This window comes from Cervus canadensis, chromosome 7 (assembly GCF_019320065.1).
Source record: "Cervus canadensis isolate Bull #8, Minnesota chromosome 7, ASM1932006v1, whole genome shotgun sequence".
Taxonomy (NCBI): Eukaryota; Metazoa; Chordata; class Mammalia; order Artiodactyla; family Cervidae; genus Cervus; species Cervus canadensis.
Window position 1 is genome coordinate 44,361,096 of NC_057392.1, and position 122,126 is coordinate 44,483,221.

General features: G+C 40.0%; 2 protein-coding genes across 2 annotated transcripts; both read right to left on the reverse strand.

Annotated features, from left to right (window-relative positions):
* Positions 1-1,907: 1,907 nt before the first annotated feature.
* On the reverse strand, positions 1,908-90,668 carry HACD2 (3-hydroxyacyl-CoA dehydratase 2). Its single transcript, XM_043473164.1, has 7 exons — positions 90,438-90,668; positions 87,600-87,717; positions 75,772-75,790; positions 29,151-29,239; positions 9,099-9,220; positions 7,103-7,281; positions 1,908-2,323 (listed from the first exon to the last, which is right to left on the reverse strand). The coding sequence occupies exons 1-7, from the start codon at positions 90,590-90,592 to the stop codon at positions 2,241-2,243; spliced, it is 765 nt and encodes a 254-aa protein (XP_043329099.1). The 5' UTR covers positions 90,593-90,668; the 3' UTR covers positions 1,908-2,240.
* LOC122444646 (elongation factor 2-like) lies at positions 59,934-61,156 on the reverse strand. Its single transcript, XM_043473165.1, has one exon. The coding sequence runs from the start codon at positions 60,944-60,946 to the stop codon at positions 60,500-60,502; it is 447 nt and encodes a 148-aa protein (XP_043329100.1). The 5' UTR covers positions 60,947-61,156; the 3' UTR covers positions 59,934-60,499.
* Positions 90,669-122,126: the final 31,458 nt, after the last annotated feature.

Below are 122,126 nucleotides of genomic sequence, written 5' to 3' on the forward strand. Positions count from 1 at the left end.
GCCTTACTTATCTGCAATGAGCATTTTAAATGTTGATGGACAAAAATACACACTGGGGTTGAGACCCTTTTTGAGAAGGGAGTTGTTTGCTGCGTTCTTATTGTCAAAGTTCAATTTGATGCATGACCACTATTTGTGACAGATTGTTTTTCAGAAATAGTGACAAATTATAATAGAGAGGCCCGAATAAAACTCCCAATCCAGCAATCCTGGAAAACTTGCATTTCTCATCCCATCTTCTATAACTATTTCAAACACAAATGAAAAAAAATCTTACTCAAGTAATAAGGCTAATATAACCCAAATTGATTCTATTTTAAGGCAGAAAAACATTTTGGAAAAATAAAAAGAGAAAAAAGCATGAAAAATAATCTTTCCACATATTTTATCAAAAAGAGTAGATTCTAATCTCACCACACCCAAGTCAAGAGTGCTGCCTTTAAGCATAATTTTAATGATCAATTCAAAAATAATGTATTATACATCTGCTTGCATTAAATTTCAGGCTGCATATTTTTTCTCATTTTTCATCTTAAGTTTCAAGCTTCTATTAAAGTAAGCATTTAAAAGTTTTCCATTATGACATCCTTCTAATATTGGCAATTATACTTTAGTTGATAACCAGTCAGTAAACTAGTAAGCTAGACTTTTAAATGGAGAAGGCAATGGCAACCCACTCCAGTACTCTTGCCTAGAAAACCCCATGGACGGAGGAGCCTCGTAGGCTGCAGTCCATGGGGTCGCTAGGAGTCGGACACGACCTGAGTGACTTCACTTTCCCTTTTCACTTTCATGCATTGGAGAAGGAAATGGCAACCCACTCCAGTATTCTTGCCTGGAGAATCCCAGGGACGGCAGAGCCTGGTGGGCTGCTGTCTGTGGGGTTGCACAGAGACCGACACGACTGAAATGACCTGGCAGCAGACTTTTAAAAGATCAACCAATTAAAACAAAAAAGGGAAAATGTTTCCGTAAAGAACACTGTATATTTAAAATCTAATGCATGTCTAAACTTGGGCTTTACATTTTCATCCAACTCTTTCTTGAAAAGTCTTAAATGCACAGTTTAGCAATTATAGTATGTAGACACGACGTTAATTAGACAATGTCCATATGTCCAAAGTATTTCTTGGCTGCTCCAAAATGCGGGGACGATACTACTTTTAGTTCATGACTGCCCAACTGGAACATTTCACTGCCTCTGGACTTACAACTTGGTGGAAATTACATAGCACCATAATAAGGAAAAGTACACAAACAGAAGAGCAGAATAAAAATGTGAAAATAAAATAATAAGGGTACATAAACCCATTCCTGACTGTTTTTCCAAACTCCATTTCTAGAGTAACACCTTTCATGTGCTTTCAAGAACAGATTCTCTACTTCTATGCACTAGACTGGCTTCAGGTCCCTAAGCAAGAAAAGCTCCTGACAAACTCCTTACTCTGGGTATTCTGAGAATGGTACTGTGAAAGATACCTGTCATTGTCTAACTACTGAGCTTTCCCTTTCTCAAAACTGTCCAGTTTTGTTAAAATAGGATTGAGGTTGAGCCCCAGTTAAGGTAGCTTCTCTACAATATACACATACTTATTAAATTCAAGCACATTTCATAGTGGCAAGCAGTAATGACTCAATTGAAAACGAACAAAAGGGTTCTAGTTGTTTTCTGATTATAGGCACTACCCCAAAGTTTCACAGACATGTACATTGTATAATTCATTCACTAGATACGAGGGGAAGGTCCCAGCCATAACTTCAGAGCATTCCAGAAAACAAATGGCTTCCAGCATGCAGTCAAGCACTTTGAGAGGGAATGCGAAACACACTGCAGACTGAAACGTAACTGCTCCAAGTTGGGCATTCAGTGGGCACAACTTCATGACTCAGACTGTAACGCTCAAGTATTTAGTGTTACAGATCTTTTATTTATCAGACATGTGAAGGAAACAGGAGGATATAAAATGCCAGATCCCTTCCCAGCGCCATCATAAATAGTGGGAACTTCTGGTTGAAAGAGCATGCTGAAATGGACCGGCCAGGATGTTTTATGTAACAGCTTTTGTTTTTTAGAAAATCCCAGGCCCACATGACACTGGATTTTGGTTTATTTATTTATTTTTTTAGTATTTAAAAATAGTTCTTACTTATTCTCTATGAAACGTATTGGGAACTGAAAAAGTCTGCAGCATTTTTTGTCATTGGAAAGTTTGTTTCTGGGGGTGTGCAGGAAGACGGAACTATTCAAATTTCTTGTGTTCTTCAGTATGAGAAAGGATCTTTCTTCTCTGGTGTATCATGTGGAAGTATAACTGGGGAAAAACTGCAAAGAAGAGAAAGAACTGGTTAAGGAGATGATTTAAAACCACATGTTCTATGTAAAGCACATGGACTTGAGGTCCTCTCTGCCTCCGACCACCTTCTCTCCCAGCAACCAAGGATGGTAACAAGACGGGCTTGGAGAAAAAAGAAAAACACAAAGAAACTCACTTTCCTGCTTTAGCCGATGGGGAAGGGTAATGTGGATTAGAATGTCAGATACTACTGTCACTAGCATTACCAATCAAGATGCCACAGAGCTGCCAAATAATACTCTTTACACAAGCTCATGCTATCTTCACATTTATTCTCTGATTTCCCAACAACTAGGGGATGAATTCTAGTGCTGGGGTTATTCCTGTTCACAGAGGAGGAATGGAAGCCTCAGAGAGGGTGGGCATTTGCCTGCGGTCTCACAGCAAACCACTGACGGTCAGGACCAGGCTCCGTGCTCCTGACCCTCAGTCTCGCCCTCTCTGTCCCCCTGCTCTGTCACCCAGGAGGATGTCCCAAAGGTACTTTCAGAGAAATGCTGTTCTTTGGGAAGACCGAGGAATGGTGTTTGATCTGAACACCACTAAGCCACACTTGGATATGAAAAGCAGGCCCTTACGCACTAGAGATTCTGTTCTTGGTCATTTCATAAGTTACTTTAAAAAGGACTGGCTCTCAAAAAAAAAAAAAAAAGGACTGACTCTCGATTGAACAGGGTGGTACTGCCTCTCCAGGGATAGATGGAAGTGCGGGTGGAGTGGGGAGGTTACTGGCATTCAGTGGAAGGGGCCAGTAATGCCAAAATCCACACGGTGCCAGTCCTCTGTGACTAAGAACTGCCCCACCCCAAACGCCTACAGTGTCTCTGCTGGGAGATGGCAGCTTAACCTAGCTGACCTTCACAAGGTTACTGTAAACTGGGGGTTCAAAAACCACATAAAATATTCCAGTGAGTTGGTCTTGGACGTACACCATCCATCTTCCCTTCTCAATAGCTCCAATCTCTATATTTTAGACAGTAACCTGTGTTTGGGGGGAGGTGATTTCTACTACTGCCAACTCTTCTCTGACAGTTTCTTTCCTTCCAAATGGGTTCCAAGTTGGCCAAATGTCAAATGATCCTCCCAAAGTACCAAGACATCAGTGGGTGTGTGCACACAGATTTGATAAACTGCAGAGGAGGCTCCGGCGCTGAACAGCGCTGCCATCCACTCCACTCACTATTTGCAGGCAGGAAGTTATTCACAGCAAAGACCCAGCTTGTGCATAAAATTCAACAGGGAGAGAACTATTTTGGTATGAACGCCAGAAAATTTGACAAGCTCTATAATCTAAAAACTGGAAGTAAGGATATAATTAAACCATAAGGAATGCTAATTGTAATCATTTAAAAATGTGAGGCTAGTCACATTTCTATAGATATGCTTTAGTAAAGGGAAACTTTGCGGCAAAGAACACTAAGGACTTTTCCACTGGCTGCACTTGTGATTACGTCACTCATTCAAAGTGTGGCTATGGACCATGGGGTCTGACAGGACAACAATCCAAAAGTCATTCAATAGGCCGTTAGTGGCAACAAGATGGCTAAATATACCTTCATCCTCATGCAAGGGCCTGCCAGCTACTGAGGCTCCTGGGTCAGAACTGGGGAGCAGATATGGCCCTTTCATTTCGTTACATTTTTCCAGAGGTTGCTCAGTGCCCGAGAGAAAGAAATGTGTAGGGGAGATGGGGAAAATGGGAGTACTTGTGTTAGAGATTCTCTGCTCCTCTGGCAGTGACTCCCCGGTGACCAGAACTTGGGGGACACTGTCTCCATCTCAATTACTCACCAACTACAGTGACTGAAATAATTCCAGATGCATGGCTGCCTGCTTTTAACTACACTGAAAATCTCAACCTGACAACAGGCTGTTCAGAATTCTAGCCTCTGCTCTTAATAGTTCAGGACATGTAGGATGGAGATGGTGGCTGTGCATGTGTCTGTCTTGGTGTGCAGGAGGGTGGGTGGGTGTCACTGGGCACACCTTCCTGTAAGGAGAAGGGCGCTCTTAAGACTTGAAGGCAGAGGGCAGCTGGAAATCCTCTGCTTGGGGCAAGTTCCTTCTGTTTCTCTAAAAATCAGAGGTGTGGTTATGGTTACTGACAATGTGGACAGTGCCCTGCTTCTTGGTGACCCTGCCCTCCATCACTATTTCTCATTTCTCTCTGCCTTTTTTAAACCCCCAGCCCTGCAGCTAACTTTCACCAACTTGCAAAAGGGGGAGGTCAGGTAACATTAACAGATACTGTCCATACTCATACTGCAGCTGCAGCAGAGGAGAGGAACACCCCAAAGGGAATCCAAAGCACCCTGATCTGAGAAAACTCCCAGGGCTGCAGCTCACAGGCCATGCACAGCACGGGCTGCATGTGTGATAATGCATCTGGTCAGGACAATAATGAAGAGATGCTGCTTCCTGTAAGATATGTACATCATCCACTTCCCATGAGAGGGGATTGAAAGAAACCTAAGTTGTGGAAGGGAATCCAAATTTGGTAAAGAAGGCTGCATGGCAACAGCAACCTCTCCTGACTCTGCATTTTCTTCTTATAAATACAAAGTTGTGGAAAGTTGGAGACATGCAGTTGGCTGGAATGAACTGTACAAACTGGTCTCAGTATGAACAACGTAAACTACTGAAAACATGCAGGGCCACTGGCTCAGGCCAGAAGCAGAGTGTGCGCCAGCAGACGTGAGTGATCTGCAGCAGGAGACAGGGTCTGTGCTGCCATCGTGAGCCTGGGTGGGGAGTGAGGGATTTGAAGGGAACCTTTTAATCTCTGTCCTTGAAATGAATCCTTTTTTTTTTTTTTTTTTACAAGAGTTAAGCTACCTTAGAAATGAGAGTATGGACTTTAACCAAGCCAAGTTCTCTCATTAAAAAGAGGCTGAGAATGGTAGAAGGGGCAAGGACTGAGGTACAGAAAGCAGACGCTGGCTGAGAGTAAAGAGTTTCCCTACTCTCTGTAAGACAGCTGACCCTCGGGTCTGTGCTCTCTTCTCTTCTAAGGCCAGGAAGGAAAATCCCACACAACTGGGTTTGTTTTCCTTCAGGAATCCTGTCATCCTGTGCTTGACCAGGCCCCTTCTCTACTGAGAGGTCAGCAGGCAGAGGCAAAAGGTTGGCGCTGGTGGGCCCCCATAGCACAAAAAGAGACTAGGAGGTGCAGAGTGACTTGAGTTGCCTGGAGAACTGTTCCTAGAATACAGTCCCACCTGCATCAGACTGGAAACCTTGCAGCTACTCTGAGGTAGAGGCCCCAGGTTTCCATTAATGGGGCAGCACTTTGTTACTGGTTTGATTTCACGATAGTCTCCTGGCCCCATTCCCAGTTATCCAACACAGCATTTATCTCCATTTACAGACTTATGCTGAATTTAAATAAATTTTGTGGTGCTCGTCAGGATAATACTGGTTAGCCTGGGTGTGGCAAAACTACAGTTAGGAATTGTTGCCCTAGAGACTGGAAGTGAAACTCTAGGGGGACAAAATCGGAAAGGTGAAAGCTCTAAGTTAATTCTTACTACTTAAATTTTTACACTCTTCCATATTTATCTTTTGTTTGAAAATCAGCTACCTTTTACATTTGGAGAGAGATGGCCTTTAGCCACGCTGGTTCCAGCAACAGAGAGGAGGACTTGATTGCTACTAAAGGGTGTAAAAGGAATCATAAAGCAGAAGTGCATCCAAGAACTTCTCCAAGATAAATGTTCACAAGAAACTGGGATGTCGTTTTTTTCCTCAAAATGTATGAAATGCAATTTTCCACAAGGGGACACAGCTTGTCACCTGTGATTGTTAGGATGATTCATTCAGTTAATGGTGTGGGCTGAAGAAAAATCCAACCTTCCAGTCTGAATTTAACCTGAGGTTCAGGGGAGAATATAGCATCTTACAGCCTAAAATAAGATTCAGAATCATAATGCCAATGGAAGTAGCTAAGGGAGAAGAAGCATTCAGTTTACATGGCCTTGGGTAAAACATGACTCTTGGATATGTGGAAATCAATTATAGGATAGAAACTGAACATCAAAAATTGAGAAAAGGAGTAAACAACTCTTCATCCTCAGCAAACACGACTCACTTCAGAGAAGCCTCAAACATGGCCTTTTCTCTCTGTTAATGTGCTGGGAGGCAGATTTGAGTATCTATATATTTAAACTTTCAGGAGGACTATTAAAATAATCGGAAACCATCCTGAACAGAATGCTATGTCCTGTTCGGATGGCTTTAAGTGTTTATTTCCATAAAAGAAAATAAGAAATAAAGAAAAAATTAATCTATTAATCTAGTTTTTATTTTATTTGTTTCTAGTCAACTACCAATTCCTTAAAAGTGAAGTAATGTCTATTTTGATATAGCAAAAGTGTAAAGCTCTCTCTACAGTGTTTTTCAAATACCATAACAAGCAGCTTTTAAGAGACAGAAAAAGTCAAGGTAAGGTCTCTAATGGCTTTTTTTTTTGCTTTCCACTCAGTACTTTCCTCCAATAGACAGTTAACCTATCCTGGCATTCACTGTTTCAAACACACACACTAAGGACTGCACTTTAGCAGCTGAGAGGAATTCATCTTTATTCAGTTACTACCAGAGAAAATTCTTTCTGACAGTCAGCTTCAATGAAAACCAAAGCGTCCCCGATAAATTAGATTTATGGTATAAAAACAACCAAAGGCATTTAACTCTAGCTATTGTTGAGCCGATTTTTAAAACATAAATAAATATATGCATAAATATCTACTTACTTGGAATGTAAGAGATCATTATCAGAATTAGGAATGCATAATAATCAAAGGAGAAATTGTATTTGTTAGGTAAACTGATGGAATACAGGCCAGCCTGTCTGACAAAGGGCAAAGCGGCATATATTGTGAGCAATTCTCCCGACACTCCCATTGGGTACAGCACAATGAAGAGTGTGTACCTAAAACAAAACAAAATATTCATTACTAAGGTTTGAAGCCAGCTTCAGTAGAAAGATGCACCCCCCCACCCCTACAACCAATCAGTACTGGTCTTGTAGAAAGCTATTGTTTATACACTTTACTGTTTACCCACTGCTTAAAATTCAGGTTTTACAAGCCAGTTTTTGAAAAGGGCCAAAGCAGGTATGTTTCTGAATGTTCTAAAATAAAATGTATTTGGTCAGCCTCAAAATCTGGCCTGACTAAATAAACAACTCTTTAAAACAACCCCCTAAAATAACTGAGATGATGTCAAATACTGGTAAAGTAGGGGCATGGAGTCATGATTCATACTGAAGGGTCCTGCCTCATAGGTGGGTGTGGGTTTTGGGGGGAAGGTATTGAAACATGGTGTCTAAGAATCCCTACAATGCACACCAATTCTGATCTGTGGACTGAAAAAAGCAGCATATCCAATGTGTGTATACTGCTAAGTTTTCAAAAGCCTGTACATGCTACTGTGAAAAATAAAATACATGCTAAGTTTAAAAAATATTAAAAATTTTATGATAGCCTTGGTCATGATGTAATTTTCCAGTCCCCCTCCCCCGCCAAAAAACCCAATTACTATCACATGGGTGACTCTACACAATTTTCTTCACTTTAAAAAGGAATTTCTCATGTTTTAAAAAGAATTTTGGAGAGGCTCACCCTATGGAACTAACTGGAAGCCATTCTGAGGTGTAAGTATTGCTAAACAAATCATCAGCTCATGTTTAAAAAGCCTTTGGCTGTTTGTGGCTGACAGTAAATACTGGGCTCTAAACCTCTGCATACAGGAAACATGCTGATGAAAGAAAGATATATTCTCCACTGTCACCTTCAGCCATTCTCAGGAGGAGGGTGGAAAAGCACGACTCTTCCAAGGGCCACAGAAGACAGCGGACAAAGGAATCTTTCTCTAATACTAAAACCAGAGTTTGATCAATAAATTTGCCCTATAACTAGGATAGATGGCTTTCTATTTTTCTATTAGCTTTGCTGCCCAACTTGGTTAGAAACTGCTATACTTTTCCCATTCTCCTCCTTTCCTAATACAAATGTTTACGGGGGGGCGGGGGAGAAAAGAAAAAGAAGTTCACATGCTTTGGAAGCATTTGGTTTACGTCTCTGTTTAATCATTAAACTCATAAATTGTATAGGAACCACCGTTTTCATTTTATGAAATGAGGCACTTTGGCCCGAAGGACAATTTTGATCCTTTGGCTTTGTCACTCATTCCTGTAGTCTTTTCTAACTCAGAAAGTTGCTCACAACTGTGTCACAGGTTAGTTCAGATAATCAGATGAATGATCAGAAATTCACCAAATTCATAACAAATACTACTGCTAAAAATAATCAAAGCAAACTAAACTGATAATATGCTAAAAGTGCCCTGTAACATATGTTATTAATTAAAGAGTAATTTAAGAATTACTGTGTTGGAAAAATTGAGACAGGAATTGGACTTGGTCCCAAGAAACCATCATAATGGCAGAAGCTCATCAGTAAAGTTTTCTGTGGACAAAAAAGGGATGCTATATCAAATCTCTATTGAATAATTTAACTGAGAGAATTGATCCCAAATAAATCACTTAAGTAGAGATAAAAAATTTAAAAATGTTTTTATAAATCACAGTTACATAGTCACTTGTCCTGATGAAATCCACAGAGCAGAATTTTATCCAACCCCTATCTCACACAAATTTTAGAAATAAAAAATAGTATTTAGGCAATAGAGAAAAAGTACAGTGATAGAACACTTCAAAAGTTAGCCTTCGTTCCTGTACTTCTTTACCTGGCCCATTTGATGAGGTAAGGCAGATGGTTTAATAGACTGAATGTATAAAAGGAGTAACGGATAATTTCTGTGATTGTCCAGGCAATAACAAACAGGAGGACACTGTCTTCACTCTGGACCTGTAGGAAAAGGAAGACAAAGGAAAAAGCAAACACATAAAACATTTTACCAAAGAAGCACTCACAGTGTGGAGAGCTGAGTCCTTTCCCCCTTGCTGAGTTGGTGGGACTGAAGTCAACAACACAGCTCCTGGTCTGTAGCCTCAGGGCCCACAGCATGGCGCAGAAAGAGTTTGCCACATGAAGAATACAGACATGTCTATGACAACAACTGCAGAGCCAAGGGACGAGGGGCAAGTGAGAAGAGACTTGGCTTGCCAACGAGTAAGAGAGACAGGGAGGGGGAATTACATGAGCTGGAGCCCACAGGGAGAAACAAATATGATGAGTGAGTTTCTGCGTGTTTGCTTACTGACATGATGTGGAGAATGTGAACCGGTGTTGTGGGAGCCAAGAATGCTTAGGCAATACAGTAGAAAGGTGAACTGGTGAAAAGCTTGGGTTCCATTTATAAGAAATTTAATTTGATTTCCATGACAACTTAGAATCCAACGAAATTTCAGAGAAGGGCAACATAATGATAAAAACACAACTGAGGATGAAGCTAATTCCCTGGGCAGGATGAATTCATGTGGGGGAGGCTGGAGATCGTCTGTGAGGCAAGCCCATTTATTCTCTCCCACTGGTGACTTCTGATCCCAGATGAGCCTGGTTTAACTCAAGGATCACAGAGGCTTCCATGCTGATCACAGGAGGTGGCAAAAGCCAGAAGAACTTTGGGATTCTCAGCCTCCTCTGAAGTTGTTTTCATGCTGAAAAACCAATATGCTTCTAATAAGGCTCCTTAGTCAGTCAGTTCAGCAGCTTAGCTGTGTCTGACTCTTTGCGACCCCATGGACTGCAGCATGCCGGGCTTCCCTGTCCATCACCAACTCCCAGAGCTTACTCAAACTCATGGCCATCAAGTCGGTGATGCCATCCAACCATCTCATCCTCTGTTGTCCCCTTCTCCTCAAGCCTTCAATCTTTCCTAGTATCAGGGTCTTTTTCAATGAGTCAGTTCTTCAGATCAGGTGGCCAAAGTACTGGAGTTTCAGCTTCAGCATCAGTCCCTCCAATGAATATTCAGGACTCATTTCCTTTAGGATTGACTGGTTTGATCTCTTTGCAGTCCAAGGACTCTTAAGAGTCTTCTCCAGCACCAATTCAAAAGCATCAGTTCTTCAGTTCTCAGCTTTCTTTATAGTCCAACTCTCACATCCACACATGACTACTGGAAAAACCATAGCTTTGACTAGATGGACCTTTGTCAGCAAAGTAATGTCTCTGTCTAGGTTGGTCATAGCTTTTCTTCCAAGGAGCGTCTTTTAATTTCCTGGCTGCAGTCACCATCTGCATTGATTTTGGAGCCCCCCAAAATAAAGTCTCTCACTGACTTCTTAGGTATTTTCATTTTAGGGGATGTTCTCACGATATGCCTCAGACTGCAAATCTTGCATGAAAATTTATTACTGTGGTATTAACTTTCAGCACACCCAGCGTTCCCACTCCAGCTAAGTTTATGATGATCCTTCATGCTTGAAAACCAATAGTAAGAATAAGAAACAACCTTGCACCTCAATTCACTTATATTTTCTTACATCCAAAAAGGGCAGTTAGAGTTGTATGTAAATAAGAAATTCCACCAAGCAAACCAAACAAATATCATTTACAATGTAAGACATTAAATGTCTTACTCCTAACATCTAATATAACAAAGGTATGGCATTCTAACCTTAACTTTTGCTTCTCTGCATTTGGAATGTTATTGAGCACTTATATTCTTCCTCAGAAAGTGAACATGGAGCGATCTGCCTACACAATGAAATAAGCAGTCATTTACATACCTATTAACTAAATTGCTCTGACAAAGAACTTTATAAATCCACAGTTACTCTTCTCTAAAAATAATAAGAATTTTATACTGTCAAGAGTGAGAATACTTCTGTTTTCCTGGTGCTCTTATATTAGCCAAAGTAAAGCAAAAGCTAAACTCCTTTAAAGCTTTCATGTTTGATTTTTCAGTCTGTCCGCAAATCCTTGCTTAAAACCCATCTATACCAAAATATAATTTCAAAGCACACTTTGCTTTTTTTTAATATACTTTGTAATCCTCATCTTAAGGAGATATATTTTTACAGCTATGGGTTGAAAGCCTTCCTCAAAGATCTTTGGGTTATAATAGAGGTTCTTCTCTAATATTTTGCATTGTAATAAGTCTTGAAAGCAGGAAGCGTGTTTTATTCATTTTTTGATTCCCAAAAGCACTTTGAGCTTTTCACAAGTAGGAGCTCAATAGATATTTGTGGAGCAAAACAATTCAATCCTAATCAGCTGCCTGCACTTTGATACCTGATACTAGTTTCTGTGTAGTCTTGGAGGCTTTCAAATAGGGAAAAGCAGACAAGCAGGCCCCCCCAGCCTTCTGCTCTGATCCAGTCTAGAAGGTATTTGATTCACACACACCCTCAGTTAGACCAAAAGGACTGCAACAAACTCAGACTCAGGAGGAATGTGAAAACAGTCTGTTTCCAGAATCCAGCTAAAGAATCCAGTGAAGACCATGTCATAATTTTAAAAAGCCTAAGGATAGGGAAAATGACCATTTTGTACAAATGATATCTTCAGATCTACAGGAAGTACAACATGTTATTAAGAAGGGGCTCGTGTAAAGTCAGAGATCAAGCTTATCAATTTGCAGATAACTATCCAGTAACACAAAATAGGGGTAGAATGGAATGAGTTAAAATGAGTTAATGAGTAAAAATGACCAATGAGCAGTTTGGGCTAGGTTGACCAAAAATGTTTTAAAGCCATGTTTCAAAGCTGCATGCCCACACTCATGGCACAAATGAGGGCGTGGGCATGGGGCAACCACGTCATCCAGGAAATTTTCCTTTGCTTGGGGTAGTGAGCTGTGTGTTGGACCCTCCACACTGCAGACGGCAGATTTCAGCCCCCTGCTCTACAGTGAGAGAGGAGGCATGGGGAGTGGGTGGCTTGTGTAAATTAGCCAAGGGAGTTTACACAGAAATTCAAGCTTGAGAAACAAATGGGCACAAGAGAAAAACCTTTATACACAAACAGCATCATATGTTGGACTTCAAGGCTCGGGGAGTATCAGTACATGAAAAGCTGTCATTTTTATTACATTCAAAGAAAAACAGATGGTGCCACACAAGAAAATCTCTATGAAGAAACTCTATTCTTCTTAGCCTTTTGGAACCTACCACTCACCACTCTGGTTATTTCAAAGAAATCCCCTGATCAAGCCTTCTGGTAAGGCTTCTCTCTTCTTGATATCCCTTTCATTTGTGAAGAGAAGAGATTTTGGTAAACTCTAGGGGATGAAGACTAGAGTCTGTTCTTGGCAGAACTGTGAAGAGTATGTTTATCTTTCTCCTCTGGATGCCATAAAAAAACACCATAGTCTGGGTGGCTCAAACAGCAGAAAAGTGTTTTCTCACAGTTTTACAAGTCGAAGAGCAGGGTGCCACCATGTTGCTTCCTTGTGAGGACCCTTTTCCTTGTTCATTCCAGGTACCTCAATTAAATGGAATGATATTATGTTTCCTTCTGCATCTGGCTTATTTCACTGAGTGTAATGTTTTCAAAGTTCATCCCTGTTGAAGCATCTATCAGAATTTCCGTCCTTTTAAAGGCTGAATGTTATATTGTATGTAAATACCACATTTTGTTTAATGATTCAATTACTGATGGACATTTGCATTGCTTCCACCTTCTGGCTGCTGCTATGAACATGAGTGTACACATATCTATTTGAGCACCTGTTTTTTCAATTCTGTTGGGTATGCCTAGAAGCAGAATTGTTAGATCATATAATACTATGTTTAGCTTTTTGAAGAACTGCCGAACTGTTTTCCACACTGGCTACATCATTTTACATTCCTACCAACAGTGCAAAAAGGTTCCAATTTCTTCAGGTGTTTACCACCATTTTGCTATTTTCCTTTTTTTTCCTGACAGTAATCATCCTAATGAGTACAACGTGGCATCTCACTGTAGTTTTGATATGCATTTTTTCATGTGCTTATCAGTCATCTGTGTATCTTCTTTTGAGAAATGTCTTTTGCCCATTTTTAACTTTGGGGGAAATAATCTTTTTAATAATTATGATGACAATAGCAGTAAAAATAATTATACATAATAGTATAATTGAATAATAGTATAACTCAATTCATACTATATGCCAAGCACTTTTGAACATATATTACCTCTTCGAACCCCCATTTTACAGATGGGAAAAGTGAGGTTTACAGATGTTGAACCTGGCCTGTGCCCCCAAGCTCTGAACAGTTCTGACTTGTCTTCCCGGGGTTCAGACACACACACACAACCCTGCTGCTATGGGGAGAATATCCCTCTTGCAGTTGAGGATGAGGAGGTGAGGGAGAGACACAGGTGGCAGGCTGAAGACATGGCTAGTGTGGCTGGAAAATCAGCTACATGTTGTAAATAAGTAAACTGAGTAAATAAAACAATACAGTTCAAAAAATGGACTTCTTGCCATTGGAACAGGTATTTACAAACATGGAAGGGAGAACTCTAGAAAGAATACCATGGTGTTGGATTGTAATTGGAGGAACTGGTACAAGCCCATGATTTTATAACACAGATTTATATACTTATATACATATATAAACTATACATTGAATATATATTTACACACATTTATACACAATGATATACTGTTAGATGTACATGTGTATGAGTATACATATATGTATATGTTGTTGCTGTTAAGTTGCTATGTTGTACTCAACTCTGACCCCGTGGACTGTAGCACATCAGGCTCCTCTGTCCTCCACTATCTCCTGGAGTTTGCTCAAATTCATGCCCATTGAGTTGGTGATTATATCTAATCATCTCATCCTCTGTCTTCTCCTTTTGCCTTTCATCTTTCCCAGCATCAGGGTCTTTTCCAATGAGCTGGCCTCTTCACATCATGTGGTCAAAGTTTTGGAGCTTCAGCATCAGTCCTTCCAGTGAATTTCCAGGGTTGATTTCCTTTAAGATTGACTGGCTTGATCTCCTTGCAGTCCAAGGGACTCTCAAGAGTCTTCTCCACCACCACAGTGTGAAAGCATTAATTCTTCAGTGCTCAGCCTTCTTTATGGCCCAGCTCTCACATCTGTACATGACTACTGGAAAAACCATAGCTTTGACTATACAGACCTTTGTCCACAAAATGAGATCTCTGCTTTTTAACACTATTCTAGATTTGTCATAGCTTTTCTTCCAAGGAGTAAGCGTCTTTTAATTTCATGTCTGCAGTCACTGTCCTCTGACTTTGGAGCCCAAGAAAATAATATGTATCACTGCTTCCATTTTCTCCTTCTATTTGCCATGCAGTGATGGGACCTTAGTTTTTTTTAACGTTGAGTTTCAACCCAGGTTTTTCACTCTCCTCTTTTACCCTCATCAAGAGGCTCCTTAGTTCCTTTTTACTTTCTGCCATTAGAGTGATATCATCTGCATATTTAAGGTTGCTGATATTTCTCCTGGCAATCTTGATTTCAGCTTGTGATTCATTCAGCCTGGTATTTCGCATGATGTACTCTGCATATAAGTTGAACAAACAGGGTGACAATATGCAGCCTTGACATATTCCTTTCCCAATTTTGAACCAGTCAGTCATTCCATGTTCCATTTAAGTTTCTGTTGCTTCTTGATCCATATATAGGTTTCTCAGGAGACAGGTAAGGTGGTCTGGTATTCCCATCTCTTAAAAATTTTTCCATAGTTTGCTGTGATCCACAGAGTCAAAGGCTTTAGCATAGTCAATGAAGCAGATGTTTTTCTGGAATTTCCTTGCTTTCTCCATGATCCAGTTAATGTTGGCAACTTGACCTCTGGTTCTGCTGCCTCTTGGAAACCCAGCTTGTACATTTGGAAGTTCTCAATTCACATATTGCTAAAGCCTAGCTTGAAGGATTTTGAGCATAACCTTAGCATGTGACATGAGTGCAATTGTGTGGCAGTGTGAACATTCTTTGGCATTGCCCTTTTTTGGGATTGGAATGAAAACTGACTGTTCCCAGTCCTGTGGCCACTGCTGAGTTTTCCAAGTTTGCTGACATATTGAGTATAGCACTTTAACAGCATCATCTTTTAGGATCTGAAATAGCTCAGCTGGAATTCCATCATGTCCACTAGCTTTGTTCATAGTAATGCTTCCTAAGGCCTACTTGACTTCACACTCCAGGAAGTGCAGCTCTAGGTGAGTGACCATACCTTCGTGGTTGTCTGGGTCATTAAGACCTTTTTTGTATAGTTCTTCTGTGTATTCTTGCCACCTCTTCTGTTTCTATTAGGTCCTTACCATTTCTGTCCTTTATTGTGCCAATTCTCACATGAAGTGTTTCCTTGATCTCTCCAATTTTCTTGAAGAGATCTCTGATGTTTCCCATTCTATTGTTTTCCTCTATTTCCTGTACTCCAAGGCCAAACTTGCCATCCACAAAGGGAAAAAAAGGACACTGTTTAGACTGTTGGTGAATTCTGAGTGAAGTCTGGGGGTAGGACGGTATATGTTATCAGTTTTGGCTTCCATATTGGGGGGTTGTATGCAGGTGATGTAGAAGAGTGTCTGAAACATGCACTTGAGTATTTAGGTGGGACAGGACATCATGTACAGCTTGCTCTCAAGGTTCAGGAAAAAAACGATATGCAAATACAGAGGAATAGATGATGGAACAAATGTAGTAAAATGTCAATAGTTGGAGAATCTGAATGAAGGAAATATGAGAGTCTTTTGTACTGTTCTAATTTAAACTTTCTGTAAACCTGAAATGATTTCCAAATAAATTATTTTAAAATATCACCTGAGTATTAAGCAACCACTTTGGGGACATAGTTAGAAGCAAACAATATCACCTGGTTTCTATAAATTGCCTTTGATATGAAGAATCTAAATCTGCTGGAAGAGGCGGGCTACATAACCATAAAGAAGATGTAAGAACATTTATAACAAAAACTATCAATAAAAGCACACTTGAGATGGAACAACAGATTTAATGCTGAGGCTAAACGGGCATCCGAATTACTACTGTCTTATACTGTAAGTACCCCGAGGGCAGGTCTAAAAACTCCCTTTGAAAAAGGGGTTAGCTTACTTAAAAGGCAAAATGAGATTTTCAATAAATGCTTTAGATTAGGATAATAATGATGATTAAGATAATGATAACTCCCATTAGCAGGGCTAATTATCCCTTAAGTGTGGTAAAAGTAATTATGTATAAATCTTCACCAGCTAACTGTGAAACTATTTTAATAAGTATAAAGAATTCATTCCTATGTGAACAGTCAATTATATCTCTGTTTTAAAAGTCAATTATATCTCTGCTTCAGGACACAGAGAAGAATTCAATACAGTTATACAAAAAATTGTCACTGAAAGTTTGGGAAAAGATAAGGTTATATTATAGCTAATATGTAACTAACATTTACTGAGCACCTACTAAGTGCCAGGCACTGTTCTAAATGCTTTATATGTATCACCGGATTGTACCTCCAGGACCACCCAATGAGGAGGAACAAGTGGGCCTGGGAGACTGGAACAGCTCCTCAGGAGCTGGACCAGGCTGGTATAGCCCTCAGCAGGGCAGCTGGAGTGTGACACGTGCTGCCAGCAGCCTGTCTTTCCTGCCGTGTCAGTTACCCCACTCTAAGGCGCTGCTTGACCCTGCTCCCGAGCAAGCCCTGTGAAGGGAGCACCTGTGATTTCTCTTTTCCACGCATCCTAGTGCTGAGACGATACCAGAGCAGAGAAGGTATTGAATAAGTATTTGCTGACCTGTCTGCAGCCTGGCCTGCATGTTCTCTGCCTTGGGTGAGGAGGGCTGGGCCCCTGGGAGAGTGAGGTCACAGAGCTACTGCCTTGAGGGTGACGTCAGCAGAAGGTTTGGGCTGGGGCACAGGACAGTTCTGACGACAATCCTGGTCCTTTCCATAACTTTATTAAGTTTTTTTGAACAACAATGTAACTCATCTAGTTATCTACTTAAAAGGAATGTCCTCCTTGATAAGAAATTGAAATGTAATAAATACTGACGTGTGGTGGTTAAAAAAAAAGATGTCTGGGTAAGTGTTGGTCTTTTCACATGGCAACTGTCTGTATAAACTACCCATGATTTAACATTTACGGGGGAGGGGATAAGGCAGAGGGTGAGATGCATGGAGAGAGTAACGTGGAAATTACAACACTGTATGTAAAATAGACAGCCATGGGAATTTGCTGTGTGATTCAGAACTCAGATAGGAGCTCTAGGACAACCTGGGAGGGTGGGGTGGGGAGGGAGACCCCGGAGGGAGGGGACAGGAGTGTACCTATGGCTCATTCTTGTTGATGTACGACAGAAAACCACAAAATTCTGTAAAGCAACTATCCTTCAATTAAAAAATAAAATAAAAACCTATGATAGGATACACAGTAAACAAACCAGAAAACAATACTCCTTTTATATGGAAAAATGTGAGCTATATTAATATACTTCCCTTTTAAAGGAGAGAAAAATATGCAACTACATAGATTTTTCTTAACCTACAATGACAAGGGGGACTGATTAAAAAAACTATTTCACAGTAACTGAGAACTACTCTTTAATATGGATGATGGCCTAGTTAAATGTTTTGGCTTACCGAAACAAGTCTTGGTCATGAAATTAACTTTTCTGAACATGCAATGAGAAAACTGTATAAGCATGCAGTAAATAGGCAATGCACGATCAATTCTGCATTTATGACAAAATCAGACATGCAGGTCTGAATGCTAAAATGTTCCCATTAGTCCGACTTTAATGCTACTATCTGCTCAGCCCACTTCCCGGGAAATATGAAGAAAGAATGGCAATTTCCTACAACTAGCCTCTTCTCAATCACTGCAACTCTGGAAGCAAATGGACCTCCAGGCTTCCAGGCTGCACGTTCTTATCCTTTCCCAGCTTCAACATCCTCATACGGAAACTGAGGCAACATATTTGCCTTTGCATGGGTTCACGTGAGGTTAGAAAAACCTATCAAGAGCTTAGTAAAGTGCTAGCCATTCATAAATAGCAGTTATTATTTTTATTCCATGAAAGGAAAATTCAATTCAACAAATATTTATTAAGTTTCTACTATCTGTGCTAGTCACTGCTGGGATCCAGTACAGGCTGGTGGCTGCCTCTTAGGCTTAATTACTAAAATAGTATTTTGCTTTGTCATTGTGTTTTCTGTTAAGTGTTAAAGCATTAGCCTGGACCAAATCTGGGATGTTTAAGGATCTCACCAGCTGCTAGCCTTTCCCAATGTTCTTCCTAAGTTCAGTTTGATTCTCTCAATTCCAAATAGTTTTCATGCAACTATTACCTTCAACCAAACTCAAGTATAAGGACTGTATCAGAAAACAGTCATTAATTAGTTCCACCTTGATCATACATATCCAATACAGCCTAAGTATTCTATGAAGCAATAGTCCTTTAACTATTGCCAAGACAGCCTGAGATCAATATGCCCAGCAGTAGGTTACTGTGGTCTCATGGGGAGAACTGGGGCAGTCACCCCACAGTCTGCCCCCAGACCTCTAAATGCATCATCCCAGTGTACCTACCCAACACTCTAGAGGGGACAGGATAGATCACTGTCAGAAGTGTAACTGACATGGTCAAAAGAACATGAAATGAGCAATATACACTGTGAAATATCATGGTTCTTTTGTTCTATGATGGTTTAATAATTGCAAAAATGTAAGACAAAATAAAAACGAAGGCTTTGAGTATCATCTCTTGACATATAAATATTAAAACAATGGCCCAAAAAAAGGCCCATAATCCTGGATCACAAATATTTTGAGTTTGTACAGTGCTTTAGAAAATATTTGAGCCAGTTTTTTAAGTTGAGAGATTTCACATTAAAAAATCTGTATTTCTGCTTTTTTCTTAAAAAAAAAAAAAGGTGACTGCATAACACTAGATCAATTTGCCAATTACTAGCTGAGGTGAGCACCACCTTTGTTCTGAGATGATGTAGACATTCCAATTATCATATTCTTCTTGAAATTTCTTTTAACACCCACCTGGGGGACAGACATCTGATACCAGTTGATAAGCTCTGCTACTGATGGCAAGATGCTACATAAATGTTAACATGACTATTTGAAAAACTCTAAAATTAAAAAACAGTATTTAGTATATAAAAACTTGGTTAATTTGATTAGTGTTTACACTTGAGGCTCTCAACATATACTGCTTTGAAACACTGACCTCAATGAAAGAGTCCTTAAACTTGTCTTAACAAGACAGCACCAATGCAGAAGGCAAAAGAGAGGCACAATTATCAGGTTTTCAGTTATCCTGGTAATACTTTTATCAGAGCAAAATATAGTAAAGGGGAGAAGATACCAAAACTCATCCTGTTAAAAACAAATGTTTATGGCGGCAATTTAAAGGAAAGATAAGTTAAAAATCTTTAATGCATCAAGCCTAATAATTAGTCTCCTCCCTCCCTTTCAAATGCAGGCATACCCTCAGCATGCTTCCACACACATCCACATGTGGATATCAAGTCACGTCTTACAAATTCCCGAAGTGCACCAGGGTTTCACTTCAGACTTGAAAGGGCTCCATTCTCTGGAAAATGCAGACGACTTAGTAATATGCTTAATTTTATCTGTGATGCATCACGGCTTTTAACGAGAGCTTCCTGACTATACAGGACTTCTTGACATGGGTAGGTAAAAAAGGTTATTGAATCCTCCTCCTGGAAGCCATGGAAATACACTTCATATGTACTTCATGGAAGCAAGGGAATGGGGATATCTTCAGGTTCCCCTGTTGTCTTCAAGGTTCCCACCAAGACCAGTTACCTGCTGCATTCACTGTGCAAGTCAACTGCCAGGAGACTGAATGCACTGGTATTCTTGTCAATTTATGTATTTTTAAATGATCTGATATTTCATATTCATGCTGAAAATATACTGAAAAAGCAACAGTATACAAAGGACCGCTTTGGCAAAGGAGCAGATAATTTGAGATAGTTCTTCCTCCTACATATTAAAAGTTTTCAAATGAATATTAATCAATGCTTTAAAAATTCCACTTATTGTACCGTGGAGCACACCTGTTTAAAAGCAGTTTATTGCTAATAATTTTTAACTTTCCTTGACTCTGCTGACATATTTTAGCAATGCTCACGAAGCATGCCAATCATCTTTTACAGTGTGAGGTGAGAACCTCTGAGCTCATGGGGATAATAACATTGACTATATTTCTAAGGTATCCTTGAAGTCAAATAGGAGAGACAAGGTCTATGAAACGGTTTTCAGCAAAGCCAAACGTGGGACATGGTATCATGGTCACTCCACTGCGAAGGCCAAACTCCAGGTCTCTGAAAGGTGGAGTCTGTATGGCCTCCTGCCTCACCAGTTAATGAACTGCTATCTTTGCAACAGATGAGAATACCACACAATTTCCCACACCTGCAATCAGGATTTTTAAAAGTTTAATTTAGAGTACTAAAAGAATTCCTGGATTTAAAGAACACAGCATACCAAGTATGTCATATAAATTTCCTGTGGCTACATGTTTTTTTCTTTTAAATCATACAATCTTGCACATGAGATAAAATATATGAAAACCTAATTGACTGAAATAAAGAGAATGGTAAATACTGCGTTGGCCAGAAAGTTTGAGTTTTTCCATAAGATGTTACAGAAAAACTCGAATGAACTTTCTGGCCAACCCAATAATATTACACTGAATAACTACAGCTACACTGTCCAATGCAGTAACCTCCAGTCACATGTGGCTATTTAAAATTAAATTACATTAAAATTCAGTTCTTTAGTCACTCAGAGGTTATTTCAAGGGTTCAATATGTGCACACATACAACTAGGAGCTACTATGTTGAACAGCATAGGCACAGAACATTTTTTGCACTGCTAAAAATTCCTATGGACAGTCCCAAAATAGAAGAAATATTCAAAAGAAAAATGTTTGTAACCAACATGCTTCTATCACTATACAGGACCAAAAAATTACCCTTTTTGGCTTGAAATAAACATCTAAATTCACTTTACTCTCAAATCATGGATGAAAACTGGTTTTAGTGTCAGAATTCACTTACTGTAACTCTCCACTGACAGTACAACTTGACAGCATAGCTCAAATAACAGGCTTACTTCCCTGAGTCATTCTTCAACTTAAGCTGAACGTATAACCAGAGCTGAAACCACTGAGGCTCTCATGGTAAATCTCACTGTAAATACATCTCAGTTGTTTCTTTGGGAAACCAGTACTTGACATGCAAGGGAACATTTTTTTTTTTTCTTTTTTCACTCATTCCTTTTTCATGACAGCTTACCGTGCCAAGAGTCAAACATCTTTGTGAATCTCAGGACTTCACATATCCAGATTTGGCTCTAAAAAGGTTTCCAACTGTTTGTAAGTAGCAGCAATTACATGTTAAGATACTACCCAATAGTGTGAAAACGTCTTATGCCTGAAGAGAATGAATTCCAACAACAAGCTTCTTTGTTAGAACTTCATTATCAAAAACAGGAGCAAAGTAGGAGACACCACTGACACCTCCAGAACATCAGTCAAATGGGGGTAGAAGGGTTTTAGCATAATATTTAAAAAGACTAACTGAATCTTGGGGACACCAGAAATCTGGAAGTTCTGGGGCAGAAGGAAAGGAAGAGGACAACACTGCTCAGCCTGAAGGGCTCGGGCATGTGCGGGGCAGTCTGGACTAGGCAGGCAGGCAGGTCTGGCTTTGGGTCCCAGAAGAACCTCCTAACAGTGGGACACTTTCCTTTGGAGCTGACAGGTCAGGTCAGGCCCTAGCCCTTCCTGCCCTGCCCTGTGACACCCTCCCAAATGAAGATAACTGTGCTGTCTTCCAGGGAGTTTGTCTGATGTAACTGCTCCCCCTCATGCCAGAATTGAGAAATGGGAACGAAGGATGCCAGAGATAGCCCTTAGGGTAAGAGAGCAAAAGAAAGTCCTGTGTGAAACTTCAAGTGTGAGGGTGTTTGTAGGGCAGGGTCACCAACGGAGAAGGGTGAAGAGAAGGAGTGGCCAGAAGAGAAAAAGATTAACATTAAACACAAATGAAACTGATTTCCTGATTTTGTTGAGCCTGGAACCTAGTCAATTCTTAACTGACAAATGGGGCTATGTTCTTGTAGGGTGTAGTGGTAATACTGGCTTGCATGGTTTAAAATGTTTTATTTTAAACAAAACTGACTTAATAATCAAAGGAAAAAGTATAATACATTTTGAACAAAGGAGTTCCACTGGAGTTTTCCAAGGGAAAGAACAAAAGAACTAAGGCAATGGGAGAAAGATGCAACATGAGATGTCAGAAGTGAACTGACACGGAACCCAAAAGGATCTAAATATTTTTCAATATTTTGAAATAAAATTTTTATACACAGTTCAAGAAAATGTTGGAAAGGGACAGAAAAACACTCAGAGAAAAATAGACAACCTGATTTTGCTCAAATCACCTAAGCTAAATATACACAATGTTAGAGTGAACCATCTAGCCATGAGAAAAGTAACACTTTCTTTATGTGTCCATTATTAACAGATGCAGAAGTGGCATTAAATTACTGCTACATCTGTCTTGGAGTTGTCTAAAGTCTGACAGTGTCTGATTAACAATCAAATGATGAAGTTTTTCTACCTTTAGGAGAAGTGCTAATTTTAAAAGTGAAGGTGATGCACATCCACCTACAGAAATATTTAAAATAGAAAGTCAGGGAATAGAGAGAGCAGGGTGGAGAACTTTAGACACTCAGCACTCAGGGGGCCAAAAGATACTGAATGTATCACAATGCCTTTCCTTGGCAGAGCTGGAACATCACTGGAAAAAGGTCCCCAAGAGGAAGACAGTGGCATGGCACAATGTGCCCTAGAGACACAGCCTCTCAGCTCCTCATCTGAACAATGGGCATGAGCAGGTGCCCTGCCTCCCCCGCTGAAAGGCCACGTTCATAGATGGCCACTGGGGTCATTGAGGAGCATGTGCAGCAACAGGAAATGTGCTGACAAGGGAGGTAACCCCAGGAGGTGGCAAAGAGCAAGAGTGCACTGCGAACCCGGCCGGAGTACCCAGCAGAGAAAGAACACCTACAACCAACACAACACAGCAGCAACAGAAGTCAGGGTATCACTGTACCTAGTCTTTTAGCTTCCAGAGTGAAAAAGAAGAGGACAAGATGAAGACAAAGAAAATTGTGCTACATCTCCGAAGGAAGCAGCATTCCTTCTGAAGTGAAACTACTTTATACGTTAGGGTTTCAGAAGCTGCTCAGCAAAAAACCTGCAAGCCAGAGACCCTGATATGCCTTGTTTTCATATAGTCCTCTCACTTAACCTTTATTAAAAACTCTGTGACATGAGCAGGGCAGATACTAGTATTACTCTGCCGCAGATGACAAAAACAAGGCTCGGAAAGTTGACATGCTTTGTCCTAAGCCACAAGGTAAGTGCCTGCCGAAGTCCACCCTCACCAACCCTCATGTAAGATATGGCTGCTCAGCCTCCATGTTCTAGAATACAGTGTTTGACTTACTTAGAAAATAAAAAAAAACTATCCAAGGAAGGTGATATTTTTTGAGAAAACCGAAGAAGAGAGATGCAGTATTTCCCTGAATAGAAATTATCATAAACGACCTACCTGATGGCGTTGGCCAGGCAACAAGAAGCATATGTCCACGGTAGAGCCCTTCCCTGCAACCCACGCCCCAAAACAAATGACAGTTTAGCTTTCTTATTGCTGTGCTTTCAGATCTGCCTCTACCTGCAAGATGGGCCCCTCAAGCTTCCTCTTATATGTACTTGAGCTGCAGTTCCACAGACAGTGGATTTTGAAGACTACACGAGAAACTCCAATCCCTCCACTTAGCTGGGTAAGGGAACTCCAGGCTTTCACTCTCTACAAATGAGACTATGGCTCTTGAACTAGGGACAGAGATGGTGAGATCTGGTTATGCCTCCAGGAAACTAAGCAGAGATAGGAAGTAAAATCAAGAAAAAGGAAAGTTGAATAAAAATTACAGCACATTACAGTATTTTAGAGCATTTCTCAAACCTTAGATCTCATCAAATTATTCAAGGAGCTTAATAACAGTGATGATTCTCTGTCTCCACTCCTCAAAATTCTGTATCATATATGGGGTGGGACCTGGAAGGTGCATTTGTAAGAAGCTTTCCTGGGAATTCTGTTCCAAATAGTCCATATGCCAGTATGAAAAATAGCCTTGGAACTTTCAAGAAGAAAGGTCAGTTAACTGGAGGGATATATCAGAAGCCCTAAAACGAGCACTAAACAAGCAGACAGGCACATTGGCAAAGTGTGCAGACGAGCACCCAGGCCTGCAATTACTGGTGCATTCCATGTATAAACCATTTGACTGGAGAACCGCATTTCAATATGCGTGTGGTGCGACAGAACTGCCGAAGAGGAAAGGTGCTTCTGCGTCTGAGATGTCGTGCTTAGTCCCCCAGTCGTGTCTGACTCTTTGCGACCCCACGGACTGTAGCCTGCCAGGCTCCTCTGTCCATGGGGATTCTCCAGGCAAGAAACTGGAGTGGGTGGTACCTCCAGGAGATCCTCCCAACCCAGATCTCCCGCACTGCAGGCGGATTCTTCACTGTCTGAGCCACCAGGGAAGCCCAAGAATCTGGAATGGGTAACTGAGATGGGTGTTTTCAACTCTTCACGGGATAAAGTATGATTAGCACACAAAAGTAAGAATGTGTTTACATCACATTTCTAACTGGTGAGAGCAAGCTTTGATGCAGGAGGAAGACTTTGAATTCAGAAGTTTACTTTCAACTCTGCCATTTGACAGACGGTCATTTGCTGCTCTAGCTTCCAAGCTTTAAGTGGAGTCTACAACCTACCCCAAGAGACAACTGTCAAGAGTGAATAATTATATTTTAATAAAGTCCTCTGTAAAGTATAATGCAACAAACAACAAAAACCAGCATAATGATAGAGAACTGGACGTTATTAACTTTCTTAAACATGCACGACAGACTTTTTGTAGGCAGCTTGCTGAGAAGTTAGCAAAGATGGCAACTTAAGTGTCACGAAGCCCAGTGGCATGCCAGAAAGAAGTGGGAGCCAGCTGACTGGTGAAATCAGAACTCACGGGACATTCCAGAGGAATGTGAGAAAACATCCTTTTCTCCAAAGGTAGCAAAGGGTAAGGAAGAAAGAAGGCTCAGCAATCCAGGGCAAAGCTCTATCTCACACAAGTTACCCTACCTAGTAAGGTGTTGAAGGTGTTCGCTGCACTTAGGCTAAGTCACAGTGAGAGTCCAACAACTTCTTATTCAACTGCTGCTCAGAGCGGTAACCTGGGACTTCTGCTCAAGAACACAGCAATCTCACACTGAGAACTCAGGAGAGGATACGTGGGGGCTTCTTCAAAGAGGGCTGGCCCAGGAAAAGGGACAGTGGCCTAGTTGTGTGTCCAGGAACCTGGGGCTTGGCTTAGCTACTTTTAGAGAAGGAAGAATATGTGCCTGTGGACTTCTGTTTCTGATGGGGGGTAGGGGTGGGGGTGGTGGGTCGTACTAAGGTGGCATCTCCCACTGCAGTTCACTCTGAAAAACATCAATCTTGCTTCAGGTCAATGAAGAGACAAAGACACCGACCCAAACAGAAGGTGAGGCGAACAAATGCCCACAGAAGCCTGATGTGGCAGTAGCAGTGGCCATCCTGGCTAAGGAATGTGGAAGAAGCCAGTTCATTTCTGGGGTTCAGGTGGAAAAACTGCAAAGAAAACAGGTTAGCTAGAATTTCTGATTCCTCCTGTATCCCACACACCCTATATCTCACCCTGAGCTTGTTATCAGAAGCTTAATTTTGCTTATATAAAAAGTCCCTTTAAAAGGAAAGAAGTGGGGAGGTTATTTGCTATGTTGGGTCAAGAAAAAGCTTTTGAGCATAGAGACATTTTATCTTTAATATCCTGCTCATCAAGAAGTCCTGCTAGTGATGGTGGATCCTTCTATATCAGAGAAGAAAACCATCTGATCATCTTTTAGTTCTATGATATACCTGGCAACATTTATGTGACTAGTGTTCCATGCAGCAGAGAATAAAAATGACAGGTAAGAATGCATGTTCTATAGGGCCTCTTAAAAGAAAATCTACCTCAAATATGAAAAACATAGTATCTAGTCCTAAAATGCATATAGGCTATACCTTAGTACATCATGTACAATTACAGAAAACAAGGGAAATGAGTGTAGAAAATACAGGCAGGCCAAAGAGGGTAGGGCAAGAGTCCAAACCCAAATGTAATGCTATGAGAACAAAGCATGCGTGTCCACTTTAGAGGACATGTGATGTTAGAAAAGAAACTGAGGATGAAAGCAAAGTACTGCAAAAAGAATTTGAATATTAATATGAGAAAGTGAGATATATTTTATTAAGCAGTTATTTCTGGGATCAATTTCCCTATGCATTAGTTATTGGGAATTTAGTTATTAGTTATGTGGTTCCCACCATTAAAAATAAACAAAGCTGAATATAAGGAAAAGAATGATATTTAAAAGATGTTTCAGTAAACAGAAGAATGGACATTTAATAGGGAAGCCATATATAATGTTGTATAGGACAAACTAAATTATAGCTAACATGAAACTTGACAGTAGAAAAAATAGTCTTTGCTAAGAGAAGGGGGGGTAAGGAGCAGGTGACAGACAGCAAACTGGCCTCTGAAATGCCACACTAACAGGTTTTCAAGCTACCAATCAGCAACTTGGGGTGGGTCAAGAGGGAATCTACTGCCATAAACAAAACAATGAATGGGTTCTTCTCAAAGAAAAGGGGAATGAGGAGACAAGAAGTGTGATCATGGAGCAGTAGAAACAATGAATCCTATTTACGTGAGAAAGGAGTAAGTCAGTCAATACAGTATATATGAAAAGAAGAAAACGGAAGAGGTGACAGAAAGACAGTAAGATTTACTACATTCCTAAGAAAACGATATGTTAATGATAGTAAAATTGGGTAAGATTGGCTGCAGAGAAACAATTTTGAATATGCAAACATAACAAGCATATAACTGAAATTACTGTGCTGACACTACATGTGAAACCATCTGTTAAATGGCAAGTCTGTGCATCTGTCAGGCAGGTGGTTACTAAGGGCAATGGCCAGGTCCGCATACCTGTAATCCACACAGATATTTAATAGCTTTTTAAGCCAAGCTGTCTTAATGCTCTGCCCAGGAAATTCTAGGAAATGTTGGTAACAGCAATATGGTAACAATTGCTTAACTTGAATTGTAAGCATTTTTGATTTACTTGTCTATACTCTTTGCCAGAAGTGCTAATAAGCAGAGGAGTGGTTACTGAAGCAGAAGGGAGAAGCAGAGGCCATGAATAATCCATCAGCTGGAGCATTAGCTCCTGGACACCTAGTATCTGACTCTCTTGGCTGATTATAAACACTCCACAGTTGATAACACTGTATCTTCATGTAACTAACATTTAATTATTAGAAGTACATAATTACTTGTTTAAGAATATAAATGAGTTACTATTAGGAAGAAAGTTTAGGTCACTTAAGACTATTGGGAAGTTAAAACTATGAGTTGCCGGTTAAATGGAAAGGAAAGAAGGAAGAAACACAAGTTACAAATGATTTATAGAAAAGACTTTGAAACTAATGAAGAGAGTAACTTTTCCTTACTCCAGAAACAACTAAGAATGAGAACAAGGGGCAATATGCCACGTTAGGATTTACTTGCCTGTTTTTGACTTTTTCTTTTTTAAAGAAATGTGGCAGTCTAGAAAATGATCATGTAAAATACGAGATTGCTTTATATCCTTCCTACACAGAAAGTGTAAATAGGTATCTTCAAGGAGTGAATGAGCTTAAAAGAAAAATTCTAAAAAAAAAAAAAAAAAAAAGAAAAATTCTGTGGATCTGTAACAAGAACAACTTAGCTTAGTCAATTTTCATTAAAAACTTAACTATGTGCATTTTTCTGTATGTATAAAACATATGCTAATAAAAAGTTAAAAACAATAACTAGTTAAAAAACAAACAAAACTGTCTAAATAAATCCTGAAAAACCAAGTGTTTTGACAGGGATTTCAGAGTAATAGAAGACAAAGAAAACACCAGGATAATGCTAATAGATAAGCACATTCTATAAGGCTAAAGTGCCCAATAATGCTGGTGGTAAGTTACTGGGACTGGAAAACTGAAAACTGAATCTTCCTGGTGGGTACTGGTACTCTGCCTCGTGGTGACATTAACAATAATGGACTTTTAAAAAGCGAAAAACATACTGGAAAACAATTCCCTTCTCCAATACCAGACAATGAAAGATAGCTGTGGATTTATAGCCATGGTAATGATGGTTTCCTCTCTCCAGTTCTTATAAGAAGCTGGCCTGCCTGGGCATCCACCTCAGACCCTCAGAAGAGCGCTCATCTCCCTGAACCACTAGACTCAGCACACTTGGGAATTCCATTAATGCAAGTGGACCGGGTAGGAACAAGTTTGTTACTTTACCCTGGTCTAACAAAGATTGGACTGGGAATGAATTTATGTCCCTCACTTCCCCAACAGTCCCGCTATAAAGATGCAGCTGTCCAGAGTTTATGGTGCTGAATTCAAACAAGAAACCAGAAAAATATAACTGAGGTGCAGACCATAGCCACACCAGCCAAATCTCCAAGGGAACTGAGACTTCAGGACTTTGTGTAATCGATCTCCTTTTTTCAACTCTGTATATTTGGGGTATGTTTCCCACAAGTAACCCAATTCCTATAGTACAAGTGAATTTTATTTGGGCTGTACTGATATGATGTGGAGTTCCATCTTTAGCGATAATACACACGTGAGAAAGAAAAGTTGACTAAAGTTTGTTAATGCTAATATTATTTTATTTTTGTCTATTTAAATGCTTACCTCTTTGACACTATGTGTTACTGCCCATATTAGAAAAACTCTTGACATCACCTGGAAAGAAGTCAGGACAACAGAAGATGGAACAATTCCTGAAAGAAAATTTAGGGTGGGTAAATAAATGTATTGTACTGTGTTTCAAAATGTAATAGATTTCCTAAAACATCCAAATTTTAATGTTTAAAGCCATCATGAGCAGCTGAAATTTATCTACATTTCTGTATAGACTATGTTTTTCAGTGTAGTCAATATTAAAACTTTTCCTCCCTCAAAACAATAATATTGTCAATGATAATAGTAAAGCATGGAATCTAGGTAACTTTCCTAGGTCTTTCAAAGTCACTGACAAAGTACAGTATTTTTTAACACTTTTACAGGCAGAGAAAATAAAACCACTGCTTAATGCTTAAAATTAGACATTGAAAGTTCATTTTACAATGTGGGTTTCAGAAATAAACAGGCAACTATGAAAAGGAAAATCAACTGTTTATGTCAACAGAACGTTGAAAGCTCCTGGCTTTCAGACTAGATATGATACACTAACAGTTAGGTTGCCATCTTTTATATTTTGCCAACAAGCAGACAAACTCAAAGTTTATATACCATTTTTTCTCACCTTATTCATTAGGGTAAGCACTGGTACAATTATCTTTCCAATGTCCTCAAGTTATAATGCTAGAATTATGTTTAGTTATTTTTTATAATTATCAAGTTCTGCTAAGTTTACATTTCTTTGGCTTCTCCCTTCAATTCCTACAACCACAGTCCATATCTAGAGACCAGCCACCACCATTATATAAAAATCTTCCCTCCTTTAATTCATCTTAAACCAAGTAATAATTCATTATCTAAAAATATTCTCTCTGTAACTTCACATTGGCAAGGAACTGCTACGAAAATAAAATCTGGAAGCAGAATTATGGGTATCCAGTCCAGTAACCCCTCCACCATCTCTCTCTGGTCATACTGCTATCAGTAACTACACTTACCAACTTCCCAGACCTGTCCAGTTGCCTGTGGGCAACTCCACACTTGCCAGGAACCCCTTATCATAGGTAGTAAATTCTTCATCCACTTAAAAACTAACCTCATCGTCAATATATTCAGTGGACTATCCCTGATCAATTTTCATTCTTCCAAGCCCTCTAAAATCACTCAGACTTCTGGACATTTATATAGCTGGACAAACTACAACTTGCCAAAAGCCCATGTGCAATCATATGAAGCTAAAATTACCTCTATAGGTTTGGCTATGAAAGAAAATTATTTTATATCTCATTAAGAAAAAAAAGGTACTACATCCTATTAGAATGAGTTTTAAAGAAGATTTGGGCTTTAAAGAGGTATGGTTTGGTTTTCAAAAGCAAGCAAAATGGACATGTCAAGCACAATGCTTGGCATATAAAGATGCTCAATAAACCTTTATAGAATGAATGAAAGTGGAAGTGTTAGTTACTCAGGTGTGTCCAACTCTTTGTGACCCCGTGGACTACAGTCCGCCAGGCTCCCCTGTCCATGGGATTTCCCAGGCAAGAATACTGGAATGGGGAGTAATGGAGTACCATTTCCTTCTCCAGGGAAATAGAATGAATATAAAAATATAAACATATGGACATACAAATATATGGAATAGAACTGAGAGTCTGGAAATAAACCTTCACATTCATAGTCACTTGATTTTTTAACAAGAGTGCCAAGACAAATCAGTGGGAAAATATTTGTCTTTTCAGCAAATTGTTCTGGGATAACTGGATATCCACGTGCTAAAGAATGGAGCTGGGACACTTTCTTAGACCAAATAAAAAAAAATCACTCCAGATGGATCCCAGATCTAAATGTAAGAGGTAAAATTACAAAACTCTTGGAAGAAAACATAGATGTAAATTTCTGTGATTCTGGATTAGGCAATGGTTTGTCAGATATGAAAATAAAAGCACAAGAAATAAAATTGGGCTTTATCAAAACTAAAAACTTGTGTGTCTCAAAGGACATTAAGACAGTGAAAAGAAAACCCACAGGAGAAAATATCTACAAATATATATATAATCTGGAACTTATATGTAAAATATATAAAGAGCTCTTAAAATTCAATAATAAAAGAAAACCCAACTTAAAGTGAGCAAAGGATTTGAATAGACATTTTTCCAAAGAAAATATGCAAAAGGTCAATAAGCGCATGAAGAGGTGCTCAACATCATTAGAGAAATGAAAATTAAAGTCATAATGAGACAGATACACTTCACATCCACTAGGAGGGCTACCATTAAAAAGACATGTAATAACAAAATTAAACCAGTCAATCCTAAAGGAAATCAATCCTGAATATTCACTGGAATGACTGCTGTAAAAGCTGAAACTCCAATACTTTGGCCACCTGATTTGAAGAGCAGACTCACTGGAAAAGACCCTGATGCTGGGAAAGATTGAGGGCAGAAGGAGATGGAGGCAGCAGAGGATAAGATGGTTACATAGCATCACTGACTCAATGGACACAAATTTGAGCAAACACCGGGGGATACTGCAGGACAGAGGAGCCCGGTGTACTATAATCCATGGGATCACAAAGAGTCAGACAAGACTTAACAACTGAACAACAACAACATAATAACAAGTATTGGTGAGGATGTGAAGCTGGAACCCTCATACATCGCTGACGGGATTAGAAAATAGTGCAGCCACTCTGGAAAACAGTCTGCCTCAAAATGTTAAATACAGAATTATCCGATGACCCAGAAATTTCACTCTTAGAATATATACACCCAAGAGAAATGAAAACATATATATGCCCATACAAAAACTTTTATACAAATGTTTATAGCGGTGTTTATATTAGCCCCAAAGTGGAAATATTAAAAATGTCCATCAACAGATGAAGGGATAAATAAAATGTGGCATAGCCATACAATGGGACATTAGAAATAAAATAGAAAGTAATAAAAAAAAGAAAATGAAGTAATGATACATGCTACAATATTAATGAACCTTAAAGCATGATGCTGAGTGAAGAAGTCAGTTACAAAAGAGCACGTATTATATAATTCAATTAAGATGAAATATCCAGAGTAGGCAAAATTATACAGACAGAAAGGAGATCAGTAGTGACCTGGGCCTGGGAGGTTAGGAAGAAAATGGAAAGTAATTATCAGTAGATACATAGTTTTGTTTTGGGGTAATGAAAATGTTCTAAAATTGATTATGTTCGATACACTCTATACACTCTAAACTATACACTCTAAATGAATGAATCGAATGGTATGTGAATAAACCTTCTATTTAATCAAATGCACAAATGAAGTATAGAGCCTGATGGTATAATATGTAACACTGCTAAAGAAGCTAATTAATAAGTCAAACATTAAGTTAATATACTTAGCCAGATCACAATTCAAATAAGAAAACCTAAAAAAGATTGACAATCAAAAGTTTTCCTAAATGAGTTATCAAGTACTTGCCACTTAAGACCACCACTCTTTCTAGCCTCTTTTTTTTTTTAACTCAAAGACCAGCTCATCACATAAAAATTAATTTTTTTTTCCTTTAATTTCTGATCTTCTTTTATCACTGAAACAACAGGCTAGATGGCTAGTGATTTGAGCAGTACTCTAGGGCTGCTGCTATATTTGGTTGGGGATCAAAAAAGTCCAGGATCTGGACCTCAGACTTTCAAGTTCAAAAAATCTGATTTTATGCCACTTAAGAGCAAGAAATAGGCTCTTGGGAAACCAACTCATTAATCAAATCCATAGGAGACTAGCTAACAAACCAAAATGTCAATTTATTCACTTGTAATAGAGGCACAGCCTTTTTAATAACCGAATGACTAGGATTTTAGAGACCCTCACCTAGGGGTGTGTTTTTTTGCTGTCAAAATTAGAATGCTTTGTAAGTGTGACTTTAAACAGAGGGGGGTTTGGGAGATCTGGAGATGAATATCACCGTTCAGCAATATAAGGCTTTATCCCTTCTCTACTACAAAGCTCCCTTTTCTAGGAAACATGGATATTTATATGTTTCCCTTTCAAAAGTGCTAAACAAGAATTATCTGATTGCTTTCCTTAAAAAGTAAGTTTTGGTGACCAAAAATAAAGATTTACTTTTTTGGTAAATTTCCCACCAGTCTTTTCTTCTGTTTTTAAATACAGTTCAACTTCTATTGTTTATAGTCTTTGTGGCTTGCTTTTCTCATTTAACATTTTAAGAAATTTTCTATCTTGCAACATATTAAAAATATTTTAACTTGAGTCATAATATCCCTTTGAGTGGAATATATTTGTTTATCTCCTCTCCTTCTGTGAGACATTTATATTGTTCCAATTTTTTGATACTATAAATGAAGTAATTAAGTATTAAAAATAACACTTAAAATTTTTTTGAGGCTTAGACCCCCCCCTTTTTTTTTTTAAGGATTATTTCCTTGGGACAGTTCCCAGAAGTGTAACTACTAGGTCAAATGGCATGAATGCCTTTAAAGCTCTTGAAATATACCACCAAATTGCTTTCCAAAAAGTTTGTATCAATATACACTCCTACCAGCATGGAAGCTGCCTGCTTTAGCACAGCCTCAGCAGTAAATTTAAATTTGAGTAAGTTAGGAAATAAAAAGCTGATCAATGCTTTCTAATTTGATGCAGATGCTGAGACGTTTCTGGCTTTGCCTGCAGGTGCTCCTACATTCCTGTTCCAGAGAATCTGGCTATTTAGGCACCTGAAATTTTTTCAAGGGATGCCATCTATACCAACTCTCACTTTACTTAGTTTCTACAGCATAGAACCTACCTCAACCAGTCACCCAGCATACAGCACTTCTGACCCTCATGACAGCAGATCTTTTCTAGACTTCTAACAGTCAATCCCCCTGTGATTACATCTGTTATACCCTTTATTTGATCACAATGTTCATTAACATAGCATATTAAAACTACCCAAAATGCACACTTTTGCTGTTGATGACTGCTTCAACTGGCTGTTTCCAAATGACAAAGAGAGATTCTGCAACCTGATCAGTAAGCTATTACTAGATCAAAATTCATTCAAAATGATTTACTAGGTATATATTGTTGTTGAGTGGTTTAGTAGCTAAGTCATGTCTGACTCTTTTTTCGATCCCATGGACTCCAGTCAGCCAGGTTCTTCAGTCCATGAGATTTATCTATTGGACAGAAGTATTGATGGAACCTATCACTTAATTCAACAAATATTTTTGGAGTACCTACTCTGTACTGTTCTTCATGCTGGGGGTACAACAAGGAAGGAAAAGTCCCTGCTCCCATGAACTCACTCTCAGGCTATAACTGATTTGCTTTGGAATAGCTTTTATTTTTAGCACATTTTCCCTGAAGTTGATGTGGGGCTATGAAAACATTTGTAAACAGGAAAATGGCATGACTGCTTCTCAGTTTCAGAAAGATATCTCTGTCAGCACTGCAAATCTTTGGCAAAGCAAGGTTATAAATTGAGAAATAATTATGAGAATTTACGTTGAAAGGGCAATGAACTTTTAAAGCAAAACACTGGTAGATAAAAGAAACACAGGCACTTGTGCGTGTGCACGTGTTAAGCAAAAGCTGTATAAAGGGGATCTGGCCATCAGTTTCTCATTTCTCCCGAACCAGGGTGCTGTGAGGATGCTCCAACCACCTGAGCCCTGGGAAGTTGAGTAGCACTGAGAAATCCTGCCTGCCTGATGCACCCATCACATGGGCCAGGTTAGTGGGACTGGGAGACTGGCTACAAATGACCAAGACCAGGATGAAAGTTAAGTACAGGAAAGGCAACAAAGGCCAGGAGCAGAGTAGGATAGTGTTCAGATGGAGCGCACTACCAAAGAAAGACAGGAGACACAAAGCTGGTGCCAGCAATTAAATTAAATGTGGAAACTGAAATCAGAATCTCCCTACCCAAATTCCAAACCCACTGAACTAAAAATAATGAACATTAAATAACAACAACAAAAATGGCTAGCAGTAGCCAGAACAGAATCGGGTAAAACGTTATGTCACACACTTTAAAAAGTGCTAGCCAAGAAAGAAGGGATTATTGCATACCTCCTACTCTGTCCTCAACCCCCAAAAGTGATACTGGTGAATCAAAAAAATTGCAAGAATTTCCACTAACAGGCCTAGATTTGGAGAGAAACACAAATTTCTGACTGGAGTGTGACAGACACGGAGGCTGGAAAGTGATGGGGAAATGACTAACTGGGAGCCACCTCACTGATGCTAAGCCTTTCAGATCCCCCCTAGAGTTGGAAGACTGGTGCAAAGTCCCTTATGGGGACAGGATATACTTTCTACAGGATTGAGGAATTCCAAGATGGAGCAATTAAGTCTCAGAAGAGAAGAAAGAGCTCACGTGTCTTTAAATAAGTAATTCATTCACCTTGTTCAAAACTTTTAAAGTATAAAAAGATACACAGAGAAAAGCCTCCCTCCCAAATCCATCCTACTACCTCAGGTGCCTTTCCTACAGACAACCAATTAATGCTTTGTCTATCATTCCAGAGATACATTTTAGGTAATCAACAGCAAATATGTGAGTCAATGTGTAAAGACACATTTATACACACTCTTCCAATTGTTTCCGCAATGGCAGTCTTTACGCATATACACTATCATGTGTAAAATACAGCTAGTGGGAAGCTGCTGTGTAGCACACGGAGGTCAGCTGGGTGCTTTGCGATGACCTAGATGGGGAGGGCGGAAGCAGGCTCAAGATGGACGGAATATATGTAAATATATGGCTTACTCATGATGTGGTACAACAGAAACTAACAAAACATTGTAAAGCAATTATGCTCCAATAAACAAATAAGAAAAAAAAATCCCAAAGATCTTTCTATATCAATACATGCATACACTTTTAATTATTAAGGCTTTATGTTTTAATATCCGTATACTTTCTAAGCCCTACCCCCATATCCTCAGTGTGTAGAAAACTACATAAATCAGGAAAACCTCCATCCTTGAACTGTAGCTCAGAGGGAAAAACAACTGAATCTTAAATATTGTGGAAATGCAGTCAGGGTGGATTCAGTAACGTTTATATCAGAGCAAAGAAAATGGCTGGACAGAGCTGCTCACAAGACAAAAGGCACAGCAATCACATGAACATAATGCAAGTAAAATAAAGCATGCATTGTTGACAGGAGGAGTCAGACAGATCTGAAGCACAAGAAAGATATGAGGAACCACTGCTGGCTATGAAGATGGAGAGGCCATGTGCAAAGACTGGAGAGCACCATCCAATTGCTAGGAGCAACCTAAGGACAATAACCAGAAAGGAAACTGAACCTTAGCATTGTAACCACAAGGAACTGAAATCTGCCAACAAGTTTAAAAGCAGATTTTCCCCTAGAGTCTCTAGATAAGAATCCAGCCCAGCTGATACCTTGATTTTGGCTTTGTGAAATACTAAGCAGAAAACACTCTGGTGGTTCAGATGATAAAGAATCTGCCTGCAATGCAGGAGACCCAGGTTTGATCCCTGGGTTGGGAAGATCCCCTGGAGAAGGAAATGGCCACCCACTCTAGTATTCTTGCCTGGAGAATCCCACGGACAGAGGACCCTAGCAGGGAGTCCATGGGGTCACAAAACGTTGGACACGACTGAACAACTAACACTTCCACTTCCAAGCCGAAAACACACCTGAGCCCACCGAACTTCTGACCTAACTAAGAGCTAATAAACAGGTGCTAATTTAAGCCAAAAAAATTTAAAAAAATAAATAAATAAACCAAGCATTGAATTTAGGAGAAAAGTCAAAGATGTAAGCAATTGGAAGGAAGATGATAATTACAGAAGATACAGGCAATCCAACACAAGGATAACTGCTATCCTCAAAGTAGAGAAGCCAACAATAGAACAGAAAATGTATTTAAGGGTATAGTCCAAGAAACAAAAGAACTACATTTGTACTGAAAGAACAGTGAATAAGCAAAACGAAGAACCTTCTTGATTACAAAAATAATACTTTTGGGATCCAAGGAGAAAAAAAAAAAACAAGTTACCTACAAAGTGGCAACAAAGTAAGCCTGGCTTCAGATTTCTCCACAGCAACACTCAATGTCAATAAATGATGAAGCAACACTATTAGTACAAAGGTCTGAGAAAAACAAAGTATGCTCAAGAATATGATAACCCCCCCCCAAAAAAGAATATGATACCCAGCCAAGATGTCACTGGCAAAAGGTTGACACCACTAAATACTTAAGAATTTGTCACATAATGCCTATGTGACTGACCCTGAGAAACACACAGTGTCAGAAACTCAGACAAAGTAGACATAAATCAAAATAAAGAACTCAGGAGTAGAAAAGTCACAGTGAAGGGGTCCACTGTAGGCAATGAATCCATTCACATATAACACTAAAACTAAACAATTATGGTAATTATGGTCATAGAACAGAGTGTGCTGCGCTGTGCTAAGTCGCTTCTGTCGTGTCTGACTCTGCGTGACCCCACGGACTGTAGCCCACCTGGCTCCTCTGTCCATGGGATTCTCCAGGCAAGAATACTGGAGTGGGTTGCCATTCCCTTCTCCAGAGGATCTTCCCGACCCAGGGATCAAACCTGGGTCTCCTGCCTTGCAGGCAGATTCTTTACTGTTTGAGCTAGAGGGAAGTCCTAATATTAAATTAGTAACAATTTTAAAATGGGAGTCAGGGAAGAACTGAAGGAAGAACAAATAACAATACTAATTCCCTTAACAGAATTAATAAATATTGCCTAAAATATAGCTAAATATAATTTTAATCTAAATTTTTCATAATCTTTTTATTACACTTTAAGGGACCTGTTGATAAATAATGTTTTTCTCATGGTTAAAGGTTTTACAATGTATTTGTTTTTTACAAACCCAATAATTTTACTGAAAAATAGCATGTATAGCATGACCTGTACAACTTGATTCTTCTATTCATTAACTTTTTCTTTCTTTGTATTAACATTTATGTAAAGATAATGCTTCCTGGATGATGCTTATCTAATATTAGTCAGGATTAGCACTATTGGTAGAATCTGGAGTCATTTTTAAACTTTATGAACTTTTACACATTACTTAAACTCCTTATAAAAAATAAGAGTTAAAATTTTAAAATTAATAAAATCATCATTCTTAACAAGAAACTAAACATTTGGCATCAGCAAAAGATAATTCTGATATTGAACTAATTCCAATCTTAAACAGAAATTTTCTTAAATATTTTCTCTTAGAGTACAAGCTAATCTTAGGGAAACAGAAAATATTTCTGACCAAAATGAAGAGAAGGGTGGGAGTATGAAATTCAAGGAAGATGTCTGGCTTTTTTTGTTTTTTAAAGTACTGACAGAGAGGCAGTTTTCTTTCCTTTTTTTCTGGGATATAGAAAACTGACCATTCCTCTTGGTGTTGCAGTACCTGACCCCACAGAAAGCAATTTTTAATATACTTAACATAAGCACAACTTACTTTATTGAGCCTCTGACAAAAGAAATTTGTGTCTTACACTGAAATCAATAGCAAAATTATGGTATTTATATGATAAGCTCTGGATTTGAGATTGGCATTTCAAAAAGATGTACTAAACTGTAAGATGGCATTACATTTTGTATTACTAAATGCTTATTTTTTCACATAACAGACATGAATATAAAATCAGGTACAAGAATACTTCATGTGTCTAGCATTGGGAAGAACTATGTAGTTAGAAAGAAATCTTTTCCCTTTACGTGACAAAATTTTAAATACAGAGGGGCTTCTCAAACTGGGGCATGTATATGTAAAAGATGTTCATCAGGGTCCCATCCAGCGACATCCTACAAGCAATCAACCTACTCAAATTCACAAGTATGAACTCAAACCAAAGTAAATAAGATAGAAAAATAACTTCATGTAGGCAACTCTATGGAGAAGGCAACGGCAACCCACTCTAGTACTCTTGCCTGGAAAATCCCATGGATGGAGGAGCCTGGTAGGCTGCAGTCCATGGGGTCGCTTAAGAGTCAGACACGACTGAGTGACTTCACTTTCACTTTTCACTTTCATGCATTAGAGAAGGGAATGGCAACCCACTCCAGTGTTCTTGCCTGGAGAATCCCAGGGACGGGGGAGCCTGGTGGGCTGCCGTCTACGTGGTCACACAGAGTTGGACATGACTGAAGCAACTTAGCAGCAGCAGCAGGCAACTCTACCCAGGATTTCACAGTGTGAACAGAGTGAGTGGTGGTCTCAGATCTCCTGGCCATGTTGATTGTGATTTTACAGTCAGAGATAATATAATAGTCATCCAGTGAGGCCCTGAGTACTGAAAAATTGATGCTTTCAAATTGTGGTACGGGAGGAGACTCTTGAGAGTCACTTGGACAGCAAGGACATCAAACCAGTCAATCCTAAAGGAAATCAACATTGAATATTCACTGGAAGGGCTGATGCTGAAGCTCTAATACTTCGGCCACCTGATGCAAAGAGCCAACTCATTAGAAAAGGCCCTGAAGTTGGGAAAGACTGGGGGCAGGAGGAGAAGGGGGCAACAGAGGATGAGATGGTTGGATGGCATCATCAACTTGATGGACATATGTTTGAGCAAACTCCCGGAGATAGTGAAGGACAGGGAAACCTGGCATGCTGCAGTCCATGGGGGTGGCAAAGACTTGGAAAGATCTAGCAACTGAGTAACAATGAGGCCCCAAATGTGAGCCAATTGCTTTATGTGACCTTTGAATGAAGGAAGAGTAAACACTTTCAACACTGGAGGAAAAAGAGCCTGTGCTGGACTCACTGAGAATCAGTAGTAAGTTATATTGTATTGTATGGACAATTGAAGGTATTTTTCATTGAAATCTTACTTCTGCATAACCAATTCTACTTTAAGAGACAAAGTCACAGGATATACATATAATGCATCTTTATGATTCATTAATGTCTCCCTGAAATTCTGAGGGGAAGTCCATTTTTACATTAAAACATAAAGAAGGGAACTTCAAAAGTGATATTTATAGCAAGTTATTTGGTCTTTACTCTCAAACCTCTTAGGGTGGAATTACACTTCTCACAGGTATTAGGCAAACTTGTGAAAAGCTGGAAAAGCACTATGATATATAACAAAGATATAAGGTAGGAAGTTGAGCCTACAGAAAATAGGAGTAGGAAAAATAACTTGAAACCATGGCAGAAATTAATACCTAAACGGATATGGAGAAGGCTTGTGCACTTGCTTGGGGCAGAACCCAAACTTGGCTTCCAGCTCCTTTATGACAGATATAATGAGAGAAAACAATCCATATATAATTCAGTGTACATGAAAAAACTGGAACCAACAGGCCCGGTTTTTTGAGCCATGTACTTATATGTTAAATGGCTTTGAGTACGGTAGTGATTTCAAATTTATTGGATGTCCTTTACATGACTTTACTGTCTTCTCTGTTTCAGATGGCCAGTGGTCAGGGTGTCTGCCACTAATTAAGAATCTCCACTTAATTGAGGTTCTTACACGTAAAAAGTAACAATAAGTTGGCTTTAAGAGAAGACCCAGAGACCTCTAAAGGAAATGAGCTCCTGAATGCTGTATCAAATATCCATTTGTTTGTTTACTTTCGGGGTCTCTATTTTTTAACAAAGTTACTGGAAGTCTAATCTCTGAATGAAAGCAAAATATAAACATGAAAAAAAATGACACAATTCCAACCATTCTGAGGATAACACAAAAGGGTGACACATTTTGAAAAAGATGAAAACATAGAAGTATTAGAAGCCATTCTCAAAGAGGACACAAAAAGTCAATTGTAAGTCATGGAAACGCACTCAAACATCTGTATTATAGTTAGTATTTCTATAGTAAATTACCATCTGATTAGTTTTAGTGGTCACTGCAGGTGTTTTAGATCAGACTGTTAATTGTAGCCTTGAAATGGGGATAGTTATTTTTCCCTAGCAAAGCTACATAGTAAGTTTTCCTTTAAAAAAAAAAAAAAGACTTATTAGTATCTCTATTTTTAAACTTACTAAGTTTTGTCTCAATATACTTCTGAAATTTCTATTACGTAAAGCTTTTTCAAAAGGCTGAACCCAATCTGTCATTTACTGGAAATAATGCAAGATCTAACAAGTTTGAGAGTAAAATCATTTCCTTACTACTTGAAAAAGCCAACAATCAAAGGATCTCACTTAAGCAAACCAAAAAATACACTTCTACCAAACTATGTTCTTTCTCAGAGTTCTAACCACAGCCCAAACCCTGTGGGCAGGGAACGAATACTGAAGTTTAATCTTACTAGAAGGTTTTGAAAGAAGGCTTCCTTGGGAAAGATTCTCTATTTAAAAGAGCAAGTAAGCACTAGGGTTATTTAAATACGGTGATCTTTAGCTAAGAAAATCTTGGCTGTCACAGCTGGAAAGGATCTAAGAGATCAAGTTCAATTCAATACATGACAGATGAGGAAAGTGAGGTCTGAAGAAGTAAAGTGACTGCCAAGCTTACATGATAACCGAATACAACAAATTAATATTTATGTTTAAAATTTTGTGATTATTCTCAAAGAAAGTTAATTATTGGTCAACATATAACAGAATTAAAATATTTTCAACCAATATGACAAAAGGTTAACATTCGAAGCATACAAAGAAAAAATTATTTCTGTCTTTTAAAAAAATCAAGACCCTAATGGGCAAATAAAACAAACAGCATAAGTAAATAATTCACATAATATTATAAGAACATAATAAACATATGGAAGTATACATAATTTCATAATTAGCAAAAAAAGTAATAAACAAGATTGGGATTCCCTGGAGGCTCAGTGGTAAAGAATCTGCCTGCCAATGTAGAGATGCAGGTTCGATCCCTGGGTCCGGAAGATCCCCTGGAAAAGGAAATGGCAACCCACTCCAGTATTCCTGCCTGGGAAATCCCACGGACAGAGAAGCCTGGCGGGATGCAGTACATGAGGTTGTAAAAGAGTCAGACACAATTGAGTGACTAAACAGTAAGGATAAACAAGAGTAATTTATGATTTTATATGATTATCTTAGTGAATATTAAAAATAATCCTTTGCAATTCAATTTGGCAATATTTTTTAAGAGTTAAATGAATCTTTATACTCTGGATTACTAATTATATGTGAAAATATACACAAAAGGCATAATCTGAAGACTAAAAAAATCACGTATCAGATATTGGTTGAAAAACTAATATTTAAAAATGGGAACAACCTGGACATTTTACACTGGGAGGCATGATAATACATCCGATTCAGTAAGATATTTTGTAATTAAAAAAATACCAGTGAATACAAGGTAAACCTGAAATATCTTGTCATATCAGAAAGCAACAACACTAAAAAGATGACTAAGGTTCCATCATAAAGGACTTGGAAGACAATCTGAAGATATTCCCACTGGCCAAAGATGGCCATTTTGTGCACTAAAAAGGAGATACAACAGACTGAAAAACACCAAATATGCTAAAATTCATGAGATCACAGTGATAAGAAGCAAAGACCTTCATTGTCCCTTTGACATGCTCTGATCTGTGTTGTTTGGAGGAAGGGGTGAATGTGTGTGTGTGTGTGTGTATCTGAGTGTGTCCATTAGTATCAGTGCCTGCCTTCTGACATGCTCCGATCTGTGTTGTTTGGAGAAAGGGGTGAATGTGTGTGTGTATGTGTGTGTGTGTGTGTATCTGAGTGTGTCTATTAGTATCAGTGCCTGGCCTTTGACATGCTCCGATCTGTGTTGTTTGGAGGAAGGGGTGAATGTGTGTGTGTGTGTGTGTGTGTGTGTATCTGAGTGTGTCTATTAGTATCAGTGCCTGCCTGGGTCCGGTAAATGACATCTCCAATTTTATATGGGAGGACAAGGGTGCATAAAGCAACATGAAACCTAGCCCTCATTTTAACTTACAAACTAATGTTAACTGTTCTCAGAACTGGATTTTTTCCCCTCAACATTGAAACTGCTTTTTCCTTTTGGATTTAACGAAATATTGCTAGTTGAAGCCAGTGTGACATGGTAAGAGAGCTGTCAGGCTGATGAGGAACATTGCTGCCTGTTTTAAAGCCAAACCCCAAATCATTTTAAAGAATAAAAAATATTGTATATAGGAAAAAAATCCAACAAATTTGTACTGGTTTTGTATAGAGGATTCTGGGAAACCAACACTTTATTCTGAAAACTGGTAACTAAAGGGAAAGAATCAAGCTTGAAAAAAAGAATATATATATATCCTGTTACATCACAAGAAACTAAGGTAAGTGGGAAAGGAACTGGATAAGTGGAGAACCATGGTGGAACAGGGGCTCACTTATCACTGTATACCCTTTAGTGAAGCAGCCATTTGAAAAATAAATTCATTTAATTATCACCATAGAGATTATGTAAAAAAAAAAAAAAAAAGGAAAAATGGCTCTATTAAAGGAAAAACTCAGAAATCAAATAGAAGCCACTCTGATTGTAACAATGCAGAAACTGCATAAACACATAGACCTGGTCTGGAAGGAAACATAAAGAAACAAAATTATTGACCAGAATTGTAGAATTTAGGGCATTTTTTCTTTTCATTAAAATGAATTCCATTGTTATATTTATAATGTTATTTGTCCAATAAATAATGTTAAGATGGCATTTAAATGGAAAACATAGTATTTTCACCCTGTTACCCATACTTAAACAAAGCCCAGCTTTTTGAACCTTGAGCCCATAATCAAGGCAGTAAGAACCATTTGGGGGTAACTTGACTCTTACTGTAAGCAAGAGGTCTAAGAAGGATAAAAGAAAGGGTCTATGAGGGCTGCTCATAGAGTAGATGTTAAAAGTTCAATGACTCTGCCCAGCTCTATCTCCCACCCCTGCACTAACGCGGGGGTGGACGCGGTGGTGGCATTCACCGAGGAGGAGGCCAGCAGAACATGGAAAAAGCCTGTCGACAGTGCATAAAAGACACGCACTGAAAACACTGCTTGCAGGAGGAGTGAAGCTTGTCAAAGTACTGCAGAGGCTGGGAAAGTGAAGAGAAGAGAAAGAGCAATTATAACCTGAACCTAACAATTCCTCAGCTAAATTTAACTTGAGAGGTGGAATATATCTGCAGCATGAAAACGATAGGCAAATGAATGCTCAGGTACAAAAAGACCCAACCTACACAGAACTTTAAATGGTCATTGTAAAAAAAAAATCAATTTTCATATCAATTATCTGCTATTAACCTGAATATATTTCAATTGTGAACCTCCCAAATAAATAAATGGACTTAAGGAGGAATACGGAAATCCTAGGCTCAGAGCAGAACCTTTTATTTCTTGTTATAAGTCAAAGTTAGTGAGGATTTATTAATCCCAAACTTCTCCAGAAATATTACTTAGAATTTTCCAGCTATGAATAATGAAAATTAAATAGTAACTTTCATTTACTTTTTCAAGTTTGAAATGAAATTCCTTACTCAGTCTTCCAAACTGTGTCAAGAGATATTTACACTGTACTATGTCCACAAATAATTCCCAAATATATTACCTGAATATCTAAAATACATTATCCTAAAATACAAATACTTTATATGTACAAAAATGTATATCAAAATGTAATGATAACGATTTCTGGGTAAATAGATTAAAGTGATTTTTACTTTCTTCTTTATGTCTTTCAGTATTAAATAGCTGACCTTTAAAAGAAAATACATGTGTTACTTTTATATAGAAATAGGCCTTTTCACTTAAAAATGTCATCAAGACAGGACTTCATAGCCACCATAGTACAAATTCTGTTAAAAATAAAAATGGGTAGAAATTCAAACAAAACAATAGGAAACCCTATTCCCCCTGCATTGTTTTCACACACAACTGATTTACAATTATTTTGGCAATATATATATATATAATATAATAAAAAATCCAAGTTGAAAACAGCTTTTGAAAGAGTTTATTCAGGTGCCCCATATTCTAATGAGGACTTTGGCAGGAGGAGTTGATCATGTACAAGGTCATTACTAAGATTTATGACCATGTGTGTTACTTAGGGATACTGAGATTTACGACCATGCATATTGAATATGATGTAGGGGTAAACCAACCTGTGTTTATGCTTTTCAAATCCAACTTTAAAATATAAAGCAGATTGATTATTCACATCAAGTACTCTAATATTACTATATTCTGCTGCCAAGTGGATGGACTCACGGATCACTCTACTGGCTCAAGACTAAAGCAACCATTCGAATCCTTTGTGGCAACCACCACTAGTTGATTATTCACTGAGATTTTCCTCTTTTCCTTAACTAACAAAGCACTGATCTTATGTGGAATAGTAGTGTACCATGCTAAAACACTAGCTTCTTTGGAATCCCCTGCAGTTTGAGAAAGCATGTGGCACAGTCCTGACCAATGAAAAGTAAACTATTTCTGGAAAGCACTGCTGTGCGGCAACTTTGTGCCTGCAGCCACCTTCTGCCTGTAATGTGACGTGACACCACAGACTCATCACAAGAGCCGTATTACAACTATAGAAACACACACCAAGACAAAAGTGACACATTCTCATGAATGGTAAGAGCAGAAAGACAGATTTCTTGTTACATGGGAAAAAGAAACTTCTATTTGGCTAATGCATAGTAGTCACAATTCTGGCATGTAGAGCCAAATGCAATTCTACATATATCTTCTTTTTTTACAGCTGAGAAATCAAACCCAAAATCTGAAGGCAATTTGGGTAGACTTAAGAAGTCAAAACCATCCCCAAGGAAAAGAAATGCAAGAAGGCAAAGTGGGTATTTGAGGAGGCCTTATAAATAGCTAAGAAAAGAAGAGAATAAAAATGCAAAGGAGAAAGGGAAAGATATACCCAGCCGAATGCACAGTCCCAGAGGACAGCAAGTAGAGAGAAGAAAGCCTTCTTAAGTGAACAATACAAAAAAACAGAGGAAAACAACAGAATGGGAAGACTAGAGACCTCTTTGACAAAATTGGAAAGACCAAGGGAACATGTCATGCAAAGATGGGCACAATAAAGGACAGAAATGGCAAAGACCTAGTGGAACCAGATGAGATTAAGAAGAGGTGGCAAGAATACACAGAACTATACATAAAGGTCTTAAGGACGCAGATAACCACGACAGTGTGGTCACTCACCTAGAGCCAGACATCCTGAAGTGTGAGGTCAAGTGGGTCTTAGGAAGCATTACTACGAACAAAGCTAGTGGAGGTAATGGAATTCCAGTTGAGCTATTTCAAATCCTAAAAGGTGATGCTGTGAAAGTGCTGCACTCAATATGCCAGCAAATTTGGAAAACTTAGCAGTGGCCACAGGACTGGAAAAGGTCAGTTTTCATTCCAATCCGAAAGAAAGGCAATACCAAAGAATGTTCAAACTACCAAACAGTTGTGCTCATTTCACATGCTAACAAGGTAATGCTCAAAATCCTTCAAGCTAGGCTTCAGCAGTATGTGAACCAAGAACTTCCAGATGTACAAGCTAGATTGAGAAAAGGCAGAGGAACCAGAGATCAAATTGCCAATATCTGCTGGATCACAAAGAAAGCAAGGGAATTCCAGAAAAATATCTACTTCTGCTTCATTGAGTATGCTAAACCCTTTGACTGTGTGGATCACAACAAACTGTGGAAAATTCTTAAAGAGATGAGGATACCAGATCACCTTGTCTGTCTCTTGAGAAACCTGTACGTGGGCTAAGAAGCAACAGTTAGAACCGGACATGAAACAAAGGACTGGTTCAAAATTAGGAAGGGAGTATGTCAAGGCTGTATATTGTCAGCCTGCTTATTTAACTTATATGCAGAGTACATCATGCAAAATGCTAGACTGGATGAAGCACAAGCTGGAATCAAGACTGCTGGGAGAAACATCAACAACTTCAGATATGCAGAGAAACTAAAGAGCCTCTTGATGAAGGTGAGAGAGGAGTGAAAAAGCTGGCTTAAAACTCAACATTCAAAAAACTAAGATCATGGTATCTGGTCCCATCACTTCATGGCAAATAGATGGGGAAAAAGTGGAAACAGTGACAGGTTTTATTTTCTCGGGCTCCAAATCACTGCAGATGACTGTAGCCATGAAATTAAAAGATGTTTGCTCCTTGGAAGAAAAGCTATGACAAAGCTAGACAGCGTATTAAAAAGCAGAGACATCGCTTTTTTGACAAAAGATCGTATAATCCAAGCTATAGTTTTTTCAGTAGTCATGTACAGATATGAGAGTTGGACCATAAAGAAGGTTGAGTGCTGAAGAACTGATGCTTTCAAATTGTGGTGCTGGAGAAGACTCTTGAGAGTCCCTTAGACAGCAAGGAGATAAAACCAGTCAATCCTAAAGTAAGTCAATCCTGAATATTCACTGGAAGGACTTATACTGAAGCTGCAGCGCCAATACTTTGGCCACCTGATGTTTACACCAACTCATTGGAAAAGACCCTGATGTTGGGAAAGATTGATGGCATGAGCAGAAGGGGGCAACAGAAGATGAGATGGTTGGATGGCATCACTGACTCAATGGACATGAGTTTGAGCAAACTCTGGGAGATTGTGAAGGACAGGGAAGACTGGCTTGCTGCAGTCAATGGGGTCGCAAAGAGTTGGACTCGACTTAGGGACTGAACAACAACAACAAAGTGCAGGACAAGGTAACACTTTCAGAAAGAAGTTATCCCAATTATACTTTTCCAGTCATGAAGACTAATGGCATCTGTAAGAAAGAAGATGGTGAACTTCGGTGTAGTATTTCCTTCTGGTCAACAATTTCGTAAATCATTTCTAAACCTAAGTTCATATCTCCAAAAAAAAAAAAAAAAACCCACTAATATTTAATGTCCAAAAACAAAAGCAAAAAAAATCTGCTCTCTTTTGCAATTTTGGTATTCATGAGACATGTGGTATTCATGAGCATCTTTTAAAAACATCTTACAAAAACATCTTTCTGGAGCCAAGGCAACTCAATACCAGGTCAAGATCTAGCAGATATAAATGCAGTATTTACTGAAGTATTTAACTATCATAGCTATCATAAAGAGCTTAAACCATTTTTCTTCAACTGTGTTGGAAACGTAATTACCCTATTCCCTCTACAGAGATTCCTTCAAGGAAACACTCTATCCATAAGCACCATACTCTATCTAAGCAAATCAGCCACAGATCTAAGATGAAAATATTATATGAAGGCAGATAAACTTCAGAGAGCTAGAAAATACATGTTTTACTTGATACTCCACAGTAAACAAGGTACTATGAAGAATCAGTTTGCTTTGACCTCCAAAGATACTGAGTAAGTATTTATGGGCTGAATATGTAAATGAACCCTAAGAATAACGAACACAGATCATACATCCCAGAGCAGATTCCTGTAAAGTTTAGGAGAAAATCCTTTCAAGGTTCAATTCAGTTCAGTTCAGTCGCTCAGTCGTGTCTGACTCTTTGGGACCCCATGAGTCGCAGCATGCCAGGCCTCCCTGTCCATCACCAACTCCCGGAGTTTACCCAAACTCATGTCCATCAAGTTGGTGATGCCATCCAGCCATCTCATCCTCTGTCGTCCCCTTCTCCTCCTGTCCCCAATCCCTCCCAGCATCAGGGTCTTTTCCAATGACTCAACTCTTCGCATGAGGTGGCCAACGTATTGGAGTTTCATCTTCAGCATCAGTCCTTCCAATGAACACCCAGGACTGATCTCCTTTAGGATGGGCTGGTTGGATCTCCTTGCAGTCCAAGGGACTCTCAAGAGTCTTCTCCAACACTACAGTTCAAAAGCATCAATTCTTCAGCACTCAGCTTTCTTCACACTTTCAAGGTTAGAGTTTCAGAGTAGAGAGGGATGCCATTTCCTTATGGTGTGTCATTTATGAAGCTAAAGCCCTCACAGGCTAGTCTACCATAGGTGGAGTCCACACTATATATAAAATAAGGCACCAGCTTATTTTGCTCCTGTCATGTGTTCCCAAAGTACTTGCCAAAATGACCAGCAAATCTGTATTAGGTGGTATCTGTTAGGACACGATTTATTTTAAATTATATGGAAGTAAAAGGAGACGCAAGTTAGGCTGTTGTTCAAACTACAACAGTAATATGAAAATCTATTGACTGAGTATTCTATGCATCAATTATGGTTCTACATACTTTACTTATATTAGCTAATTTACTTCTCACAATTCCTATGAAGAAGGTGCTATTATTTTTCTCATTGTACAGATGAAGGGAACCAAAGTCCAAAGAAGATAAGTAACTTGCACTACAAGTAAGTAGTACAACCAGAACCAAAACCAGGCAGTCTGGCTTCACAGTCCATGCTCTTAACTACTAAGCTACAGTATCAGAGGAATGAGAAAATCAAATAAAACAAACCCATGGGGACGGTTTTAAAATATGCCCACACATTCTCTGATACTCCTCCCTTTAAGAGGTAGCCTATTTTTCCTCCTTTTGAGTGTGGGATGGTCTCAGTGCCTTGCTTTGAAAAAAAAAGAAAAAAAATAGGAGTAACAGTGTGTGATGTTAGGGACTAGATCATAAGAAGCACTGTGGCTTCCTCTTTGCCTTCTCTTTTAGATCATCTACTCTGGGGGACACTAGCTGCCACATCGTAAGGGACTTTGCAGCAGCCCTATGTGGAGAGGACCAAGTGGTGCGTAACTGAGGTCTCCTGCCGACAGTCATGTGAGTGAGTTATCTTAGAAGCACAGCCTTCTGTTCCAGTCAAGTCTTAGCTGACTGCAGTCCTTGCTGTCATCAGACTGTAACTGCGAGAGACTGAGCCAGAACCACCCGACTAAGCTGCTTCTCAATTCCAGACCCACAGAACCATGAGATAGGAAATGTTTGTGATTTTAAGTCACTTGGTTTTGGGGTAGTTTTAATCTATCAGTAAACATAGAACCATGTTTTCAATATAAAATTATATTTTGATACATTTTGTATAAAAATATAACAATTTGTGTAATTAATGTGTAATTATATAATTACACAAATTGCATAACTATATATCAATAATTATATGTAACTATGTATATACATATACAATGTCTGCTATATATATAACATACATATAACTTAATATACCCACATATATTTGTAACTACATGTAACATATAATTACATAATTATAATCATAAATTAATAATATTTTGAGTATTTGCTCATTCCCTGCAAACAGTAACGCCACTTTAATCACTGAAGAAGGGGAGAATAACCTATCTCCAATGTCCCTTCAAAAGTTACCCTACTTGCTGCTGCTGCTAAGTCACGTCAGTCGTATCCGACTCTGTGCGACCCCATAGACGGCAGCCCACCAGGCTCCTCCGTCCCTGGGATTCTCCAGGCAAGAACACTGGAGTGGGTTGCCATTTCCTTTTCCAATGTATGAAAGTGAAAAGTGAAAGTGAAGTCGCTCAGTCATGTCCGACTCTTAGCGACCCCATGAACTGCAGCCTACCAGGCTCCTCCATCCATGGGAGTTTCCAGGCAAGAGTACTGGAGTGGGTCGCCAGTGCCTTCTCTGGACCCTACTTACTTATTAAAAAACTAAACAATATATATTAAACATACATGTAGAAAGATTATTCCTGCCTTAAGCTCTCACATACTCTTTACTTTTTCTCTTTTCTTGTAAGTCAATAAAGAAATAATACATCCAGCTCCCAAAATCTATCATAAGAACAAGCTGTCTATTTGATTCCTAACAGTCTATTCAAGGTGCTAATGTGTCATTATTTATAGACTCCTGATTCCTTTCTGAGTAGCTGTCATTAACAGAATAACTTAGGAGTTCAAAACATTCTTTATTCAATTCAACTGCCTCCTGGAATTGTCAGTTGTGCATCTCAGGGTTACAACTGTGAGAAAAGCTAAAGATGAACCAAATCTCAAGGAGGCTGTGAAAAAGAGCCACTATCACACCACCAAGATTAGCTGATGCTCACTGACTGACATTCCTTTAAAGTCCTCATTTCTAATCATTTAGGTCTCTTTTATCAGACTGAAGCCTTTCTGGGCGTGTTTCTTACACTAGTGTTTTTAACTGTGGCTTTCAAAGACACACCAGAGCTGTTATTTGGAAACCCATGCAGGCCCAGGAGACAAACACTAGTGCACCTCTTGCTGTAGAAGGGAAAGGAGAAAATGGTAACGAGGCTTCTAGTCTCGAAAGATTTGACACTTTGCCCACACTATTGTCCCCTGCCTCAGGCTTAAAAATGGTACTCTGACCGCAGCTGTCTCATCCTAACTCAAATTCTCTCAAGGAAGAAGAGCAGAGCCATGACCATACCTGGGCAATGAGGGCTGAGGAGAGTCTGAAAACAGGAAATGCAAAAGGAACAAATGTGGAAGAAAGTGGAAAAAGAGAAATGAAGAAAATACACAAGAAGGGGAGGAAGAAAAGGCAAGGAAGAAGAGTAGAGAGATTTAAGAGTAAGACATGAGAGCACAGAGAGAATAAAAATATGGAAAGACAGAGAAACAATTTTCCTTCAAGGAAAACAGCGAGAGTGACACCAAGAGCAAGAGACTGTGGGGGAAGGGGGGTAAAAGGTGTAAAAGGCAAAGCAGCAGGGGAGTCGGGGCTTGTTGTTCAGTCGCTCAGTCGTGTTCAACGCTTTGCAACCCACTGGACTGCAGCACGCCAGGCTTCCCTGTCCTTCACCACCTCCTGAAGTTTGCTCATATCCTTTGAGTCAATGATGAACATCCAACCATCTCATCCTCTGTCACCCTCTTCTCCTCATGCCCTCAGTCTTTCCAGGGTCTTTTCCGGTGAGTTGGCTCTTAGCTCAGGTAGCCAAAATATTAGAGCTTCAGCTTTAGCATCGGTGCTCCCAGTGAATATCCAGAGTTGATTTCCTTTAGGATTGACTGGTTTGAGCTTTGATTAGGCATCTAGCAGAAACTGGGAATGTCACTAACAGATCCAGAGAATAGGAGAAAAAGCAGGTCTGAGGTAAAGCACGTCTGACAAGTTAAGCTTTATATATGTTGAGTTTGTGGTGTGCACAGAGTAACCAAGTGGTGATGATCAATTGAGCAGCTGGGTTGGAAAGTTAGAAGATGGGTCTGGCCCAGAAGAGAATAGCTGGGAACCAATGAAGCTATGGGGAAGGTATGGTGAGGTCAAGGAGGAAAACTGCACAAGGGAAGAAGACGGCTAAGAACCAAAGTACAAGGAATACCAATATTTGAGGGACACGGGGAGAAAAGAGAGCCCGTGAAAGAATCTAAGGACAGGTGCCTGTGACCTAAGGCACAGGAGGTGAGCTAGGACAGAGAATGGGCATGTGAAAGAGTGAATAGCCCCACTTTCAGGAGCAGAAGGGGTAGTGCTGTCCTTACGGAGAGTGAGGTTTCCATTAAGTTAAGAAAGCTGAAGAATTATTCTGAAGACAGAGGTGAATTTGTCTCCAATAAGAAAGGGTTCCAAAAAGCACTGTCACCTCTCTTGTGCTTCCACACCCCTTTGAACCCTGTCTCAAGAACAGGACAGGGTCTGTTGATAGAGTCAGTGCAACGCCTGTCACCCAGCAGAAACTCAATAAACGCTGGGAGGTTTTCTGAAGGGCAATGGGAAATAAAAGCCTTGAAATATGATGTCATCTTTGACTTATTTCTATAAATTTATCCATAGAGACTAGTCAGTTGCATATAGATTTAGCTACAGATGCAGTTATTTGCATATTTTAAATATTCAACAAACAGAGCACTGATTTAAAAATCACAATATGTCTATCTAATGAATTCTATAAATCCTCCAAAAATCTATATGGACCATTAGCAACAAATAAATCTATATGAAATCTACACCCTCAGCACTACTAAAAGTTATATACAGATGACTACAGACTCGAATCACATGTAAGTAGAAGTATAAACACCAAATTCCAGCAGAGGCATGTCTTGAGCTTCCAATGCAATTTTTTATGGAAAGTGAGCTTGGAAAAACGGCATGTTAGCAAAGAGAGAGGAATAGAGGGCTTAAATTTGAGCTAAAAACTCCCCCAGGAAGAGGCAGTCCACCTTAACTATAAAAATACTGAGAAAAACACCTTGTCAATTAGAACAGTGATGACAGAGAAGGGACTTTTAAGTTGTGTGCGGGGTTCAAGTGGCAACCTCAAAAAGGCATTACTTCTGGGCAAGAAATGGGTAAAAAAGGAAAAGAGAGATGTCTTCTGGTGAGTGGATGGTGAAGGAGGGAAGAGACCGGAGGAAATGTGTACTCCTGTAACACAAATGAGAGCTCAAAACAATTGACAGGCACACAATTCCTCTTCCTACTTACCTCCTCAAACAAAAAGGCGTCCTTTGCAGAGACTACACTTCACTATGTTTACAGATAGAAGTGTTCTCAAGCTAATAATCTTTTTAAACATTTTATTTATTTATTGAGGCTGTGCAGGGTCTTCATTACTGCTCGGGTTTTCCTGCAGCTGCAGTGAGGGAAGCTACTTTCCAGTTGTCGTGCAGCCGCTTCTCATTGCTGTGGCTTCTCTTGTTGCTGAGTACAGGCTCGAGGATGTGCGGGCTTCAGTAGCTGTGGTTCCTGGGCTCTAGAGCACAGGCTCAATTACTGTAGCACACAAGCTTAGCTGCTCTGTGGCATGTGGAATCTTCCCAGACCAGGGATCGAACCTTTGTCTCTTACAATGGCAGGTGGATTCTTTACTACTGAGCCACCAGGAAAGCCCTCAAGCTGGAAATCTTATAAACCAAACCAAACTTCCCATACTATCCACAAAATGAATATATGAAAGCAATTTACAACTACACGAAACTATCAGAAGAAAAAAAAAATCAAATATTTAGCTATTGAAAATGCACTAAAAAAAAAAATCACAAAGAAAACTTTAATATAACACTCTAAACTGAATACCCTTATATAAGCATTGGAGTATATGAAAAATTATTTTTAATCAGAAGTTCAAAAACTAAGAACAGAAATGGACCAAAGCAGGCAGAAGTGAAACAAAAGTTGAACTCAGGACAGAAATGGAAGAGAAAGACAAAATGATACATGAACAAAAGACTACTTAAATTTCAAGGTGATCAAAGCCGAACAGATTCAAATGAAAAGTAAACAAAAGACCCTAAAGAAAAGGAAGCAAAACAACCAAGAGAATAAAAGTGAAGTTAAATAAAGTGAAAGGGGTAAGAGAGAAAGTGGCTGAAAAGGGGAGGCAAACAAAATCTAACATACACGTATCTGGAGTACCTGAAGAAGAAAAACAGAAGAATGAAACAAAACTAAAATTCCATAAGGTAATTCAGGAAAACTTTTCACGAATAAAAGAAGGCCTGAATTACATATCAAAAGAGGCTACTGGGTACCTGGGAAATTGCCCTGCAACAGTCAACTTGAAGGTATACTATAATAAAACTATTAGACTTTAAATACCAAAAAAAAGAAAAGAGAGAAGATTAAAATCACATCAAGTATCTTTTCCAACCACAATGGTATCAAGTTAGAACCAATACAGGAATAAAACTGGCAAATTAGAAATCAAAATGTAAATTGATTCAAGGTAAAAAAAATACCTTGAAACTAATGAAAATGAAAACACAACATATCAAAACTTATGGGATGCAGCAAAGGTAGTTCTAAGAGGGAAGACTTAGCAACAGTGCTTACATTAAGAAAGATCTTAACAACCTAACTTTATACCTCAAGGAACTAGGAAAAGAACAAACTAAGACCAAAGTTAGCAGAAGGAGAGAAATAATAAAGATCAAAGCAAATAGATCAAAGATCTAATAGAGACTAGAAAAACAGTAGAAAAGATGAATGAAACTAATAGTTGGGTTTTTTTTAAGATAAAATTGACCAATCTTTAGCTAAACAACGAAAAAAAAGACTATTCAAATAAATAAAATTATAAATATATACCACAGAAATACAAAGGATCGTAAAAGACTACTACAAACACTTACATGCCAACAACTAGACATCCTAGAAGACATGGATAAATTCCTAGAAATACAAGCTATCAAGACTTAATCAAGAAGAAATAGAAAATCTGAACAAACCAATAATGAGTAAGGAGATTGAAATCAGTAATCAAACACCTCCCAATAAGAAAAGCCCAAGACCTGACGGCTCTACTTAGTGAATTTACCAAACATTTAAAAAACAATTAATGAGTCTTTCCCAAACTCTTCCAAAAAACTGAAAAAGGAGTGAATAGTTCTAAACAGGCCAATATTTCTGATGAACACAGATGCAAAAATAATAATACTATTATTATACTATCAATAAATACTAGCAAACCAAATTCAAAAGCACATTAAAAGGATCATACACAATCAAGTGGGATTTACACCTGGAATGTAAAAATGGTTCAATATATGCAAATCAATAAATGTGATATACCATATTAACAAAATGAGAGATAAAGATCATATGGTCATCTCAACAGATGCAAAAAAGCATTTGACAAAATTAAAAACCTTTTCATGACAAAAACTCAACATATTGGCTACAGAAGGAATGTATTTCAACATAATAAAGGTCATACACGACCAACCAACAGCTAACATCATATTCCATGGTGAAAAGTTGAAAGCTTTTCCTCTAAGATAAGGAATAAAGATGCCAGCATTCACCATTTCTATTCCATATAGTACTGGAAGTCCTAGCCAGAGCAATTATGTAAGAAAAAGAAACAAAAGGTATCCAAATCAGAAAGGAAAACGAAAACTTTTTGTTTGCAATCACATGATCTTATATATAGAAAACTCTAAACTTCACCAAAACAAAACTGTTTAGTGAAGCTGTAGGACACAAAACCAACATAGAAAAATCAGTTAATGGCAATTAACTGATTACTAATTAATTAGTAGTTCATTAATTAATAATGAAATATACAAAAATGGATTAAAATATCATCCCATTTATGGTAGCATCAAAACATATATAAGTACTTCAAAATAAATTTAACCAAAGGGATACAAGATTTGTACACTAAAAATTATAAAACACTGATAAAAGAAACTGAAGACACAAATAAATGGAAAGATATCCTGCATTCATGGATTGGAAGCATTAATATTGTTAAAATGCCCATAGTACCCAAAGTGATCTATAGATTCAAGGCAATTCCTTGCAGTATTCTAATGGCATTTTTTACAGAAACTGAAAACAAAAATCCTAAAATTCATATGGAACCACAAAAGACCCTGAAAAGCTGACACAATCTTGAACCAACCACCCAACTCCAAACAACAACAACAAAAAACAAACAAAATACAATGTTGGAGGCAGCACATATCTGGACTTCAAAATATACCATAAAACTCTGGTAACCAAAACATGATACTGGCATAAAAAGAAACATATAGACCAATGGAGCAGAATAGGGAGCCCAGAAATAAATCCACACATTTATGGCCAACAGATCTTTGAAAAGTTGCCAACAACACATATTGGGGAAAGGACAGTCTCTCTAATGACAGTGCTGAGAAAACTGTATATTCACATGTAGAAGAATAAAACTGGACCCTTATCTCAGGCCTTGTAAAACGTCAACTCAAGGCAGATCAAAGACAATAGAATATAAGATCTTAAACTGTAAAGCCACTATAAGAAAACATAGGGAGGGCTTTCCTGGAGATTCAGTGGTTAAGAATCCACTTTGCAATGCAAGAAACATCAGTTTGATCCCTGATCTGGGAAGATCCCATATGCGATGGAGCAGTTAAGTCTGTGTCCCACAACTACAGAGCCCATGCACTGCATCTACTGAAGCCCATGTGCCTAGAGCTTGCGCTCCACAACAAGAAAAGCCACCGCAATAAGAAGCCTGCCACAACAGTGAAGAGTAGTCCCCATATGCTTCAACTAGAGAAAGCCCATGTGAACAGCAAAAACTCACTACAACTAAAAAATAAAAAAGTTAATTCAATCAATAAATAGAAATTAAAAACAGAAAACATAGGGGAAAAGCTTCTTGACATTGGTCTGGGGGATTATTTTTTTGCCTATAACCCCCAAAATACAGGCAGCAAAATAAAAAAATAAAAAAAGACAAATGGGACTGCGTCAAATTAAAAACAAAAAAGAAATGTACAGCAAAAAAGAAATGATAAACAGAATGAAAAGAGGAGCCCACCAGGCTCCTCCATCCATGGAGTCTTCTAGGCAACAGTACTGAAGTGGGTTGCCATTTCCTTCTCCAGGGAATCTTCCCAACCAGGGGATTGAACCCAGGTCTCCTGCATTGCAGGCAGACACTTTACCGTCTGAGCCACCAGGGAGCCCACAATAGGAGAAAATGTCTGCAAATAATATATTTGATGAGGAACTAATATCCAAAATATATAAAGAACTCAATTCAATAGCAAGAAAACAAACACCAAAACAGAAAATGGACATAGGACCTGGATAGGCATTTCTCAAAAGAAGGCATACAAACAGCCAAAAGGTATATGAAAAAAGCTTACCACTAATCATTGGGGAACTGCAAATCAAAACCACAATGAGATACCACCTCATACCTATTAGAATAGCTATTATAAAAAAGCCAAAACATAACAAGTGCTGGCAAGGATGTGAAGAAAACAGAACTCTTACACACTGTTGATAGGAATATAAATTGGTATAGCCATTAGAGAAAATAGTATGGAGGTTCCTCAAAAAATTTTAAATAGAATAACTATATGATCTAGTGAAGCCATTTCTGGGTATGCATCCAAAGGATATGAAATCAGTATCTTGATGAGATGTCTGCACTTCCTTGTTCATTGCAGAAACATTCACAACAGCTAAGATATTTAATCAATCTAAGTGTTTATCAATGGATAAATGAACAAAGAGAATGTGATACACACCCATTTATTATCCAGCCTTAAAAAAGGAAGTTGCTACTTGGACAACCTAGGTAAACCTGAAGGATACTAGGCTAAGTGAAATAAGCCAGGCAAGAAAGAAATACTCTATGATCTCACTCACAGGTGGAATCTAAGAAAAGTCAAACTCTCAGAAGCAAAGAACAAAATGGTGGTTGCTGAGAGCTGTAGGATGGGAGAAAAGGGGAGATGCTGGTCAAAGAATACAAAGATTCAGTTGTGCAGGATGAATAAGTTCTGGAGAACTAATGTACAGTATCAGTTCAGTTCAGTCACTCAGTCATGTCTGACTCTTTGCGACCCCATGAATCACAGCACGCCAGGCCACCCTGTCCATCACTGACTCCCAGAGTCCACCCAAACCCATGTCCATCGAGTCGGTGATGCCATCCAGCCATCTCATCCTCTGTCGTCCCCTTCTCCTCCTGCCCCCAATCCTTCCCAGCATTAGGGTCTTTTTCAATGAGTCAATTCTTCACATGAGGTGGCCAAAGTATTAAGAGTTTCAGCTTCAGCATCAGTCCTTCTAATGAACACCCAGGACTGATCTCCTTTTGGATGGACTGGTTGGATATCCTTGCAGTCCAAGGGACTCTCAAGAGTGTTCTCCAACACCACAGTTCAAAAGCATCAATTCTTCAGCGCTCAGCTTTCTTCACTGTCCATAGCCTTGACTAGATGGACCTTTGTTGGCAAAGCGATGTCTCTGCTTTCAAATATGCTATCTAGGTTGGTCATAACTTTCCTTCCAAGGAGTAAGCGTCTTTTAATTTCATGGCTGCAATCACCATCTGCAGTGATTTTGGAGCCCAAAAAAGTAAAGTCTGACACTGTTTCCACATCTATTTCCCATGAAGTGATGGGATCAGATGGCATGATCTTAGTTTTCTGAATGATGAGCTTTAAGCCAACTTTTTCATTCTCCTTCTTCACTTTCATCAAGAGGTTTTTTAGTTCCTCTTCACTTTCTGCCATAAGGGTGGTGTCGTCTGCATATCTGAGGTTATTGCTATTTCTCCCAGCAATCTTGATTCCAGCTTGTGCTTCTTCCAGCCCAGCGTTTCTCATGATGTACTCTGCATATATGTTAAATAAGCAGGGTGACAATATACAGCCTTGATGTACTCCTTTTCCTATTTGGAACCAGTCTGTTGGTCCATGGCCAGTTCTAACTGTTGTTTCCTGACCTGCATACAGGTTTCTCAAGAGGCAGGTCAGGTGGTCTGGTATTCCCATCTCTTTCAGAATTTTCCACAGTTTATTGTGATCCACACAGTCAAAGGCTTTGGCACAGTCAATAAAGAAGAAATAGATGTTTTTCTGGAACTCTCTTGCTTTTTCTATGATCCAGCAAATGTTGGCAATTTGATGTCTGGTTCCTCTGCCTTTTCTAAAACCAGCTTGAACATCTGGAAGTTCTCTATTCATGTATTGCTGAAGCCTGGCTTGGAGACTTTTGAGCATTACTTTATTAGCATGTGAGATGAGTGCAATTGTGTGGTAGTTCGAGCATTCTTTGGCATTGCCTTTCTTTGGAATTGGAATGAAAACTGACCTTTTCCAGTCCTGTGGCCACTGCTGAGTTTTCCAAATTTGCTGGCATATTGAGTGCAATACTTTCACAGCATCGTATTTCAGGATTTGAAATAGCTCAACTGGAATTCCATCACCTCCACTAGCTTTGTTCGTAGTGATGCTTTCTAAGGCTCACTTGACTTCACGTTCCAGGGTGTCTGGCTCTAGGTGAGTGATCACACCATCGTGATTATCTGGGTCATGAAGATCTTTTTTGTACAGTTCTTCTGTGTATTCTTGCCACCTCTTAATATCTTCTGCTTCTGTTAGGTCCATACTATTTCTGTCCTTTATCGAGCCCATCTTTGCATGAAATGTTCCCTTGGTATCTCTAATTTTCTTGAAGAGATCTCTAGTCTTTCCCATTCCGTTGTTTTCCTCTATTTCTTTGCACTGATCGCTGAGGAAGGCTTTTTTTTCCCACCATGTCAAGTTTATTATTCCAATGGCACTAATACAGCTGGAGGTGCTCAGTGACACTGTGTGGGAGGGGTTTCCTGCCTTCTAGCTTCTGTCCAAAGAGAACATCTACCCGCTTGTTTCTTCCCCCTTTCTGGAGGAAAATCCACTATGGGCCATTTACCCAAATAAACCTCTTAATGCGTTTATTTTTAACTTTTTTTTGACATTATGTTTCCCTCTCAACAAAAAAGTATTGGTTGTCCCATCCCCTCCCCCATCCCCACCGGCCAGATAAGTCCCTGCTGCAAGGGCACTTCTGCTGCCCCTGAAATCTGGAAATAAATATCAAAAGAAACGGCATCAAGTGTTCATGTTGAGCGATGGCACGAAGTGGGCCCCAGAAACCTGTCAGGCAGAGCATTACTGGGTCTGGACAGCCTCGAGGTGTCGTGGAGAATGTGGGGGCTTGTTGCTGTGGTCACTGTCCCTGGGCGCGAGGGCCGCACCAAGTCCCACCCGATGGCGGGCTGAGCAGAGGCCGCCTACAACTTGTCCAGGAAGTTGTCCAGGGCTGGGATGCCTTCTTACAGGCCTTTGCGCTTGCGCGTCTCCGCCACCACTTGACTGGGGCGGCTGGTGTTGTCAAAGGGGTCACCGGGCAGGATCTGCCAGTGGTCAAACACACACTGGGGGAAGGCCTGGCCGCCCGTGTTGGACCTCAGGTCAGCAGTGAAGCCGAAGGACTCATTGACAGGAAGGTAGGCCTTCACAACAAACACAGGCGTGCCGGCCACCTGGGTCTCCTCAAAGACATGACCCCGCTTCCTGTTCAAGACACCGTAGATGCCACCAACCACTTGTTCCGGACACTGGATCTCCACAAGATAGATGGGCTCCATGAGCCGGGGCTGGACAGTCAGCACACTGGCATACAGGCAGCGCCGAGCCGTGGGGATGATCTGGCCACCCCCACGGTGGATGGCATCAGCGTGCAGCATCACATCATGGACATCAAAGCGCACGCCCCGCATGTTCTCCTCGCACAGCACCCCCTCCTTGGTGGCCCACTGGAAGCCAGCCACCACACTGTCCTTGATCTCATTGAGGTACTGCACACCCTTGGTGATGTCCGTGAGGATGTTGGGGCCTGTGCCATCAGGGCCGAAGCACCAGATCTTACGGGCCTCGGCCACGTCCCACTCGTACTTCTCAGCCAGGTAGCGGCCCGGAAGGCTTTCTTATCTCTCCTTGCTATTCTTTGGAACTCTGCATTCAGATGGGAATATCTTTCCTTTTCTCCTTTGTTTTTCGCTTCGCTTCTTTTCACAGCTATTTGTAAGGCCTCTTCAGACAGCCATTTTGCTTTTTTGCATTTCTTTTCCATGGGGATGGTCTTAATCCCTGTCTCCTGTACAATGTCACAAACCTTTGTCCATAGTTCATCAGGCACTCTGTCTATCAGATCTAGTTCCTTAAATCTATTTCTCACTTCCACTGTATAATCATAAGGGATTTGATTTAGGTCATACCTGAATGGTCTAGTGGTTTTCCCTACTTTCTTCAATTTAAGTCTGAATTTGGCAATAAGGAGTTCATGATCTGAGCCACCGTCAGCTCCTGGTCTTGTTTTTGCTAACTGTATAGAGCTTCTCCATCTTTGGCTGCAAAGAACATAATCAATCTGATTTCAGTGTTGACCATCTGGTGATGTCCATGTGTAGGGTCTTCTCTTGTGTTGTTGGATGTACAGTATCGTGACTAGTTAATAAGAGTATACTGTATATCTGAAATCTGCTAAGAGAATAATCTTAAATGTTCTCACTACCACAAAAAAGAATAACTGTGAGGTAATAGATATGTTAATTAGCACCAGTGTGCAATCATTTAACAATGTATATATATACTAAAACCATACTGTGTACTATAAATACACATATTTTTTAACATCTCAATAAAGGTGGAAACAAAATCCTTATGATTTTCAGATACAAAGACAAAATATCTTAAAAGGGCAAGATATCAAACTTCCCAGGAGAAACATATAAGCAAGGCAATAATGGAGCAGCGTTTTTAAGAAGTTCAAGGGAAGAAAGTGTAAACTAGGGATTTTATATTGAACAAATTGATATTTAAAATATCAAGGTTATAAGAGTCTTAAACATATATGAACTAGGGAAACACTGTGCCCACAAGCTCTTCTTGAGAATCTACCTTTTGGGAAAGGCAATCTGCCATGAGCCCTGAGCATCCCTGAATATACCTGCCACAAGGGCAAGGCCTGACTGGTTTTCACCCAGGTCAGTTCTTAGGTGTGCGTTTGAGCAGAGTGACCCTGAGGGATGAGGTCGTGTCCACCCTGACAACAAAGAGCACGCCTGCTTCTACTTACCGTAAAAGCAACAGGTTCCCCAGGCCCCATGGTCGTCCCTATAACACAGACCGCTACATGCTGCCACCGTCCACGGAACAGTGACCAGCTAACTTACAAGTAGGGTAAAACCTCAGACCCTTCATGGTTCCTGACACCACAAGAGGGTACATTTCATTCAACTAAAAGATAACAGAAAACTTTGGGAGAAAGACTGACAGTAAACATTTGATATTTCAAAGTGTGAACTGAAACAAAGATCAGGATGGGGTGGGGGGGTGGCGGGGAGAGACTAGGTAAATGTTATTGTCACTGTGCTCAGTCCTGTCTGACTCTCTGTGGCCCCAGGGATTGCAGCCGCCAGGCTCCTAATGTTTCAGGTTCTGACAAAGTAGAAATAATACAAGTAAAAAAAATAGGAGGGGAAAGGAGTGCGGAAAAAAGAAGGTAGATAAGCTTACTGACTGCACAGGCAATAGGTGAGAGTCAAAACAAATATTTAAAACCTGACAAACCAGACAGTAACAGGTTAAATAAGAATACAAAGAACTAAGGGCCTTTAGAAAGGTATAAATGCAAAGGTAACCACTAGAACAACTGCAAAACCTTCTAAACACCAAAATAAATATTTTAAAAAGCAAAGAAAACATATCATGTAGGTAAATACAATAATAATAGTGTATGTAGCAATTGCAACAAAAATGCAACAAAATAACACCGAACATGTTGTCCTATGGATAACTGTAAATGTGTTTAATTCACCTACTAAAGGAAAGAGATTTTCAAATTGAGTCACAAAACAAGATCCAACTCTATGCTAATACAAAAGTGATTCAGAAAGGCCACATATAAAAGACATTTTTTTAAGTGCTAAAAGCTGTAACTCACAATGAAGTTACAACAGTTACAAATACATATTACCAAATACTAAAGCAACTATCTTTGTTAAAGTAGAAGCTATAGAAGGCAGGAAAACTGGAAACACATTAATAAGTAGATACTTTAACATTACCACTCAGTGCAAGATGGATCATTCACACAAAACATAAGAAAGAATATAAAAGGTTAAAAAAAATCTAGAACAAGCTTATAGATAAATATTGAAATTTATACGTTGACAGTAAACATGAAGTAGGATGTATTCATCCCTTCAAAAACCAGCATACAAATATTCACAGCACTTTTATCCATAACCATCCCAAACTGAAAGCAACCAAGAGTCCTTCAATAGGTAAACAGATAAACAAACTGTATATATTCCACTGTATACAGTGGAATATATATATTAATATAATATATTATATTAACAATATATTTAATATATATTATTATATATATTATTAATATAATATATATTATAATATATATTATTAATATAATATATATTATAATATATATTATTAATATATATTATTATTATTCAGGAATAACAAAGAATGAACTTTCTAACCATGTGAAGAAATGGGTGAGTCTCAAATGTAGACTACTAACTGAAAGAACATAGTGAGGTAGGAACTGTTATTAAAAGAAAAATATGTGGAAAGATGGTCACTACGAAGAGGAAAAAATTCCTTTCCCAGAAAAGCTGTACAGACTATAAAAGTCAGACATACTACATCATACAGATATTCCAAAGAGTTCTTGCTTCCTTCATTAACACATTATTTACCATTTAACTCCTAACATGGACTCACAAACCAAGGAATTCTTTTGTTAAACTTTCACTGTTTGGTTCAATGGAGTTAACTTCGTTGCTGCTGCTACTGCTGCTAAGTCACTTCAGTCGTGTCCAACTCTGTGCGACCCCATAGACGTCAGCCCACCAGGCTCCCCCATCCCTGGGATTCTCCAGGCAAGAACACTGGAGTGGCTTGCCATTTCCTTCTCCAATGCATGGAAGTGAAGTCACTCAGTTGTGTCCGACTCTTAGCGACCCCATGGACTGCAGCCCACCAGGCTCCCCCATCCCTAGGATTCTCCAGGCAAGAACACTGGAGTGGGTTGCCATTTCCTTCTCCAATGTGTAAAAGTGAAGTCACTCAGTCGTGTCCGACTCTTAGAGACCCCATGGACTGCAACCTACCAGGCTCCTCCATCCATGGGATTCTCCAGGCAAGAGTACTGGAGTGGGGTGCCATTGCCTTCTCCTTAACTTGGTTACTAGATGGTATTTCCAGCTTTGCTGGACTAACTTTGCTTTTGAAGCTAAGAACAAAAGTGGAAGGTTTATTGACTTCAGACTCTCACAAACCATCTGACCAAAGATCTTCTAAAATACTTTCATTTCCTGTAGCTTTTTAATTAAGCAAATTAAGCTAATTTTTAATTTTAAAGGTACCTTGTGCCTATAATTAAAAAATATTTATAAGAGAATTTCCAGGGCAATGCTCGAAGTTTCAGCTTTTCATTACCTAAAATATTAATGATCAAGTCATGAGACACTGATGGGAAAACATCCACTTCTCTTTTCTCTTGTTAATTTGCTCATTCCTCAGTTTCAGCTATTGATTCACTACTGTCTATTTTCATTAGACGTCCTCCAGGAGTCCTTAAGGGCCGTTTATCTCCTTACTAATACAAGGGTGCCATCTAGTGATGATCATGGGTAAATGCATGCCATAAAAAGTGTGAGTGTCCCTCTCCCAAATTTAATTTCACTTTCTGATGGTGCTTTCAAAATGCATTGAGACACATGAAAAGATGCTCAACATCACTCATTATCAGAGAAATGCAAATCAAAACCACAATGAGGTACCATTACACGCCAGTCAGGATGGCTGCTATCCAAAAGTCTACAAGCAATAAATGCTGGAGAGGGTGTGGAGAAAAGGGAACCCTCTTACACTGTTGGTGGGAATGCAAACTAGTACAGCCGCTATGGAAAACAGTGTGGAGATTTCTTAAAAAACTGGAAATAGAACTGCCATATGACCCAGCAATCCCACTTCTGGGCATACACACCGAGGAAAACCCAGATCTGAAAGAGACACGTGCACCTCAATGTTCATCGCAGCCACTGTTTATAATAGCCAGGACATGGAAGCAACCTAGATGCCCTCAGCAGTATGATATGGATAAGGAGCTGTGGTACATACACACCCATGGAATATTACTCAGTGTTAAAAAGAATTCATTTGAACCAGTTCTAATGAGTATTGGATGAAACTGGAAGCCCCTTATACAGAGTGAAGTAAGCCAGAAAGATAAGACCATTACAGCCTACTAACACATATATATGGAATTTAGAAAGATAGGTAACGGACAACCCTATATTGCAAAACAGAAAAAAGAGACACAGATTACAGAACAGCTTTGGAACTCTGTGGGAGAAGGTGAGGGTGGGAGTTTCGAAAGAACAGCATGTGTATATTATCTATGGTGAAAACAGATCCACCAGCCAAGATGTGGGACTGCATGAGACAAGTGCTCGGGCCTGTTGCACTGGGAAGACCAGAGGAATCGGGTGGAGAGGGAGGGGGGAGGGGGGATCGGGATGGGGAATGCGTGTAACTCTATGGCTGATTCATATCAATGTATGACAAAACCCACTGAAAAAAAAAATAAATAAATAAAGGAAAAAAAATGCATTGAGAAAGCAAAATAAACAAATAGGGCCTAATTAAACGTAAAGCCTCTTGAACAGCAAAGGGAACCATTAACAAAAAGAAAGCAGAACTTACTGAATTTGAAAAAATATTTGCAAATGATATAACTTATAAGGGGCTAATGTCCAAAATAGAGAAACAGCTCATACAGCTCAACATCAAAAAAAAAAAACAACAACTAAACAACTTGATTAAAAAGTGAGCAGAAGTCAATAGACATTTTTCCAAAGAGGACATGCAAATGGCCAACAGACACATGGAAAGATGTTCAATATTGCTAATCACTGGGAAAATGCAAATCAAAATCACAATGAGATATCACCTCAAGCCTGTCAGATAGCTCTGATCAAAAAGAATACAACAAATGTTGGTTAGGATGTGGAGAAAAGGGAACCTCTGTACACTGTTGGTGGGAATGTAAATTGGTGCAGCCACTGTGGAAAACAGTATGGAGGTTTCTCATTAATACTTAAAATAGACTTACCATATGACTCAGCAATTCCACTCCTGGATGTAAACCCAAACACTAATTTGAAAAGATACATGCTCACCAATGTTCGCAGCAGCATTATTTACAATTGCCATGATCTGGAAGCAACTTAAATGCCCCTCAGCAGATGAATAAAGATGTGCTATAGACATAAAATGGAATACTACTCAGCCATAAATAAGAATCAAAATTTGCCATTTGCTGCAGCATGGTTAGTCTTGGAGGACATTATGCTAAGTAAAGGAAGTCAGAAAGGAAAAAACAAATACTGTATAAAATCACTTATATGTAGAATCAAAAATGAAACGAAGTGAATTTAACAAAAACAAACAGACCCACATACATAGAGAACAAACTAGTGGTTACCAGTGGGGGGAGAGAAACGAAGAAGGGCAGGATTGGGTAGGGGGGTTAAGAGTTACAAACTACCATGTATAAAATAAGTAAGCTATATGGATATATTGTTCAGCATAGGGAATACAGCCAATATTTTATAATAACTATAAATGGAGTACAACCTTTAAAACTGTGAATCACTATATTGCACACCTGCAACTTTTAAATCAACTATACTTCAATTAAAAAAAAAATGCACTGAGAGGGAAAATGTACTAAAACTACTATACTTAAGTTTCCTAATATTCATATCATAGGTATATTTAAACGGGGTTTTCCAGGTGGTCCTGGAACCCACCTGCCAATGAAGGAGACATAAGAGATGTGGGTTCGATCCCTAGGTTGGGAAGGTCCCCTGGAGGAGGGCATGGCAACCCACTCCAGTTTTCTTGCCTGGAGAATCCCATGGACAGAGGAGCCTGGTGGACTACAGTCGATAGGGTCACAAAGAGTTGGATACAACTGAAGCAACTTAGCACACAAGCACACGGGTATATTTAAACATCTAGTACAGCCTCCTTTTGGAGAAGGAATCCCAAGGACAGAGAAGCCTGGGAGGCCATGGGCCACAGGGTCGCAGAGAGTCAGACAGCACTTAAGTGACTAAGCACACACGCAGCCTCCTTTTTATCACTGCTCAGATAACTGACCTACACCTCTAAGGCTACTTCATAGTTTCACGGCATTTCAGACCATCCAGCTGAAAGGAATGTTAAGAGATTATCTATTATCTAGTCCAACTCCTAGTTCTTCAGATGTGAAAACTAACACCTAGGGGGAGGATGGCTGACTTGTCACACAGCTAGTGATATTTCAAGTGGGGCTGGTTTGCCTTAGCTTGATTCCTGATGGCCTGGAAAACAAGATAATATTACCTCACAGAGAAGAGATTTTAAATACCTCAAATCTCAATAACAGCTTTCAATTTAAGCCAACCCCCAAGCTGTTCCTACAAGGATGGCAAAGGGTAAAACTCCTTGATCTAGGTTCTCTTCATGGCTTTCCCTTCTGAACTCCAACTGAACACAGAAATCCTCAGGGATTATATTTTGCCCACTAACAACCAATGGAGAAGCCACTACAGCTTACTGAGTGCTTGCTAGGTGCCAGGAGGCTCTCTGATCCTGAGATCTATCTCTCCTTTTGTTACTGGGAGCTGACATGGGGTCACATGACCGTGTTGGCTCACTTCCTTCCTGTTCTTACTGTGCTCAATCCTGGGGCCCGTTGAGTTCTGGTTAAGCCCAGTGTGCATGAGCTCTGGGTAAGTCCCCCACCTCCCCTGCTCAGGCACTCTGGGCTCCTGATGAGCATGCCCTATTTCTACCTTCCTTTCATCAGTACATTCACACAGAGCTGGGAACAACTTAGGGAGCTGTGTGTTCCAGGCAAAGGACATTTTATGTACAAAATTATGGAGTGTGAAAATACAAAGTTTATTCAGAGAACAGTGAAACTCTGGGTATAAGGAGCAGAACATGCAGGTGCTAAAACTATCTTTCTTTCCTCTTCTCTCTCTGTCTAGAGAGGAGGAGGAAAAATGTGATCAGGAGGCAACAGACTAATCAAAGTGCCAAAGCAGAGGGAGACTAAGCTAGGCTGCTCTGAAGGGCTTCAGTGATCTGGGAAAGATTACAGTTTGAACATGGCTATGGTGGAGTTCTGGTGTCAGGATGCTGGGAAATGACTATACTTATTAATAAATGACAAAGAAATGCAAGGAGCTGACCAGGCCTCTGACCTCCACACTGCATCCAGACAGCCCTCCAGGCAATGGACTCAGGCTGGCCTGCTGGGAAAGGTCAAGGCCATTTCCCCACCTCAAAGGGCTTCTCCTTCCCCTGCCAGTACCACCACTAAGTATGCCCCCAGGCAGAAAGCAGCTTCTGAATGGAAACCTGAACCATCTTTTATTCCCCCAGCCAGGAAAATGGGCTTGGGGAAACGGGTCCCAGGGTTGAGCCCAGTAAAAACACGGTGGAAGAGAGCCAGCAAGGTCCGTGTGACCCCTGTCAGCTCCCAGTAACAAAATGGGAGACAGATCTCAGGATCAGACATTTGTATTTTGGGAATATGACTATTTTTACATTGTTTGTGTTTCTGATACTCATTCCCTTTCTGTTCTTTCTCACTTTTGATAAAGTTCTGTTTAAAAATGTCAACTAGACTAAGAGGAACCAAGGTAAGCAGTTTTGTTTCTGTGCCCCAGCCATACCTATGAGGGTTGGATGCGGGGTGAAAGCAGAATTCCAGGTGAGCAGATCCGGGGGAATCACCCCTTCCCTCCACAATGCTTTCCTTTCAGAGTTCTCTTTTGCTGCACCATGGAGGGTTCTGGGTCTGGCTTCTGTGATATGTGAGGGTTATTCCTTCCCAATACTGCATTGGAAATGACTGATGAATGCTTGACCCTCTGGGGGGTAGGGCAGGGGGAGATGGGAGGTGTACAGTTTGGACAGGATTTAGTTCTCTGTCACTGCTGGGAGGGGAGAGATTTCTGGTGGAGGAGATTGGGTCTTCCGGTGCTTGTCTCTTCAGGAGCTGCCCCTTTCCTCCTTGGCATCATTTGTTACTTAATAAAATCAGTCTGAAGCCATATGCTACCTCTGTAAGGTAATTACAAATTTCTTATAATTCACTTTTAAAAAATAAACAGAAGTTTATTTTGTCTTCGAAAGGAGGCTCCCTTGGAGCTGGTCATCCTTTAGAAACTTGTACACCTTTTATCGATTGGGGAGCTGGAATCAGGCTTCCCCAAAAAGTGTCAGCTCAGAAATTTGATGACTCATATTTGCAAGGAAGGAATGCTTACCTATATTGTTTTTATGAATGTGACATTTTAAAATCAAAGTTTAACTTTAAAAAATGACTTTTCAAATTATAGCTTTCATTTTGTTATTTGTGACATTACTATTTCTGTGTATTACTTTTGTATTGTTTATATTATTTCATTTATGATATTCAGCTTAAAATACACATTATTATTTGCCTTATGGGAAAAAAAAAACCGAAGTGTCATCAGTCTGAGAGAGGTGCGCAAGCTGGAACATACAGCAAATATTTGAAACCACAAATCTGGCCTATCTAAGTGAGGGCTTCTGTCCTTGTCTGTTGATGATATTAGAGTACTAATACTCAACTTCAGACACAATACCCTCTGGGCTATGACTGGGCTCCTGTTCTACAGTTTTCAATCAAGAACTTCTAAAGTTATTTATACTGACAATGTAAGTTCCAACACTTATCGGAAAAGACTCTGATATTGGGAAAGATTGAAGGCAAGAGGAGAAGGGGACGACAAAGGATGAGATGGTTGGATGCACCACTGACTCAATGGACATGAATTTGAGCAAGCTCTGGGAGATGGTGAAGGACAGGGAAGCCTGGCGTGCTACAGTCCATGGGGTTGCGAAGAGTTAGACATGACTGTGCGACTCAACAACAACAATAAGCTTCAACACAAAGATTCACCAAACGCACAAGGTCACATCTTACCAGTGTCACCAGTTCCCATCCCTCTACCTCTAACTTCTAGCCCAACAAAGTGAGGTAACCATACTCCAGAGTCAGCTGAGAACCACTCACATCCAGTATGCCTCTTCCACAATCTAATCTGAGCAAAACACAGAAAAGCAGATACTTCTTTCAACATAAACTGTACCACATGATTAAGAAAACCACAACTCTTCTTTGCAGCCTTGTAAAAGATGTGTACCAATTGGGTTTAAAATCCTCATTTCCAGAAAGAAAAACACTGCATAAATAAAATCACTACAAATCTTGAGCTGAGGGCTGCAACCATAGCATTTAAGAAATACTATCCCAGAAAAAGACAGTGTATGATCTCATTTGTACATGAAATCTAGGGGGAAAAACCCAAACTCGAAGATACAGAGAACAGACTGGGGGTTGCCAAAGGCAGGGCCTGGGGTCGGGGGAATGAATGAAAGTGGGCAAAAGGTACAAACTTCTAGTTATAACATAAGTAAGTCCTGGGGGTGTAACGCATAGCATGGCCACTATAGTCAGTAACACTCTATTATATACTTGAAAGTTGCGAAGAGAACAGACCTTAAAAGTCCTTATTACAAGAAAAAAGCTGTAAATATACGAGGTGATGAACATTAACTTATTGTGGTGATCATTTCACAATATATACATATATAAAATCATTATGTTGTATACCTGCAACTAGTACAATGTTATATGCCAATTACACCTTAATTAAAAAAAAATATGTCCTCAACATGTATTCAAATGGGCTATCATTTGCTCCTCACCAAAAGAAATCTTGTTCCTGCATTATCAGAAGCTGGGACAAAGAAACCCATTTGGAAAGATAGAGGCCTGACTTTCTCACAGAAATGAATCCCCCATGTGGAATTTTAGTTTACTGTTTCACTGTCAAAACTATGAACAAGCAACTCCAACCCATACTAAGAACAGGCGGCCCTGAAGTCCTCACTTACACAGAAACTGCAATTGAGGAAAAGTCAGAATATGGAAAAGTTATATTAATCTAAATATGGAACATTACATTAGGGACAGAATAAAACTTTTAACATTCCATGACATTATTATTGTTAATAGCTACCATTTTCTCATGCATGTTTTACATGCATGTCCTATTTTCACAATAACCTAAGAGGTAGGTATTATTATCCTCCATTTATTGAAGAAGAAACAAAGGCACACAGAAGTTGTAACATCTTGAAACTCACAGCTAATAAGTAACCCAGGTCTGACTGAGGTCTACATTTCTTACCAACAATACACAAACTAAAGACATCTCAAACTAAAACAAGCTTCTAAAAGACCAAGCTGGTACAGTGAAGTTTCAGAAAGACACAGGAAAATAAACCATCATTCCCAAAGTAAACTCAAGTCATGAGTAAAAAAAGCAATAAAGGACTGCCTTTAGGCCAATGCTAAAAAGAGCTTACTTATGATTATTCTTATTGAATCTTAAGCAACTGAAAACATTTTGAAACAAGTTTTGGAAAATGTCATTTAGAATTTAGTAGGATTATGATCAAACGTTCACCAAGCTCCCATTAGGAGCCATGAACTGTTAAGTGTTAAGACACAGAAATCAACAGGAAACTATTCCCAGTCTCAGAAACATTCAGTGATGTTGGTGAAAGATACAGGTACAGTGACAGACCATAATATATTGTGGAAAGTGCAATAAAAGAGTTGCAGGGTATTAGAGGAAAGTGAGGAATGGTATATAATCTAGCCAGTGGGTGGCAGGAGAGTTTACTGGGGGAAGTTGCCTGCTGCAGAGGGTGGGCTACCACTACAGGCAGAGCACAAAGGCTGGGCACAGACCAGAGGTAAGAAATAGTGCAGTAGCATGGCTTATGGTGGCGGGGTTGTGGGGGGGATGCTGTGGGGTACCATGAGGTCAGGGTTGCTGAAGCATGCAGTGAGAGGCAGGGATACCGGTAAGACTAGGGAGGTGGGCAGGGTCCAAATCATGAAGAAGTTTAAACCAGTGAAGGGTTTTAAGCACACAAGTGACATGGTCAGAATTATCTTTTAACTAAATCCCTTGAGAGATGTAAGCAGACTTATAGCCACAGAGCCATAGGTTCAACTTCCAGCTCTAGGGCTTATTAGCTACATGAACCTTGGAGAGATATAAAACCTTCTATGCCTCAGTCTTGTCAACTGTAAATTGGGAAGTAAACAAATAATAAACGTAAAGCCCTGGGACATAGTAAATACTCATTATAATGTTCGCTGTTATTATTACTAATATTAATATCATAAGCCTACAAGTTCAGGGAGATCCATGTGGGAATCCAGATAAGACATACTCGGGTCCTGAATAGGACTGGAAAAAACAGGAGACTCTGAGAACTATTTAGGGAACAGAACTGAGAAAACCTGATGACCACCTGGCTATGGGAGTGTGGGTAGGGAGAGGGGGCAGAATTGATGAGCCTGGTCAAAGGGATGCAGAGGAATTATGCAGTAACAAGGGAGGAAGGCAGGGTCAAAGGTTAGGTTAAAAATTATTTTCAGGATGGAGCATTCTTGTGAGCTGAGATGGAAAAGGCAGATGACAAAGGGTGATGATGCAAGAGACAGAATCACTCATTGAACAAGGTTCTTGAGAAAATAAGAAGGAATTTTAAAGTATCTCCTGTGTGTCGGGCACCACACAAAGACCAAGGGACACCGGTCAATGAACCGTCACAGCAGAGCGTGACACAGATGCTAGTCCTCAGAGTGCATCCCATTAGAGAAGCTCCGAGGGGTGGCCATCTGACTGTGGGCCTCCTGAGCCTAAGTCTGTGCCTATTTACCTCTCTGCTCCCACTACCCATCAGTGTCTTGCCCCATCTGGGAGGCATTCAATCAAGTTCTTGGTGTGAATGAATAAATATACTTGCCCCAAATTTTATTTCTAGGAGTAGAAATTTTATAAAGAGGCCTGAGAATATGAGAGAGATGCAAGAAATGTGGGTATTAAAATACAATTAAATAATAATTAAAATACTAAAACACGCAAAACACACATCTAAGAGCTTTACACAGAGGCAGCTGAAGGTTAAGAGACTCGGAGAGCCTGGGGGCACAGGGCTGAGTCATGTGGAGAGGCCTGAAGTGGTTCCAGAACTCTGGCTGAATATATTCCCCAATCTGCAAATTTAAGCATTTAAGAAGCGACACATTTTTCATCTCAAAACTATAGATAAAGGACTAAAAAGGGAACGTACCAAAGATTATACACTAGCTGAAACCCAATCACCATAAAATAAAGTCAGGCAGGTGGGCTCTGGCTCAGACTGGCCATGTCCCAAATGAGGTTATACCATTTAGTGACCATGTGACCTGGTCCAGGTCCCTTAACCTCTCTGGTAAAGCTCAGACCATCTGAAAACAAATGAGTCTCCAAGCTCTTTTCAAATCTCTTGCTTAAAGGTGCTAAAGCACCCTTTCTTAACCTTTTGAATCACATACTTACTCTGAGAATCTATGAAAGCTATGAATTCTACCTGCCTTCCCAAAATAAACATAGGCACATTCATACAAAATTCTGCAAATCATTTCAGAAATTCCTAACTGCAGACCTCCTTCTAGTGAGAAAATAGATGAGGTACAATTCTTTATAAAGAAGATATTTGTCTTCTTTAAAAGAAATAGAGCCCAGGTATCAGAGTGATCCCTCTATGGCCCGCGGTGGAGAGCTTGCTGGGTTTCCACCTGAACTGTAAGTCTCCTCATCTCTGAATTCCTCAGGGCCCCAAATAGAATAAGTACCCATTTCATTTATCAATTATATTGATCAGGGCCATAACGGTTTTTTTTTTTTTTTTGGATGGGTATTCTTTTTTTTTTTTTTTTTCCCCAGTGGGTTTTGTCATACATTGATATGAATCAGCCATGGATTTACATGTATTCCCAATCCCTATCCCCCCTCCCACCTCCCTCTCCACCCGATTCCTCTGGGTCTTCCCAGTGCACCAGGCCGGAGCACTTGTCTCATGCATCCAACCTGGGCTGGTGATCTGTTTCACCATAGATAGTATACATGCTGTTCTTTTGAAATATCCCACCCTCACATTCTCCCACAAAGTCTAAAAGTCTGTTCTGTATTTCTGTGTCTCTTTTTCTGTTTTGCATATAGGGTTATCGTTATCACCTTTCTAAATTCCATATATATGTGTTAGTATGCTGTAATGTTCTTTATCTTTCTGGCTTACTTCACTCTGTATAATGGGCTCCAGCTTCATCCATCTCATTAGGACTGGTTCAAATGAATTCTTTTTAATGGCTGAGTAATATTCCATGGTGTATATGTACCACAGCTTCCTTATCCATTCATCTGCTGATGGGCATCTAGGTTGCTTCCATGCCAGATGGCTTCACAGCTGAATTCTACCAAAAATTTAGAGAGGAGCTAACACCTATCTTACTCAAACTCTTCCAGAAAATTGCAGATGAAGGTAAGCTTCCAAACTCATTCTATGAGGCCACCATCACCCTAATTCCAAAACCAGACAAAGATGCCACAAAAAAAGAAAACTACAGGCCAATATCACTGATGAACATAGATGCAAAAATCCTTAACAAAATTCTAGCAAACAGAATCCAACAACATATTAAAAAAAATCATACACCATGACCAAGTGGGCTTTATCCCAGGAATGCAAGGATTCTTTAATATCCGCAAATCAATCAATGTAATACACCACATTAACAAATTGAAAGATAAAAACCATATGATTATCTCAATAGATGCAGAGAAAGCCATAACGGTTTGAATGCACAGTTTTGGAGTTTTCAGACCTTTGGTGCTTCTCAATGAGTTATCAACTTCGAATCCTCCGTTGGAGTAAGAAATCCAAATATACAGACAGCAACCACCACACGCTTACTCCGCAGGGTCTGTCAACTTTCCAAAATTGATTTCTGCTGCGAGGAGTCTAGCCACCCGCGACTATAAGCTTTGCCTCAATTCCACAGCAGAATTTGATAACCCTCCCCATTCCCCCAAAAGGAAACACACTGCATCTGCTTTTAGTAAAAATCCTTCACATTTGTATAACCCTTTGTACTTTCCAATCCCTCTCACTTACATTAAATATTCATCTATGAGGTAGGCAATATACACAGTACTCCATTTTAAAAGATAAGGAAGAGTATATAACATTCAAATAATCACAGAGGGCTTTCAACAAAGTCTAGCACCCCAAGTCACATGGTTATAAATATGTTACTGTTTATTTATCCTTTATTCAAAAGGTAGAAACCTTTTTAAAATGACACAGAAAAATAGCCATGGCATTTAATAAACTGTTCAATGAACATCTAAATAGTACCTATGATTTTAGAAGCCAAGAGCCTAAACAATTTTATGAATAATGATTAAAGTTTAGTTTTTTTAATGTTCAGTAAGAATCTAATCAACCTATTATTTATGACTTAAAAAAAAAAGCAGAATTCACAGTATGTAAGTAGCGGGTGGGGGGATTCCATACTTACCTATTGCACAATGTAAAATCTGGAGAGAAAAAAGGGGGGAAAGAGAATTAGTAAAGATCAATAATATTATATTAATAGCTTTATTTCATACAAATTAGCCTTCACTCAGAATAGGGCAGTGTCTGCCAGTAGTACTGAATTTGAAAAATGAACATTCCATTTTTAAACTTCCCTATAGGGTATTTGACAAAATGCAAATTCTTATTCAGTTTTTTGTTCATTTTTAGTTTCTTTATCTGTGGAGGATTTCCTAAGGAGTGAATCTCACCCAATAGTTTAGCAGATGTCAATGACTTCTTTTATAAGACATAAACTGGTAAGAGCAGTAGTGTACAAGTCCCCTGTGCCACACTGTACAGAACTGTCACAGACTATGCAACACAGGATCAGAAGACACCTTCCTTGCCTGGCAGGCCCTTCAATGCAGACATTCATTCCACAAAGCTCCACCCTTGGGCCCCATCTAATCTCTAACCCCAGATCTCTTTGAACTCCAGCCCCACATTCCTTTGGACATCTAAAGCCAGATTGGCACGCTTCAACAGGTAGTTCACCCTCTCTTTCTTTCATACCTACCTGCCTCTTGACCACCAACCTCCCACTCTCAGTTCAACTGCTCTTTCCTTTCCCTCACCCCCAAATCAAGCAAGTTTCCGAGTCCTGCCAATGCTTCTGGCACATCTTCCCCAGTTTTTTATTTCCAGTGCATAGATCAGACTGCTATCTCCTCTCTACCTCAATGGCCATCTAACCAGCCAATTAGGTTTTTCCAAATTCCTTTCTAATTCATCCTGTATCTAGCACTTTAACCTGGGTGGTAGTACTAAAGTAATTTGAAGCCATCTACAAGATTGATTTAATGGCCAAAGTTTTTCTGGATGATAAGACTAACAACTATTGCAGTACATTTTAGAATTTACATTTCTGTGGCTGTCATTGTGTTGTTTGAACTAACAATAACCCTGGCAGATGGGCAGGACACAAACCTCTATTTCCAGATGAAAAAATGAAGACTTAGAAAAGTTGTCCAACTTAAACAAGGTAGTAAGTGATATTCAGGATCAAGAACCTAGATTTTATTTCTAGTCTACTTACCGCTTTTTCTATCATTTCACTGTACATTAGTTATATCTGCAAAAACTATAACTTGATAAGACTTAGCTTTATCTACAACATGCCTAGTAAGACTCTGTACTCAAGTCTACTATTCTGCTAAGTCTTTTTTGAAGAGAGTGGGGCAGAGGGTGGCTTGGATAAAAAAAAAATTAAGCTGCACAAATTTGTTGATAACTGATAACAGAACAAAAGAATTACTAGACTTCAAATCTTACATTTTTCAAAAGAAAAGACTACTAAGAATCTCAAATGTGTGAATATTACAAGATAAGCTGAACCTCCTATTGCAAAATTAAGGAAAACTAAGCAATGCGCTGATTAAACTGAAATGGAATGAAAGATGAGCAACGAGCATCCTTGAGACAAGACAGATGATGGTGCCTAGACAGAAAACCTACTCTATTCATGTATGTGGCAAGACATCCAGGCTGCTGATTCACAATAGGACACTGCAGAAAAGGATATGTAACACTTAAGGCCGAGCATATCTTCTTTGTGTGACAGAACAGATCTTAGTCATATGAGACCCAATCTCCCCCTTTTAATCACATATTTATAATGCCTCCTTTACTACATAATTCAGAAATGGTATAACTAACCTACACAAAAATGAAAACAAATAAACAACATCCTAACTGACATGTAAATTAGAAATAAGAAGAAAGCTGTTTATTTTAAAAAACATGTATTTCCACATATAAATGCTTGGGAACACAATGACATAATGAAGCACTCAGATACAGGTATGAACTTATGATGAATAAGCTTGGATTTAAAAATGAGAATATCAGAAAGCACTTTGGGCAAGAATAGGAAAATAACAGAACAGAGCTACAGGCCAGCACTAGACTAGAAACAGTATTAAGACAATAATGAACATAGGGAAATAATCTTAACTGAAGTTAAAATAATGATAGCAAGTAAATAACAAAGTAGAGGAAATGAGGAAGTATAAACATTATCACAAATCATGCTAGGTCTTATTTATTTGTGTGATGTCAAAATAATCCCCTAGATAATGTCCCAGGATAGGGTAGTAAGAACGTATCACCAAAAACTTATCCTTCTCACTTGAAATCCCATTGAGACATATAGCCTGTGCCTACTCTGTAAAAAGAACTTGGAGACGATATACTCTGAATGGTATGACAAGGAAAAGAATATGGATTAGACAAAAAAAAAAAAAAAACTAATGAAAATACTGAGATGATGTGATAACGTGGTTGTGTAATAGACCTCGAGTAGTTTTAGGAAGAAAGTGATTCAAACAAGGGCAATATAAAATACTATTAGTTATATTAAAGGAATTGAATGAGATTCCTGCATTACATGTGTTGCCATTAACCAAAAGTCTGAACAGGAATCTCAAGTCTGTTTCATATTTTTAGTCAGTTTCATTCCTTTTGCAGTTATAACACTATTGCACTGAAATCCTTTTCAACTAACTATGCCAGCTGAAAATGCTATAATGCTTACAGAACAGAGTGTGCAGTGAACAAATTACTCAATTTTGAGATATCTTTATTTCACTTAAGTTCCCTCTTCATTCCAACTGTGGTAGGCAGAATAGTAAAGATGATTCCCTTAAGATTCCTGTTCCTAAGTTAGCCAATCAAACACTAAACAAGGTACCACAGGGTACGAATTTTGCAAATGTAGTTAAAACTCTGAAGTCAATGGACTTTAAGGTACAGAGATTATACGGATAGGCCTGATCCAACCGGGCCAGTCTTTTAAAAGCAGTTTTCTCCAGCTGGTGGTAGAAGAGGAAGTCAAAGATATTCAAGGAACAAGATATTCAATATGCCATTTCTGGCTTAGAAGCCGGAGGAGGCCATGTGCAGGGACTGGAGAGCCTCTAGGAGAAAGGTGTGACCTCCAGCTGACAGCTAGCAAGGAAATGGGACCTCAGACCTACAACCACAGGTATGTGTATTCTGTCAACAAGCTGAATAAGCTTAGAAGCAGATTCTTCCCCAGGGGCCCCAGACAGAAGCCAATCCAGTCTTGATTCCAGTCTTGTGAGACCCTGAGCAGAAAGCCCAGCCAAGCCCAGTTTCTTATAGAGCTGTGAGCTAACAAATGAGTGTGGTTTTAAGCTGCTAAGTTTGTTATTTTGTCATGCAGCAAGAGAAAACTCAGAAAACAGCCTTCTAGCTTAATAAGCTTTTTGCTTTAGTACAAGTTCTTTAGTACAAATATGTACTACAAAACTATCAATTTATATTTGGAGAGGGGTTAGCCCATGGTACATACAAAAGTCAGTGGGGATACAGGCCTCCATTGCTCTGAACAGTCTCAGACATTGCAAGACATCTACTTATAGCACCCTCACTCACTGAGGCAATCAAAATACCTACCCTGACAAGTTTCTAAATTGCACTTTAGAGGGACCACACTGCTCTTGTTGAGATCTACTGATAATCACTAGACTAAAATAAGCATTCCTCATTAGAAAAAATTTAGAAGACTTGCCATATTCAAAATCTCCCGTGAAGATATGTCATAGCACTAATGATCCACTGACAATTGCTGGGAGTGTTCACTTGGTTTAATGTTGCCCAATGTGTCTGCCACCAGTGTCCGTGTCCCCAAGTGACCCCCACCCCCCACCTCTCCAGAAGACTCCCCAAGACCAGTAGACTAAGGCACAAATGGAACTGGTAGAATTTGCACACAGGCAGCCAGGCTCTAGAGCTGGTGCTCTTAACCACTTATTGATTTTGAGATCTGCGCCTTACAAACCATGAATATTCAGGACTTGGAACAGTACATTTGGTTTGTCCTTGTGTCTGAAATAGACATAACCAGAAGTACACATTCAGACTCATTCATGAGCAGTTGCTAAGGGTTAGCTGGAAGGTCAGGGACTTGGAAGGCACAGGACTGCAAGATAGTGACAAGAAAAGATAGGGAAAAAGTATGTGGATGGGTCTCTTAGAATGGGCATAGGATTTGACAATATTTATCTCACATCAAAGTGAAGTGAAAGTCACTCAGTTGTGTCCGACTCTTTGTGATCCCATGGCCTATACAGTCCATGGAATTCTCTAGGCCAGAATACTGGAGTGGGTAGCCTTTCCCTTCTCCAGGGAATCTTTCCAACCCGGGATCAAACCCAGGTTTCCCACATTGCAGGCGGATTCTTAACCAGCTGAGCCACAAGGGAAGCCCAAGAACACTGCAATGGGTAGCCTATCCCTTCTCCAGCAGATCTTCCTGACCCAGGAATCAAACTGGGTTCTCCTGCATTGCAGGTGAATTCTTTACCAACTGAGCTATTAGGGAAGCCTATCTCACATGAATGCTTACCAAGCTGCATCCACTGTAAAGGAGACTCTTAATAAGAGTGAACAAAATGATATACACTATTAATATCAATTAGCCTCTTTTCCCAGCCATCTCAGTGTTTCCTCAATAGGCTCATGAAAAAATTGGCCATGGAGGCAAGAATGGAGGCTATGCATGGGCTCCTCTTAGCAAGGCAGACCTGGTTAACCCTACTGCTGAGTGCCTAATCTTTTAACAGCAGAGATCAACATTAAATGCCCTATAAAATACCATTTCCCAGGGAGATAGCATACACCCGGATGGTAGGTTGATTACACTGGACTTCTTCCATCAAGGAGGGAGCAGATATTTGTACTTATTGGAATAAACACATATTCTAGATATGGATTTGCCTTCTTTGACCACAATGGCTCTGCCAGCCTTACCATATATAAATTCACAGAGTGCCTTATCCACCATCACGGCATTCTAACAGTATTGTGTCTGGTCAAAGAACATACTTCACAGCAAAAGAAATTCATACACCAATGGGCTCAGGACCACTGAATCATCTGATCTTACCACACACCCCATCACCCAGAAATGCCTGGCTTAGTTGAAAGGAAGAATGCTTTACTGAAGACTAAGTTATAATGCCAAATGGGGAAACTTCCCTTGGAAGAATGGGGTTCTACCTTACAGGATGCCGTCTACACTTTGAATCACAGGTGCTATATTCCTCATAACCAGATTACAAAGGTCCCAGAATCAAGAGGAGGAAGTAGGAGTGGCTACTCTCACTATTACACCTATTAACTCACCTGAAGAATTTTTGCTTTCCATTCTGGCAATATTGAGCTCTACTGGTTTAAAAGATCTTAGTCTCCACAAGGTTACTGGCTGCACCAGGTGACACAACAATGGTTCTACTGAACTGGAAGATTAGACTGCCCCCTGGCCATTTTGAGCTCATTATTTATGCTACTGAACCAACAGGCAAAAAACAGGGTTTACTGATGGAGTGGTTGATCCTGATTGGTATCACACTGCCATAGGCAATGGAGGCAAAGTGGACTATGTACAGAAGCCAGATATGAGGCACCTGTTAGCATTTCCAATAGTAAAGGTTAATGGAAAACTTACAGACACCAAAAAGAGGCAGAATGACTAAGGACTCAGACTCCTTGGGAATGTAGGTTTGGGTCATTCCACCCTTATTGCTGTAGTAGCACTGTTAGTTGCTCAATCGTGTCCGACTCTGCGATCCCACAGACTGTAGCCCACCAGGCTCCTCTGTCCATGGGATTCTCCAGGCAAGAATATTGGAGTGGACTGCCATTCCTTTCTCCAGAGGATCTTCCTGACCCGGGGTCGAACCCAGGTCTCCTGAATTGCAGGCAGATTCCTTACCATTTGAGCTACTGGGAAGACTTGCAATCTGTACCATGGTCTAAAGCTATGCTGCCTACTATATGTCAGCTATGCTGACTACTATATGCTCTAGTAGTCACTAGAGTTTATTTCATTTTAAATTAAAAGGAAATAAAACTAGAGAGTCATTTTCTCAGTCTCATCTACCCCATGGACTCAACAGTAGCTAGTGTATCAGACAGATAGCACAGATTTTAAGTATTATCATTGCAAAAGTTCTTCTGGACAATGCCAGTCTAAAGAATTAATTTTATTTATCTATACATCAGTTAGAAACCCTTTGATGGGATTCTTTCAAAGTTCTATTATTTTGGTAAGTGTTTTCAAAGTGTCTCCATCTGTAGGAAACTGCATGGTCTCTTATTCAGAGACCTAATACATTCTCCTGGCTTCATGTGAATCTTTTTATTTTTCAAAGTTTAAGGTTCCAAGTTGTTTTACTATTACATCTAAAGATTTTCTCTTTTCTGTTAGAAATCACTTATATTCATTTTAAGTTTAAAAATTTAACAAGCAGGTACTCAGGAAGGGAAGAGTTTTTTCCTTGAAAAACAGCTCCTATGTGTAACTCCATACACTCTTAATAACCACACTGAGAGGGGCTTTCACTTCCAAATAATTTTCTAGAATTTTTCTTGATTATTTTTGAATTATACTTTCCAACCTTTTCTATTTCTGATAGCCATATATCTTGACAGGTTTGATACTCTCAATCTGTTTTCTAGATATCTTGGTTCTACTACACTATTAGTCTATTAAGTTCCACTACTTTCCTGTATGCTTTTTCTGTGGTACTGATAATCATTCACGCAGTAGCTAGTCCACCAGAGGTCTCTGCTCTGTAATCTATTTTATCTGAGACCGTAACCAGGAACTCCTGCCTTTCTTGAATTTTCAGTACATACTACATACTTTTCTGCACTGCACCCTCCTTCCTGTCCTGAACTGCAACCATTTTCAGTTCTCTTTATTAAAAGAAAAATCAGCATGCTCTTTTTTACAGCCATTACCTGTCTTCTCTGAATACCATATCAATTTGCTTCTATTTGCTTGAGTTGTTAAGCAGTGAGGCCTGTGTGGGTGGACTCCTGTTTCCCACAGTCTCCCTCTTCCTTTCTGATGTTGTGACACTTATTAATTATACCCAAGTTCTATTCCCCTCTGGTTTTCACAGTTTCTGAAGCTGGTTTGTCTGGTTTCTTGTCATTCTTGTTTGCGTCAGGTAGCTCCACTATGACTTGCTCTGCTTGCTCTTCAGAAGACTCAGAGGTCTGGTTTCTCAAAACAAGGGCTCAGAAAAAAGGTAGTCTAAAATGTGCATATAGCTTGTGTTTCAGAAGTTCCTTTTAAAAATCATTACTGGGAAATCAGCATGTTTCCACAAAGAAGAAAAACATTATAGGTGATGGTATGTCCCCAGATGAGTTCAGAAAAGCAAACTTAACAGATAATGTGCCTAAAATGTATGACAGTATTAGTAACATCACAGAACCCAATCACCTAATATTTCTGTGGGAAAAAAAAGTCACTCAGTGGTTGAGGCAAAAAGACAAAAACGCGGCAGGGAGACAAGATCGGAGCCCTCTCCCTAAGGATACTACAAGTTCTTAAGAATTTCTGTATTTTAGAGAAATATCCAAATCAGTTTCCTGTTTCATCAAAGGATCTGAGGAGAGCTGTGAGGCTAGGTATAAGAGTCAGAGCAGAATACAGAGATAGGACTTAGAAAACAACAAAAGCTGTCTTCTTTCCTTCTCCAGAACCAACCAGTTTGGCCATTTCAGACCCAACCCTAAATCAACTCAAGAGAAAAGATAACAAATGAAACTTTTTTTTTCCTTTCTTTCTTGTTTTGGTAGATAAGAAGGTTCCAAGCATTAGAGGGATCTGGAAGAGAATGACAAGGAAAAGGGGTGCCTGTGGTCCATTGGACAGTCCAAGACGGACAGTGGCAGGTAAATGATGTCTGTAGTGATGGACATGTGCTGAAGATGGTCTATTGAGCAAAAACAGTGAATGTCTCTGCAGAGCAGTCCTTAACTTACTGAAATCCTCACTGTCAATCAGAGAGGCACATCCAATTACAAGTACCTGAAAGTGTCTTTGTGGCAATTACAGTCTTACGTTAACTAAATATATTTAGAAATCCAAATTCTGTTAGAAATAAGTTTAAAATGCCATAATGTAGGATCAATCTACCAATTTCTTTTTTTTTTTTTTTACCAATTTCTAATCTTTAACCCAATTCTTAACAGGAAAGATAGAGTCCTTTCTTATCCAGGACTATCATGGATACCTCAAAAAAGAATAAAGTAAAAAGAAAATTAATCCATAGGTCATTATATATGAATGGTATTTTTAAAAACTGAGGTATAATTCACATATCACAAAATTCACTTAAAGTATACAATTCAGTGATTTTCAGTTATGTTTCTAAGGTTGTACAACCATACCACCATTTAATTCAAGAACATTTTCATCACCTTAAAAAGAAATCCTGTGCCCTTGGCAACTATTAATCCATTTTCTGTCTCTTTGAATTTGCCTATTCTGGATATTTCATATAAATGGAATCAGACACATAGCTTTTTGTTTCTAGCTTCTTTCACAAAGCATGTTTTCAAGATTCATCCATGTTTTAACAAGTACTAGTAATTCATTCACTTTATGGTATTGAGATACCATCTTTTATTTATCTATGAATAGCATTTAAAAAATATACTTTATTACCTATGTTAATTAACTCCCAGGATTACTCCAGATTCAACTCAAGACACAATGTATTTATTCACACACTGATCTCTTGGCCCACAAAGTTATCAGCATTTTACTTTCTATCAATTTATAAATCATCTCATATCTTATTATCTTCACTGTACTGTGTCTCCTGACTTTGGTATATACTTTCTTGGGCTTGCTGCCTAAAACCATTTTTCTAGAGATTGTCCCTTCCCTCCAACTTCTATATGGTTAATGTGACTCTGCTCTTGTCTACAGGTGACTGGACCAGAAATAAGTACCTAATTTAAGCTGGACAATAAGATTCTTCACTAGGATTATGGAAATGGAAATAAGATTGTTTTTAATTAGCTGCTCTCTTAATTGCAGAAACTACAGTCTCAGGAGTTTTCTGTTACCATGGTCTGCCACACAGACTAAGAAACCAAAAAAAAAAACCAAACCCAGTCTGCAAGAAGAGAAGAATGAGAAAAAGAGAGAGATCGCAGTAAAGAGATACAGCAAGAACTCCTGGGTTCCCAATGGTGCTCCAGTTCCTGATTCCAGGCCATTCCTAGGTCCCAGGTGCAGCCCCACCATTGGGTTCCATGGGACATACTATACATTTATAACAAATTCCCCTTACAGATTAAGTCAGGTAAAGAGGTTTCTATAATCTCTAGTCAAGAATTCTAACATAATCATTTACTCAATAAAACTTTAATGTCTTTATCAGCAAGGGTTCAGTCTCCATGGTACCCATTACAGTCAAGCATATACTTATTTAACTATCACCTGTGGAATATTTTGGAAAACTATCTATAAAAATTACTTAAGACACTCTTATATGAGTATGTGAGGAAAAAAATTAGTATTTCTATTTTATTAAAAAGCTACACTGTTTCACAAACTCAATATATCTTGTGCACATTTTGCAAAACTTCATTTAATTTCCTCAGAAAGTCTTTCTGTATTACATTACTACATGTCCATTTACACATGCTTAGTAAATGTTTTTAAATTTTTTAAAAACCAGTGTTATATTTTCCTGAGAAGATTTGAAGTGTCTTGAGAACAAGTAAAGTCTATTTCCTCTGAAAGCAAACTCTCATAGAACCTACTAAGGAATAATCATACAGATTATTATTCAGAATATTCTTAGAGAGGTACAAGTGAGTGTACCTCTCTAACCTCCCTGGACTCATTTTTTCCTCCTATAAACAGGGTTTATTATCAAGCACTAATAATTCACAAAAGGACAACTTATCTGTAATTAAACAATACTAAGCACATATAATTATCTTACCATCTAGGTTGGGTAGGCAATAAAACATTCCTTAACGGACAGCTCAGGAAACACTGTTCTAGCAAGCCTGATCTCTTCTCCCCAGTTGAGGGGTCCCTTGCCACCACTGACATCTACAAAGCTAATATACTGCACATTCCAGGGAGTCTTCATTCATTTTGCAGAGTACTTTTTCCAGAATCAAATCCAGGATTTGTCACCAAATTGGTTTTTACTGGGGATAATAAAGATAAGACCAAAACTCCAAAGTATTTTCTTAAATCCCTATTAAAAATTCTATAAGGATAAATGGGCTAATCCCTCCCAGGCTAAGATTTGGTTCCTAAGTGGATTTTTGTATCACACTATTTAAGGTCACTACCTTCCCTAAGATATTCTTAAATTTTAAAAATTATACCTCTAATATTACCAAGTCTTACAGAGATGGAATCCCCTTTAAATTATTACATTATTCCAATAGGGTACAATTTCTTACTGTATCAAGCACTGAGGCAGTTTCTAATGGTCTTGATTCCAAATTTGCTTCTCTGTAGCTTTAGAGAACTGTGTGGGCCAAAGGTCCGGGAGACAAGTTCTACTTATTTACTACTGCCTCTTTCCAAAAAAATTTCAGCCTCCAAGTTTAAAATATGGCCTATTAGGGTAGAAAGGAACTTTACAAATCTACTTCCACCTAATTATTCTACAAATGAGAAAGAGGTGGACAAGAGATAAATGACACACCCAAATTCACAAAGTAAATTAGTAAAACTAGCATGCTTAGAATAAGGCACTCAAGCTCCGGCTGTAGGCTCTTTACATCATACTATCTACCTTAAATGTATAAGGAAGGACAGTATTGAAATCTCTCTGCTTTCTGAGAGAAAAAAACAAAAACTGTTAACTTTCTGCTTTCAAAAATTAGGGGGAGAGGTGGAAGTAACACATTTTATTTCATAGAGATAAATGGTCTTTTCTTAAATATCCTTCCAAACATCATGATGGGCTTAACCTAGAGGCTAAGTGAAATGAAACTGAATACCAGATCTCTGCAACCTGAAAAATTTTCACCATAATGAACCAAGGCAGCTATTGTGTGTGCCCAAAGCTATCTCATCTTCCTTTTTCCATTAACAAAGTCTACAGTTTCTTGGCCAGAAGGATGTGCCCTAGATCTGACTAAACAAGTATCTCACATCACTGGCAAGAGTAATTTTTCTAAGTAAGGCCAACCAGAATCCTTCCCTGATGCTAAGAAAAATAAGCTCTCTCCCACCATGTGGAGAAGGCAATCTGCAGTAGGAGAGCCTAAGACCAATATTCAAAGAGAAACAGAGAAGCAGAGATGAGAGATGGAAAGAGAATTTGGCAACATCAAATCCTTGGTTTTCATTCCTCATTCCTGAGCTGGTTTCTTTGATTTTGTAAGTTAACCCTATATCTTTACCACCTATGGAAGCCAATAAATTTCCTTTTGCTTAAAATAATTTGAATTGGGCTTCTGTCACTTGCCACTCAAAAATCCTAACGTACTTAACCCAGAAGACAGGAATGGATATACACATTATCCTTAAAACAGAGAAATTAATAAACTATTGTTTAAAAAAATTTTTGGAGGCTTCTAGACAGTCTCTACTATTCTTATATCTATCACTCCTGACATCCTACACTCACCAACTTCACTGTGTCCATTATATGCCAGGCCCCGAGTTTGCTAGCAGTTCCTTAGAATTTTCCTGGAACTTTTTTAAACCTAATATAAGTTTGTTTAATTTGATTTCCAATAAAAGTTGAATGTAAAATACATTTCAGGTAATGCAAGTTAAATGAGATCTACTTTACCTGGTCAAAAAGATAAACCAGACATCAACATTATACATAGCATACTATGAGCCAAGTTTTTAACATTTAAAGCAAATCCAACAGAAACATGGCTACTTCAATATAATTTAGTAGCGTGTCTTTAATTTTACAATAGAAATCAACAACAACAAATTTCATGACCCACCTCCAATAAGGCTCCAGTTTGGAAGAATTTCAAAGGCTTTTCAATGGAATAATAAAGGCTATGATAGCTACCCTTAGCCAGGTATGCTCTGACCAGACCGACTGCTATAACGAGCCACCTAAGAAAAAGAGCAATCAGAAAAAAAAAAAAAAAAGGTTAAGTAGGATTATAATAGAAAGACATGGCAAAGACAGATACTGCCAAAGGTGACCTCCAGAGTCTATCCTGGATTTATGGATTATCACCCTCAAATGCCAAGCTGTATGTAATGCACAGAAATGCTGCACCATCAGCAACATCCTACCAAGAGTGCTTTTTGCAAAAGCACAGTGGCACCTCACCCATCTGGAGCTCGGCTTTTTGGCAACCTTGCCTATTGAGAACAAGGCCAAGAGGAAGGGAATAAGCTAAATTGGTCCTTGAGGGGCTAAATTAGGTGCCAGAAAATACAAGACAAAAGAAACTATTACAGGAAAATTTAATGCCCTGTGCAGTTAAAGGGTCTGTAATAATAAAAGGGTGAAGATAAGATGTTTTAAACTATTTATATAAGTATCTTCCTGGTACCTTAAAAGCTGTTGTTTTAAAAGACTACAAATGACATGAATAAATAGCTTTTTTTTTTTTTTAAGAATAAAAGGCTTTTAAGCTGAGATTCCCAAAATCAATTCAATAAAGAAAGTCAGATTAATACAAAACCAAAACAGGGAAGCATTTAGGCATATGGCTCTGAACACATTTTTGTTCTACTGTCCTCCAAAATAAATTTCTCAGATCTTGTAGCTTTTTATTTGTTAAGTTCTGTACTGAAATGTTGTATACCTTTATTAAAGTATGTCTCCTTGAAGATTTATTTATGTGTACAATCTTAACTAGGCAATGGGGAATGTGGTCTGTTATTTCTAGAAACTATCATGCAAAGACATCAAACAAGAGTCTGTAAAAAAAAAAAACCAAAAAGAAATTAATTCCTTAATGGTGTTACTGGTTCAGCATTGGTGATGGTGGTTTAGCTGATAAGTCGTGTCTGACTCTTGTGATCCCATGGACTGCAGCCTGCCAGGCTCCTCTGTCCACGGGATTCTACAGGCAAGAATACTGGAGTGGGTAGCCATTTCCTGCTCCAGAGGAACTTCGGACCCAAGAATCGAACCCTGGTCTCCTGCACTGCAGGAGTGGCCTAGAAAAAAGCTTACTTTACTCTCACATCCCCAACTTGTCTTCCTGGTCTAAGATACCATTTCTTACCCTCCACCCTATTCTCTATGTTAATGGTTTAAAAATACTCTTTTCACCTTCCCCAATGTATCTTAAAAATCTATCTTCAGTACAATGTCCTTACTAAGATGACAAGAATTTTTATATATAAACACACACATAACACTCCTGAATATTCTTGTAAAATCACTGTGACCATTTATGTGATAAAGCAAGCTTGCATGCAATATTTCTTCATTAGTCTTTGAGTCAAGAGACATGGGTTCTAGACCCAGAACTACTACTAACAAGTTCTGTGACTTCAAACAAGATAAGCAAGTCACAACTTCTCTGAGCCTAGGTTTCAATACTATTTCTAACAATAGTCATAAAGCTCCTATGATCTTCTCAAAATATATTTTGTGCATGTGTGTGTGTGTGAAAAAGCAAGGTGCTGAAATGCTAATAGATTAGAATTTGTATTTTTAAAAAGGGGTGGGGTATGATTGTACAATTTGCTTGTATCAGTATCTTAAAGGTACACAAAATTATCTGCCTTCTAGGGAGGAAACCTGGGTGGAAAGGAAGACAAGAGGGTAGATTTTCACTGTATGCCCTTGCATATATTTTCAATTTTGCATCTGGCCAATGTATTATCTAGTTTAAAAATAAATCAAATTAGATGTTCATTATACAGTTCTTTCAACCTTTCTGTATATTTGAAATTTTTCAAAATTACATGTTAAGAAAAAAATTTTTTTACAAATGAATTTTAAAATCTATATATTCGTCTGATCCTGTGATCAAAAATCAGGAGATCAAAGAATTGGAGAAACTTGGAGAGCGCCTAGCTCAACTCTTTAGTTTTTACAGATGAACAAACGGAGGTCTAGAGAAATTAAACGATTTATCCAAGGTCACACAGCTAGTCAGTGTCATAACTAGAACTCAAAACTCGCTGTGACAAGGGATGGACTGAAATGAGAAACTAGAGGGGGTAAAATCTGTTTCCAGGGTCTATTCCCCTCCTCCCCAGTAACTCTGCCTTCTATCTCTACAGTCCTCCCCGCTCCAACCCATCCTATAAAGTCTAAATTCACCTAAAGCACAGAACTGCTCATGTCACTGGGCAAAAACTTTGAACGCTCTTCCACCACCTTTCACATTAAAGCTCATCGGGGATTTTGAAAACAGCCGCGGAAACAAATGGTCACTCTGCACCCACAGCTCCCGCCACTGCCTTTAGAGGGAACAGCTCGCCATCCGCGACTTGCCGCCTGGGCTCTCCCCGCCCAGCACACCGCCCCCTCGACCTGGACGAGTGGCCAGCCCACCTGTCCTCCCAAGGCCCTCCGAACTACCGCCTAGGCAGCCTTCCCCGAGCCCCCATGGGGCCTCGAAACTCCAGCTCGGGGCACACCCGGTGCCTGGGAACTTGCTCGGCCCCCGGCCCGGGCGAGAGTCCCGGGTAGGCACAGGGGAGGATCCAGCCTCGGTTGCCCTCAGCGCCCAAGTGCCGGGGCCCGGACTCCCGCCGCCGAGGATGCGCTGCGCGTGGCGGGCCGAGCCGCGCCGCTCCTCCGGCCGCAGAGCTCCCTCCCCGGCCAGGCTCTCCCCCGCCTTCCCGAGCCCCAGCCTCACCCCGCGGTCATCACCACATTGTAGATGACCAGGTATGCCGTGGCCAGAGGCCCCGGGCCCTTTTTCTTCCGCGAGCCGCTAGCTTCGCCGGCCCCAGCACGGCCCCCGCCGCCCCCATTCCCCTTCGACGCTGCAGTCGCCGCCGCTGCCGCCATGTCAAGTGCCGGGAACCCACTCTCTTCGCGCAAGTCCCACAGCCCGGACTGGGCACTGCGAGAGGGCGGGGGGAAGGACGCGGGAGAGGCGGAGCCGAGGCAGCGGGGCGGAGCCAGGGACAACGCCTACGGCGGCCGCCATCTTGGAGGAGGGCAAAGACGCTCCCGGCGCCTTCTGCCCCTCCGCGAGCCTCAGGCGCCACCGCCATCTTGGAGCGGAGGAATCACCGCCGCTTTTGCCCTCCGGAGATTAACTTCTGGCGCCATCTTGGTTAGGTCTATATTGTCTGGTCTTGCTGGGCAGGCTCGCTGTTTCTACCATCTAGATGTATCGTCTACCGTGGTCATTCTCGTTCCTATAATTTCCGCCTCCATGTTGGATTAAGAAAGTGATTCTTTCATTCTCTCTTGTCATCGTGACTTCTCCCAGTGGTTCTATCTTCTCCCCTAATGCAGCCCCGAGTAACCTCCCGTTTTGGGTCAGGTCAGTTGAGGCACATTTCGTTTCCCATCATACCCAGAGGCCGGCGGGAACTGCACTTTATGTTAACTTAGGTTGAAGATTTCAGTCCCCGAGGGTTTATCCCCTGCCTTTTAAATTACTTTTAAGTAAAGGTCTGTAGGGTAAGGGAGTTAAAGGCGAGGTTCGGAAAAAGAGACTGGTACTTCACAGGAACAGATCACCTTTAATGAGGCAAGAAGGGGCAGCAGTCAGATTAGTGAGCTGCTGCACTAACCCAAGAAAAGAGGAAGCATATATGTGGAAAGCTACTGTCTTAAGGGGGCCTGTTCTTCTCCAACGTTGTTCGGAGTAGTTATCTCTTAAACGGCTGGGGCAAGGAATTCCGGAGGTCGGCCAGAGGCAGCTGGGCATAATCAACCGTAATGTCTTTTTTTTTTTTTTTCCTTTGGGTGAGAGAGTTCTTTGTTTTGCATAGAATGGTGGGGAGGTCATGGAGGGGAGTTTTAACTCCAGGCTGTTTTGAGCCATGTAATTTTCCTTCATTTTAGACCCTAAGGAATATATACAAAAAGAGAAAGAGAGGTGGGCACCGTTAATGTTCAAGGTTTCTTTGTGCTGATGAATGAGGGTCAGGGGTTTGTGGTCTGGGAGGAAGGAAGTCTAAGGCCCGTAGTGTTGATTTTCTCTTCTAGCCATCAGGGTCTCAAGCAAAAGAACAGTTTGACTTGGTCTTGGGAAATGGCTCAGACTCCATCTTGGAGGAATCCCTGGAAAAGATTAAACAAAGAAGGCCCAAAGGTGAGTAGGAGGATGATGAAAATGAATGGTCTGAGAAGGGGTGAAACCCAAGGCATCTAGTTCCAATCTGTTAACCATGACTGCCAGGAATTGCTTAATCTCAGGTGGATTCGTGAGGCTGCATCTGTAAGGTTTTTTGCAGCTCCTTGGACAATACCAGATTGGTTGGCATTGAAACAGCAGGATTCGTCTAGAAAAAGGGATAGACTTCTCTTCTCTGCAGTGAGTAGCTCTAATCCCCTTCTATTTTGTAATACTATGGCCACCAAGGAATCAAGTTGATTTTGAATAGTTATTAGGCCTTGAGCTATTTCATGGAGGCTGTCTGATAGGTCTTTAGATAGTGTCTGATAGTTTTCTATGGAGGTTGTTAAGCCAGCGGTTCCTGTTCCAATTTCAGCTGCTATTTCTAGTCCCATTAAGAGGAGAATGAAATGAATGGCTCGTTTTATTCGTTTGTGGATGAGAGGAATAGGCTAGGGTTGACCATTGAGGGCTATTAAAATGTTTGGACTGGAGTATACAAGGTGCAGGTTCTGGTCCAATTAGTCGGTAGACAGAGGTGCGTAGACGTCCCACACAGGAAATACAGGCCAGGTTTCGTAATACAACAGCTAAAGTCAATGGCGAAGAGGAGTTGAGGGGAGGTTTTGATCGTTCATTCAAGGACGCTCAGAGGTTAAAGCGTCTGCTTCCAATGCGGGAGACCCGGGTTCGATCCCTGGTTCAGGAAGATACCCTGGAGAAGGAAATGGTAACCCACTCCAGTATTCTTGCCTGGAGAATCCCATGGATGGAGGAGTCTGGTAGGCTACAGTCCACGGGGTTGGAAAGAATCGGACATGACTGAGTGACTTCACTTTCACTTTGATCGTTCATTCAAGGATGCTGAGAGACCCTGCTAAGGTGGCCTCAATGATAGGAGAGGTGGAGGAATATGTTGAAGGAAACCGCCCTGTAAAGGTTAAAGAGTGTCCTGTAGGACCAGAAACATTATATATAGCCCTTCCAGTGGCAAAGAGTAAGGTGGAGGTATGGTTGCACATGGAGTTAGGGATTGTGTCCACGGGTTGGTCACATGAACTGTTTTGGGAATTTCTGGATATGTAAAAAGGAGCTGGTTGTAACAGTGTTATTTTCTGGGCAATAGGGCCTCCTATTGGAGGTTTTTTGTTGAAGGAGGGAAGTTTGGTGAGTAAAGATTTTAGAGTATGTCTGAATTTCTGATTTGGTCACTAGAGTGAAGATATTTAAGATATCAGACAAGTAAAGGCTCTCCACGGTATGAGTGGTGTAGGGACATGTTACCTGTGGTCCGGTCGAGGATGGATGTGGGGACGGCTGAATCTCCCAGAGGAATTATGGATAAACATATCCAGCAGTCTTTAGCCAATTGTGGGTTAGAAGCATTGAGGAAAGTATGGGTTAAATTAAGGGTCCAGAATAGATAGTTGAGGTTAGCATTTTGAAGGAGTTTGTAGGTCAGAGGAAGAAGGGAGGATAAGAAAAAGATGTTAAACAACATTTGGGGAAGTGAGTATAAGATAGATTATTATGGAAAAGAATTGGATTTTAAAGGGGTAAATGTTATAAAAGGTTCCCTGTAGCCACAGGGTGGAGATGTAATCTTCAATGTGTTCGAGCATGGATCCTTGAGGACTTGAGACCCAGATATCTGCCAGAAGTTGTGCCAGGAATAAATGCAACCGTGAAACCAATAGGCTCATCCGTTACCAGTTGGGGCTGGTGGAAGCCGTGAGAACTTTAGAGCTCTAGGGCCTGTGTGAGAGTGAGAAACTTGATAAGTATGAGTCTGACAAGCATTTTCATCTTTGGGCTGCATAACCTTTTTTTAACCAGGTGATGTGTACCCAAGGGGTGATTTCTTTTAATTTTGCAGCAGTAGGGGTCAGCCAAATTACCATGTAGGGTCCTTGCCATTTTGGGGTTAGATCTCAGTGGGAGACTGAACTGCCATATAGACTTTGTCTCCTATTTGAAGGGATGGGTATGGAAGATTGGGGTGTAGTTGAGTGAGTAAGTCATCCGTATGTTGCAGAGGGCATCTTGTATCTGGGCAAGTAAAGGAAAGGGAAGGTGGGAAGGCAGTTTGGGACTGTCCTGGGAGGGGGGAAGACCCAAAGGTATTATGGGCTTCCCATACATGACCTCGAATGGACTGATATTTAGGGGTTTTTTTGGTAAGGCCTGGACCTTTAAGAGGGCCAAAGGGAGGAGTTTAGTCCAGTCTTGATGTTTGATTGTTAATTCGGTCAGTTTCTTTTAGGACTTGGTTGGCTCTCTCAACCTTACCAGAAGACTGGGGATGATAAGGAGTGTGAAACCTCCAAGGAACTTGAAGGGCTCGTGCAATATTTTGAGTGATTTGGGGTGTGAACTTGGGCCCATTGTCAGACTGGAGGGAGGAAGGCGTTTCAAACCTTGGGAGGATTTCAGTAAGAATAAGCTGAGCCACAGTAGGAGCTCGTTTGTTAGTAGTCGGGAAAGCTTCAATCCATCCAGAAAATGTATCTACGAAGACTAGGAGAAATTTAACCCTTTTTACAGATGGCACGTGGGTGAAATCTACCTGCCAGTCTTGTGCGGGAAGATGTCTGTGAATTTGGTGGGTGGGGAAAGGAGGGGGGTGAATGTTAGAATTAGGATTTGTCCACTGACAAATGGTACAGGTTTGGGTCAGATTATTTAAGTAAGTCACATCATCCTTAGTTAACTCAATAAAGTCCTGAAGGAAAGTCTTAAGTACTTTTGTAGAAGGGTGGAAAAGGGAATGTAAATATGAAAGTAAGGTGCGGATGTTAGGCTCGTCGATTTGGGCTAGAACTAACAGAGGTGGCCTGCCAGTTTGCCTTGTGATCTGCTATATTGTTATAAAAGGAGATAGGACTATGTCGCTGATGTCTCCGGCAATGTTTACAGCAGCTTGTTTTGGGAGCTGAGCCACATGGAGGAGTTCAGAAATAAAAGAAGCATTGAGAATATGTGTGCCCTTCTAAGTGAGGAATCCCTTCTCCCTCCAGATTATAATGTTAGAATGTAATATGTTATAGACATATTTGGAGTCAGTGTAAATGTTTATCTTTTGGTCTTTGGCTAGGGTCAAAGGTTGTGTAAGAGTTATCAGTTCAGCCTGTTGTGAGGATGTGTGAGCTGGGAGTGTGGCTGACTTGATGAGGCGAGGGGGGATAACTTTGTCGGGCTGTCCCTGAACTATAGCCTATCTAGCCCCAAATGGGGCTTGTTTCTGGGCACTGCCGTCTATGAACCAGGATGGGACTGTGGGGTCAGTAAGGGGCTGATCAGCTATATGTTCAAATGGATTAAGTGTCATATCTAAGGTCTGAACACAGTCATGAGATAGGTGTTTTGCTTCTGGATCTGGTGTAGGGAGTAAGCGAGCAGGATTAAGAGGTTTACAAGGCATGAAAGAAAGGGATGGGTCTAGGACGTGTGTGTGGAGGATTTGTAGTCAAGCAGAGGGCAGAGAAAGGAAAGCCCAATGAGAGAGTAAATCTTTGAAGGAATGAGGTGAGCATATATTTAGAAGAGCATTTCGGGTTAGTTGTTGGGCTTCAGGTATTAAGAGGGTGGTTGCAGCTACAGCCTGGAGACAAGGTGGCTATCTGAGTGTGACGAGATCAAGTTGTTTAGATAAGTAAACTAGAGGGCCCCATATGTCCCCCCTTTTTTGGCACAGAATCCCTAAGGCATGTCATTGTCGAGAATGTACAAAAAGGAAAAAAGGCTTGGTGTGATCAGGTAAGTAAAGAGAAGGGGCCTGTAGTAAATGTTTGATAAGAGCCTCTATTGGAGTGTGGAGAGAGGTGGGGGCCAATAAGGATTCATTTAAGTTTTCTCAAGTAGCTTGGTAGGGAGGTTTTGCGTGGAGGGCAAAATTTGGGACCCATATTCGGAAGAAGTTCAATAGACGTAATAGAGAAAGAAGTTCCCTCTTGGTTTGGGGCCTGGGGGTCTGTGTCAAGGCTCGAAGTCTCTGAGCTGGGATTATTTGGATGTGGGAGTGAGAAGTAATCCCATGTAATTGACAGTGGTGGAAGCAATTTGTGTTTTGGAGAATGAGACTCTGTAGCCCCAGTTGCCTAGGGCATTTAATACCATTGCAGTGTGGACTAGGCAGTTATGGTGAGAGGAACTAGGAACTACATAACAATAAATCATCTACATATTGGAGTAAGGTAGTAGAGTCTAGGTCTAAAGTTTGTAGGCCTCTTTGAAGGGCTTGACCTAAAAAATGAGGGCTATCTCTAAACCCTTGTGGTAAAATCGTCCAAGTTAATTGTTGAGATTGATATGTGTCTGAATCTGTCCAGGTGAAGGCAGATAGGGGCTGTGAGGAGTGGTGTAGAGGTATAGTAAAGAAAGCATCTTTGAGGTTCAATACCGTGAAAAGAGTGTGTCAGGGGGAATATGTGAGAGAAGGGTGTAGGGTTAGTGACCATGGGGTGTACGGGTATTATGACCTCATTGATCTTGCGAAGATCTTGGAGTAGACGCCAGGTGTGGGGTCCCTTTTTGACTGCCAGTATAAGAGTATTATGAGGAGAACAGATAGGCCGTAAAAGGCCGGCTTTGAGCATTTGGGAGGTTATTGGTTTAAGTCCTTGTCAGGATTCTGTGGTCAGGGTATATTGAGTTTGGGTTATTACTTGAGAGGGATTTTTAAGAAAGACCTGCACAGGGGAATGGTGTCTGGCAACTGATGGGGCTTCAGTGTCCCAGATCTGAGGATCTATCGGGGGAAGGTCAGGGGGCAGGTTTCGGGAGTGAGGGCTGGCCAGGGGTTCGGGTGCCATTTGGTTGTAAATAACTGATATGGGATCTAAGAATGGGAGATTTAGAGAAGTCTGTAGCTTAGCCAGAAGATCACGTCCCATCAATGCCATTGGGCATTGAGGAACTACTATAATAGAATGTGTTAGTGTTGTTTTGCCAAAGGAACAAAGGAGAGGAGGGGTTATCTTGGGATAAAAAGGGATGCCTGAGACCCCTTTGATGGCTACTTCTGAAGGTTGGAGAGGGCCCTTAAAGGAGGTTAAAAGTGAAAAGGCCGCTCCAGTGTCTATTAGAAACGAGACTTTGTGTCCGGCCACCATGCCAATTACCCGAAGCTCTGAGTCCGTCTGTATGGGGCGGACTTGGGGTCTGGAGCTTGGGCTCCGTCACTGGAATAACTCAGGCATAATTGGATCATCTCTCACCTCATCTGAGGAACCATGGTCTGGGGTGCCAGGGCCTCCCTGAGTCTGGTTTCTGGCCCATTGTTGTTGGGCCTGGGGTGGACCCTGAGATTTGGTGGGTAGTGTCTGAGGATAATCCATTTTCCAGTGGCCTCATTGTTTGCAGGTGGAGCAGGGTTTGGTGGGTGACCAGGGATTTGGGCAGGACTTAGCCCAGTGTCCCTTTGGTTACATCTGAAGCAGGGGCCTGGAGGGTTAGGTCCCATACCGGTGAGCGGAGGTTGATGGGCCAAAGGGGTTGAATTTTTTCCCTTGGATAGCTGCAGTGAATAAAGCATATTTGGCCTTTCTTTCCTTTTTTTTTTTTTTCTTTTCTTTTTTCGCTTCTTCCTCCCTATTGTTGAAAACTTTAAAGGCTATTTCTAGGAGACCTCGCTGAGGGGTTTCGAGGCCCTTCTTTAGTTTTCGGCAAATATCAGGGGCTGACTGGCTTATGAACTGGATATGTAGGTACAGAAGTCTGGCAGGAGTGGAAATATCTAGATTAGTGTATTTTTGGACTGTCTCAGTAAGCCATGAAAGAAAAAGGGCAGGATTTTCATCTTTTTCTTGAGTCACTTCCCTTATCTTAACATAGTTAACATGAATGTGAGAGCTTTTTAGTATTTCTTCTAGTAAACAGGTGATCATATGATGCATGTGATCATATGATGGTTGATATGTCCACCGTGGCTCAGTTAAAGGGACTGCATCATCAGACACCGGATTAGGCCTAAATCTTGGTTATGGAGCTGATCAGGATGAGTCCGGGCTGCCTGCCATATCCGTTCCTTTTCATCAGGGGTTAAAATGGCATTTAGGATGTAATAAAGATCACTCCAGGTTAAAAGATATGCTTGTGTAAGGTGGAGGAATTCTTTTCTGTATCTAGTAGGATTTTCTGAAAAGGATCCCAATTTTTCTTCAATTTGGCTTATATCAGAAATTGAGAAAGGCACATGAACCCGTGTAGGGCCCTCTGGTCCCACTACCTCTCTGAGAGGAAACATGTGTTTGCTTCGGGTCCTGGCTGATGAAGGGGGGGGGGGGGGTCATCTCTTGGGGTTTCGGAGTCATTGCTTCCTGTTTTGGAAGAGGAAGGGCTAGAGGGTGTGGTCTCGTTTCTGGAAGCCTCATCTCTGGGGCTGTAGGGAGGGGGCTTATCTGCCGGGTCGAAATTGGGGGCTGAGGGTTTAGGGGGCCTTCTAGGGGCTTTAGATTTGGATTCTTTTGTAATGGAGAGGGAGAGAGAGTAGAGGAGGATTTGATAGGTAGAACAGTCCTTGAAGAGAGAAGGACGGCTTCTACGGTCCCAGAAGGCTTGACTATGGGGGACCTCCAACCGTTTGCCATTCCGTTTGAGGAAGTTAGTGAGATCTGATAAAATACTGAAATTGAAAGTCCTGAACTCAGGCCAGCGGTTTTGGTTATCCAGTTTGTATTGAGGCCAAATTTTAGTGCAAAGTGACTCAAGTTTATGAACCTTGAGATCGATCAAGAGTAGAGGTTTGAGGTTTTGTTTTACACAGACCAAGGGAGAGTCCCATGGGATGGATTGACTTGACCCCATGGCAAATGGCTAGCAACAGTCCGGTCGAGAGAAAAGGTCATCACCTAATCTTTTGACTGGGCAAAGAGAGAGAGAGACTCTGAAGGAGGGAGGGACGTCCCCCAAGTACCTCCCCAGAGGGCCTTTCAGCCCGAGGGTTCCCCAGGAACCTGGAAAGGACGATAGTCTATGGCGCCCTAGAGTACTGTCCGAGCTTACCTGGGCTACTGGGTCAGGCAAGAATTCATGGTGGATGGAGGGAGGTCAGATGGCAAAAGACCTCTGTCCTGGAGTTGGGTCCATCTCGCGGAAAAGAAAGTGTAGAGGAAAGAGGAAGAGAGAGAGAGAGAGGCCAGTATTCCTTGGGTTACGTGGAAAACCAATAAAGCCCTTACAGAGGGCTTGTACCGCTCAGGAAGGCACAGGGCGTCCTCTCGAGGAGGTCTTGAAAGCCTGGGCAGGAAAGTGAGCTCAGCAGGCTTCCACGCTCCGAAGAGCTGGGCATGGAGAACGAGAAGGAGCCTCAACCTCCTGGGTTTCAGCACCAAAAAATGTAGGGTTAGGGAGTTAGAGGAGGCGAGGTTTGCAAAAAGAACGAGACTGGCACTTCACAGGAACAGATCACCTTTAATGAGGTGAGAAGGGGCAGCAGTCAGATTAGTGAGCTAGTGCACTAACCCAAGAAAAGAGTAAATATATATAGGCATATATGTGGAAAGCTACTGTCTTAAGGGGGCCTGTTCTTCTCCCAGGTTGTTTGGAGTAATTATCTCTTAAATGGCTGGGGCAGGGAATTCTGGAGATAGGCCAGAGGCTGGACCAGCTGGGAGCTGGGTGTAATCAACCTTAATGTCCATTATTTTCCCACTTTGGGTGAGAGAGTTCTTTGTTTTGCATAGAAGGGTGGGGAGGACCTGGAGGGGAGTTTAAACTCCAGGCTGTTTTGAGCCTTGTAACTTTCCTTCAAGGACAGTGAGAAGTATACCCCTTTAACTATTTGATTAAAGTTGTCCATGTGACTTAGGATCCAGTGTCATTCTTGAGGGTCTGAGTATGTCCAAATTCATCTTCCTGCCTGATGCCGAATGGGCTCACGTGTCACCGAAGCACGTTGAGGATAATGCGATTAGGCGGTCGGCTAAATAAGGTGTCGATGGGAGTGAACATCTTTCCACTACAGTATTCTAAGTTATAGGGATGTTGTCTTATACAGAAAACCTGTCTGCTTGAGGAAACCAGAACAGCGTGTGGAAACTGCTTCAACCAGCAGACCCCTCTTTCTGTTCATTGCTTCGTTAAAGGGTTTTTTTGGTTTGTGGAAGTCTCTTAACCGTCAATTACCTGATAACCCAAACTCCAATACTTTGGCCACCAGATGTGAAGAGCTGACTCATTTGAAAAGACCCTGATGCTGGGAAAGATTGAGGGCAGGAGGAGAAGGGGACAACAGAGGATGAGATGCTTGAATGGCATCACCGACTCAATGGACATGAGTTTGGGTAGACTCTGGGAGGTGGTGATGGACAGGGAGGCCTGGCGTGTTGCAGTTCATGGGGTCGCAAAGAGTCGGACACGACTGAGCGACTGCACTGAACTGAAACATTTCTTTCGAGTAATTACTGTCCGTATGAAAGTGAAAGTCGCTCAGTCATGTCCGACACTTTGTGACCCCAGGGACTGTATAGTCCATGGAATTCTCTAGGCCAGAATACTTGAGTGGGTAGCCTTTCCCTTCTTCAGGGGATCTTCCCAACCCAGGGATCGAACCCAGGTCTCCCACATTGCAGGTGGATTCTTTACCAACTGAGCCACAAGGGAAGCCCAGGAATACTGGAGTGGGTAGCCTATCCCTTCTCCAGCGGATCTTCCTGACCCAGGAATCAAACAGGGGTCTCCTGCATTGCAGGTGGATTCTTCACCAACTGAGCTATTAGGGAACCCACCATACATACGGTGGTATACAATACTTCTTTATTCATACCAGCAAATATTTTTTATGGAGCATCTGCGAAGTTGCACTGGGGTTCGTGACCCTAAATCAAAGATAAGTACTTGGTCTTTCAGAGATTCTGTAGAGGGAGCCAGGTGAAATGACAATGTATTAGTTACGGGACAGTGTTACCAGTTAGAAGAAGTATTAAGGGAGTTGTTACCAGAAGAAGAGAATAGGTGTTAGGCAGTTATGGTAGGCTGAAAAATGCCCACCCCCCACCTACCAATGATGTCAAGTATCTGAATGTTACTATATTAGGGGATAGGGTCTTTACAGATACGTTTAAATTAAAAATCTTAAGATGGGAAGATAATCTTGGATTATCCTGGTGGGCCATAAATGCGATCACTTATCCTAACAGAATAGACACAGGGAGAAAAAGAGACTAGCAGGCAGAAAAGGACAGTGTGACAACAGGGGCTGAGACTGGAGTGATGAACCCCAAGTTGAGAAATGTTGACAGTCACCAGAATCTGAAAGATGTAAAAATCTCTTTTAGAGCCTCCAGAGGTGGTACAGACTTGCCTTACAACACCTTGATCTCAGACTTTACAGAATTGTGAAGTCTGATTATCACCCAGTTTATGATAATCTATTACAGTGGCAACAGAAAACAAATACAGCCAATATAAACAACAGATCCTGAATGCATGTTATCTGCCTCGAGTATCTTACAGTCTCCTATTGAGAGAATTGCTACATTCAAAGAATAATCAAGAATGTTAAACAAGTTAGAGAGGTCTAAGTACCGATTTCCGAGAATCACAAAGCAGTATTGCTGTGTGGAGAGAGAGGTCAGGAAAATCTTCTTGAAGATGTGTCTTGAACATAATTATAAAGAGAGTAAGGGAGGTGTTATGACAAGGGTGAATGTCGTTAAAGTGAGAGAAGATAAAAGGTAAGAAATGTAATAGGATACAACCATGTGTCTACAGAAGGATAACCAAGGTGAAGTGAGAAAAATATGTTTAAATAAATGGTTGAGGCTTGAGTACTAGACTGGGAAATTTAAGAACTAAGACACGATAATCAAGTTCTTAAATAGTTACAGGTTGAAAGTATTATCTGTAAAGTAAATCAGCTCCCATTTATTAGTTTCTTACTGCCCATGTGACAGATTACCACAAACTTAGTGGCTTGAAACATCAGGAATTGATTCTCTTAAAGTTCTGTAGATCAGAAGTCCAAAATGATTCTTTCAGGGATAAAGTCAAGGTGTTGGCAGGGCTGGTTCTTCTGAAGGCTCCAAGGGAGAATCCGTTCTTTGCCTCTTTGAGCTTCTAGGAGCTGGCATTCCTTAACTCACAGGTCCATCTCTCCAATCTCTCCTTCTGTTGTTGGAATGCCTTCTCTGATTTTATCCCACTGCTTCTCTCTTATAGCAACATTTGAGATTACATTAAGCGCAACCAGGTAGTCAGGAATAATCTCCCCATCCCAAGATCCTTAATCACATGGCCAGTCCCCTTTACTGTATAAGTAACAGTCTAGGAATTAAAGCATAGACCTATCTGGGGCAGGGCTATTATTCAGCCTATCACATTCCATTACCAAAAGAGACAGATTGAGACTGATAGAGGTATAACCCTAAAGATGAGAAAAATCACAAGCATTCTTTGTAAACCATTGGTGAGTTTGCGGGAAATCATTGAAGGCTATCTCTAAAGTGGGGACCAGAAGTGGAGAGAGGACTTTTGTTGGTGATGGTAAAGAACAGTAAATTGAAACTAGAACAGTAATCAGTAAAATTGAAAGCAAGGATTTCTGTGAAGGTAGAATGCTAATACCAGTGCTAGGACTGACCGAGAGACTGATCAAGTTGAGTTTTCTAGGGCATTACCCATTGATTTCAACATATGAATTTTGAGGGGGGTCGTAGACATTCAGACCATTGAAGTTACCTTCTTTGATGAAAGGAATCTTGCAGATGTGATTAAGTCAGGGATCCTGAGATGAAATCATCTTGGATTATCTGGTTGGGTCCCCTTAATCATAAAAGGGAGGTGGAGGAAGAATCAGAATCAGTCAGAAGGGGGTGTGGCTATGGAAGAAATAGTGAGATGCATCTTTATCTGGCTTTTAAGGTGGAGAAAGGGGGCTCCCCGAATCTGGAAAACAAAATAGATTCTTCCCTTGAGCCCTCAGAAAGGATTGCAGGCCTACCAACATCTTGATTTTACCCCAGTGAATCCTCTGTTGGACCGCTGACATATAGAACTGTAAGATAATACATATGTATTATTTTAAATGACTAAGTTTTTGGTATTGATAATTTGTTACAACAGTAATTGAAAACTACTACATTGAATACATCTATATTGATGGCAGCCAAAAAGCATTATTAGAGATAAAATCTTTCATAATGATGAACTGTGTGTTCACCAGGAAAACAACAATTTTGAATGTGTATGTATAATTAATTACATGGCCTCTGTGCTACTGTTCCAATTTTATGTAGACAATTATAAAACATTATTGAATGATGATAAGGAAGACCTAAATAAATGGAGAGATACTGAGTTAGATTGAAAGACTCAGTATGGTAAAGATGGTGTTTCTCCCCAAATTAGTTTATAAATTACATGCAGTCTTAATCAAAATTTCACAAGTAGTTGTTTGTTTTTATTTTTGTGTAATTTGAGAAGCAGATTGAGATTTTTATATGGAAATTTTTTAAGGTCCAAAAATTGCCAAGATATTGGAAGAATTTGCTCTACAAGATATCAACACTTATTATAAATTACAGTAATTAAGACAGTATAGTATTAGCATAGGGATGATAAATAGACTATTGGATCAGAATAGAGATCCTAGGAACAAACCAACACATATATAGTCAACTTCATGTATGACAGAGAAACAGTAGAGAAAAGATGGACATTTCAATAAATGATGCTGGGACAAGTGGATATTCATATGAGGAAAAAATTTCCCTACCTCACAGTCTATACAAAAATCATTTCTAGAATTAAGATGTGAAAAATCAACATTTAAAGTTTTTAGATTAGTATAGGAGAATTGGTATAAGAGAATATGATCTCAAAGGTAAGGAAAGAATTTTAATACAAGATATAAAAAACACCAACGTTTTCAAATGAAAAGGCATAAAACAAGCAAAAAAAAGCAAGGTACAGGGTGGGAAAAGATGTTTGCCACATGTGTGATTAATAAAGGACTAGTTTCCACAATGTTTGAAAACTTCTTATCTGTAAGAGATAATCACCATGAAAAGTGGGCAAAAGACCCGAATAGGGACTTTACCAAAGAAAAAACATAAATGACCAATAAGCATGCAAATACAGATCAACTCCTTACTAATCAGGGAAATGAAAATTATAACCCAGTGAGATACAATTAGCCATCCTTCAGTGACTAAAATGAAGCCATTGATGGCACCAGTTTTTGGTGAGGGTGTAGTGTGGTAGAAACTCGCAGACTGCAGGTGGACAGACTCGCATTCACATTGGAAGACAGCTTGGCGTTATCTAAGAAAGTCAAAGATATACCTATCCCATGACTATTTTTTCTAATGCTAGGTTCATGGCCTTAAAGATCCCTGGGATACATATCCCTGGGGTCACAAAGAGTCAGACACGACTGAGCAACTTAGTTAAAACTAAGTCTGCTTTAACCAGACTGCTTAAATCAGTATTGTTCGTTATAGTCCTACACTGGATACCACACAATGTCAGTCTACAATAGAATAAGTAAATAAACCGTGGTATATCTTACTATGCTTTTAAACTGTGGTGTTGGAGAAGACTCTTGAGAGTCCCCTGAACTGCAAGGAGATCAAACCAGTCAATCCTAAAGGAAATCAAGTCTGAATATTCATTGGAAGGACCATTGCTGAAGCTGAAGTTCCAATACTTTGGCCATCTGATGCGAAGAGCTGACTCATTAAAAAAGACTCTGATGCTGGGAAAGATTAAAGGCAGGAGGAGAAGGGGGTGACAGAGGATGAGATGGTTGAATGGCATCACCGACTCAATGGACATACTTTTGAGCAAGCTCCGGGAGATGGAGAAGGACAGGGAAGCCTGGCGTACAGCAGTCCATGGGGTTGCAAAGAGTCAGACATGACTGACTGAGCAACAGCAACAGTATCTTACAGTGGGGTATTTCACAGCAGTGCAGGTGAACACATTGCAACTCCATTCAACTATAACATCGAGGAATCTCATAAGCAACATTGAGTGAGGGAAGTAAGCCATAGAAGAATATACACAGTATGATTCATTTCTCTAAAGTTCAAAATCAGGCTAAATGAAATGATTGCTTAAGGAATTCATATACAGGTGGTAAAACTATAAAGAAAGCAAAAAAAAAAAAATTATCCTGAAAGTTGGGACAGTGGATACTTACCCTGATGGCGAATGGTGGGGAGGGGCACGAGTAGGGAGAGTGGCGGGGGAGGAGTCCTGGGAGCAATAGAAGGACTGTATTTCTTGACCTAGATGGTGGTTCCATAGGTTTTCCCTTGGTGATAATTCATTAAAATGTCTGTTTTGGGTGCTTCTTGCTTATACTTTATATGTTAGATATACTTTGTATGTTAAACATATGTAAATGATATATAATAAAAAAGAGACATCCTGTTAGGAAATACTGCATGAGGATGATCTTCTAAGGTGCTATTGTAGTTAATCTGGGTTAATAAAGATGTTAAGGCAGGCAAAGACCTGGTAACAGATAGTAGACATATTTTGTACCCTATGATCCTCATCCCTCTGACTACAGATAGTAACGCACATAGAGAGGCAACTGTTACCACGCATTCGGAACAGTTAATACTTCTGGACTCAAGCTGGGCACGTGACCCAGGAGCAATTGATAGGGAGGCACCCCTCTCCATCATCTTGCTCTCTCCGTAGAAAAGGCAACTTCTGTCCAGAAGGGGTTACTTACGTATGAATCGAAACAGTGAAGAACAAAACGGACTAGTTAGAAGAGGGGTGTATTGAATGGACGTTGAGCAGCTCACAAAACTGATGAAAAAGCTGAAGAATAAGGTTTGGAACATCAACAGGAGCCAAGGGAAATTAGGCATCTAAAAATAGAGACCAAATGAATGCACAGGAAGAATCTGGTCAGTATCCAATAAGTTCTGTCATTGGCATAGCTGCCATAGGGCATTGGATGCTGCCATTATTGCTCCCTCTATCACCTCTAGAAAGATTCTAAACTGCCATTTATTTCTGTGTTACTCCAGAGTCGAGGTCTTAGGTAGGAGCATGTGGTTCTGGGAAGGGGGCTATCTCCCCACCCTTGAACTTCTTTATTGGAATTCCCTTCAAATAGGAAGTGTGTTTAGATACTGGGTGGCCAAAAATGAAAGATACCCATCACAGGAAATATCAGAAAAAAATATATCTGGCTCCACAGGGAAGAAGAGAGAGTAATATGATTATGATCTGTGAAATCCATTGGGCCATGTTTAAACTGGAGGATGAGAGATTGTGCACAGAGTCATTAAATTGAAAGGCAGCCAGACTGAAGCTTCTTTCTGCCCTGCAATGAACCATTCTCTCTCTTTTCTAGTTTCTCTGTGATTGTGAATAGGGAAGAGGGGTGTAATTCTGATCCTGTACTACTGTACAGTCTATCTTCAATGCAGGAAGGCGGACGTCCAAATGTCAGCAATCTTCATGGTTGGTCACACACCCCAAAACATACCCTTATAGGGCTCTCTGGAGTTTTAAAGTTTATTATTTTTTTATTGAAGTATAGTTGATTTACAGTGTTACGTCAATCTCTGCTGTACAGCAAAGTGACTTAGTTATAGACATACAGACATTCTTTTTATATATACTCTTTTCCATTATGGTTTATCACAGGATTTTGAATATGGTTCCCTATGTGATACAGTAAAACCTTGTTGTTTATCCATCTTGTATGTAATAGTTTACATCTGCTAATCCCAGACTCCCAGTCCTTCCCTCCTTCCCCTTCCTGCTTGGTAACCACAAGTCTCTCCTATATGTCTGTGAGTCTGTTTCTCTTTTGTGAGAGGTTCATTTGTGCCATATTTTAGATTCCACATATAACTGATATCATACGGTGTTTGTCTTTCTCTTTCTGACTTACTTCACTTAGTATAATAATCTCTAGTTGCACCCATGTTGCTGCAAATGGCGTTTTTTCATTTTTTTATGCCTGAGTAGTCCATTGTATATATGTACCACATCTTCTTTATCCAGTCATCTGTTGATGGACATTTAGGTCGTTTCCATGGTTTGGCTATTGTGAATAATGCTACTATGAGCAAAGGGGTGCTAGTATCTTTTTGAATTATAGTTTTGTCTGGATATTTCCCTAGTGGTGGGATTGCTACATCATATGGTAATCCTATTTTTAGTTTTCTGAGGAACCTCCACACTGTTTTCCCTAGTGGCTATACCAATTTACATTCCCACCAACAGTGTAGGAGGGCTCTCTTTCTCTACACACTCTTCAGCATTTGTTATTTGCAGACTTTCTAATGATGGCCATTCTGCCCGGTGTAGGGTGGTACCTCACTGTAGTTTGATTTGCATTTCTCTGATAATTAGTGATGTTGGGCATCTTTTCAAATGGAGGACTCTGTGTTAACGGCCATTTGGGCGATAGTGCTGAGGTCATTCCCCACCTTCCTAATCTAGTTTCACTATCATACAAAAACTTGGAGAAAAGGAGGGGTGAATAATAGAATTCAAGCTCTAAATTCCACTCTAAACTTCCAGTTAGCTAGTCTGTAGAAGGGCCAGTGATATGACCTAACATGAAAAGGTTGTATCGCATTATTCTTTTAATAATCTGAGCTTGAGGAAACTGACACCTGAGCCAATGTGGAGTGAGGATGAGAGACTCTATGAGTCTCTCATGACCTCTATGACCTCTATGAGAGACTGTGAGATAACTATCTTAGTACTTGATGACTTTCTATGATCAGCTTCAGGCAATAGGTCTCCTTGTAAATGGTGAATGAACACACCAATGAAGATCAATAACATTTATGAACAAATAATGATTAAAATAATGAGGAGACGCCCTCTTTTTTCTTCTTCAGACTGTCAAAGATAAAAATGATACTGTTGGCAGGGATATAATGACATGGGTATTCTTAAACTGTGCTACTGAATGTATAGAATGATAGATACACTGTCTGAAAGGCAGCTTGGCGATACATACGAAAACCTTCAAACCTTAAATGTTCTTTGACCCAATAATTATACTTCTTGGAATTTAATCTTAAGGAATTTAGCTAAACTTAAATTTTTTTATTGAAGTATGGTTGATTTACAATGTTGTGTTAGTTTCTCCTATACAGCAAGGTAAATCAGATATGTGTGTGTGTGTATCCACCCTTTTTTAGGTTCTATTCCCATATAGAGGACCTTGTTGTTTATCTGTCCTATGTATAATAGTTTGCATCTGCTAACCTCAAACTCCCAATCCTTCCCTTGCCCACTCCCCTTTCCCTTGGCAACCACAAGTCTGTTCTCTATGTCTGTGAATCTGTTTATCTTAAGGAATTTAGGATGTGAAAAAGATTTAGTTATAAATGCTCATCACAATGCTATTTATAATATCAAACTGTCATAAGTAAATAAATGTTCACAGTACAGACTGGTTAAATTATGATAGAGGTTTAAAATAGTATACCATCCAGACTTTAAAAATGATTTTGCAGAAATTTACTTTCAAATGATTCAGCAAAACTAGAGAGTGTGTGTGTATGTCTATGTATGAGTGTGTAACAGAGAGGACAAGCATGAGAGAGAAATTCTGAACAAAGGGCAAATGGTAAATGATATGATTGTTAAGTCAAACTATAAAGGTCTTAAATTTTTACTCTGCTTGCAAGCTAACAAGGTAGCCTACCCACTCTCCACCACTCTCATATTTTAATATATGGTTTTCTTTTAGGGCCCAGCAGCAGCAAGGGGCCCAGATCTTTGTCCATGGAGACCATTACTGCCAGTTTGAGGGGCCTTCCTCCCAAAGGGCAACCTCAAGACTTTGCTATCTGTTAACCAGCCCAAGTTCCAGCACCCTCAGGTGAGGGAGCTGGCTTCTTCACCCAAGTCCTTCAATGAGGAGACGTTCTCTTCTTTTGAACACCATGGGGGCACACATGAACTGGGGCCTGGACCAGGGTAGATAGAATGTGGGGTTTCCCAGGAAGAGAAGGAGGGCAGAGCTTGATCTCTCAGGGTGCACTTTGTGATTTAGGGTGTGTGTGGGTGGGTTGGTCTGGGTCCAGATAGAGGGGCAGGAAGAGGATATGTTATATATATATATATAATTGTTATTTATATAGATATTATACTATTATATATATGTTCAGTGTAAATAATAAGCCCTCTGAGTCTGAAAGCACAGTTTGTTATTTATGGCAAAAGCAGCAGCCAGAGCAGTATCTTATGTTGGTTCCCAAGTCCCATCCACATAGGGCAACATAATGAAGACCAGATGTTACCTGCCTATGCAATGGGCTGCATTACAGGAGACAAGCCCTGAAATTAGGAAACTCTAATATTTGGCTGCTGGTGGCCTTGTCTTTATTCTAGAATGTAAGGCAGTCTTCTCCAAGAGGGGAAGGAGATGTCTTTACTTTTCTGAACCATCTCTGGGGAGAAAAACATCTAAGCTTACTATCCTGGAATGTCTCTGTATGGGAGGGGAAAAAAATCCTCTGTCCTCTACCCTCTTAGGTTCAGTGTCTGGCACCCTTTGAATTGAACTGACAAAAGAGTAACAGGAGAAAAAGGTTTGCTTCATATACATATGGGAGGCCTAACAGAAATGAAGTGAAAAATCCCTAAGAGGTAGTCAGACTCAGAGGGTTATATACCATTTTAACAAAGAACAATAAATTTGTGGAGAAGTGCCAAGAAAAAAGAAAAAGGAAAGTGGGTTTAGGTTTTTATGGGTAGTAAATTGTGAGAAGGTAAGCATGTGGGGAAAACTAATGGAAACTAAGGGTTGTTTTTAGTAAAGTTTGTTACGTAGCTGCCACCTCTGGGCTCTGATGAGTTTAGTCAACTTGTGTCTGATGGTTAAGAGTTATTCTGCTCTTCCTGATGTAAGAGACAGGAGGGGGACACATTCACAAAGGGAAATTTATGCCCTGCATTTAGGCAAATTGGGGGAGGATAGAGAGCCTTTTCTGCATCTGCTGTTTTTCACTTGCCTTCAGCTCAAAATAGTCCTTATGCCAATGTGGCATATTAAGGGGTGGCACATTCTGATCTCCTTCAGCTCCTTATACAAATATTCTTGAATTGATTGTAAATGCTTTTGATCAAAAGACCTGAATTGTGCAGAAAAGTGAGATGTTCAAAGCAATATTCTACTGAAGGGTTTAAGGATGTTTATTGAACTATTCTCTCACCCTTTCTCCAAGTTTGAAAAACATTTAAGAAGCTTGGGAAATAATAATGCAGAGATACATTTGATGTGGAAACTGTTTAGAATATATTAAGTAGAAAAGTGGACTATACATGTTGTGTACTAAGATCTCATTTTTATAATAGTTAGATGTATCTGTCTTTAAAGAAAAAATCTGCAAGGGAATATACCAATATATTATTAGTGTTTATCTTTGGTTGAGTAAAGGCATTAGGGTTTTTTAAAATGGTCTGTCCATTTGTATGTCTTTTGCTTTTTTCCCCAGTGAGTGGTTTTGTGAGTGACTTTTTAAAAAATTTTCAAAAATGAATCCCTTTATGTCTTCTTTACCATCTGAGCCACTGGGGAAGCTCTATGTCTTTCTGTCTTCTAATGAGGATAGTTATCAGTGAATGTTGGTTTTTTCTGTCATCTTGGGTATACTTAAATTGCTCTGCAGAGTGGGGAAGGAAAAGAGTGAAAGATAAAAACATCATGAGGGGAGTAAAGAAGAGAGAACCCTAGGAGAAGAGATACACCTCGGAGGATTTTTCAAATGAAATGCTGACCAATGTGAACTCCCTTATTTACCTTCCTTACAAAATCAGTAAATTCTTTTATGTTTTTTGTGTCAGTTGAATCTTTGGTGGGAAACTCAAAAGGAAGAGGAGACAGCAGTTTTATGGGTTACATTCTGGGTGCTGCCTGGGATTTTCAAACTAAAGTGTACTGTCTAGCCATATTCAGGACTCAACTTGCTTTTTGAGGCTTTCTCCCCTACAGATGGGCTTCCCTTGTGGCTCAGTGGTAAAGAATCTGCCTGTCATTGCAGGAGATGCTGGTTTGATCCTTGGGTTAGGAAGATCCCCTGGAGAAAGAAATGCAACCCTCTCCAGTATTCTTGCCTGGAGAATCCCATGGACAGAGGAGACTGAAGGGCTACAGTCCATGGGGTCGCAAAGAGTTGGACATGATTTAGCGAGTAAACAACAACAATAACCCTTATAGATGCTTGCAGAGTGGAACAAGTTGAAACAAAATTAATTACCAATTAGTCTATCCAAAAATTTTGTCAACAACTCAAATCTAATATATCACCTCTCTTACTCTTTGCCCTGTGGGTTTAATGCCTTTTGTGCCTTTACCTTCATTTTAGTGAGGTTTTGGGAGGCAGGAGATAAATGCAAATATCCAACCTGCCAAAAATGACCACTAGTCTCAATTTAGTTTCCATAGAAACAGCTTCTCTTCCCTTTAGCACTCCATTTTTATTGACTTACATAATAATTAAATTACATAATTACAGTTGTACAACTGGCATAAAGAAGTTTAATCCAACTGACTCTTGGTACATAATACTACTCATTTAGTGGGCATAAGTTAGTAGAACAGAAGGGTGTGGGCATTAGTTAATTTATTTTACAGAAGGAATGAAAGTTGTGGTTAAGTCAGGCAAGTTGAATTAAATGGAAGTTAACTGTGCTTCCACATTAAATAAATACAATACATTCATTAACAGTACATTATTAAAAGTCTAAATGATTTTGTTTCTTGGACAACCAGTTTAACTTTATTTATTTATTTATTTATTGCTTTTTTTTTTCCATTTATTTTTATTAGTTGGAGGCTAATTACTTTACAATATTGTAGTGGTTTTTGTCATACATTGACATACATTGAATTAGCCATGGATTTACATGTATTCCCCATCCTGATCCCCCCTCCCACCTCCCTCTCTACCCGATCCCTCTGGGTCTTCCCAGTGCACCAGGTCTGAGCACTTGTCTCATGCATCCAACCTGGGCTGGTGATCTGTTTCACCATAGATAATATACATGTTTCGATGCTGTTCTCTTGAAACATCCCACCCTCACCTTCTCCCACAGAGTGCAAAAGTCTGTTCTGTACATCTGTGTCTCTTTTTCTGTTTTGCATATAGGGTTATCATTACCATCTTTCTAAATTCCATATATATGTGTTAGTATACTGTATTGGTCTTTATCTTTCTGGCTTACTTCACTCTGTATAAGGGGCTCCAGTTTCATCCATCTCATTCGAACTGATTCAAATGAATTCTTTTGAATGGCTGAGTAATATTCCATGGTGTATATGTACCACAGCTTCCTTATCCATTCGTCTGCTGATGGGCATCTAGGTTGCTTCCATGTCCTGGCTATTATAAACAGTGTTGCGATGAACATTGAGGTGCACATGTCTCTTTCAGATCTGGTTTCCTCGGTGTGTATGCCCAGAAGTGGGATTGCTGGGTCATATGGCAGTTCTATTTCCAATTTTTTAAGAAATCTCCACACTGTTCTCCATAGCGGCTGTACTAGTTTGCATTCCCACCAACAGTGTAAGAGGGTTCCCTTTTCTCCACACCCTCTCCAGCATTTATTGCTTGTAGACTTTTGGATAGCAGCCATCCTGACTGGCGTGTAATGGTACCTCATTGTGGTTTTTGATTTGCATTTCTCTGACAATGAGTGATGTGGAGCATCTTTTCATGTGTTTGTTAGCCATCTGTATGTCTTCTTTGGAGAAATGTGTGTTTAGTTCTTTGGCCCATTTTTTGATTGGGTCATTTATTTTTCTGGAATTGAGCTGCAGGAGTTGCTTGTATATTTTTGAGATTAATCCTTTGTCTGTTTCTTCATTTGCTATTATTTTCTCCCAATCTGAGGGCTGTCTTTTCACCTTACTTATAGTTTCCTTTGTAGTGCAAAAGCTTTTAAGTTTCATTAGATCCCATTTGTTTAGTTTTGCTTTTATTTCCAATATTCTGGGAGGTGGGTCATAGAGGATCTTGCTGTGATTTATGTCGGAGAGTGTTTTGCCTATGTTCTCCTCTAGGAGTTTTATAGTTTCTGGTCTTACATTTAGATCTTTAATCCATTTTGAGTTTATTTTTGTGTATGGTGTTAGAAAGTGTTCTAGTTTCATTCTTTTACAAGTGGTTGACCAGTTTGCCCAGCACCACTTGTTAAAGAGGTTGTCTTTTTTCCATTGTATATCCTTGCCTCCTTTGTCGAAGATAAGGTGTCCATAGGTTCGTGGATTTATCTCTGGGCTTTCTGTTCTGTTCCATTGATCTATATTTCTGTCTTTGTGCCAGTACCATACTGTCTTGATGACTGTGGCTTTGTAGTAGAGTCTGAAGTCAGGCAGGTTGATTCCTCCAGTTCCATTCTTCTTTCTCAAGATTACTTTGGCTATTCGAGGTTTTTTGTATTTCCATACAAATTGTGAAATTCTTTGGTCTAGTTCTGTGAAAAATACCGTTGGTAGCTTGATAGGGATTGCATTGAATCTATAGATTGCTTTGGGTAGAATAGCCATTTTGACAATATTGATTCTTCCAATCCATGAACACGGTATGTTTCTCCATCTGTTTGTGTCCTCTTTGATTTCTTTCATCAGTGTTTTATAGTTTTCTATGTATAGGTCTTTTGTTTCTTTAGGTAGATATACTCCTAAGTATTTTATTCTTTTTGTTGCAATGGTGAATGGTATTGTTTCCTTAATTTCTCTTTCTGTTTTTTCATTGTTAGTATATAGGAATGCAAGGGATTTCTGTGTGTTAATTTTATATCCTGCAACTTTACTATATTCATTGATTAGCTCTAGTAATTTTCTGGTAAGAGTCTTTAGGGTTTTCTATGTAGAGGATCATGTCATCTGCAAACAGTGAGAGTTTTCACTTCTTCTTTTCCTATCTGGATTCTTTTACTTCTTTTTCTGCTCTGATTGCTGTGGCCAAAACTTCCAAAACTATGTTGAATAGTAGTGGTGAGAGTGGGCACCCTTGTCTTGTTCCTGATTTCAGGGGAAATGCTTTCAATTTTTCACCATTGAGGGTGATGCTTGCTGTGGGTTTGTCATATATAGCTTTTATTATGTTGAGGTATGTTCCTTCTATTCCTGCTTTCTGGAGAGTTTTAATCATAAATGAGTGTTGAATTTTGTCAAAGGCTTTCTCTGCATCTATTGAGATAATCATATGGTTTTTTATCTTTCAATTTGTTAATGTGGTGTATTACATTGATTGATTTGTGGATATTAAAGAATCCTTGCATTCCTGGGATAAAGCCCACTTGGTCATGGTGTATGATTTTTTTTAATATGTTGTTGGATTCTGTTTGCTAGAATTTTGTTAAGGATTTTTGCATCTATGTTCATCAGTGATATTGGTCTGTAGTTTTCTTTTTTTGTGGCATCTTTGTCTGGTTTTGGAATAAGGGTGATGGTGGCCTCATAGAATGAGTTTGGAAGTTTACCTTCATCTGCAATTTTCTGGAAGAGTTTGAGTAAGATAGGTGTTAGCTCTTCTCTAAATTTTTGGTAGAATTCAGCTGTGAAGCCATCTGGTCCTGGGCTTTTGTTTGCTGGAAGATTTCTGATTACAGTTTCGATTTCCTTGCTTGTGATGGGTCTGTTAAGATCTTCTATTTCTTCCTGGTTCAGTTTTGGAAAGTTATACTTTTCTAAGAATTTGTCCATTTCAATACCAAGTTGTCCATTTTATTGGCATAGAGCTGCTGGTAGTAGTCTCTTATGATCCTTTGTATTTCAGTGTTGTCTGTTGTGATCTCTCATTTTCATTTCTAATTTTGTTAATTTGGTTCTCTCTTTGTTTCTTAATGAGTCTTGCTAATGGTTTGTCAATTTTGTTTATTTTTTCAAAAAACCAGCTTTTAGCTTTGTTGATTTTTGCTATGGTCTCTTTAGTTTCTTTTGCATTTATTTCTGCCCTGATTTTTAAGATTTCTTTCCTTCTGCTAACCCTGGGGTTCTTCATTTCTTCCTTCTCTAATTGCTTTAGGTGTAGAGTTAGGTTATTTATTTGGTTTTTTTCTTGTTTCTTGATATAAGCCTGTAATGCTATGAACCTTCCCCTTAGCACTGCTTTTACAGTGTCCCATAGGTTTTGGGTTGTTGTGTTTTCATTTTCATTCATTTCTATACATATTTTGATTTCTTTTTTGATTTCTTCTATGATTTGTTGGTTATTCAGAAGCGTGTTATTTAGCCTCCATATGTTTGAATTTTTAACAATTTTTTTCCTGTAATTGAGATCTAATCTTACTGCACTGTGGTCAGAAAAGATGACTGGAATGATTTCAATTTTTTTGAATTTTCCAAGACCAGATTTATGGCCCAGGATGTGATCTATTCTGGAGAAGGTTCCGTGTGCACTTGAGAAAAAGGTGAAGTTGATTGTTTTGGGGTGAAATGTCCTATAGATATCAATTAGGTCTAGCTGGTCCATTGTGTCATTTAAGGTTTGTGTTTCCTTGTTAATTTTCTGTTTAGTTGATCTATCCATAGTTGTGAGTGGGGTATTAAAGTCTCCCACTATTATTGTGTTACTATTAATTTCCTCTTTCATACTCGTTAGTGTTTGCCGTACATATTGCAGTGCTCCTATGTTGGGTGCATATATATTTATAATTGTTATATCTTCTTCTTGGATTGATCCTTTGATCATTATGTAGTGTCCTTCTTTGTCTCTTTTCACATCCTTTATTTGAAAGTCTTTTTTATCTGATATGAGTATTGCGACTCCTGCTTTCTTTTGGTCTCCGTTTGCATGAAATATTTTTTTCCAGCCCTTCACTTTTAGTCTGTATGTGTCTCTTGTTTTGAGGTGGGTCTCTTGTAGACAGCATATATAGGGGTCTTGTTTTTGTATCCATTCAGCCAATCTTTGTCTTTTGGTTGGGGCATTCAACCCATTTACATTTAGGGTAATTATTGATAGGTGTGGTCCCGTTGCCATTTACTTTGTTGTTTTGGGTTCACGTTTATACAACCTTTCTGCATTTCGTGTCTAGAGAAGATCCTTTAGCATTTGTTGAAGAGCTGGTTTGGTGGTGCTGAATTCTCTCAGCTTTTGCTTATCTGTAAAGCTTTTGAATTCTCCTTCATATCTGAATGAGATCCTTGCTGGATACAGTAATCTAGGTTGTAGGTTATTCTCTTTCATTACTTTCAGTACGTCCTGCCATTCCCTTCTAGCCTGGAGGGTTTCTATTGATAGATCAGCTGTTATCCTTATGGGAATCCCTTTGTGTGTTATTTGTTGTTTCTCCCTTGCTGCTTTTAATATTTGTTCTTTGTGTTTGATCTTTGTTAATTTGATTAATATGTGTCTTGGGGTGTTTCGCCTTGGGTTTATCCTGTTTGGGACTCTCTGGGTTTCTTGGACTTGGGTGGCTATTTCCTTCCCCATTTTAGGGAAGTTTTCAGCTATTATCTCCTCGAGTATTTTCTCATGGCCTTTCTTTTTGTCTTCTTCTTCTGGGACTCCTATGATTCGAATGTTGGGGCGTTTCACATTGTCCCAGAGGTCCCTGAGGTTGTCCTCATTTCTTTTGATCCTTTTTTCTTTTTTCCTCTCTGCTTCATTTATTTCCACCATTTTATCTTCTACCTCACTTATCCTATCTTCTGCCTCCGTTATTCTACTCTTGGTTCCCTCCAAAGTGTTTTTGATCTCATTCATTGCATTATTCATTTTTAATTGACTCTTTTTTATTTCTTCTAGGTCTTTATTAAACATTTCTTGTATCTTTTCAATTTTTGTTTCCAGGCTATTTATCTGTAACTCCATTTTGTTTTCAAGATTTTGGATCATTTTTATTATCATTATTCTAAATTCTTTTTCAGGTAGATTCCCTATCTCCTCCTCTTTTGTTTGACTTGGTGGGCATTTTTCATGTTCCTTTACCTGTTGGGTATTTCTTTGCCTTTTCATCTTGTTTAGATTGCTGTGTCTGGAGTGGGCTTTCTGTATTCTGGAGGTCTGTGGTTCCTTTTTATTGTGGAAGATTTACCCAGTGGGTGGGGTTAGACGATTGGCTTGTCAAGGTTTCCTGGTTAGGGAAGCTTGCGTCAGTGTTCTGGTGCGTGGAACTTGATTTCTTCTCTTTGGAGAGCAATGGAGTGCCCAGTAATGAGTTTTGAGATGGGTCTATGTGTTAGGTGTCACCTTGGGCAGCCTGTATGTTGACGTTCAGGGCTATGTTCCTGCGTTGCTGGAGAATTTGCGTGGTATGTCTTGCTCTATAACTTATTGGCTCTTGGGTGGTGGTTGGTTTCAGTGTAGGTATGGAGGCTTTTGGACGGTCACTTATTACTTAAAGTTCCATATAGTCAGGAGTTTTCTGGTGTTCTCAGGTTTTGGGCTTAAGTCTCCTGCCTCTGGATTTCAGTTTTATTCTTCCTGTAGTCTCAGGACTTCTCCAGCTATACAGCACTGATAAGAAAACTTCTAGGTTAATGGCGAAAAGATTCTCCCCTGTTAGGCATACCCAGAGAGGTTCACAGAGTTACATGAAGAAGAGGAGAGGGAGGAGGGAGATAGAGATGAGCAGGAGGAGAAAAAGGGGGACTCAAGAGGAGAGAGACAGATCTACGCAGCTGTCTGTTCCCAGAGTGTTCTCCGTAGCCCAGTCACCTACAAAGATTCACAGAATTGGATTGGGAAGAGAAGGGGAAAGGAGGAAATAGAGGTGTTCTGAGGTAGAAAACAGAGAGTCAAGATTGGGAGAGAATAATCTTCGGTTTAAAAATAGGGCTTCTCTTCTTTTTTTTTTTTTTTGTAAGGTTATAGTGTATTGAAAATGAAAATTAAGGAGTAGTAGAGGAGTACTAGAGGACTTTAAAAGAAATAAGAGGAAAAGAAAAATAGAAAATAGAAGAGAAAAAGGAAAGAAAAAGAAAAAAAAGAAGAAGAAAAAAGAAAAAAAAAGAAAAAAAAAATTTTTTTTCCCCCTAATTAAAAAAATCGTAAAAATCTATGAAAATGAAAGTTAAGGAGTAATGGGGGAGTAATAGGGGATTTTAAAGGAAAATAAAAGAGAAAAAATAAAAAAGAAAAAAAAGAAAAAAAAAAGAGAAAAAAGTAAAATTATATCTAGGAGTTTCTCTGGAGCTGCTGCGGTCAGTGTGGGTTTGGCTCAGTTTCAGATAGCTCCTCGTTCCAGCTTACACTTCTCGATATCTACAGGCCCCTTCTGGTGTAGTCGGTGTTTTCTAGAGGGATTTTAATCTGTTGCACCAGTCCCTTCTGAAGCGGTTCCCTTTGTTTATTTGACTTCTGTTTGCCGGTCTCTTCAGAGCCTCATTTCCGCCCTGACACAGGCGGGCGGAGGTGGACTCTTATTCAGGTAGCTAGTTCCGTCGCTCTGCGGGGAGGGGCTGACGCTGCGGGGATGGGCTGGCGCTGCGGGGCGGGGCTGACGCTGCGGGGAGGGGCTGGCCCTGCGGGGGCGGGCTGGCGCTGCCAGGAGGGGCTGAAGCCGCTTTCTCCGTCTGCGCTGCTCAGGCTCCCGGCTGTTCTATATGGAGCGTGTCCCGCGCTGCGCGAGGTTCCAGCCCTCGGGTGTTCCACAAAAGCGCGGAGCGAAAAGCTGCGCCTGCCCTCTGTGCCTTCCCCGTCAGAGCGGTCCAGGCAGCGAGGGGCTTGATGGGCGCACTATCCCCAGGTGTGGCGCACTCACTCCCTTCAGCGGACCCAGTCTCAGTTTCCGCTGGCGCCAGTCGGGTGCGCGCGCCTTCTGCCCTCCGCGTCCCCAGCCCCCACCCGCGCCAGTCGGGTGCCTGCGCCCTGTGTCTCGCCGCGACCTTCCCCTCGCCCCTGCCTCCTGCCTCCGGCGGGGCTGGGCCGGTCCGCAGCCTGCGAGCTCTTCTCTGGACTTTCTCCGTCTCTTTGTTCTGTGAACGGCCGGCAGTGTGTTCCGGCCGGTTAATTTTCTCTCTCTCTTTTGGTCTCCCACAGTTCAAGTTGGCACCTCACAGAAGCTCCCTCCGATTGTCCTCAGGGCACTCAGGCCCGGACCCTACCCCAAGCAATGCCGCCCAAGACTCCCTTCCCAGGACGAATCTCCGTCCTCAGCTCTTTTGTCTCACTTTTTATCTTTTATATTTCGTCCTACCTCCTTTCGAAGACAATGGGCTGCTTTTCTGGGCGCCTGATGACCTCAGCTAGCGATCAGAAGTTGTTCTGTGAAGTTTGCTCTGCGTTCAGTTGTTCTTTCAATGAATTTGTAGGAGAGAAAGTGGTCTGCCCGTCCTACTCCTCCGCCATCTTGGCTCCTCCTCTATTTTTTTAAGTGCATGGAATTGAAAAAGGAAGCAAAGGGTTTTAGGAAAGAGACTTTATGTTAGAATTGTGAGCTAGGAAAGTTTTATTGAGTAAGACTTTGGTATAATTGGTTTCTCTTGCTTTTTTCCTATTTTTTCTTACTTGTTTAAAAAAAAAAAGTTTCTTGAACTTTGGCCCGTTTTAAAGAATGTTCTGCACAGTATCTGAATATGGTATCTGACATCTGGTGGAAGCACAGTGCCTTCTTTTAAAGAAATGAATGGATAGAACAAGGGTTTATGTAGCAGTGAACGAATTATTATAAAACAGACTAACAAAATAGGAGCCTTATTTTCAAATTAAACATTTATGGTGTTTTAAGTGTCCTGAACGTGATAGTGCTTCTCCAGCCCTTTCACCTCATTGTATGTTGTTAAGCTCAATACATTTCTGTACAGATATCTTTGCTTTTCATGTAGATTATTAAAGATTATTTTTATGTGTAATTTAGATTCTTTCTCTTTGAATCAGATGAATTATAAAGCATTGGAGAAGTATCCCTTCTTGAAATCAATTAAAATGCAGCGGGTTGAGAAAGGCTTTTTCAGAAGGCTTTTTGCAACATTTTTGTTTCAAGAAGTGCTTGAAAGTTTGGTCTGTTCTCCAGATCTCAGGATCCAAGTTTCTAAAGCAGATGACTTCTACGGGTTGTATAGAGAGGAGACAAGGCATTTTTATTTAAAAAGGTCACCTGCAGCATGGGTTTCTTTCTGAAATAGTGGGTCTTCACAGTCTGTGGCCCAGTGCAGCAGTTCCACTCGCGGGTGGGAGCTGAGTGTCAGACTTCCGTGCCAACAGGGGGAGACAGTGCCCAGCCGCAGAGCCCGTGGGCCTGCCCTGGCTGCCAGCTCGGGGGAGGCCGACAGAAGGCGCCTCCCGCGAGCCTGCCCCGGCCATCGACGGAGGCCTGCCATGGAGAGGAACCCTCGGAGCTCGCAGGGTGAGGGCGCGCCGGAGGCTGCCTGTGACTCGCAGCCCTGTGAGCCCTACAGGCCCCAGGACTGCTCCACGGCCTCCCGCCCGTCCACCTCGGAGGTCAGGAGGGAGCAGGTAAGGCGGCCTGGGGCGTCCCCCACCCCGGGGCGCGGAGGGCAGAGGCGGGCGTCCTGGGAGGGCCTGCCAGGCGGGCGTCCGGCGGCCCTGTGTGCTGTGTCCGTCTCCTCTCAGACCTGAGCGAGGCTGCTCTCTGCGCTCCCTCAGCCTGGGGAGGAGAGGGCGGCTGTCAGCCGTCTGAGGAGAAGCAGGGGGCAGAGGCAGGCGCCCTCGGAAGCGGGAGAGGGCGGCTCTGTCAGCCGTCTGAGGAGAAGCAGTGGGCAGAGGCAGGCGCCCTCGGAAGGGGGAGAGGGCCGCTCTGTCAGCCGTCTGAGGAGAAGCAGGGGGCAGAGGCAGGCGCCTTCGGAAGGGGGAGAGGGCCGCTCTGTCGGCCGCTCTGTCAGCCGTCTGAGGAGAAGCAGTGGGCAGAGGCAGGCGCCCTCGGAAGGAGAGGGCCGCTCTGTCAGCCGTCTGAGGAGAAGCAGTGGGCAGAGGCAGGCGTCCTGGGAAGGGAGAGGGCCGCTGTGTCAGCCGTCTGAGGAGAAGCAGTGCACGGTTTAGCTTCTGTGGCGGGGTTACGATTTCTTTATCTCCAGATTTCAGTTTCTTTACTGGCTGGTGAGCCCAGTTTGACCTTCTTAGTTTCATTTTCTGTCAGCAAAGGGAAATAATGTTTCTCGGATGGTATTAAGTAATCAGTAATGATGCCTGGTAAAGCTTTTCACTGTGATATGTTACTGTATAGTTCAGTACTACTTTTGTCATTAGTTCTTGTGTTTTAATTCAGTTGTCTGGAACAGGCTAATTAATATTTTAGGGTTTTAGTGCCTGTCATTTCTATATAAGAATGGGGTCCCATCTTGAGTTTGTTAGTTAACACTTAGGTTTACACGCTCTTTTGCAGTTTAAATTTAATTGCCTGCCTCCCGCAAGTCCCTCGGTTAATGACCCTGTATTTTAGGCTGTCATTCTTCTAGATTCTACATTAAGAAAAGTAAATTCTGGCCTACAGATAAGAATGGGAAATGTCCAAAAAGAACATCGATGAGTATGTAGCTTCATATATTTTTCTTTTATATTTGAAGAGAATTTAATAGACATATAATTCCTGTTTTAATGTTACAAAACTCTTAGTTAAGTTATGGTGTTCTAAATACTAGTGTCTTAGAGTCATTGGGTAAGTACCATTCATAAGAATCATTTCTTATATTTGTAAGTTTTATGTTATCTTGATTTAAGGAGTCATAAAAATGTTAGAGGATGTAGAATCTATTGGTGTCATCCTGTCTAATCTATCATTTTATATATAACGATGTCTCTGAAGACCGAGATAATTAGTGACTCATGTAGCTAGCTAGTGGCTTGTACAACTGTAATTTTCTGTAGCTTTAAAATAAAGTCTTGCTTCCTTTTCACTTTTCTCTTCCTGGTATATTTTATGATCCTTGTTTGATATTTTTCTGTACTTCTTCTTTTTGTGTATCTCATTACTGTTTTTGCAGAACAGACTTATGCTCAGTATTTGTTCTTGAAATTGTGTTTAATCCTCTCAATTTTTTTTCGTTTGTGTCAGCTCTGTTGCATATTTTCAAAATAAAGTGGGAGAGATTAGAGTTTTATTATTAGCTACTATGTACATTTTTGCATCATTCTGCATTACTCCTACATTATCCTAAGGCACATAGAATAAGAGTTTTTGTGTTGATGGCTATCAGGTACCATCCTTAGGTAGATACTATGTATAGGTATGCACACTGTCTTCAAATTGGTATTTATTGAGCTCTCATACCTGTGGACTTCCATCTATAACTGTGATGATTTGTTTTTGGTTATTAGCTAATGCTGGCCTAAATATAATGGGGCTTTTTAGACTTATGATAAATCTATAAATATACTTTTAAGCATGTAAACATTTATTGTC

Excerpts from the sequence above, each read along its gene's own strand:
- HACD2 (XM_043473164.1), bottom strand. The coding sequence starts at position 90,592 with ATGGCGGCAGCGGCGGCGACTGCAGCGTCGAAGGGGAATGGGGGCGGC. Across the intron at positions 9,221-29,150 it reads TAACACATAGTGTCAAAGAG|GTCCAGAGTGAAGACAGTGT; the intron begins GTAAGCATTTAA and ends CTTTTCCTACAG. Across the intron at positions 2,324-7,102 it reads AATGATCTCTTACATTCCAA|TTTTTCCCCAGTTATACTTC; the intron begins GTAAGTAGATAT and ends TCTTCTTTGCAG.
- LOC122444646 (XM_043473165.1), bottom strand. The coding sequence starts at position 60,946 with ATGCGGGGCGTGCGCTTTGATGTCCATGATGTGATGCTGCACGCTGAT.